General features: G+C 41.5%; 2 protein-coding genes across 2 annotated transcripts; both read left to right on the top strand.

The window, feature by feature from the left end:
- The first annotated feature begins 15,776 nt into the window (after positions 1 to 15,776).
- DGAT2 (diacylglycerol O-acyltransferase 2) lies at positions 15,777 to 40,377 on the top strand. Its single transcript, XM_021532426.3, has 8 exons — positions 15,777 to 15,947; positions 23,351 to 23,470; positions 24,430 to 24,537; positions 25,345 to 25,415; positions 32,838 to 33,042; positions 36,569 to 36,743; positions 37,995 to 38,197; positions 38,981 to 40,377. Exons 1-8 carry the CDS (start codon positions 15,908 to 15,910, stop codon positions 39,133 to 39,135), a joined length of 1,077 nt encoding a protein of 358 aa, XP_021388101.1. The 5' UTR covers positions 15,777 to 15,907; the 3' UTR covers positions 39,136 to 40,377.
- A 10,855-nt stretch (positions 40,378 to 51,232) lies between these two features.
- UVRAG (UV radiation resistance associated) lies at positions 51,233 to 130,864 on the top strand. Its single transcript, XM_021532428.2, has 15 exons — positions 51,233 to 51,445; positions 65,548 to 65,665; positions 67,057 to 67,091; positions 68,825 to 68,986; positions 69,817 to 69,891; positions 71,299 to 71,384; positions 82,926 to 83,031; positions 84,877 to 85,003; positions 85,912 to 85,996; positions 86,464 to 86,551; positions 87,111 to 87,171; positions 89,195 to 89,360; positions 105,459 to 105,537; positions 119,711 to 119,802; positions 127,173 to 130,864. Exons 1-15 carry the CDS (start codon positions 51,365 to 51,367, stop codon positions 127,873 to 127,875), a joined length of 2,064 nt encoding a protein of 687 aa, XP_021388103.2. The 5' UTR covers positions 51,233 to 51,364; the 3' UTR covers positions 127,876 to 130,864.
- The last annotated feature ends 13,315 nt before the right edge of the window (positions 130,865 to 144,179 follow it).

The following is a 144,179-nucleotide window of genomic DNA, read 5'->3' as shown; positions in this document are numbered from 1 at the left end:
AAATCATTTGGTATGATTTATCCATTTTTCAAGCTTGTGCTTGGTTTTACTCCTACCCACGTCCTGACCCCAGCCCCCTTGGGGATACTAAGCCATTAAATTTGGGCTGGCAACCTACTGAGCCACTATGTCTTTGGGGCACAAGGGGTTTGTGTGTTTCAGGCAACATATGACCTTCAAAACAGAGAATGGACTTATCAGGTGGGAAAGCACCTGTAAAATCAGGTAGTTGTGAAGCAGCATCTTGGGTGTCAGGATACAAAATAATTCCTGTGAGCTAAAAGGGTTCCTATTTTATTAAATGATAGGAAGCCAACAAAATACAGTCCAAACATGATTTTAATGAGCAATTCCAAATGCACAGAAAATTACATACAGAGAGCACTACAGGAAGGATTTGAAATCACTTGGGTTTATGAAATGCTTGCAGAAAACTATGAATGCACAGAATATCATGCATTCACAGAAGAAAAATAATGCAAAGAAAAAAAAATGTTTAATTCTTGGTGAAGAAAGTTTTCTGATCCCCTAGAATTGAAAGGGAACAAGTGCTAGCAAGCAGTGCTTTCATTTTCATCACTGCCAGCAAGAACAGAACTTAGTTGCTCATCACAAACAAAAGCTTAATGGACAAAGGTGCGTGTGGATGCTGAGGAACTCACCTCCACACCAGTTCAGAGCACTCTGAACTGGGAGAGCAGTGTTGCATTGTCAGGGCTGTGAGGTCAGGTTTTTCAGAATTATTTACAAAGTACTTAGCTTGTACCTTCTGAGAGGGAGAACCTCTAAGATGCCATTTGGCAGGATCTCCTAGGAAGGCTAAGCACCTCATTTTCCTCATCAGGAACCCCAAAATCTGGAGATGCTCACTCACCAGAATCAGTATATCCCTCAGAGGAGGGGATGAGCAGATTTTTCCATCCTATGTTTTTGACATTACCTACAAATCCCACAGTGTGCCTTGCTTCCAGGAACTGCTTAACACGTTACAAGTAAATAGGATCTATAATCCCTGGAGAGGTAGAACAGGAGCTACTTTAACACCTCTATTCCTGCTGGGCTACTGTCAACCCAAGATCATGAATGTCACAAGGCCAGAGAGCAAGAACAAATATGACCTGTAGCCCAGATTCCTAGATCACCTAGTTCCATGTGATTTGTGGCTGGTCAGAGGAAGACAATAGCAAAGCTGAGACCCAAATCCTCCTGAATCATAGAATAGCTCACCACCCACATTGTAAAAAACTTCTTCTTTATATCTAATCTGAATCAATCCTCTTTTCTATGAATACTTGTACTTAAACATAGAGGGAAAGAAAGAAGAATATCAATCTAGGAAGAAAGAGGCCAAACAAGTTGAAATTACAATTCTTTTAAAGCAAGCAAAGCAGAATGGCTAAATTATTATTTAAAAATTATAAATAAAGAAGTGATAGCCAAATTTGATAGGTATTTAGGTTCAAAACCTATTCTCTTCCTTGAAAGTCCAAATGACACAGAAATAATCCTCTCCACATTAGTCCCATGAGTCAGGAGTCCCTACAGCCCCACCTCTTCTTTCAGTAGCCATCTCTGTTAGTCTCTATTTCTCTTCCCCTTCTTTTTCAACCTGCTATTTGGCTTCTATTTGGCCTCAGTTCCCTTGTGGGAACTCTTGCAATTATGTTGTATCAGACCTCCTTGTGTCTGGGATGTTCACGACCTCCTTGTGTCTGGGATGTTCACGTCCTTTGGCCAAAGACTGAGATGGAATGGATTTCACATCTTGCTGAGAGCAACAGCACAGAGGTCAGGGCAGCCCTGACACACCACGCTGATGATAATGGGATATGCTTCTGGTTCTCCCTTGCCAAATTTTAGGGCTGGCCACGGCTGGAGCAGCAGGCAAGGTTAATCTTTGTTGAAAGCTTTAGTTGGGTAAGGAGGCCAGCTACCACTTCACTTTCATTTGTATTGACCAGTGCAGAGCATTAGAAGTATTAGAAGCATTAGAAGTAATGAAACCCAGTAACAAGCAAAGCCATTGGATGTAAGGTTGATCCTGGGACCTCTGGGGTCTGATCCAGCTAGCTCTGGACCCCCAGCCCCTCTCAGTCTCACAAGGACAAAAGTAAAAGATGGGAGGCACTCTTTCCTCTCGGGAAAAGAGTCCCACTTTATGCGGTTATGTGTATTTTGGATAATTTGTGCTTATGAGAAATAGATATAAAATACAGTATGTTGGTAAGAAATATTCTTATAAGGTTTCTTAAGCACACAAGCTGGAATCAGGAGATTGCTTCACTGTATTTCAAAATGACAGCTAGCAGCAGAGAGGACCTAATTTGCAAGCGAATGAATGTGGCTCCAGGAGATGGGTCCTTCTCCAAGGTGATCCGAGGAACACCCAGGCATGAATACTCGATAAATATCTAAGATTGAGATAGCCAGAGCCATCAGGAAGACACATCTCAATGCCAAATTCCAGTAACTTGATGATTGCCATACATCACTTACGGTTGGTTTTGTTCAGCTCAGCTGCAGAGAAAAGAAACTACATTAATATGTGAATCTGAAAAGAAGAAAAGAAACCCTGCCTCAGGCAGAATAGATGGTATAAGAACTGCTGGGACAGAACAGTCAGGGTGAACATAGGAGATCTGATGCTGTAGAAGTGGGATCTGTGTTTCACCCAGAGCCGAGCCTCGGCACTGTCCTTTTGATTGTGGCTACCTTAGATTGAATTTCGGTTATTAAATAAAAATCTATTTTATTAATTATTAATTTGGTTTGATAATTTTAACCTATAATAATCCCTTGATAGGAGCTGCTTGGGAAAGAAGGCGGCGTCCCAGAGGAGCAAGAGACCGAGTGCTTGGTGGTGGGAGATTTTAAACCTGGGGGAATGGGGAGCAGAGGAAAAGGATCCATGGCAAATGGGATACAAGTGATGGGAGGGATGAGGGGAAAAACTAACCCAGGCTAAGACCACCACCACAAGGCTCTGGGGGAACAGGGGAAGATATGGAACAAACCGCTTGGTGCACCACAACTGGACACTGGTGTCTGTTAAGAAGGAAGAAATATTCAGAACTTCCTAGCGGGTCATGCTAAAACTGGCTTCATGAAAGATCCTCCGAAGCCTATTAGCTAAGGCACATCCTGTGGGAAATCCTCTTAGAGCAGTGGAGGTGACGATGTAGCTGATATTACTGTTCCCAGGACTGCAGTCATAGAAAAAGAAGGCTGGGATGGAGTATTAAGAGATCAGTGGGGGCATGCCCTTTATCTCAAGGAAGGATCAGGTCCATCCATCTCATATGTCACCAGGCAGACATGGTGTTATTATGCTCTTGAAGACTTTCTATGATAAAGATGCCACAACCTTCCCAGAGAATTTATACCTAAAGCAAATTGTAACTCAAATTCTCAAGGATGTACTTTGGCTTGTGGCTTTTTACCTCCATCCAGTATGTGAATGAAGATAAGGTTATTCCCTTCTCTGTCTGTCTTCATGTCATCACATGTCATGTCTTCTCAATCCATAATTTTTCAGGCTAAACCATGGCTAAACCATGTTTCTTTGATGAGTTGGATCCACTAAAATCTCCATAATAATCTCTATCAGACTGGTTGCTTGAGTGTACACAGACTTGTATATTTTGGTGCTCATCTCAACTTCTGGAAGTGGACAACACAGGGTTATGAGGACTTCCTTGAGTCTGAAAGTACTTCAGCACAAAAGAGCTGATAGAAAATGACCTGGAGGATTTCCTTTCTTTCCATTTATACCCCAAAGCTGTTGTTGATCTATTTTCGGGTGTCCTCAAAACACTGGTCCATATTTGGCCAAGAAATTTCTTATGTGGCAGATCACTGAAAAGACCTTCAACATGGTCTAGTTGAAAATGTCCCTGCCGATGGAAGAAGGGGGAGTTGGAATTGATGATATTTCAAGGTCCCTTCCAACCCAAACCATTCTCTGATTCTATAATGAACTTTTCTTAGAACATTCTGGAAATGCGGGCTGAGATGAAGAGTCGTTGAAAGGTTCTGTAGACAATAAAGACAACCTCAGGTGACTAGATTAGTTTTTTGTCCTTCAGCCTGTAGATGGCACCAAGAAGTGCCACTCTTATTCTGCATTTCCTGGCCTCTCCCTGCAGCTGTGGAGTGCACAGGGAGCATCTGCAGAAACTGCCTGGTTGCACTCAGCGTGACTCCCTGGTGAATAAAGGGTTGCAAGACTGAGTCTGTCTGGTCCTGGAGCCCACATGCATGTGTGGAGCAACTCTACTGGGATTTGCAGGAGTTGTGAAATAAAGCTGGCACCTCTTCCTGCAGACTTAGTTAATTTTTAGTTTTTTATAGTTTTATACTTGATTGTGATGTAACCTCCTGTGGTAATCACATAGCCTCTGAACAGAGAGAGACATAGCTCTCCCAGGATTTTCCTGGGAAGCATTGAGAAAGCTCAGAGAAAGAACTGAAACAATTATTATCTCAATCTCTGCACCTGGCAGGCAATCTCTGTTTGTCAAAGATGTTTACAAGAAGGAGTTGTCCCTTCTTGACCAATAGGTGAGAGAAGATTCCTAAAGACCAATCAGGTTCTTAGGTCCACCTTTGTTTCTATAGAACTGTGGATTTCTAATAATAAAGTGCCTTTTCATGCCTTCTGATGATGGAGTCTTTGCATCACCTTTGTCTGTCCCCAATACCCCTTTGGTGACAACCCCTAAATTTAACAGCATGGCGCACTCAGGCAGCTCTAGTCCATCACATGGAATCTCTACATCAATTCCTGCAGTAGCAGGGCTGAAAAAATGTTATAGAAATTATATGTTTTCCACATTTCAAGCTACTCTAACACAGTGGGGAAGCTCAGGTTATTTCTCAGATTGGCTGACCCTGGAGGAATTAAGATTCAGCCTCCCAGAGGTTGCCCACAAACCCTTTCTGCCATGCAACATGCCAAGTGCAGTGGGGATGGTGTGATAGCTGCCATCCTGAGGGAAGGAGAGGAATTTCTATCACAAGATCCTTCTTCATTTATAGCGAGGAGGTATTTTCAACCATGCATGGCTTCTAGAGATGTGCTTTGAAATTCAAGAGCCAGTATAGAATATCCAACCATGCATAAGTCAAAGACTCAGAGAAAAAAGTGTTTTGGCACCAGAGCCCTGCCAAGCAGGGTCTTTTGGGTTCTTTCAGTAGCAAGAGGTGCTGGAGGGTGTCCAGAGAAGGACAATGGAGCTGGGTAAGAAACTGGAGCACAAGTTCTATGAGGAGTATGAAGGACCTAGGGGGGGCTCAGCCTAGAGAAAAGGAGGCTCAGGGCTCCTCTCTACAACTCCCTGAAAGGAGGGTGGAGCCAGGTGGAAGTTGGGCTCTTCTCCCATGGTACAAGGGACAGCACAAGAGAAAACAGTTTCAAGTTATGGGGATTTAGATTGGATATCAAGGAAAATGTCTTCACCAAAAGGGCGGTCAGACACTGTGGTGGAATCACCATTCCTGAAACTGAAAGGTATGTGGATGTGGCATGTGGGGACATGGTTTAGTGTTGCACTTGGCCATGCTAAGGGATTGGTTTGACTCAATAATATTAGAGGGTTTTTCCAACCTAAAGTATTCTATGACTCTATGACTTTAGGACTCTAAGTGCCTAAGAAGAAACCAGGCTGCAGAAGGAACATCAGGAGACAAACAGGTAGGTCCTGCCACTTTGCTCTAAGAGTTCTATACTTTGTCTATTTGCATCTGCATTTCCCCCCCAGAGAAACTCCCAAAAAACCCGAGGGTAGTTCACCCTCCCCACCATCTCAAGCACCTAGCCATCAGTGCTTCTCAGGAACTCAATGGGAAAAAATTACACACGTAACAAGGAAAGAAAAGAAAAAAACCCAACCCCAAATAGCAGGAAGCCATTCCTTCCTGTTCTGTCACTCCAAGCCCTTGGCCAAAGTCCCTCTCCAGCTCTCTTATAGGTCCCCTTTAGTATTGGAAGGCTGCTGGAAGATCTCCCATATCCCTGTGCTCTCATGCATATCCCCTTCCTTTTCTCCTTTGAGATCCACATGCTGGGGTCATCCATGTGCAGTCTTCTCCTCTTCTCCTCCTACTGAGGCAAATTCCTAGATGTAGACATCGACTTAATAACAAACCAATGTTCTGTTGCCTCCAAACTACACCTCCCAGTTTGCAGTCCTAAGGAACCCTTCCTAACGTCTTTAAAAGTCCACAAGCATCCTCCCGTAGAAGGGATCCACCCTCCCTTTCTAAAAAACTACAGATTTTCTTCAGTGAAGGGAAGAGACAAGCAGCCAACATGGAGCAGAAGTGCACCAGCTTAAGGGAGACAGTCTCCTAAGAAACAACCCACAACTGTTTTTCATCGAGCAGACATACCCAAAACGTGATGTGCCTGTGAGCAGTGGGGAGCTTTTGTCTCTGCCATGTAGCAAGGTGGTCTCTTCTCACCAGGCTGCTTTGCAAGCCTGGGGTGTATCTTTCCTTCTTTCCTGCTTTAAGTCATCCTGTGCTCTGTGCATGGCTGAAACCTGCAGGGAGGATTGCAGGAATCTGGGGGAAAGGGAGGATTTCCCAGTCTCTGTTTTTCTCTCCAAAGGGTGCTGGTGCTGGAGGGGCCCCAAAGCTCTCAGGGAGGTTTGCTGCAATTGGTAAAATCCTTGGAAGCTGAAAAGCACAGGAAGGGCTAATTCCATGAGGCAATTCTTGGATATGTCTTTGCAAATTGCAAGTGATCTGTTGGGTAAATTTCTACTTTTTAAAATATATTTTTTTCTTTATGATCTTGGGACTGATGGATCCTGCACAGGATTTGGGGTGATACCTGTCATGCCCAGGGTGGTGGAGGGCCCTTGAGGGGTCTGACTGGTTGGAAGGTTGGGGGAGAAGGACAGCCTTGGCTAATAGATTTAAAGCTTTGCTTTTTGGCCCTTGCTGTGCCCAGGGGATGGAGGGTGTATGATGCTTTTGCTAGGAATTTGTCTGGCTGAGAGCTGGGATGGAGGCAGGGAGGTGCAGAGGAGCACTTGCCTTGCCTTCACCAGAAATGTATGGTCTGTGTGGTCACCTTTCCAAGATTTGTGCCTCAGTTTCCCCACCTGTGTTTGGAGACTGGTTCTGTCCCATGGCTGTCTGGTTGCAAACAAAGAAAAAAACACAGAGGTTTCTGGATTTCTCAGAGAAGGCTTTAGGAAAATGCAATCATCATGGACAAGAGCTGAAAATCCTAATTTTTAAAGAAATATAGTAAGATGTTTCCTAAAAGATCATGAAACTCTCCCATTTTTCCTCTTATATTTAACCACTTTCCAATGTCTCATTCTCCCACACCCCTCTTAGAAAAGAAAGCAAACAAATTTAAGAAAAACAATAAAATCACCTTTTTTGGTGTGTGTATGCCAATCCTTGTTTTACAAAACACCCTGCAATTGGGTTAAAAGTGGAGCTGGTCAACTGTCTATCAGTAATTCTCTGTCTGGTCTCTCTCCTGTGCTGAAATAGTGCTCATTCAGCACAGGGACGAAAGTTAATTTTTGGACATACAGTTAATTTTTAGGTGCTCTAATTTTAGACAACAGCCAGGCAGCTCTACCATGACTTGCTGCCAACAGCCAAAATCTTTGCTCCCTGACTTGCATAAATCTTCCTATCTGTCTGCTGGGGAAAAGTGAGGGTGAGACTTTAAAAAAAAAAATAAATTAATGCCCTCTAACACAAAGCTCGCTGTGAAGTGCTCTCTTCATGTTTTGGCCTGAAGTTTGCTTCCAGTTGTGAAAAAGAGGAGGTGTAAGTGTAGTTTAGAAGGGGAAGAAATGGATGCATTTCAAAGCTTCTCTAAATGTTAAATAACTACATGAACAAAAAAAGGCAAGTGCTATGAAAACGACTGATGCCCTTTGGGCTTTGAAGTGGTTGTACCATTAACCAACGAGTTGCAGAGGAAATACTCTTTGCTCCAATCCTACAAAAACAGTGGCTGTGTGCAGTGAGTATGGAGGTTTGCAGTGTTTGTGCTCCTACGCCAGACAATACCTAAAAGGTAGTGTGGCATCAGAAAGGATACAGGACCAGTATCCAACAGGTGGACAAAAGAAATGTTCATTTCCTTCTCTCTGGGCACTGCCAATGCACCTCCAGTTCTGGACCTCTCATTCCAACAAGGCCATTGAGGGACTGGAGTGTGCCCAGAGAAGGGAACAGAGCTGGGAAAGGCTCTGGAGCACCAGGAGCATCTGAGGGAGATGGAGAGGCTTGGGGGAATCTTTTCATGCTCCTCAACTCCTTGACAGGTGGGGATTGGGCTCTGCTCCCAGGGAACAAGTGACAGGACGATAGGAAGCAGCTTCAATTTGCCCCAGGTGTGGTTTAGGTTGGATATAAGAGAAAATTTCTTCCCTGAGAGTCTTGTCTGGCATTATAATAGGCTGCTGAGAGAAGTGGTGGGATCACCATCACTGGAAGTGTTTGAAAGGCATGTGGATGTGGCAGGGGGAGCAGGGTTTAGTAGTGGCCTTGGCAGTGCTGGTTTAACAGTTGGACATGATGATCTTGGAGGGCTTTTTCATCCCAAATAATTCTGTGATTACATGCTCATTGGGGTTTTACCCTCTGTTTGTCCCTTCCTTTCATCAGTGGTCAGCTCATCAGTCAAATTTGCTTTTAACACAGTCTGGATAAATTCAGGCTTTGCCCCACCAGCTAAATAAATGCTTGCTCATCCTTAGTTTCTTTCCTGGGGATGTCCCAGGATGCAAAAGTCCCAGGGATGTGTTGGTAGGAGTTTTGAACAACCTGGTCTAGTGGAAAGTGTCCCTGCCCATGGCAGAGGGTTGGAACTGAATGATCTTTAAGGTCATTTCCAACCTAAACCATTCTGTGATTCTGTGATTTTATGTGTCAATGTACTCCTAAGGTGTCCATAGCTGCAGAAATCCCTCTAGAGAACAGGGTTTGCAGATCTCTGTCATGCAAACATCCCTTTCCAAGCAAATTCTTTGAACAGGAAGGGTGTAAAGCACAAATCGGCTGAAAATCAAGCAATGGGCTGGGGGCTTGGACAATTTTTTTGGCCATATCACGTGGATCCTCCATATGCAAAGGTCAACCAGTGCAATGATCATGGTGGTGCTCAGATGTCTGGGCTCTGCTGAGGTCTCCTGGGGAGGAAGGCATTGCTCCTTGCTCATTCTGGCTCTGGACATGGTAGTGGATGTCTTTGCACCCTGGCAAAACAAAAGCCAATGTCACTGGACCATGCCAGTGACCTGGCCCAGAATGACTTAATGCATCTGTAAAACATTGCCCTGTTATGCTCCCGTTAGAAAGTGTATGATCGTTTTAAACTGAAAAACAACAGGTTTGGAGTAGAGGTTAAGAAGAAGTTCTCATGAGGCCTTGGCACAGGCTGTCCAGAGAGGCTGTGACCGCCCCATCCCTGGAGGTGCTTAAAGCCAGGCTGGATGGGGCTTGGAACAACCTTGGAAGATGTCCCCCTTCATAGCAAGGGGGTTGGGACTAGAAACTCTTTAATGTCCCTTCTAACTCAAACCATTCTTGTTTTTATGATCCTATAGTTCTACGATCAGTGGTTGTCATTTGTACAGCAAAGAATGGCCATGCACAATTAGTTAATGGGTTCAGAGATATCTTGGTTGACACTTATTTTGCATGTCTGAAGTGTGGCTGGTTCCTGCTCATATGACAAGCACTTCTCTGGTGATGGAGCATTGGAAAGTACCAGTCTGGGCTCCTAAAATCATAACACCTAGCTCAGAAGCATGGACAGGTGGTGATGTGAACCTGGAGTGACAGAACAATTCCATGCACCCACAAGAACAAACAGGACTTGAACGATCTTACCAGAAGCAACAGCCAGAAGCAGGAGAGACCAAGGGGAGCTTTGAAGCTCATGAATTCAAGACTAAGGAAAGGGGTGAGTGACCAAGGGTAGAATTGCTGCAACTACCTAAATCTGCATTGTTTCTTCAGCTTAGTTCCCCAGTAAGCTTGTGTCTCAGTTACCTCCATACCTTTGGTTACACAGCTTTTGGGTTTATTTGAAGTTCTATAGAGAAGCAGGTGATGTGTGGGGATGTGGGAACACACCTCTTCTCCTTTAGCTCAAGATTAGCTCATCACTCAGGTGATGTCTGAGCCAACAGCAACGTCCCAGAGGAGGGGTAGGCGAGCCTGTCAGTTGAGGCAGGATTGGAGTCTTCACCCTTGGAAAATATGTCCAAAGACTCTACAGTGGCTCGTTGTTCTAAGGGGGGTTACTCCACTCTGGCTTCTCTCTAGTCATGCTGACTGGCTTCAGGAGTGTTGAGGGCTTTCTCTGGTTCTTCAAGACTTTCCCTGTACGTAGATGAGGGTCGTTGTGCAGTCTCCACTTTTGGCTCGTGCTCTAAATCTATGTTGTGTCTACTGACGGTGTCTAGTGATTAGTATACAATGGGCACTAGGGAAACAGGAAGGCTTCTCTGGGAGCAGCTGCTGAATTACCCGACACAGTGCAAGGGACAAAAAGGGTTTTAAACTACTAGGGACAGAGGAGCAAACAGGTAAGATGTCTTTTACAAAAGGATTCTAACAAGGGTGTCAACAGCAGGAAGGAATACAGAAACTAGAGGAGTCAAACTGGGATGTAAACTGGTTATGGGGACGAATACCTTGTGCAGGGTAAGTATAAACAAGGGTGGAACTTGTGAATACATGAACGAGTGAACTGTGGGGTAAACAGACAAATAGTTAAACATCAAATTCATTCATAACAGCCCCCGTAGCCGCTGCCGCCAGCATCCAGCCGTGATCGTTGCCACTGTTGTGACCCTTTTTGCCCCTTTCTGCTCCTTTTCCTATTCTCCCCCCTCCCCTTAGTAGGAGCATGTTTTTATCAATAAATGGTTTTCAGATATAATATTACCGCGTTTGCGCTTCATTTCATCTGAGAAATCAATCAAAAGAATCCTTTCTGACTCTCTCTTTTGTAACAGAACGGGATATTTTAGTAGGCTCAGGAATCAAAATTGTGGAGAAATGCCCTTTTCAGATGCTGTGTTTGCAGCCTGTGCAGACTACTGGATTAATAAACAACCTTGGTAGCTGTAAAACCTCTGTTTTTAAGATACAGATCAACCCTTGAAACAAAAATCCTGTAAAAATACTACTTCCCCAAAAGAGAAAACCTGAAAATCCATGAGCACAGGTTTAACTCATGCAGGTAAATGATTCTATGGTTATAAATCAATGAAGGTAATTACAAAGACACATAAACCCTACACTGGAGTGTAATGTGTTCTGACAAGCCAACTACAGGAACTTTCTTACATACATCCAAGCCACTGGGTGAAGACATTGAACACTGATTCTTTCAAAACAGGGCATTTTCTGCTGCTAAGTAGCTGTACACAAACAAAGCTACAGAACTGCACACCAAGTTCTGACTCAAAGTATTGCAAATCTGCCCCACAACTTGGAAACGATTCCTGCAGTCTCTGAATAGAAGTGCAAAGGGAAAAATAAGTGTGTTCTTAAAAGATATATTCAATAGGCATTGCCCTAAAAATTCAGTATATGTATTAAAAAAAGGAGTCTAAAACTATTGTGAATTGTTTTTGGCTGCAGAGAGCTGGAGGACTGGCTCCTATCTGTGTTTCTCTGTCCATAGCCCATGCTTTTCAGACTTACATGAAGTAAGAGTAAGGTATTTGAAAATATGCTATTGTTAAGAATAATCATGCTAGATACACAGGTTGTGTAGCTCCTGCATCAACCAAAACATTAAGAAAACATGTCCTGTGTATTTCCAAAATCATTACCAAACCACCACCTGGTGTGTGGCTTCTTGTTGGGAAAAACATCCTTGTGGGAACACAGCCAAGATATTTCTAATCTATTATTTAGGACTGTTTGCTGATTTTCAGTGAGTGAGATAAGAGTGGAAAAAAAAATGTTCCAGGACAAGTACTCTTCAAAGAAGTGAGATACTGCACTGCACTGACAAGTAGAGGGAGTCAAAGAATCTAAGAATGGTTTGGCTTGGAAGGCTCCTTAAAGCTCATCTTGTTCCAACACCCTGCCAAGGGGCAGGGTCACCTTCCACTAGACCAGGTTGATCCAAGCCCTTTCCTACCTGCCCTTAAACACTTCCAGGCATGGGGCAGCCACTGCTGCTCTGGGAAACCTGTGTTGGCCTCACCACCCTCACAGACAAGAATTCATTCTAACCCTGCCCTCTGTTAGTTTAAAGGGATTCCCCTGATTGTGTCACTACATGCCCTTGTGAAAGTAGAGGCTGTTCTGGGGCTCAGTCGTATCATCAGGTTGAGGCTTATGTTTTTCTTCCTTACAAGAAATTTGGTGACACAATTTAGAATTTCAAGTCACAAAGCAGCTGCTGAGGCTGAGGCTATCTATGGTGGTTGCATCTTTACCTCTGACAGTTGTAATAATCCATGAAGCACTAAAGGATTTTATTATTATTAGTTGATTTATTTAAATTTTAATGCATTCGTCTAGGCTGGGATACCATGGCAGTACATGGAACAAGAAAAGCAGCCCAGAAAACCCCCATATTCTGGGTCTGGGCTGATCCCACAGCATGGGCAGCAGAGGAGCAGGTGATTCTGCTCCTGTGCCCCACTCAGAGCTACCTGAGACCTTAGAGGCCCTGCCAGTGCCTAAAGAGGCTCCAAGAGAGCTGGAGAGACACTTTGAACAAGGTCATGGAGGGGCAGGATAAGGGAGAATGGATTCCCACTGCCAGAGGGCAGGGTTAGATTGGATATTGGGAGTAAATTCTTGGCTGTGATGGTGGTGAGGCCCTGGCACAGGTTTCCCAGTGTAGCAGTGGCTGCCCCATGCATGAAAATGTTCAGGGGCAGGAAGGATGTGGCTCAGAGCAACCTGGTCTAGTGGAAGGTGTCCCTGCCCATGGCAAGGGATTGGAAATGGATGAGCTTTAACTTCCTTACAACCCAGACCATTTTGTGATTCTATAATCAGAATTCAGAGAACTTGTACCAAAATATACAAAAGGTGAATATATAAATAGTAAGATGATGGATCTGGATAGATAGTGATCTCAGCAATTCAGCTATTTTCTATTTGCCTCTCTCATGCCTGTCATGACCTATCGGTGTGATTTTTTTGCAGGCTTTTCATTCAGTTACAATAAGAAGAGGTACCACAGCCCTTCTTTGCTTGTATATAACTTTATGTAATTCAACAGGGAACGCTGGCAGGCAGGAGAACATTCTCTTTTCACTCAGCACTATGCTAGAGTGATTTATTTGGGTTCTGGGCTCCCTTTTGCAGGTCTTAGCCAAGACTTGTTGGTCAAGACTCTTTCTTCATACAGGCTTTTGCAATTTTACATTATTATACAGATTTCCACAGGCCTCTACAAGTGTTGGAACATAGCCTTATGGCCTAATGGGGAGCAAACCAGTTCTGGTGCTGTTTTGACTCAAAAGACAGGTGTGGGAATGCCTTGGGACCGAGAAGAAAAAGAAACCGTTCTTTCACCTCTGGATCACAGATTTAAGCTCTCCACAGCAGAAAATATGACTTTTTTCTTTTTCTTTCAATGAAACACACTGCTAGACATATCTATCTGGGCCAAAAAGTGGATATTGCAGCAACATCTCCAGAAGCAACTGGAAAAAACTGCTGGCACAGCTAGACATGATCCTGCTCCTGTTGAATTGTGTTTTTATATTTCTGTAACAGTTCTGTAATGATTTGCCCCTCCACCCCTATTTTCTCCCAGTGGTTCCACCCTGAGTTTTCCCACCTTTCCCTCAGTGCCAATCTCTCTGAAAATGCTTTGTCACTCCCCTCTCCCCTCCCGGGTACCTTGTCCATCACTCGGCTCCCCATCCCATTCTTCCAGAATCTTCTACCTGGGCGTTGAGGGATTGGATGAGGGCCAGGGGTTCCTCCCTTAAGTTTCCCCCATTGGTTTTTGTATCTGTCTATCCTTTCACCTTCCACTCCCCCAAATCCCCCCACTGGTCAATGGGTGTCCCTTTCCCCTTGTTATGCCCTGGTATTTAAGGTGCTACAAAAGCCTCGAGGCCCCTTCTGGCTGCTGCATACTTGGTAATTTGGAGCTCTGGATTAAACCTTAAACTGTTTCCCCAGCCTTGAGTCAGCTCCATTATCTCCTTGGATGTCACCTCTCCTCCACAAAAGGCAGACAGAGTAACTTTCTGCCTTAGGTGCTCCCCAACTCCTCAAGATCCAGGGGAGTGATCCCTGCAGCCGATCGTGCCTCTGCTGGGCAGGGGAAGCCAGGGAGCTTCAGATTGGCACAGTGGCATGCTCCCACCCAAAATACTAGTCAAAAGTTGAAGCATTTTCATCTCTCAGTTGTGACATGCTCATTGCTTTTCACCAGTTTTTCTTTGTGTGATGTTGAAGTGCTTCTTAAACACAGATTATTCCATTTTCTCCAAATTACAGAAGATGAAACTGAGATTAGGGAAAAGACAGAGGCCTGATCCTTTGTCCAGAGCTATTGAAAAGTCCCTCCTTTACCAACTTAACCCAGACACGATATAAAGGATCTGGTTTAATGTCATGGGAGCTGGGACAGACCCATCTGTCTCTAGAAACCACAAGTGGCAAGTGCAGCTACATTAAAACCTTGGTGCGAACCTAAATAACACCTTGTTTCTTGTGGATGAGTTGAATAGACCCTTAAACATGTTGTTAGAAGAAAATGAGGCTTAGTCAGCGGTTTAAACATTACCTGTAGGTTATCTTAACAAAAATGATGCTTAATGAAACCATTAGAGTTTCTGTTACGTTTTAATGTTTTCATTAATTCCATTTTCATTAAAAATTCCTTTAAAATGCATCAAAATTACTAATTTTTCCTCCTTTCTACCTTTTCTCTTAATTTTATTATTCTTTCAGGAACCCAGAACTCCCAAAGCCAGCTGGCGAAGATAAAATCAGCCAAGAGTGGGGTGGGAGAACATTTGAACAAGAAGAAGGTGTCTTAAACAGTTAGTAGAGGAATGGGATGATCCCCTCCTCACTAATGAGGGGGGAGAATGGATTGAGAGCAGCCCTGGAAATGAGGACTAGTGGGTGCTGGTGGACAAGAAGCTGAACATTCCCCAGCCATGTGTTTTGCCAGCCTAGAAGCCCCTGTGTGCTGGGCTGATCACAGAGTGTGGGGAGCAGGGGAGGGGGGATGCTGCCCCTCTGCCCCTCTTGGGTGAGACTCCACCTGCAGAGCTGCCTCCAGCTCTGGTGACCAACATCAGAAGGACATGGAGCTGCTGGAGTGCATCCAGAGGAGGCCATGGAGATGCTCTGAGGGCTGGAGCCCCTCTGCTCTGGAGACAGGCTGGGAGAGCTGGGGGTATTGAGCCTGGAGAAATCTTTTCTCCAGGGAGAGACCTCAGAGGGGCTCTAAGAGAGCTGGAGCAGGACTTTGGACAGGGACCAGGAGAGGCAGGCCAAAGGGGAATGCTTCCCACTGGGGCAGGGTTAGATGGGATGTTGTGAGGAAATTCTTGGCTGTGATGGTGGTGGGGCCCTGGCACAGGTTGCCCAGAGCAGCAGTGGCTGCCTGATGCCTGGAAGCGCTCAAGACTAGGTTGGATGCGGCTCGGAGCAACCTGGTCTAGTGGAAGGTTACCCGGTGTTGTAAATGGATGAGTCTTAAAGTCTGTGCTAAACCTGCACCAAGAGCTTCCCCTGTGCCCAGGGCTGGGCCCGGGAAGCGAAGCGGGCCCGCCCTCCGCCTCCTCCCTCGGTCTCCTCCTCCTCGCTGCGCTATATATGGGAACGGCGCGGCCGCGCGGCGCGGGGGCGGCGGAGCGGGTTTTGCTGCCCCGTCCGTCCCATGGCCCTGCCCGAGCCCTGACCGCCCCCCAGCACCATGAAGACCATCATCGCTGCCTACTCCGGGGTGCTCCGAGGTACCGCGGGGGAGAGGCGGTGGGGATGCGCCGTGGTGCGCGGAGGGGGATGCTGCGGCGTTCCGCTGCTGCACGGGCTGCGGTGGGAGCAGCAGCGAAACAGCCAGCTTTGAATAATCCTCCTTTTCTTTTTTTTGGCCGCAGGGACGTTGTTCAAGGGGAATGAGGAGGGGGAAGAGCGATGTGCAATGGCGGGAGGCAGCTGTAGCTTTTCTCGGGTGGAGGATTACAGGTCTCTGCGCAGGTTTTGCGCTTTTAGCGGCTCGGAGGCTCCTAGGGCTCTGGGTTTGTGCATTTTGCCAAGGTTAAGTTTGCACCTTGGCAAGATGTGGGCGTGGGGCACTTGCCTATGAACGCGTCTTCCCCTCCCCCGTCCCCGCTTCCTTTTGTCACGGTAGGAAGAGAAGTGTGGTGCCTTTATCGGCACTGCCCGGCTGATAAAAGTTCGGTCTCAACTTTATTTTCGTAGAATTCCATTTAGCTTGGGAAAGGCCTCCTCAGCGAATCCAACCGTTTCATAATACTGTGTTCCCACCCGCTCGTCAAGGGGAGAGAGGGAATATGGCAGCGTGTTACTATTTTTGCTGTTTTATAATGACGAGGTGAAGATTCAGTGCTCGGCAGGAGTTTCGTGGTAGCCAGTTCTGCCAGGTTTGCTTTAGCATCCCTCGGTGCTGGTAAGTGGCTTGTTGAGAGAAGTGGACCGAGCTGCTGCTGCAGACACTGAACGCTTCCCTGCACGCTGGAACATGTTGGTTTAAAGGCTTTGGAGAGAGTATAGGGAATCCCAAACCACAAGCTACCTTGCCTGCTTGTAAAGGCACCTCAAAGGATCTTGTAGGAATAAAATCATCGGGTTTTAATGTTTTGTTACATAGAGTTCTGTGTCCCTTCTGCAAGGGTGCTTGTCTAGAGAAAGGTCAGGGTTTGCAAACGGGGTGGGCTTTGCGTGGAAATGCACTTGGACAGCGATTTAACCTGTGATTTGTGGAGGGTCCTTGAGTAATTGCTCTGTGTTGTGAAAGGCTTTTTACCCTCAAAAGGCAAACTGCTAATACCTCCTGGGATGAAGAGACCTGTGAAATGTTTTATTGATTAAACAAATCGTTAGCAGAGCTGAAAGGACATTAACCTGGTGAATTAACCTCTGAAGTCTTGATTTTGCACTGTCCTGTCCAATTCTGTGTGTAGAGCTGCTGGTGCTCATCTCAGCCAGGATATTAGATTGATCTGAAGGATCAGTTGTGAACTGACTGGGGAGAAGACCTGCATGTGTTTCCTGTTTTCAGATCTGTTTCTTAAAATAACTGTGCTTGCTTGAATGACTAACAGAGGACAAGTTATATTTTCATTTGAGAGAGGTTATTTGAATTAGCATCATCTGAACTGTTACATTGAATGTTAACTGCAAACTAAGTGCGCAGAATAAATAATTCAGGAAACCTATAAAATATGTAGGGTTGACCTGAGACCTCAGCAGCCACCTTGTTGGCACTGGCATGTTAATGATGGATCTAGGACACATGCATAATTCAAAATGGAGTGTGGTTTAGAGACAGTGATTGGCCTCATCTCTAGATAATCCTGATTAGTGATGGAAAGCTGTCTTAACTCTCCTCAGGTCAGTTTTCCTCTGAGGCACCTCGTGGGGATCTTGCTTTTTAACTTAAATTAACTTATTTCTGCCTGGGGAGACAAGGGCTATTGCCTTGGTGACTGCAACATCTACCAACTCCTGGCCAGTGCTGTGGCCTGCATGGGCAGGAGAGCACAGGACTGGCTTCAGAGCTGAATCCAGGTGCCTCTCAGAGGAACTCTGAGTTGGACTGGGTATGGAGATAGTGGTGTGGGACCCTGCAGATCAAAACTGGCAGAGGTGATGTGGTGTAGAGGTTCATTCATGAGACCTTATGTACTGCTTGATCATGTTGGACAACTTGTCCCACTACAGAGGATGTGTAGAACAAACTCACTAGCTTCTTTTCTTTCTATGTCCCTGAATATTTTTTTTCCAAGTACCATGCTTGTGCAAAGGGCCAACTTTGGGATGAGCATCTGAATGGTTCATATTGTCCTTTAGTCTTGTTGTTTTCCTGACATCTGATTTTGCTCTGGTGCTTGTAAATTTGGCTGAATTAAATCTGATCCTATTTAAAAACAAACAGAAAAATAGGTGCAGGCATCTGCTTCCATATTCATCCCTGTATGTATGCATGGGAATGTCCTTTGATATCAACCCAGTACTGCAAAAATCAGAGCAGTCCTTGGACCAATGCCTGGGGTTGGATGATGCTCTGAGACACCTGGTTGGGTAAGAGGGGTTGTGGACTCATCTTGACCCTCCCCACTTTGGCCATAGGATGCCCAGGAGGTCTCCTCCTTGTGTTTGGCAGAGCAGCAAGGGGCTCTGTCTCATCCCTCTCCCATGAGGAAAGATGCTGGTGTGGTTGGGACCTTGAAAGGCTGTGCTGAGATGTCTTTTCTAATGTTACTTCATCACTATGAAGTTTGGGATGAAAAAGATTATTTTGCTCATCTTTACCTTGGAGTTAGTCTTACACTGCATGTGATGTTTACCAGACCCAAGTTCTGCTCTGGGGTGGGCAGCCTTGGGAGCTCCTGTTTTGGGAGAACAGGATCACAGCTGGCTGCAGTGAGTTGTTGTCTCTTGACAAAGTTGCTTGGGAGGTGAAGGTCTGGGCTGCTCATATGCAACCCCTCTTTCAGAGCTCTCATGTGCTCTGTGCACACTGATGAGCTGTAGTAGGATGGCTCCTTTTTCTCTTGGCCAGACCTTTTCAGTCTTGCTAACTTAAATCTAAGCTTGTTGGCTGGTCTGGGACAGTGGGGTCTTGTGGTTACATCACTTTAACATACACACTGCTGTGAGTGTGGAGACTGAGGGCTGAGTTTAGTGCTGTGAGTAAATCCAGAACTAACATAAGTAATCATGACAGCTTTGTTTCCTGGGTCTGGAGAATCCCAGCTCCTTTCTAAAAGAGATTATATGAATTTTTATTTGCATGTCCCTGTTCAAAATATTGTTGATCTCCAGTTGTAGGCACACTGTACTGCAGATAATCTGTAATTGAGTACCTTTTTGGGACAGGAGCAAACTGTTCTAAATCTGTATACAGGGCAGGATAACTATACTCTGTGCTGATTACTCATTATTTTCTTAACAAACTGTTTACTCTACAGTGAATATGCTTGTGCTTGGGGCACCCAAGTAAACCTAAGACATAAAATAACTAGTGTTGCTAAAGGGCTTTTACAGGTGCACCAGCATGCTGTGTGGGCTCCTGCTCTTGCATGGGGGGCTGAGTCCTCCTGAATATTCTAGTACTGGTCTGTTTTTCTTATCTTTGTTCCAGTTTCAGCTTCTCTGCAAAATATGTAGCTCAGAATGTCTATTTGCAGCTTATGCTTTGATGGATCTAATATGGTTTTCCTCTAAATAAGCCATGTGATGCAATTTCATTCGTGACCAAGAATTAGCATGCTAATTGTCTGGAAAATGTGGTAGATGAAGCTTGGCTTTAGCAAGGTTTCAGTGTATTTTTAACTATATGTTAAAACACTTGTACTTCTTTTCAGTTAATTTCTCTTGCTGATGTTTAATTAAGTCCTGTCAGTTGGGTTTTTCTGGTGCTTGTTTGCTCCCATTCTTGGGATCTTTGATTCTAGTTCCCTGCCTAGATAAATGTTTGTGTAATTTATGTGAAATAAACTGTGCTAGAGGAGCACTGGGTGCTGAGTCCATAATGCAGGAGTCAAATGCTTGGTCAAACCATTTGCTGATTCCAGGATCTCCTTGGCAACAGCTCCTGCATTTGATGTTAAATGGAACTAAATGATAAAAGTATGGTGAGCCCATCACCAGTTGCAGGATAGCTGCCTAATGTCCCTGAGCTTCCTTGGAAGGCTGCAGATGACTGCAGGGAGGTCTCCTGGAGAAGTTACTCTGTCCTTTGTGACAAGGAAAGTCCTTGAGAGTTCATGCATGGCTTATTTAGTGCAGGGAGTTTCCCATCAGTACTCCAGGGAATCGGCTGCAGTGTGGAGACCAGGAATGTCTGGTGTAGATATGGTTTGTCAATGCTGACCCCAGCACTTATGGAATGGGTTAAAAAGATCTTAATGATTGTCTAGTTAAGGCTCCCCAGTCAGGCTTTCCAGTTCTGGGACAGGTACCCTGGAAAATTCTCCAGGGCTGTGCTGGGTGGCCTGCACAGGAGCCACTGCCTTCAGCAGCAGAAGATGGAGATTTGGGTTTCTTCAGGACCCAGGATATTTCATTGGGAAAAGGCTGATAGGAATGTATACAAATTATAGTTATGTCTACTGGGCCCTTTTCAACTAGGTTATAAGGATAATCTGTTCCCTGAAAGTTAAGAGAAAATGCCTTGGGTTTTTAATATGTGAAACATGCTTGGTGTGGTCCCAGAAGAGAGCCATTAGGAGGAAGTATTTTCTCTAATGGGCTGAACTCAAGTGTTGGGTTTATTCTTCTGTGGCTGAGTGCCAGCTCCCCCTTCCCCCCATTTCTGTTGACTTGTCAAAGCTCTCCTGCTCTGTGTCACTAGTAACTGGCCTGGTTCTCCAGAGCATGGAGAGTCTTCCCAAAAATGCCTCCTGGCTACTGAAGCTGAAAGGAGATAAGGCTTGCCTGGGGGGTTGAATACACAGTGTCAGTCATACATGATGAACAGGAAGCTCAGGACTGTCTGGAAAGGATTGTCTTGGCTCTAAAATCTGGAAATGCCTGGTTGATGAAATGGGTTAATCTGGAGTCTGCAGGTTGGTACAAAGGTAGGCCTGATGTACTTGCCAGGTTTGACTGACCATTCCCATGGTCCTTTCCTTTGCTGCTGGGCATCTTTCATTTCTTAACTGAGAATTAAGTGCTAGGTCATGGTAACTCCTGACTTTCCTGGTGTGGAATATCTTGTTCTCTTTGAAGGATATCTTTGCTTTCAGCAAATAACTGACCCAAGACACTTGTCCAAGGGCAGGTGCTTACAGCTGTGTGGCAAACCACTGCTTTTCCTCTGTCTGCAGGAGTTGAATGTGAGTTTTACGTGGTTTGAAAAACAAGCTGACAGGTTAATTTGTGCTACTCAATACTGGCCTGTTTACAGGGCTGGCAATGCCTACAATTTGTTCAAACATCCAGAAAATGCTGAAGTATAAGTTCTCATCTAGAGGGATAAACAACTGTTCTCTTTGGGAAGAGGACAGGGATTTAGCTGGTCCAAGGCTAGAGTGTTTGGTTTATGAAGCCAAAGGGGTTTGGTAGTGTAAATGCAGGTACTAGAAGAAAAAAATTACATGGGGCTGGGCTTTTATTGTAAGTCACAAATAATCTCAAGGACTTTTGGCTTCCTTTGGAGGACATAGTCCTCCATGTCCATTGTCCAGTGACACCACTATTGCTAAATTCTTTCTTTAAACTTGTATCTGGTAATCCTAAGTCTATATAAGTCTGTCCACATGCAATTGTGTAAGGTTTTTGGGATAGCAAGTTCTTGGAGCTGTGGCCCCTCAGCAAGTGTTGAGCAACCTGGTCTAGTGGAATGTATCCCTGCCCATGGCAGGGTATTGGATTGAGATGAGCTCTAAAGGTCTCTGAATACAAACCATTCTAAACACAGATTTCTTTTACCCTTGAACAAGCAACTGGCTTTGTAAAAAATCAGGTGAAGTTTATCCCTCACCCCAAATTTGGAGATTTGCTGCTAGATTTTACAGCATGGGATTTCTGAATCTCACTGCTTAGATACTCTAGTGTGGCAAATCAATGCACGTGACGAAATTTAACTCATTTTGATGTTTTGACATTCCCCAGTCTCGCCTCAAAAACAAAACTACTTGTGGAATGAAATCTTAATACTGCACTATATTATCTTGTAAAGAACTGCCCACAGGTCTAGCTGTTCTTTTAACCTGGATTAGTGCTGTAGGTTTCAGTTTACTCACAGTTTTAGTGGTATGATCTATCCCAGCCTAAAACTTGGTCTGCTTAGGGTAATTAATGCCCAGTGCACTACTGGGATTGTTCATGTAACATGGACTAAGCAGAACTAAGGGTCTGAACTGGGTGGTCAGGCTCTAAATTTAGACTGCAGCCTTTGGTGTGGCTCCCCCCTGAATGCTGCTAGGGATGAGGCATCTCTGGGTAACCTGTGCCAGTGTTTCACCACCCTCATAGTAAAAAACTTTTCCTTGCCTAATATAAATTGACCCTCATTCCTATGAAACAGTTGCTTTACATATTTAAAGATGCACCAGTGAGAGTATCTTTGTAGAAACTACCAAAAATCCTAGTGCCTGCTTATACCTAGAGAAGCTATTTTGAATCACTTTCATTTGACTGAGTGTGAACACTTGTTATGCTATTACCACTAGCAGGTAATATCTTGTCAGCAAGAACTGAACCTATTCAATGTAATAGCTTCTTTCATAGTCCTAATAACAGGCTGATCCTTAACTACAAAAGAAAATATGTAAATACACATAAAGTGATTAGTGTTTTGGCCAGTTATTATGGTGTTTGCAAATAAAGTAATGAGAAAAGTGAAGGAAAACCCACTTGCAAGTGCTTCTTTGTGGAGGCTGTGTATACTGCCAAAAGCTGCAGCGGGCAGTTCTTCATATAGAAAGCATTTTCAGTGTTTTACCCACTTCTGGGTTTTTTCCCCACTTGAATATCTTAAGCTTCTACAAGAGTGGCTTTCAGCTCCTTCCTTATTTACTGCTTTAGGAATGCTGCTAGTTTTCCTTACTCCTAGAGCTGTGGATCCTGAGGATTGTGTGTTGAGGCATCCAGCCAGCCCTTGGGCTGTGCTGAGGAAGGCTGGAGCACAGAGCTTTCCTTGAGCAGCACTGGGGTTGTGCAACTGGCCTCCTGAAGGGTGGATGAGAATAGCTCAGACCACAGCCAGGTGTCTGCTTGCAGGTTTGAGGCAGCTGATCTTTATCTTCTTGTGAGCTCATGGGGTTCCCTCTTACCAAACACCACTTGGAAGAGCTGGCAGTTTGAGGTGAGGGTATGTGTTAAGAATATGTGTGAACATCCTTTGCATTTTTATGGTCAAGTTAAAGGAGGCTTGCTCAGGTGAGTACTGATGATTACTCATTAATCCCCTCCAGTATTCAGAGAAAAGCTGGATGTTGGCAGATGGCAATCCTTCCTCTTCCAGTATATCCAAACTCCGTGGAAAATACCAGTTTTTAGCAAGCCTTGCTCTAAAAGCAAACCACACATTTATCTGAAACCTCTTACTAAAATAAGTTGGATTTGATGACCCTTCCTTTTATGATTTCTGTTTCAAAGGAAGAATATTGTTTCCTTTGCTCAGTGTGCAAATGTAACTTTTTTCCTTTTGTTTTTCTTTCTTTAGGCACGGGGTCGAACATTCTTTCTGCTCTGCAGGATTTGTTCTGGCTATTAAAATCCAAAGTAGAGAAGCAACTCCAAATCATCTCTGTGCTGCAATGGGTTCTCACTTTCCTTATCATGGGTAACACCTTTTGGCCTAAAGCAAAGGGGTTTTGACTGTAATTTTGGATGAATTCTAATTTCCTAAGTTAACACTTAATTACTAGATGTGTACTGCAGCAGTGTAGTTCCTGGGGTACAAGGATATTGTAAACCAGTTGCATTGATATTTTCAACTATAAATTACTTTTCCTGGCTCTAGAAAATTTCAAGAGCTATGGAAAAACTGACTGATGTTTAGCTGGTGTCAGTGTCTGCTGTGCAAATGAGGCTGAAACAATTGGAAATGTCTTACTTGGCTTGCTCGTGGGAATATTCACAGAGATTTCTTAGAAGCAGCTGGTAACTGATGCAAGTGATTGCAACAGGAATGCCTTCCTCTTTCTTGGCTTGGTCTCCTTCCAGGAGGGATCAGAGATGAGCAAGAATTGTTTGTGTTAGACCAGTAAAAGAGTAAAGCCTATTTATCCCTGGGTACTTTGATTATGTGAAACCTCAGGCTGCTCTGCTTCATTGGATTGTTAATAATTAAACTGGAGAACGACTGCTCTCAGCATCTGTGTTACTCTACCTTCCCAATTCAGTTTGTGCTAAAATGGCAATGTTGTTTTTGGGTGGGATCCTTGGCACCCTGCTGGAATGGCTGATGCAGAGCTAGTGTAAGCTGTGGAAGATGTGTGTAACTGAAGGGAAAAAAAACCATTGGTGTGGGCCACGAGAAATCTTTATGCTCATCCAGTCTGATGAAGCAGCTGCCCTACCTGGAGATATAAGAGATGCTTGGAGGCACTATTAAGGGGAGGTTTAGGTTTTTCAAAGCTCTAGAGGAAGCTGCCTCAGCACTGCATAAGGGGTACAATTTACTTGAGGATTAATGACATCAGACTAAGATTTCAGCATGGAAGAGGCAAAAGGCAAGGGATTTAAATGGAGACCAAAACCTGATGCAACCTTCTTTTCTTCTTTCTTGCACCTCTCCAGGTATTGCTTGCACTTTAATCCTCATGTATATACTGTGCACAGATTGCTGGGCCATTGCTGCTCTATACTTAGCCTGGCTGGTATTTGACTGGAATACACCAAAGAAAGGTAAATATTGTAGAAGAGATACTTATTGTTAAAGTGTTCCTGTCTCCATATTTGGAGCAAGAAGCACTTCCTTGTAATGGAGGACTTCTCTTCTTAGTGGGACTTGGCTGAATCACTGACCAAAGGCATTGCTTAGTGAAGGATTTAAATGTCAGCCCTTGGCGTGAACAGTGACTGCAGGTTTCATTGATGCTGAGGGCAATACAACATGCCGTTGCTGGCTTTTATTAACATATTTATAAGGCATAGGTTCTTTCTGTAGTTCAGAAAGATCTAAAGATTCAAGAGCTTTCTGTCCTCTCCAGCTCTTGCAAGGTTCAGATTAGGATGTGATTATCAAGGAACAGCTCCTCTATGGAGTCAGAGTTGCTACAAATTAAGCAGATGACTTTGTTTTAGGGAAAAAAAAAAAAACCAAACCAAACCTGTACAAACCAGCTCTGGGAACCAGCAGTGGTAACAAGCTTTGGCAACTACTTTTATAGCCAGATGAGCTCAGTTCTCCATTGCTTCAAGATGCCTGAAACCATCCAGGATTTTGGCCTTTCCCAAAGGTTGAACTGGAGCGTTTCTAGTTTGAATTGTAGAGTTGTCTACCATGAATTTGCAGTCAAGCCTTAATTTGCTTGAAGTCCCTTGTATTCCAGAGTGTGCACTGATTTCAGAAAATGATGCAGGTCTCCCACTTGGAGGAATGAAAGTGTTGATTCCTCTAGTGAGGCAGCAAACACTGGAGTCCTTTAGGCTTTTAGATGGACAGCCATGTGAAAACAACTTTAAAGACATGATTAATTTTTTTTTCAACAGGGGGAAGAAGATCCCAGTGGGTGAGAAACTGGGCTATATGGAGGTACTTCAGGGATTATTTTCCAATAAGAGTAAGTAAAAGTTTTAAGTCTGATATGCTGTGGTTTAACTGCTTTAGTGTCTTGTACTGGCAGTAGTCTATCTCTTGACATTGAACTGTAAGCAGGACGTGGCTCAGTTACTATTGCCATACTTCTACTTGTGGTAGCTGTGGTTAGAAAATCTGAAATGTATTACCAATGATGGCAATGTGATTGCCAGAACCTGCTGTCTCTAGTGGTTTTACCAGATTCCTGGAGGCAGTCTGCAATCCTTGTTCATCTCTCCAGCTTCTGGAGACACTGGCATAGGTTGTCCAAACAAGTGGTAGATGCCTCATCCCTCAAAGTGCTCAAAGCCAAGCTGGATAGGGCTTGGAGCTGCCTGGTTTAATGGAAAGTGTCCCTGCCCACGGGAAGGAATTGGAATTGGATGATCTTTAAGGTTCCTTCCAGTGCAAATCACTCTGTGATTCTCTTCTGTGCTGCAGCAGTCCTATGTACTGCCTGACCCCTAACACTGTTCCCCTCTCATAAATCATAAAATCTGGCTCAGTTTTTGCCTGTTTTCCAGTAACTTTTGCTCTGGGGTGTATTGGGCAAGAATATCTGGGACCTTTGTGCACCAAAAGTAATAGCACTTCACAAGGAGCAGTAAACTTTGTCTTCAAATCTATTTGCTTTGGAGAAGTGGATTTTCCAGCAGTGGGAATAGCTTCAGTTCTCCAGCTTGTAACTTGCTCACCACATACTTGTATTTTTCCTACTGGTTCAGACATACTCCAGAGAGAGGACAGGGCTGCCAGGCTGCTCTGGGACCTCAGAATTAGCTGGATAACTTGGAAGGGAGCAGGGGTCAAATTTGGCTAGGAGGGAACTCGATCCTCTTTGGAAGGGCACACAGCTGAAAGGAGTATTATGTAAGGTTGTTGGCAAGTTTTACTCAGCTTGAGTGTGAGGGAGGGACCTTGATACAGCTTTTGAGCTACCTATCCCCAAGACAGTCCAGCCTCAGAAAGGAGCAGCAGGATGCCAAAGCAGCTTAGACTGGATTCTTCCTTTGCAAAGTCACTTGAACTCTCAAGGTGCCTGAGCGTGCTGCTGGTGAACAAGCCTTTTGTTGTACTCTGAGAAGCACAGAACCATTTAGGTTGGAAAAGACCTTTAAGAGAAAGTCTGACCATTAACCCAGCACTGCCAAGTTCACCATGAAACTTGCTGTTGTTAACAGGTAATTCTTGGCAAGTCTAAGTGTACATGGAAAACTTCACTGTGCCTGCACAGACTGGAAGTCAGCCTGGGTCTCATGGCTGACACAGAACTGGGCAGGCTCTGCTGTTGAAGATGGGTCTCAGATGTGTTGTGTTCTAGTACCAAGTCCTTAGTGATGCACTAAACAATGCTGCCTTGGATATTGGTGAAATGGGCTCTGTTATGCAGGGGACTTAGTGCTGATTCTGCTGTTCTATCATTCCTTTGATGCACATTTATCCTTGTCTTCATGGAAATATGCCCTGCAGGTCAGATTCACTGTGGATATTAAAAGTTTGTCAAAGAGCTGGGTTGTTTAGGTAGGTTTAGAGATGAGATGAAGTAGATAAATTAAGCTTTGCAGCAGTTTTAAAATAAATTCTTGCTAGTTCACATATCTGTCAGAACTCCTTATGGGTTTAATTCCTTTGCTGCTGAGTGGGAGGAGTTGTGCAAGGTTTATGGAGTCCAGTGGTATTTCACATGCAAAGGGCAGAACAGGAGGGCTGACAGCTGGGAGATTACTCTTGCACGTGTTTTGGGGGAACAGCCAGCTGGCAGCAGGGTTGGTAAAAGTTGCTGCAGAGATCTCAGGGTAGAGGTGCTAGAATTGTTTTTCAGTTACAGGACTGATGCATGAACAATGCATCAGCATGAACAAAGAATAATATCTCTGGATATTGAGAATGGTACCAAGAGCCAGAATGCTTTGGGTTTGCTAAGAGCATGGGAACTTCTGGGTTAAATTAATTACCTCTTCTTGCACAAGAGGGAGATGGGTCTACAGAGGATCACTTGTTTAAATGTTCTCTCTGCAAAATCCTTTTTACTGGATTCTGATCTGCATAATGGCTCAGTAGGACTTGGTTTGTGTCCCAGGCTTATGGTTTGTCAGGACAGTCCTCTGCTACATCTCATCCTGTGCCATGTGTCTGCTGAGCACTGCAAGGACAGATCACACCAGTGACAGTCACACTGGTGGTACATGTAATGCTGAACTTGCCTCCAGCAAAGTCTGCATATAGAGCTGTGGTAGCTGCATCCATATCTGCACAGGTACCAGTTGTTTTGGGCTATCAGCTCAGATTTAATTCATAGAATTAAATTCATATGAATTAAATTCATAGTGTGGATGGAAGGGGACGTTAAAGCTCATTTCATTCCTCCCCTCTGCCATGATTAGGGACATCTTTCATTAGACCAGGTTGCTTCAACCAAGCTGTGTAGCCAGGCCTTGAATACTTCCAGGTTTGGGGCAGCTACAGCTTCTTTGGACAATCTGTGCCAGGGCCTCGCTACCCTCATAAACAAGAATTTCTTCCTATTTGGCTTGCTGTATTAGAGCAGCTGCATGAGAATCAAGCTCTGCTCCAATGTTTGTGCTGATTAGGCTGGTCTCACTAGTCAGCAGTGCCTCCCAGCCTGAAACACCAGGACTATTGTACCCATACCTGGAGATATGAGGTCATGTTTTGTAATACCAGGTGGGTTTGGAAAGCAGCCTGAATCTGGCTCAGTTACTCAGCATGAACTGAGTTGGCCACATTCCCTGGGACTTCATGTAGCTGCTCTGACAATAATGAAGCTATTTTAGGGCACTAGAAGCTTAAAGTTGTCTGCTGGATAATGGCTGGCCTTGTAAATAGTGCTTTAAGCTAAGCAGCACATGAAGCAGCTGAGGAATGTTCCAGTGACCAGAGTCCTGGACCTGAAGTGAGAGGTGAAGCCCAAGACCCTGCAGGTGTGTGCATGTGGCTGGACTGGAGCAGACACCATCTCAATCTCATGCTGTTGATCCCAGCAGCCTGCTAAGCACATGCTGGTGTGAGGATGTCCTGCTGGAAGTGCCATGATCTCAAGGCTTTGTTTAGGTAAAGAAGCTGTCACATGAGCATCTGGATATCTCCATGTGCAGTAGGACTTCAGGGCTTCAGACTTTTGACTTACCTCTGTCAGCCTGTGAGCACTTCAGGTGTGTGCAGGGAGACCTGCTCACTGCAGTGGGAGAGTGGGCAGGAATTGCTGCCAAAAGTGTCTTTTTTTTCCCCTCAATTTGTCTTGTGTTCCGTGTCTTGGCTAGCTACCTGGCAAAGCTCCTCCTTAATTTTTGTACATGATTTACAGAATGGAAATAGAAGGGTTAGATTGCTCTGTCCTAACCTAGTGCACTGAATGGCATTCCAGCTCATGACAGGGAGTTAGAACAAGCTGAGCTTTAATGTCCCTTCCAACCCAAGCCATTCTGTGAATTTGTGACTTATATAATACCGGGAGCCTGGTGAGGTGTCTTCAGGTCCTGGCTTACACTGCTGGGAAGGTGAGATAATTTCTTCCATCGTGTTGCTGGGTGTGATGTGGTTAAGTGCAGTTCTTGAGTTGATTTGCTAGCTTGCATGCCCATGAGACCTGCTGCTTGGATCCTGCAGGATGAGCTCTGGTTTTGTGCTCTCTAAATTCTTCCATAGCCAGTGCTACTCAGCTCCCACCCAGACAACTGATTTTTTTCCTGCTCTTTGGCTCCTGGTACTGAGCAGCAGTGGTTCTACAGTCCTCACTCTCCAGTACTGAATGTGCCACTGTTCCTAAAATTAAAATTGGCAATATGGTTCTTTAGCTGGCACTCAAATATTAACACTAATTTTCTTTACACTATTGTACTGGCTTACTGCTTCTGTAGGCTGGCTTAGTTCTGTGTAAAGAAATCTGTTATTATGAAATGGGTGGATGGACTTTGCTCCCAGAGAAACACGTTTGGTTTCTAACAGCAGCTGGGAACAGGTGTGTTAGTGCAGTGGGGTGAAGGTTCAGCTTCACTCCCAGTACTGATTGTCCAGGTGAGATGCAGCAGGGATGTGCTGACTCTGCCTCATCGTGGGAGCATTGAGGCTCCAAAGAGCTTTGTGGGAATGCAGAAGACCTTGGAGGCAAAAGGAAAAAACAGCTGGATGTTCACAACAGACTTGCAGTGGTGTTGTTCAGTGACAGCTACAGCAATTCCTCGGGGCAACCTGATAACACTATTTGCTTTTCAAGGGGAGGGGTTCAAAGAATGATCAACTTCCTGAAGAGAGGCATGGAATCATAGGATAGTTCAGGCTGGAAGGGACCTTTAAATGCATTCTAGTTCCAAAGTCCCATCTTGTGCTCTTCACTATCTTCACTCTTGTTTGAGTCTAGAAATACATGATTTACACAACTTCAGAAATTCCTGCTTCTGGATTAAATTTAGGGAGAGATGAAGGTATTGGCAGGCCATACCCTCCGTGGGCTGAGTTTGTGCATTTGCAGATTCAAGACCTCTGCTTGCAGAGAAGTGCCCAACCCTGTCTGTTGGTCTTAGGTTCCCTGGCTTGACTTGGGTGGAAGAACACATAGAATCACCAAGGTTGGAAAAGACCTTGAAGATTGAGTCCAACTATTCCAGTGCCTTTTGGGTAATTTTTCCTCATATGTAAACTGAACCTCCCTTGGTGCTGCTTGAGGCTGTGTCCTCTTGTCCTGTCACTTCTTACCTAGGAGAACAGACTGACCCTCACCTGCAGGCTCCGTGTTCACCTTCTGTGAGCCTGTGTTGTGGGGCAGGTGTAGAGGGCAGTGGCAGCCTGCGTGGGGCAAAAAGGGGAAAAGCACACACGTATGAATATGAGGCTAAATCTCAGCCCTTCTCCTTGCCTTTGTTTAGTTGGATCCCTGCAAACCCCTTGCCCACTCCTGCAGTGGTGTGGGTGATTGATTAGCATGGGTATTGCCAGCCCTGTGGCTCCATAACAGGAGCTCTTGGAAAGCAGCCACAGCAGTAAGGCTGCATCCTGGCTGGGGCTCTATGAGGTGTCCAAGCAATGGGATCTGGGTGTCACTGTGTGTGGTGGAGGGGCTAGAGCAGGAGAACAGCCTGTCTTCCATACGTGTGGCTCTGCCAAGCTCAACATGCACATGCCTTGTGCTCCAGAATGAGAAGGACAAACCTTCTTCCAGCTGTCTTTCCTATTAAAGGAGCTGTGCTTGGTGCAGGGGAGAGATGAGCTTGGATATCACTACCTTGGAGCTTTAAGGAAGGAGTGTCTGCTGCTTATGCAGCTAAGCCATGTTTCTGTATCTAAAAAAATCAGAATATTGTTTAGGTTGGAGAAGTCCCCTGAGATCATCAAGTCCAACCATTCTGCTAGAAGTGCCAAGGCCACCACTAACCCAGGTGCCCCATCCACAAAGTTTTTAACTCCTTCCAGGGATGTGGAGTCCATCACTGCCCTGGATAGCCTGTTACAGAAGTCCCTTTACAACTGAGCAAGAATTGAGGGGTTGCTTACCATATCACTACTTTTTTCCTGGAGACAGGTTTTTGGTCTTTAGTCTGTGATCCCTGTTTCTTGTAATTGATCAAGGGGACAGCCCTTTAATCCTGGGAAGTGAAAGCAAAGTCATCTATTAATTGGGAAAGAAGGGAAAGGGGATGAAAGGATGACTTGGTGTCATAAAGGCAATGGGGCTCTGCAGAGCTGTTGCAACCACAAGCCTCTGTGCCCTCTTCCTGGAGTTCTACATGACCTCAAAGCCAGAGGAAATGATGAAGAGGGCCAGTCAACTTGCAGAACTTGCTGCTGTATCATGCTTGTATCACAGCCACTGTTTTAAATAGCACAGGACCTGTAGCTTCATCTGGGGGCAAGGCTGGGAACAGGGAGAAGGGAATCAAGTTTCTGGGCATGCTGCTTTAGTGTGTTGCAATGGTACCTCAACTCCCTGTGGCATGATCCAACAGAATGAACTTGAACAGTGCCAAAACACTCCTTGTCCAAGGCAGTGGAGTGTGTAATGCTGGAGTGACATCTTGGAAATCTTAGTTTGATTTTTTTTTTTTTCCAGTGGGAGCTGATGGAGAGTGGCCTTTGCATATACAGTTTGAGGGATGGGGTGCCAGAGCTTCAGCTTAGAGGTCTGAGAGCTGCTGAGGTGTTGCAGTTGTCAAAAAGTGGCACTGTTGCAGCCTGAAAAGAAGAAATGTTTAGATTAGATACTAGGAAGAGGTTATAGACTCAGAGCAGTGAGGTCCTGGCACAGGCTGCCCAGAGAAGTTGTGGCTGCCCCATGCCTGGAAGTGTTCAAGGCCAGGAGGGACAGGGCTTGGAGCAGCCTGGTCTAGAGAAAGGAGTCTCTGCCTGTGACAGAGGTTTGGAACTGGGTGATCCTTAAGGTCTCTTCCAACACCAACTATTCTAACATATGAAAAAAATTAAATTTGATCACTATTTTTGTAGGCTGATGCAGCAGCCCTGCTGTGTTTTGTCCTGTGTGCTTCCTCAGACTGCATGTGTACTGCCTGGGGAAGATGCTCTGACACGTGGGATGCTGTTGCTACCTACAGCATTAAAAAAAGCCCCCTCTGGCAGTAGTTGTTCTGTGCTAGCTAAGACAGCCGTGGAGAATCCATGCTCTGCAAACAGAGGAGCAAATGGTTAGGAATATTGAACAGCCTGAAAACAATGTGATCATAACTCCTAGTGCATGCCCTGTAGGAATCAGAGATGGCTTGAGGTGTCTTGTTGACCCTTTAGCATGTAGGCTAGGGCAGAACCTCTTAAAAGGAGGGATAATTTCCAGTGTTTACCACCCTTCTGCACGTTTTCCCACTTGGAAGGTGGCCAACAGGCCCATTAAAGGCTTGCCTCTTATTTTCAGGCATTAGGTGAACTTGCTTCTGCTATGAGACAGATGCTGTGGTGTTTGTGTTCTTTCCCCCTCATACTGGGAGGCACTGATGTGGTGAGAGAGGGCTGGGAGGAGGTGGCTGTGGCTACAGGACTGAAGAACTTCATTGGTTTGGGCAAGAGGTGTGTCAGAATGCCTTAGGAAGGAGTAAAGAAGCAAAAGGCTCAGGCTGCAGCAATCCATGTCCTATTCCTACCTGGCTGGCCAGCTTTTTATATTCACAATCAGCCTGTTTATCCTGCTCCCTCTGCTTGGGAAACTGAAGTCTAAATGGCTGCTCCTACTAGAGCCTCTGAAATCCAGGTGAGCCTATACAAGAGCTCTTAGGCTGTTCTCCCTGATGGGAAGAGAGATAAGAACTGGGGGATAAGTTTTTTGGTTGTTTTTTTTTTTTTTTTTTTTTTTTTTTTTTGTTGTTGTTGTTGTTTTGCTTCTCTCACTTTTATTTACTATCTGAAAATATCCATCTCTCAATTGAGGTCTTTTTTTCTTTCCTAGCTGGTTAAAACCCACAATCTGCTGACCACCAGGAATTACATTTTTGGGTACCATCCACATGGCATCATGGGCTTGGGTGCCTTTTGCAACTTCAGCACAGAGGCCACGGGTGTCGGCCAGAAATTCCCTGGGATCCGACCATACCTTGCTACCCTGGCTGGGAACTTCAGGATGCCCATATTGAGGGACTACTTAATGTCTGGTGGTAAGCACAATCACACTGTGCCATTTCTGCTTATGTGCTTGGCTCTGAGCTGTTTTCACCTCTGTCAAGTGAAAAGCTGTGTTGGAAGCTCAAGTAGCCACTTCCTGCTGATAGCATCACCCAGACATTGCTTTCACATAGTTATCAACAGGAAGCTGTGAAAAAATGTGAGAAGTCCTGTCTAGTGGTAGGTGTCCCTGTCCCTGGCACAGAGTTGGAACTGGATGATCTTTAAGGTCACTTCCAACCCTAAACCATTCTGTGAATATGACTAGTTTGGGCTGCAGAGCCTGCTGTTCCTCTGTGTTCATCCTTAACTCTAGGATACTCTTGTCCAAAACCATAGTAAAGATATCTGTAATTGTGACAACTGTAATTGTGGAAGGTGGAGACATGCAACCAAGTTGTCCTAGGTATTGTGTGAAGGTACAGGAAGAAGTTGCACTGACTGAAAATACTGAGTAACCATAGCCAGCTCAGCTCCTGGGCTCACTACCACATCCCTTGTCACACATCTGTGTTTTGTGGTGGTGGTGGATGCTGTCTCCACTCAAATCACACTACTTGGTGCCTGCCAGGGGTACAGAGTCTGAAATATTGCACAATACCAGCTGTTCAAGGACCCCTTTCCTTGAATATATTCCTGTAGATGGATCCCAGGGGTTGTGCAGTCATGTAAGTGTGCTCAATTATATTCATAGGTCTTTTTTAATGGAGTCCAGGATTTTAATGCTGGAGGGCTTGTAAGTTATGACTGGGCAGGGGAAACAATGTTTAACATGGCAATAAAGTGTTCTTACATGGCCAGTGCTTCCTTTTCAGCCTGTCAATTAGATAAAGGTGAGGGAGTAACTCTTAAAGACTGAATGGAACAATCCAGTAATCTGTTTGCTGTTTCTGGAACTGATTCATCAATAAATGACTTTAAAACAGATATCTTTAATAAGCACCATGGCTGGGAAACAATAGGAGTAGCTGTACCTGACTCTGACTTGTTAGATTTGACTATTTCTCAGCTTATTGTCTTAATTGAGGGAGAGAAAAACTAACTGGATCTGGTGGAGAGGTGTTTGTCTCTATTTAGAAAGGGCAGTATCTCAAGCTGGTTTTTATCTTCCTATGCTGATGTTAGTTGCTGTGTGAAGTCCATAATGTGGGAATTCCCAGGAGAGCAGTACATGAGAAGTTGGGATTTGCTTTCCAGTCTGTCACATCTGTAAATTTAGTTCTGTTACTTAAGTTTCCATGCAACCTTTTTGTATTAAAAAAAAAAACAACATCTTCAATCTATCAGTATGACTGGCAGACAAGTCTTGTTGCCAGCCAGAGCTGCTTTCTCCTTTTTGGAAGGAATGTGGGAGTAGGCATTAGCCACATCATTGCTGTCTTGGCTATCCCTGAGCATTGTGTTTAAACCAGAGGAAAATTGTGCTGCTTTGATTCCTAGGATCTAAGCAAGGTGTCATGAAGTTAACCTTCTGGAAGCCATAATTTGTCTTAACTTTCCCATACTAGAACCTAAAGATGCTGATACAAAGGCCTTAACATCACTTGGAAAGTGCTGGTAATTCCCTCAATCCTTTTTTTCTGTGGATGAACCACTTCCAGGTGGAATTATAACAAATCCTAATGCTGTACCAATACACATAGTTGGTTTACAGCTAGTACCAGTTCTTAATTTTGTAGACTATTAGAGGTTAAGGCTCAGCAGGGATCCTGTAAGGCATGAGGGCATGACCAGAAAACCCTATATACTGTGTGAATGTGCTGAAGAGCAGAATTTATCTATTGCCACTTGTCTCCATGTCTCATTGCACTTTCTGAAGGAACTATTTGGTGCTGTGAGCAGCAGTAATCTCCTGGTAACAAGTGTGAAAGAGCTGAACATAAATGTTACTAGGCATGCGTAGCCAGCATGAGCCTTGGTGTGGAGAATGGGAAAAGTTGAAAGTTGGAGCAGTGAGTACAGCCTGAGCCTTTCAGAGGAAAAACAATCAGAGAGATGTAGTTGTGCTGAAAGAAACTAATTCTTCATCCTCAATTCCAGCTGATCTGTCTCAAGTGTGGTCTACTGTGTTCTTATCTGGAGCTGGGGTAGGTGATGACCCTGATGCCCAGATAGACATCAAGGCTGGCAGACTTGTCCTGTCTAAGTCCCCAGGGCCTGTTCATCATTTAGTTCTTGTTTCAAGCAATTAATACCATGAGTGTAATAGGGCGATGACCTGAAATACTCAGATCAGATGTGTTGTGTTAATGGATTGTAAGTGATGGCACCCCATTTCTCCTTGGCTTATTCTGGCCAAAAAACTGAGGCAGGAGCAAGCTTGGATACCCATTGTAGGATAAAGGCAAGAGTTTAAAGAGCAGACAATCAAATTTATTTACATTTTTAAAGCAATACAGAGGAAATTAAAGGTGGTGTCTTTGGGTTTTTATTTCCCTGGAGTGGGGCCTGGTGCTTTAGGGCAGAGATTGCTTCCTAAAGGTGAAGGGGGGTCCTGCTCTTTCCAGTGTGGAGTAGAGAGAAAGAGCTTCACACTTTTTTTTCAGAGTATGGATTTATATAAACACTCTGTCCCATAAATTGCAAGAGCTTCATATTATTTCAGGTCTGTCTTAAAGGTTTGTCCATTTATTCTTTTTATATTGCTAAATCTATTCCACATCTATTCTACTACCTAAATTTGCTGAGGAATTGCTCAATATCAGACTCTCATCCATCAAAATAACACAACTGCTTTCTTCCTTTCTAAAGGTAAACCAAATCCTACTGTAAAGTTTACATGGAGGGAGGATGTCTGACACCAATGCCTTTGATATCACTAGATATAGAAAATCCTTGCTGAAGTCTTTTGATAAAGGAAAATTTTTGAGAGTTGATGTTTATGGAGTTTATGACCTGTTACAGAATTTCTGAGAGAGAGAGGGCATGATTTATATCTAGAGTGAGAACTAGCTACCCCTCAGACTGGGCCCCTGATAAGTGGCCTTGGTGGGGCCTGGAAGCCTTTGATGCAGTAAGAAATTAGTTGTGGCGCAGTTAGAAACTATGTTAAGGTAACTACAAAGTAATGAGCTATCTGGGTGTGAATTAGAATAAAGCTGCAGTGTGAAAAGCCTGACCACCTTAAGGCAAAGGTGAACAATGTTATCTTGCCAACCAGAGTGCCATTGTAAACTGTAAACTATGTAGAAGTGTGTAAAAACTGCCATCTTCTCTCGAATAAACAGAGAACATAAATTGCATTACTCATATTGGTTGGATGTGTATTCTGTCCTGTCCAGCTTTCCCGTTGTCTGAGTTTCCTGGTGGCTTTTGACCAAGTCTAGTGCTGCCAGGTCTGTGAACTGCTTGTTTAGTTGAGGAATAGGTTGCCTGCTAATATTACCTGCTCTGACCAGAGGGAGGCTGCACAGCTCAACTTGCAATTGAGGCATAAACTCTGTGCTGTAAGTATGAGAAGATCCTGAAGTCACCAGTCGATTCTGTAACGTGACCCTTGTGTCTGTCTCCTTAATCCAGGCATCTGTCCTGTGAACCGTGACAGCATAGACTACATCTTGTCCAAGAATGGCAGTGGCAATGCCATCATCATCGTGGTGGGAGGGGCAGCAGAGTCCCTGAACTGCACCCCAGGGAAGAACTCCGTGACGCTGAAGAACCGGAAAGGATTTGTGAAACTGGCTCTGCGGCATGGGTAAGGGGCAGCTTCAGTGCTGGAGCAGCACTGCTGCCATGGGGAAGGTGCTTTTGTTTGAACAACTTGGTCTGAGTGAAGTGGTCCCTGTCCAATGCACGGGTATAGGACTAGATGGCCTTTAAAGGTGCCCTCCTGTCAGAATCTGAGGTATTGATGATTCTGAGATTGTGGAAAGTCTGTCTTTCAGCCCTACTGTCAAAGAAGTCATAATTCCTCTGTGCTGGTTTCCAGGTTGTTTATTCTGTTTATCTCTCACATGTTCTGCTGCCCTGCCCAGCTCTGTCCTGCAGGGCAGCGTGTGGGGCTCTGCCCTCAGTGGGATGTTACAAACATTAAATACCAGAAACTCCCTGGGCTGGATTTACAATAACGTGCCAATATCTGTCACCTACGTTGGACAGTGTGTCCCCAGCCTGAACCAACAGAAAAATGCCAACACCACAGTGAAACATGGAGGACAAGAAGGACAAGACACACCCAATTTCCTCCATCTTGTCCCCTTTGGACTCCTTATCTAGAATCCTAAAATTTTGCTTTTACACACATGCCACACTTAATTATTACTTATATCAAACACTCAGAGCTCGTAATTCATCCTGTAAGATTGAAAACTCTTTTCCATGGACAGAGATCACAGCCAGTGTCTCTGGGGCCTCTGTACAGGGGAGTTCCTGACCTCTGCCAGGGTCCCAGACCTTCCGGGGCAGCCAGAGGGATGCCCTGGACTCCTACACCCTCCAGCCCAAACTATTCTGTGATTCTGTTCCCTGAAGCAGCTGATACCTTAAGGGGATTTTCTTTTCTGCAGTTTTGCTGTGTTGTGTGGGTGTTTGTGCAGAGCATCAGACATGGGCATCCTTTGGCTTCTACCCCTGAGCAAGGTACAGGGGTAGGGGGATCCCTGGGACAGCAGGAGGTTTCCATGGCAAGAAGAGGCAGTGTCAGTATGGGGTGAGGACCTGTGCAGTCCCCCTGGTCCCCATGTGTCTGAAAGGAGATGGCCATCAAAAATAGGAGTTGAGTGTATATGGAAGCATGTCCAATACCTGACTGCACAATGTTCCACAGGCCCATTGCCAGTAAAATTCTTGTATGCCTTCAAAGTCTGTTATGTCATGCCAAGTCTGGCTGGCTTTTGTCAGTACCTTGTGCTGCAAAAAAAGCTCTGGGCAATGGTACCAGCACGTGTGGGGCTGTTGTATGAGCTGCAGTCCAGGGGTGGGGTCCTGAATCTTTCTGTCTTTCTAGAGCGGACTTGGTTCCTGTCTATTCCTTTGGGGAAAATGAAGTGTACAAGCAGGTGATCTTTGAAGAGGGTTCCTGGGGAAGATGGGTTCAGAAGAAGTTCCAGAAGCACATTGGCTTTGCTCCGTGCATCTTTCACGGCCGTGGCCTCTTCTCCTCCAACACCTGGGGGTTGTTACCTTACTCCAAGCCCATCACTACTGTTGGTAAGATTTTAGTATGAACATGCTGTGTGCCTCTCTAGGTAGTAGAATACTTGAGTCTATGCTGTACACCTGCTGTAGTTTGGTCTTGGAGTCTTGACTAAAAGATAGCTTTCCCTTCTATATAAAAACCTTCCAGCAAAACTGAGAATGAGCTAGAAGAGTTTCCAAAGGTTACAAACCTTCAATGTTCTGCTTCCTGGTAATTTTACAAGCGAGCTCTTTTTTGAGGGAAAAGGCTGTAGCTCTACTTTCTTTGGCCTTGGATAGCTAAAGTCAGAAGCAACCCTCTGGCCCCTCATATCCCAGTGGGATGCTTGTCTGACAGTTGAATATTTAAAGCCAACCCTAAAGCTGGCATTTGAGTCTTCTAACCCAAAGCAGCAAGGCTGCAAGAGGGAGGAAGGAGAAAAAGGTCAGCTTTGCTTTTGTGGTGTGTATAGGGGAATACCTAAGAACTGACTCATGGCTCATGGTAATTGAGGAGGCATTTATCACTCTGCCATAAACAGAAGGGGGATTTCCTAGCCACCTTGAACAGTAGACACATTTGTGTAGCTAAAGTACATCTGGTATTGCTGAGGAGTGCTGTGTGTCCTTGTTGTGGGACAGCTGTGCTTCAGAGCCTGATAAAACTGTGAGGAATTGGGCAAACCTCTGCTATAATGGCAAACTGTGCTCTGCCAGAATGGATGTGCTGAACTACCATAGCTCTGTCCATAGAGAACAAATACCTTAGGTTGTAGGAGCATTTAATCTAACATGGATTTGTCCCTTTTTTACCAGTTGGAGAGCCCATCACCATCCCCAAAATTGATAATCCATCCCAGAAGGATGTGGACTTCTACCATAGCATGTATGTGGACTCCCTGATCAAACTCTTTGACAAATACAAGAGCAGATTTGGCCTGCCAGAGACTGAGGTCTTGGAAGTCAACTGAAGGCACCTCCTTCTCTCAGAACCAACACATCGTTTCCAGGAGTCAAAGTTGTCACTGTGTACTTGAAAGCATGTGTGGGTGTATGTATTCTTCAAAGCAAGTGTTTAAAGTATTGCTAAACCACTTTAAAAATAATAAAGGCTTTGCTTTAGAGAAATCCCATTACAAACATCTTTTTATATAAAAAAAAAGCACAACTCCCTATTGCTGTGAGGATTTGGTTAAATTATTGCCTTTATAATCTGCTGTATAATGCTGTTGGATCACTAACAATGGATTAGAAAAATTCCTACAACTACTGTGCCCACTAGCACAAACAATTTTGGGAGAGTAGGATTCATCTGGTTTTCAAACTAAAAAGCAGCAGGTTGATTTGAGCAGCAAAGCAGTTTTACAGGTGTGTTGCACAAGAGGCCTGTTGAGACATGCTTATGTAGTATAAGGGTATTTCTGCTTTGGAAAAGCCCTTTTTGGAAGTATAGTTGGGCTGCCACTCCCCCTGGTGTGGCATCTATGCTGGATGGTGCAAGGAGAGTCAGGTGAAGCTTGATCCATAGTGTAGTGGATGATTTTGTGGCTGTAAATTCACCACTGTATTTAAAATACCAGTTTAGAAGCAGGTATATCCCAGGTGCTGCTTGCACAGAGGCTTGTAGCTGGAAATACAGGACTTCTTCATGGCCACAAAACTCCAAAGATAAGCTCTAGGAGCAGTGGGATGGTGCAGTTGTGTAGCCCTGGTGTTGCAGCCCTTTAGGGTAGACTTTGGGGAGAAAATGCAGTGGGGCTATTGATACAAGTGCTTTGGATCCCAGAAGCATTTGGAGAAATCTAGAAGTAACTTCTGGCCTGAAGATGGCTTCTAATTACTCCATCCAGTGAATGTAAAAGAGTAACCTTTGTATACTTAGGATCTAAAGTGAGCTACTTTTAAAAAGTATTTATAAAATGTTTATGTGGATGTTAACACTGCTTGTGGTGAGATTTCTTGAGAGTACAACTTGTTTATGTATAAACCTGAAACACTGCACTACTTGCATGTCTGACCTGCCTTTTCAACCATTCAGTTGAGTGTATCTTGAGCTCTAAAATGTGCCTTTCTTCCATGTAAGAGGATGGTACTTCATATTCCTGGAATCTTGCCTCTAAAGACGAATGTTCATCTGTCATATTTGATAGATTATTGTATTACAGAGTATCAATTTTTGTACAAATTTCTAGAAATAAAATTGGGCAAAAATAGTGGGCTGCTTTGGTCCCTTCAGTGTTGCAGGGTTTGTTGCTGGTATTACAGCAGTAGTTTGTATGACTGGAGTTGTGCCTTTTTCCTATGGGGAAAAAATGGTTCGTCTCTACAAAAGCAGACTCACACCGAAATCACCATCTCTGGAAGTAGACCTGGAAGAGGTAGGTTAAGGGTTGGACTTGATCCTAAAAATCTTTTCCAACCTTAATAATTCTGTTCTATCATCTGCATGCTCCCTGCATGGGGTAGCCAGGATAGTTTAAGCAAATCTTTGTGCTTTAAAGTTGGGGTTTTGCCTGAGAGTGTACAAGGAGCTGAGGCAGCCTCCATCTGTGGACCTCCACTGAGCAGATACAGAAAGCACATGCCCTATTGCCCTTTACAGCAGATTGCTTTGGGTTTTGTTGCTGCCTAGAACAGAAAATGCTGGATTGCATCCCTGGTCCTCAGGTGAATAAATCCTTCCAGCCCCTTTCAGTACTTAAAAGGGAGCTTCATAAAAAAGTGACTTTCTATACAGAGTGCTTAGTAATAGGACAAGGGGCCAAATAACTTCTATAAATAGGCAATAAACCTAATAGAGAAAAGATTTAGATTGGATATTGGGAGAAGCTATTCCTTGTGAGGGTGGTGAGATCCTGGCACAGGCTGCCCAAAGAAGCTCTTGCTGCCTCATCCTTGGAAGTGTTCCAAGCCAGCAACTGGGTTTAGTGGAAGGTGTCCCCCATGGCAGGGAAGTTGGAATGAGATGAGCTTTAAGGTTAAACCACTCTGTGATTATTCTTGTCAGAACCCCCAGACTTCTACTACTGGAGGTGCAAAGTGCTGAAAAGTTCATGTGGGCCCTTCTAGTAACAAAGGAGTGTTTAACCTGTTGTTTTTGGGCTGGGTCTGTCCTGTGTACCATGGGAGTGATTAATCAGCGCTGACTGACTTGCACAGCCTGACAATGCTGTTCTCCAAGGTGAAAGCCAAACTTACCCTTTGCCCTTTTCAGGCATGGCCAATGGAATTTTGGAGTCTCCTGCTGAGGAAGGTAAACCTGACGTGTTGGTTGCTTCCCCTTTTCGTCACCCCTAGTAGGATTGATTTGTATCTCTGTGTTCTGCTAGTTGACATGAAGATTGTGTTTCCAGTGAATTCTCTGGAAATTAATAGCAAGAGAAGCTCTGCCCAAACCACTTATAACTACTTGTGGCATGTCACTGGAATCCACCTTTGAGAATGAACTGAAGGAAGTCAGTTCCTGCAGAACTTTTTCCAAGCAGTGTTTTTGATTATCAAGTTTTAGATCAAAACATAGCTGCAGACTGAAATCCCCCTAACACAGAGGAGGGAGAGAGTTATTTCAAACAAGGCTCCATTCTTGCAAATAGGGATATACTAATGAATATCCTGTGATTTTCCATACTACAAGGTTGGACCAGCTCTGCTGAATTCATGGCTGTGCTAAGAGTGTAACAAGCAGTTGACACTGAACATTGTTCTTTTGCTATTACCAGTCTATGAAAGGGGAATTTTTGTCTGATCTCAGCTCATGCCCAAGGTAATAGCCCATATTGTCTCTTAAAATAGTGTGTAAAAGGCCAAATGCATCTTGGGCTGATCTTACAGTGTGTCAGCAGCTCCAGGGAGGGGATCTGGTCCCTTTGCTGGTGAGGCCCCACCTGCACTGCTCCTTTCAGCTCTGGAGTCCTCACAAAGACATAGACCTGCCAAGTCCAGGGGAGACCACACAGAGGCTCTGAGAGCTGCTGCCTGTCTCTTTCCCAGAGACTGGAAAAGCTGAGCATGTTCAGCCTGGAAAAGAAAAGGCTTCAGGGAAATCTTAGAGCCCCTGCCAGTGCATAAAGGGGTTTCCAGAGTTGTAGAAGGACTTTGGACAAAGGTATGGAGGGATAGGAAAAGGGGTAATGGCTTCAGAGTGACAGAAGGGTTTTTAGGGAGAGATAAACTTTCTTCACTGTGAAACAGTGGCACAGGTTGCCCACAGAAGCTGTGGCTGCCCCATGCCTGGAAATGATCAAGGTGAGGTTGGATGGGTCTTGGAGTAACCTAGTCTGGTGGAAGGTGTCTCTCCCATGGCAGGGGTGTGGAACTGGATGCTCTTTAAGGTCATTTCCAATTCAAACCATTCTGTACTCCTATGAGCTTAAGCACTAAGAGGAGTTAAAGTTATCACCTCTGACTGTGGTTATAAGCATTAGAACAGTCTGCCCAGGGAAGTGGTAGAATCATGATCCCTAGGAGTGTTCTAAAAGTTTGTGGATGTGGCTTGTGGACAATGGGTTACTGGTGGCCTTGGCAGTGCCAGGTTAATGGTTGGACTCAGTGATCTTAGGGCTTTTCCAGCCATGACAGTTCTGTGATTCTTTGGTCCTGTGACTATGCTGTGTGTTGCTGGGACTGTGTCAGGATGGAATTGCTTTGCTCTTGCTGCCTTATCTAGGTCACTTCCCTTGGCTGAGATGGGCTGCTGCCCTGATAAAGCTGTTCTTAGAATCTGTGTTGAGAAATGAGCATCTTTGCTTTCCTGTGAGCCTGTCTTGCCTTTAGCTCAGCAACTTCCCCTTCCTCTGCTTTTGTTTAGCTTCATATATGAAGTTCATGTTCACTTCTCTGGTTCTTTAAGATCTCTCTGTCCTCCTAATGTTCCTCATTATACCTGTAAGAATCCTGATAAATCTGTCCCTCCTTGCAGGCTGGAAGAGGGGACTTTCCACTTTCCACCAGTTTTTCCTCATGCATTTATACGTAGTTACTGTCCTATTTTGTTGTCTTTGCCTCGAATCAGAGCTCTCCCTCTGGCAAACAGAACAGTAGGGAACATGACTCCATTTATGGAAAAGGTATGACAGCTGGATGCAGCCCACCTGCAGTGATTTATCCCTTCCTTGACTGCCAGCCATAGGGCATGCTGAGCATGTTACAGGAATCCTGGGTTCAGTTTTGAGTCCTTCATGGCAAGAAGTTCATTAGGGGACAGAAGTATACCCACCGAAGGGAATGCAGCTGGGGAAGGGGCTGGAGTGCCAGAAGTGGCTGAGGGAGCTGCGTGGGGCTCAGTGTGGAGGAAAGGAAGCTTGAGGGGGACTTCATCACTCTCTACAGCTCCCTGACAGGAGAGTGAAGTCAGGTGAAGGTTGGGCTCTGCTCCCAGGGGACAAGGGACAGGACAAGAGGAAACAACCTTAAGCTGCACCAGGGAAGGTTTACATAATATATGAGGGGGAAATTTCTTCACTGAAAGTGCAGTTAGGCATTAGAACAGGCTGCAAAGGGCAGTGGCAGAGTCTCCATCCCTGGAGGGATTTAACAGAAGTGTAGATGTGGTATTTGGGGACATGGGGTAGTAGTGGGCTCGGTATGGAATGGTTGGATTCAATGTTCTTAGGGTTCTTTCCCAATCTTTATGATCCTGTGGGTTTACTCAGCTGTTTTTCCCTCTCTATGAAGCAGGGCAGCATTATTTCCTACAGCACCAGCTATAATGGTGGGATATCACCACCTTGCTTTGAGCCCCTTGTTAATTAGCATAGCATAATTAGAATAATGCTGTTTGTAGTGTGTACGCAGCATTTTTTTATTATTCGGTGTGGAAGCAGACCTGGGTCTAACGAAGGAGATTGAAAAAACAAACAGAGAGGACGTGCTGCCCCCATAAATTGTCTGTCAGTAACTCCACGATAATGTAACAAAACCCCCAAGCATTTTGGGGAAACGCGGAGTAGCAATGCCAAGAAATCACTCACCCAGACTAGAACAGCCTTCTTTGAGGAGGCAGAAACCAGAAACTGATGCATTACCCTCTGAATGAACTTTTTGTCAATTTAGCCCAAGCAGCAGTACCACAAGGAATTACAAATTATTTTTCTACAGTGCACATTCTCAAAGCTTCGTGCTATAAAATGATCTCCTTGAAAATGGTTCTGTTTGGCAACAGCTTAGGTAAATTTTTCCATTTAAAGAAAAATCCATACTATCACAAAAATAGGCATTTTCTTGCCTGCTTCTGCCAGAGATGCAAGGGAATCCCACATCAGGCAGCTGAAAGGGCAGGAAAAAGGGCAAATGTAGGGATTTCTCTATTTTGCTTTGTGGTTATCTTTTTTTCTCTCAGATGGGGTTCTTGGAGTGAAGATGTTTGAACAGGCTGTAAAAAGCCATAATATAAGCCTGGTGGCAATTTGAACTCTATCCATGGTCTGATTATCATATACTGGTTCCCTGATTCCTCTTAGATCAGATCCACACTTCTAGCTAATCATATATTGGGAGCTTTTTTCCCCAATGGTTTTTGGCTTTGCTGTGTTTTTGGCTTTGCTGTGTTTTTGGCTTTGCTTTCTGCTGTGCTTTGCTCAAGGTGGCACAGTGCAGGCAGGAGTGCCTCCTGCCACATTTGACTGAGCCAGTATTAGCCTCTGTGCCAAAATATCATACTGCCATTGCATGAAATCTTTGGAATGGCTGAGCTTGATGATCTGAGAGGTCTTTTCTAACCTAAATGATTCAGTGATTCTATACTTTTAAATACTTTTATGCAAATAGGCTGTATAGCATCAGCAACCATAGAACCCATTCATTCTTCTTCCTTGTCACATCAGAAGGTCTGGATATCCCAAATTCTTTTTAGTAGATGTAAAGGTTTCATCAGTGAAGAGTCAGTCAGAATATTATGACCTACAGATATCAAAGTATCAAAGATCAAGAAAGTCTTGGTTGTTTGGTATAATGGCATTATATTGTCTGGGAGATGCTTATAGCCAATGAAAGCAAAAAGTTTTGGTGCAAATGCTGTCCTGGGGAGGCTTAACAACAAGTAGGCTCCAATTCAATGGGTATACTGATTTCTTCTCTTCTTATGTATATTTAGCTTTCATCAATGCTTTAATCTGGCAGAAACTTTTCATTCAAAGAGCCTTAAAGGTCTTTATAAATATTCCAAAGAAGGATTTACTTTTCCCATAGATTAAATGCAACCACTTCTGGACTGGAAAGCACAACCATGACACACCAGATAAAGTGATAAAATCACATTACCACCTCTGCAAGATGAAAATGCAGATGCAGTAAAGGGAGGGACTTTATTTCAAGCAGAATTCAGAAATAAGTTTTCTTCAGGGAGTTATGGTAATGTACCAGGAGATATTTCATGACTGTACTTACATGGGAGCTTAGGAAATTTTGCATCTTGTTTGGAAGACAGTCCTTGCAGCAGCCTGGAGTCCCAGTGCTTATTTGTTATGTGGGCTTGGTGGTCAGACACACTTTCAAAGATCCATGCAACAACAACAAGTCTTATTGTTCAGATCCTCTTTATACAGGAGGTTTGAAACACCTCGGTTTAAACTGTTGATTATTCTGGTTTTAACACCACCCAGCTCTTTGACCAGTGCAATGTCTGCAGTTTAAGATGGAACATGATTAGGTGAAGTCCCTGTTTGAGTTTGAATGTATCCTATCATTGTTCACCGAGGGACTGGTTTATGGAACTGGGCTGGGTTTTTTATTTATAGCTGAATTAATTGCCAAGCCACAGACCAGCTGTGACACTTATTTGGTTGTGAACCACTTTGAAGGCCTTTGGCCTTGAGCTACCCACTGAAATCAGAAAGCATCTTCTGGTTGATTGACATGGGCTTTTAATGTAGTCTCCAGTGGCAGCAACCACTTTGAGGTTGGTGGGTGTGGTGGACCCCATGTACTGTTCTCCTTCATTTAATTGCCTTCTCATTTAAAATGTATTTAGTGTCGCAGAATTACAGAATCATTTAAGTTCTAAAGCCTTTGAGTCCATTGAGCCAACTATTCCCCCAGCACTCCCCAGCCCACCACTAATTCATGTCTCCAAGTGCCACATCCACATGCACACATCTGTTAAATCCTGCCATGGATGTGGGCTCCACCACTGTGCTAGACAAACTGTTTCAGGGCTGGATGACCATTTCCATAAAAAAATTTTCCCAATATCTAACCTAAACCTCCCCTTACAGAACTTGAGCCCATTTCCTCTTGTGCTGTCCCTTGTTTCCTGGGAGAAGAACCTGACTCCCACCTCCCTCCTATCAGTGAGTTGTCGAGAGAGAGAAGGGCCCACCTGAGCCTCCTTTTCTCCAGGCTGAGCCCCCCAGCTCCCTCAGATGCTCCTTGTCACACTTGTGCTCTAGTTTTTTTACTACTTTCCCCATCTCATTCACAATATGTACTTAAAATACATGCTTGAGTCTGAGAAGGAAGTTTTTTCCATGTAAATAATAGCCCTTCTAAGCACTAGGAGAGTAACAGATATTTTAAGCATCATTTGCCTGCCAAAGCACCAGGAGTCCTCTTCTGTGTCCTGCATGGAAATTATCTAATGGTTATGAGCTGACTTGAAAATGTCTTCTACTGAAAGTGGATCTCCTCTGTACACATAATGTGACCTAAACAGCTTGATGGTGTGTCAAAAACACAATGAAATGTCTCTCTCTGGGGTGGGGTTTATCTATAATGGGACACTCAGGAAACTGCTGATAAGTTAATTAAATCACTTTAAATACCCCTTTATTTATGTAGCTGGTGATGATGGTAAAGTGCAAACAATGGCCAGTTGTTCCCCTTGCAGTTTATTGCATTAAAGACTTATATTACTATTAATTTAAAACCAAGTGCCTCCACATTAAAAAGATCTGATCTTTACTGTGCTTTTCACTGTGAGCTTCTGATACAATGCCTAGGGATTACCAGAACACTTTAGGTATCTGCAAGTGTCTCACAGCAGTTCAAAATAATTTCTGTGAAGGGAGCAAACATACTCAGCTGCAACTAGAAATACAGATCCTAAGAAATACCTTGGACACAAACAGGTGCAAAGTTCAATGCCCACAAAACCAGCCTCGTGTTTGTCGCTATTGCTTAAGATTGATCCCTCTCAAAGCAAAGCTAAACAAACTCTTTTAACCTCACATCTATGGCTGTAAATTACTTTATTTAATACACACTGCAGATTTTGTCCTATTTTCTCTTTAAACAGTTCACAAACTTATTTTGCTCTGCATTTTGAGTGCTTCTACCTATCAGTGAAGTGTATTGTCTCACTGAAGTGATTTTGCAATGATCTCATACCCCAATAAGAAGCATATTTAACCTGATCTGTGGCAGAAGTATGAGTTATTGTTAGCCACAAGGTCATTTCTTCCATCCGAAAGGTGCTACCCTGCCAAAATTTGCAATAAAGTCTATCAAATAATATCTGTAATAACTTGCAGGTAGTATCTCTCCACTGTAGGTAATTTTGAAGGACATGAGTCCATGTATCTCAACTTCAGTGAAAAAAGATTACTGATAAAGTAGTGCTTCCAGAAACGGCAATTAAAAATTCTACTGTAATTCCTGGCAATTCCTCACTGGCACTTCATCTAGCTTTCTCCAGATTCTTTTCAAAAATACACTTCACTCTGCAGGAGTCTTTAGCTGATTTTATTAAAATTGCTTTTTAAAATGTAATTTTAATTATCTTCTGGCTTTGCTTTCCAGAAAAAAAATAGTCCAGAAGAAATGCCATCTGGTATTCCATAATGTCAAAGTGAGGAGCTGCTAGTGTGAGTTTAGACAACACATAAACACAAGACAGAGTTGGTAATCTGGTGATGTTTTTGACTGTTGAATTCATCTGAAGAAAATTGAAGATCACAGAACCACAGACTGGCTTAGATTGAAAGGCTCATCTTGTTCCAGCCCTCTGCCATGTGCAAAGACACTTTCTACTAGACCAGGTTGCTCCAAGTCCTGTCCAACCTGGCCTTGAGCACTTCCAGGGATGGGGCAGCCACAGCTTCAGTGGGCAACCTGTGCCAGGGCCTCACCACACACAGGGAAAAATTTCTTAGAAATTTAACCTTGTTTTCTGTCAATGTGATGTCATTCCCCTTTGTCACAGACTCACAGAGTCACAGAATATTCTGAATTGGAAAAGACCCACTAGGATTATTCTGTCATTCCAGGCCCTTGTCCAAAGTCCTTCTCTCTTGCAGCCCCTTTAGGCACTAGCAGGGGGTCTGAGGTCTCCCTGGAGCCGTCTCTTGTCCAGGCTGGACAGCCCCAGCTCTCCCAGCCTGTCTGCAGAACAGAGGTGCTTCAGCCCTTAGAACATCTCCATGGCCTCCTCTGAACTTGCTCCAGTAGCTCCATGTCCTTCTGATGTTGGACCCCAGAGCTGGAGGTAGCTCTGCGGGTGGGGTCTCACCTGAGCAGAACAGAGGGGCAGAACCGGATCAGCCCAGCACATGGGTGTGGATATGCTCAATTCAGTCAGAGAGAAAAGAGAGGGAATTCTCCCAGGCCTAACCTGGGAAAGTTAGGAGAATGAATGAAAACAATTATTATCTCTTTCTGTTCATGTTGTTTATAGATATGTCCTACCAGAGCATGCTATTCATAGTGCACCAAAGGCGTGAAAAGTTTTCACTTTGAGACCAATCATATTTCACCTTAGGGATCCTGGTTATAAAAAGGAGCACTGTGTTCTGTAATAAAGATTCTTCTCTTGCCTTCTGAACCATTGGAGTCTTTTCTTTCCGTCCCTGACTCAACAGTGACACATGGGGGCTTCTGGGCTCTCAGCACGCATGGTCAATTCTGTTTAACTTCTCACCCATCAACACCCTAAAATTCTTCTCCCCAGGGCTGCTCCCTGTTCATTCTTTGCCCAGCCTGTGTTTGTGCTGGGGATTGCCCTGACCCACGTGCAGGACCTTGCAGGAGCACAGCCAGAAAGCTGAGCTGGGAGCACTGTCCAGCTCATGGCAGAAGTGGATATGTTAGCTTTAGCAGGCCACAAGCCTTGGCAACAGAAAGCAGAACCTTGAAGAAGGAATGCAGAAGTCAGCAGTGGATGTGCTTGATAAGCAGAATTTATATGGGAAAACATATACCTGTGCTAGTTAGTACGAGGCTCTGAATTAAGCAATGTTACCTAATTACATAAATGTTATACTTTTGCTATTTTTAGGAATTGCTCAAAAGGTATATAAGCTCAGCTTTGTGAGTCAATAAACGGCTTCACGTGTGCAAACCATGGAGTCCATGTCTCATTCATCAGTTGCCATGGAGTGGTGCCCTCATTGTGAAGGAGTGGAGATCGCCGGGCTGTGGGACTGAGGATGAGCCTGCAGAGCCAAGTGCTGCTGAGAGGACCAGGAGAGCCCCTGAGGATACAGGAGGTCAGATACCCTCTGGGATATAGGAGGTCAGCTGCTGCAGGGTACAATGGGTCAGGGAATATCTGCCCAGGAAAGAGATGTTTTTGAACTTATGTCTAAGCTGTTGTGACAGCACAGCAAAACTGTACCCTCACATGACTTAAAAGTTCTATTACGATGGGCAGCTGCTGAGATCCCAAGAGTCACTGAGTCCACGGTCTTTACAACAGATCTGTGGGACAAGGTGGGAATTAAGCTATGGGATTCTGTTACCAAGGGAAGTAAAGCAGCTGCAGAAATTATGCCTTGCATAAAGTTGCAGGTTGGTTGCAGGGAATACCTGCTCTCCTTCTATGGCAGAAGCTCAATGCTCTTTAAAATCTGAAGAGACTGCTGCTGAAGTTGTTCGCCCCCCCCTTTACAACGGGGTCTCGAAAATCCATACATTCTGAAAAGACTGCATCTTTGCCTCCTACACCAGCACTAACATGACCCTCAGCCTCCGTGCCATCTCTTACGAGCCTAAGGTATTTTTTATATTATGACTTAGATGGATGTGACGCTGTGCAGGGTGGCCTGTTGGGGGGCAGGTGGAGATGATGTTGAGCAGGTGGCAGCGATATCGAGGGGGTGCTGAGGGTGACAGCGCTGCCGAGGCACAGCGCAGGGCCCCGGCTCGCAGCCCCCCGGTTGCCATGGTGACAGCCCCTCGGTTGCCATGGTGACAGCCCCTCGGGTACCATGGTGACAGCCCCTCAGGTGCCATGGTGACAGCCCCTCGGTTGCCATAGTGACAGCCCCTCGGGTACCATGGTGACAGCCCCTCGGGTACCATGGTGACAGCCCTCCGGTTGCCATGGTGACAGCCCCTCGGGTACCATGGTGACAGCCCCCTGGGTACCATGGTGACAGACCCCCGGTCGCCATGGTGACAGCCCCTCGGTTGCCATGGTGACAGCCCCCTGGGTACCATGGTGACAGACCCCCGGTCGCCATGGTGACAGCCCCTCGGGCGCCATAGTGACAGCCTCTCGGGTACCATGGTGACAGCCCCTCGGGTACCATGGTGACAACCTCTCGGGTACCATGGTGACAGCCCCTCGGTTGCCATAGTGACAGCCCCTCGGGTACCATGGTGACAGCCTCTCGGGTACCATGGTGACAGCCCCTCGGGTACCATGGTGACAACCTCTCGGGTACCATGGTGACAGCCCCCCGGTTGCCATGGTGACAGCCCCCTGGGTACCATGGTGACCGCCCCCCCGGTTGCCATGGTGACAGTCCCTCGGGTACCATGGTGACCGCCCCTTGGGTACCATGGTGACAGCCCCTCGGGTACCATGATGACAGCCCCCCGGTTGCCATGGTGACCGCCCCCCCTCCCCTCCGCTGAACCATTTTCCGTCCCGCCACGTGATGACAACAGCTCCCGCGCACGTGACGGAGGGCGCGCTGTCAATCAAACTCGCTCTCCTCCAATCACCGCCCGCCATTCAGAGCCGGTCCCGCCTTCCGGAAGCGGGCGATCTAATGGACGCTGTCGGCGCGTTCCTGCGGTTTGACAGGCCCGGCGCAGAGGGGCGTTGATTAGCGTGGGGCTGAACCAATCGCAGGCGGAGGAGCCGCGTGGGCTCCCGCCCCTGCGGCGCGGGGGCCAATGGGCGTGCGGCAGGCGGCGCTGCGCCCGCCCCCCGGCACTGCGGTAATATGGCTCCGTAGCGGGCGGCCGGCTCGGCGCTGCTGCCGCCATTAACCCCTGCGCGCCCGGCGGCCCCGGGGAGTGGAGCGGGGAGCCTCCGTGAGGATGACCTCGGCTGCCAGTCCCGCCGCGTTACCGCCCGGCTCCGCCGCCCGCGCCCTGCATGTGGAGCTGCCTTCGCAGCAGGTACGGCGGGGCCTCGGCGCGGCGCTCCCAGGGGGCTGAGGCGGAGGAGGCTGTCCCCTGAAGTGAGGGGTGTTCTGAGGTGAAGGGGATCTGCTCTTTTGGCTGTGGGGTGCACACAGGGGCGTGCTCACTGAGATGTGGGTTGTTCTGCGTGCTGAGCTGAGAGGTGCTCCCTGAGGCGTGCAGGGGTTGCTCCCTGAGGTAAAGGGGGGCACAGGTACTCCTTGAGGTGTCAGCGGGGCTACCCCGAGGTCTGGGGGTACCTGAGGTGGAGTCCCCAAGCTGATGGGAGGCAGTCTCTGAGGCAAGGGGCAGTTTGAGCACCTTTCTCTTAGGCCGGTGGAAGGCAAAAGGAAGCATGGGGGTAGGGGTCTGTGCTTCTCTCCTGGGGAAGTCAGGAGTTTTCTCCCAGAAAACTACTTCTGTGCCTGCTAAGGATCTGGAGCAGCCTAAAGGTGGGAGTTGCAGCAGGAATAACACCGAAAAAATCGATGTTGAGCTTGGGCACCTCGTGAGGCCGGAGCAGCTGGGGTGTCCCCTCCCTCCTTCCCTTGGCGGGGTGGGGAGCAAGTGTGAATATAACAGGAGGTGTATTCTGAAAAGTGGTGAAATGCTCTCTCCCTATTGCATCCTTCCTTCGCATAACTCTCTTTTTCCTGTTTGCTGATAGTTGGCTTTTGGTTTACTTGGCATTTGTCCCACATTTTCATTTTGGAGAGCATTAATTTCAAGTGAGGAAGACCAGGTTCTGCCTGAGCATTTAGCAATCCGTATCAAGCCAACTTTATTACCTTTCCTCTCTTTCATGTGGTGACTTTGATTGTACAGGAGCTGTAGCAGGAGTGGTGAAGGTGGGAGTAATTAGGAAAATTTTGCTTTTCTTTAAAAATAGTGTAAGATGTGAGTGTTGTTTTGGCTCATTGGCTCAGTACAGTCTATGTTATTACAAGTTAGACACACAATCTGTTTTATTTGAGCTACATGTTACCAGGTGGGAATATAAAAAGTACCTAGAGAAAAAAGGCAACAGAAAAGTGGATCTATAATTGCTCTTTTGTTAAACATCTTCTAGAAGACATCCTCTTGGGGGCTAAGGGAGGGAAATGGAGGTGGCTGCTGGCCACCTGACCCTAATTTGTGATCAAGTACTTACTCTGAAATGTGCGTCTGCTATATGTTAATAAGCATAAACATGAATGCTGCTCTGTATGAACAGGAAAAAATGGATTGTCCACAAAATCAAATATGGCCTTCTCCTTGCTGAATTTTTTGTTTTATTCTCTCTCAGGCTTGTGCAAGGACTGAAGGAATGCTGCAGGGAGAAGCCTGATATTAGTCATTGGATTTCGTTTGGGAAAGTGAGACCAAAACACAGGCTTTTACTTCTAGGAGCAGAAACTTTTATAGGAGTTCCTGGGAGCAGAAATTGAGTCATCAATTATAGGATGTTCCAGTTGAGCAAATGTTTATCAAGGAATCTTGTATGTTAATTGTACCAAGTGTAAGGCTGTGGCAGAGACTGGGGTATTCTGCTGTGTGCTCTGCTAACACAAGGACCATGTGCTGAGGGATCTGTGTACTGTATCTGTACCTGGAATCAAATTGAGAGGCTCAGCTGAACAACACTGATAGCAAATCACCTTCTTTGTATTATCTGAGCTCAAAAGTCTGTTACTGATGTGCAGGATACCTTGAAGGGGCTCAGCACACTGGAGCTGTTTTACTGCAGAATTATGAAGAAGATAAGTCATTCCTAGTCTAGTCTATTGTACCACCTCTGTAATGCTGTAGTCTGGCTGACCCAAGCTATATGGTGCTACATAAGGCAAGGTTTGCTGTACGCCAGCACAAAACCAACTTGGTGATTTGTTTCAATAGGCAGCTTTCTCTAGGACACCCAAAGCTACATTTTTTTGGCTATAAGGATTGAGAGCAGGATGGTCTGAGTCATAGCTATAAATCTCCCCAAAGACAAATTCTCAACTGTGAATTCAAGGTGAATGCATTTAATGACTAAAGTGAATTTTTAGGGGAAGAAGTATTGACGGTGTAATTTGGATTTAGTCTTGCTTTAATTGTTCCAGTGATAGTCACATTGATTAGAAAACAATGTTCCTGCTACTGACACATTTGCAGGAGTGAAGCATTAAATATGAAACTTTTTGCTACTGTGATGACATGTCAAAACTGACTGACTTCTGTAACTTGTTTGTGTGGTGGGATGACTGGGGCAGAGAATGCTTTTTTGATGTTGTAGTCTGTATTTTAAGAAATGAGGATTTTAAGAATAGAGGATATGGCTGTAAATAAATGCATCTGATTAAGCATAAAATTCCCATTTGAATCCCTTAGTAATTGTGTGAGGATATTGTTCTCTTTTGCTGTGCAAGTGAGCACAACAGAACTGAAAATGTGAAATAATTGCACTTCAGAAGCAGAGATTCTTTAGTGATATCTCTTCGTGGCTGTTTGACGCAAGAAAACTGTGAGTGTCATAATAATTTAAGGATTTCTAAATGCTCAAACCTTTCAGATTTTTATATATCCTCAGTGTAAGGGATTAGACAGAAAAATGCAGCCTGAATGTCTAGAGGCAGTCATGCCACAGTCAAATGATCTGTTTAGTGCTACTCTGCTAATTGCTGGCCAAAACAGATTTCATGTGTGGTTGTCTAGTGACAGGAAAGCACATAGTCATGGACTCCAAACCAGTGCCTGGGAGGGTGTAAGGGAGGGAGGTGTATCTGCTGAGTGTGGATGTGGTGGTAAGGAGGGAAGGGGCAAATTGTGCCATTGTGCACAGCCATGAATAGTGTCAGATCAGGTGACCCAATATTTTCTGTATCTTTCAGTTCACAAACACCTCTTGACCGATGGTGAATGTTTCTGTGAAGAGGAACAGCAATGAGGTTTCAGCTCCATGTGTCAGAAGTGTATTTTAGGGTAGAGCAAAACAGAGCAGCCAGTTAGTGAAACTTTTCAAGGACACTCTGTAGCCTCCATTAACATTAAGGCTGGGATTTCTAAAGGTCCAGTTGGAGTTTTATGCACTTGTATGAGTCCAAGAGCAGTGCTCATCATACATGAATCCTGTGGCTTCCACACCAGCATTTCTACCCTCAGGATTTGACCATCCAACCAACTTGTTATCCATCTAACAGTCCACTCATCAAATCCATCTCTCCAATTTGCAGAGGAGGGGGTTGTGGGGGATCACGTCATAGGCTTTACAGAAGTTCAGATAAATGACATCTGTAACTCTTTCCTTGTCCACTGATGTAGCCACCCCATCATAGAAGGCCATTGGGCTGGTCAGGCAGGACTTTGCTTTGGTGAAACTGTGCCAGCTGTCAAATCACCTCTCTGTCTTCCATGTGCCTTAGCACAGCTTCTCAGAGGATCTGTTCAGTGATCTTCCCAGGCACAGAGGTGAGGCTGACAGGATGGTAGCTCCCAGGGTGCTCCTTTCTAGCCTTTTTAAAGATGAGTACTGTGCTTCCCCTTTTCCAATCACCTGGTGCTTCACCCAACTTCCAGGATAACTTCCAATATCATGGAGAGTGTCTTGGCAACTAAATCAGCCAATTGCCTCAAGATTCTGTGATGCATCTCATCGGGTCTCATGGACTTGTGCACATTCAAGTTCCTCAGGTGGTCATGAACCCAGTCTTAGAGTGTGAGGGGCTTTGTTCCCCCAGTCCCCATCCTGCTGTCAGTCCATTCAGGATGTGCAGGAAGACAGGTTGTCGTTGAGGACCGAGGCAAAAGAGTTGTTGAGTACCTCACTCTTCTCACCAGTTGTTACCAGTTTTCCAGCATTATTTATCAGGGGGTAACACCTTCTTTGGCTTTCTTTTTCTGGGTAGTGTAAGTGGAGAAGCCCTTCTTTTGCATCCCCTGCCAGATTCAGTTCCAGATTTGACTTGGATTTCTTTCTTTAAAAATGTGTATCGCTCATACACAACATTTTGGGCAACATGTCAGAGAAGTGTGCTGGCAAATGTGTTTGAGGAGTCTTTTGCAGGAAAGTGAAGAAAGTTACTGTATGGACCCAGGGCTGCACATGAATGGGACTTTAAACAATGTGAAAATAGTATCTTTTTAAACATCAGTTTTATATTACTCTTGTTACGTATTCTCCTGAGTTATATGGGGGGAAAAAAAAAGACTGATTCTTAAATATTTTACTTTCCCTTTCCTATGAAATATGGGGGAAGAGGGCAATCAGGATAATGGATGGAAAGTGTTGTATTGGAGTACTGCTTTCACTTCTCTTTGACACACTGTCTTTAAATGCTGAGTGGGAGGGAAGTACTGCTCCAGTGAAACATTACAGTGTGAGTTGTGACCTGCCGAGTTGTATCCATACCCACCTGTATCAATGTTTAATGTTTGTTAGAGATAAACTAGGAGGAGTAGTTGTTAAAGTTACTGGAAAATTGTAATTTTAGCCCAAAAGACTGGCTGTTAAGCTGGGGCTGGAATTTTGCTTTCTGCAGTGTACTACCTGTAGTCCGTAAAGGATGCAGGTGTGTTTTGCAGACCAAATGATCTGCTGATAAGATAGACTGTTATGTCCAAAAGCTGTACTAAATCAGTTTTCATGCTTTATTTGGGATGCTTATTGTGGGTTATGGAATGCACTTAATTGAGTTTACTAGCTAAAGACTGAAGTTTCATTTATGAAGGGAAACTGATTTATTTGCCCTTGATTTACTGTCCAGCAACAAGATAAGCATAAATATCCTTCAGGTTATTAATCATCATATGCTGTTTGCTTGTGCAACCCAGAGTGTCCTTAATGCTTCTTTAAGGTCAAAATTGCCATTGTTTTGATTTTCTGTTGGTTCTGTAAGGCCCTTGGGTGCTAAGGGTGCTTTCTTCTGAGTATCATCTTGATATTCCCAGATTACTCCCACAGCAAATGTGGACTAATGCTCCCTTCCCCAAAGTCACGTTAAGAGGCTTAAGGGACTTTTCTCAACTGCTGCATTGTGTTATTAATGAGATGGGACTTGCACCCTGATGTTCTTTTCTGTCTGGTGGGTTAGTTCCCATTCTGTGTCAAAGAAGCAGCTACAGTTTCAGTCTTTCATTTTGAGACTAAATATTTATTTAGACAAACTCAGAGGAAAGCATCAATAAGGAAAGATGTTATTTCTAGCTACCTCTTCTGAAAGATTTTGGTTAAAGATGGAAAGACTATCTAATTACCTATTATTTGCATCTTATGTAAACACCTAGCAAGAAGAGCTTTGTCTGGCCAGTGGGCAATATTTATAAGATACTCATAGCCATAGTTCAGGGGAATTTTTTAGGGTGTGCTGGCAGTTTTACTCTTTGGAGCTGTGGTGTTTGCCAGCTCGCTGGATCTGTTGCCCTTGATGTTATAGTGACCACTCGCTGGATCTGTTGCTCTTGATGTTATAGTGACCATAACCAAACACACCTGTTGAAACAACACCCAGAAAGAACTTTATTTGCCCAAGACTCTTCATAGGCACATTATTTTGCTTTTGAACACTTCCTGCTAACATTATATTTAAATTAATTCTGTGTATTGAGTCTTCTTTTGCCACACCTAACCAGCTATCCTGGTTGTGTCCCAAGACTGAATGTGTCTCCTATTCTTGCCCCTACAATGTGTTTTAAATAACAGGCTTTTACAGTCCCTCTGCAGAAATTAGCACCAAAAAAAAAAAAAAAAAAAAAAAGCAGAAGATTAGTGAGTCGTGTGAACATCATGAGTTTACATCTGTTTTAGTCTTAGTTCTTTCATTCATTTTGGACTCTAAAGTAAGTGGTGTAGATATTCTACATGTGACTGTGGGGTACAAAGAGAAGATTTCTTGTGCCAGTGAACAGTTACCAGCTGTTTACATCATTTTGTGGGGGTAGAGGTTGAGTTCTGAGTTGCTTCTGTGTAAATGCAGTGAGGAAGTAGTTAAGAGGTTTAGCTAGTAGAAAAGGGTGCAGGGAAGGATGGACCAGAGAACACAGCTGTCTTGCAAGAGCAATACATAGTCTTAAGTTTTTTTCTGTTACAATATAGATATCTGTTTTAATTATTTTCTGGTATGACTGTTGCTTTAGTTAGTACTAAAGTAGTAGATAATGCCACAGACTAACATACTTTGTTAGATCTAACACTGACTTCAGATTTTGCATTCTTTAACTCTATACTGACCTTGCGAAGGGCTGTTTTGCATTCAGATAGCTGGAAAATAAGTATACTTCTGCATGGATCATGTCAAGTATTGAGATATTCCTTATTCTTCCTGTTTCTTCTTGTGTGAATTAGGACAAACTTGATATCTTTTGAACATCTTCCATTTGCTGACTGTTCCTGGTGATGCTCTCCATGCAGTACAGAAGCAGGAGTAGCCATGGCATGGGGTATAGATGATTACAAACCTGTTCTGACCCATGGTGTGTTGACATGAAAGCTACATAGCTGTTTTCCTTCTTAAGTGAAACTTTCCAAAGCTTTTCAGATGCCCAGAAGTGTAAAGGCATCTGAAGCACTTTGATTAAAGGATCTGTAAACTAAAATTCACTATTGTGCATCTTGGAAAACTTTGAGCCCATATGGGTGAAATAGCTTTGATTTTTCTTGTAGTCATTTAGGGTTTGACTTTTCTTGTGGTCATTTAGTCTGGGTAAATCACTCTGCACAGGTTCAGTGTATCTGGTTCCTTGCACAAGATCTTTGGGAATGTGAGGTATGTGATGTATGTGAGTGTTTTGCACCTTCACAGGAAAAAAAGTGTAGTTGTGTTCCTATGGTGTTGCTCTCAGTTCTGATTCCTAGTGGAAATAGTTTTCTTAAAGGCACTTGCAAGAAAGTAACTTAATCTTAAAAAGGGAAAGGAGTTCCTGGATGGCTGTTGATCACTTGACTTGGGGAAATGGAGATAGGAAGGAGGCACAGTTAATAAGGAGAAATACAAGTGATTTATTGAACTAATTATGGCTGTGTAGCTTTGAGGGCCTTGCTGTCTCCAAGAGTGTGCTGGAAGACATTAAAATAGAATTCCTTAAAATTCTTTATGGTGTGTCCCACAAAAATTGCATATCAAATGCAGAAATAGATCTGAAAGCCCATTTGATTCTCTTGACTCTGAACTGTGGAAAACTGTGAAATTGCAAACCTCATAAGTCTTCCTAGCAAGCGTGTAAATTAGAGTACAAGCATTTTCTTGCCTTTTCTGTGGTTTTAAGTAACCATACATCTGAGTAATGCCTAAACTTTTCATGTACATTTCTTGGATATTAAAAGTTTTATGTTTTGCAGCAGAGGTGACCCAAACTTTCTGTGAGATATGCTTCACTTAAAAAAAAAAGGTATTAAATTGGAAAATGAGGCAGCTTGAAAACTTATATAAAAATAAGTATGAATTTTTGTCTATAATTTGACTTCCAGGAGATTGAATATTAAGAAGCAATCACACGATCCAAACTGGCACAGAGAGGTGAAAGCAAATAGTGAAAATCTGAGGAAGTTGGAAGGTGCAATATGAAGGTGTACAGCAGTGCTGTGATAATAAATAATGTTCACGTTGACTAAATATAGATCATATTTTAGTAACTTTTTTTTTGTTTCAGGGCTTTTTAAGAAAAAGACTCAGTACAACCTGTCTGCTATGAGCTACAAAGCACACAGAACTCTCTGTTTTTATATGACTTAATTCTGACAAATATCCAGACATCTAAATAGATGACATTGCAAGCTCAGGTCCATTCAGTTCAAAAACAGTGGATTTGCTGTAGTAACATTTGTGCTGCTAATTAATCTCTGCCTCCTGCTTTAATGCTAAAATAGTTGAAAGGATTTTGCTTAAATTCTTCCAGAGCTTCTGTGGGTCATAGAGCAAGGAACCAAGCTACGAAATTCATGTGAAAGCCAGGTAAAACCAGAATGTGTACCATGTCATACAGAGGTCAGAGCTGATCCTGATCAGAAAAGAATTCAGGGAATTTACTTCCTTGACAGAATTGTGAGGAAGGCGCCACTCTGAAAACAGAGATGGTGCCCAGAGGTGAAGACTGTCTTGGCATGTCTTGATTAAAAACTATTTGGTAAGTAGGATACCCCATTAAAGGCTAAGGAAGTAGACCTGGTGCTGAAATTTTAACCAGTGTTGAAAGTTCTTTGTTCTGGAAACACGATAACTGCTTTTCAGCTCATCAGGTCTCTGAGATCCCTGAGTGGTGATACAATTTTGGTGACTTTAGGCTAGGTAATTTACATAAACTTCTACTTTGCTTGTACAAGATGATTTCCCAGCCTTCTTAATGCTAGTTTTACTATTGTATTTACATTTCAGGCAAAAGTAAGTTTCTGGTTACATGGGTTGTATGGAAAGTCATCAGGAATAGGATGGATGAGGCAGCCTTTTTCAAATTCAGTCACAGATGTATAAAGCTTTCTCCCTGGGCTATTGAATTTAAGCTTAATTCTGGAAAATGTATTTCTATTTATAAAATTCTTAAAAAATCTGCCTGATGGAATTTCTGAAACTTGCTTATGGCCTTGGGTGCAGTGAGCCCACTGTCAGGTAGTAACATCTGGAAGTTTTCAGCCAAACCCTCCATTCACAGAGGGGGCTGTTTAAATGGCATCTTGGATGGTTCTTGCTGGAAGAAACCAAACTTCCTCGCTTGCTTAACTTCAGATACTCCATTGACCCCTTTGCAAATTTATTTGACATGTCAAAGGGAGTGTTGAGAATAGAATTCATGAACAGCATTGCTAAAAGAGCCAGTGCTAAAGAGGGAAGACCGTGCTGCTGGGAGAAGCAGATGTGGGACAAGGAGAAGACAGACCTCCCCCTTTCCCCAGCTGTGAGCCATTAGATCATCCCAGCTGCTGACAGCATGATAGGCTCCATGTGATTAGAATGGACTTTGCTGTTGCCCATATTAGTGACCTGAGCTTCACAATTGATACTTGGAGCTTGAGCTAGAGTCAGTGTGGTGGCTGAGTACCAGAAATAGAAAATGTGTTTGGCTGTGTTCTCATCCAGCCTGGATATACTGACATTATTTTTTTTTTCTGAGTGTCATCAGATTCTTGTAAGGGAATAATGAGCTGGTTAAGACGGAAGAGGAATCAGAACTCTCCATGCTTGCTTTTGCTACCCATTATATGACCTTGAACAAATAATTCTGAAATTCCATGAATACTTGGGGCTGTTGTAGGTAATCCTGTTCTCCTGCCATGAGCAGTCCAGACCTTGTGTTAACAACAGTGCACTTCTCTCTCATTTGACTTCCTCTCTTTCTCACCTCTCTGCTGCATCATCTCTATGGTGATTTTTATTAATTATACCAGATTATTAGACAAAAACAATTAATAGCTTTATCATTTCTTTTTCTCAGGCCTTGAGCAAAGCAAAGAGTGGCATCTGGATAAGCTTAAGCCATAAAGAAACTTAAAGTTGCAGTCTGTCTCCTTTGTCCTCTTCTGTGGTGGGCACATTTGTGTAGCTGTAGGGAGCTGAATTGGAGGAATTTAGCCAGATGTTACCCTTACTTACCCAGTTAGTTACCCTTACTAACTTGTGGTTTTGGCAGCTTTACCTTGGTTTATCTTTTTGATCCTCACCATAAGACTGCACAAAACACATTGTCTAGGAGAGGAACATGCTGAAGGTAGTGAAAGATTATGGTATCTTAGTATTGAGGGAACTAAAGCATGAAGGAACCAGACAGTTTCAGTCCTTTAGATCTCAAAAGACTTAGCAGACTGTCTAGAACCATCTGATGAAAAAGCCATCTTAACAAGGTTGATGATGAAAATACTTGATTCTGGAGCAGTCTGATTTGTTTTGAGTGGATGAAGCAGGTAATCGCTGAGCAGGGATGGTATTGCTGCACTCTACAGCACCTCTCTTAAGATGTTGTAGTATTCCAGGAAGCTGCTTCTCTGCCTCTGCAGGCATGAGAGATGAAACCTGGTGGTAGGTTCTGCTCTTCAGATCTCTCCTACATCTTTCCTGATCAGTCTTTATATGTATCTTGGGATAGCTGTCTGCTTGTGACCTGTGCTATCCTGCCAAGCAGCAGTGTTTTTAAAATATAAGCTACTCAGGATTTCTCCTAATGAAAATATCTCTTCTCCTGGTTTGTATCTTCAACATAGAAGGAAGCACTAATTTATTTCATGTGAGTCAACATGTAGTTGCTATATAGCAGTTGCTTTTAATCAAATGCAACTTAGAATGCAATTAAAGCTAAGGATAACCAGGCCTGTAATGCAATTTCACTTCTTCACTGGCTTTCTTGGGAATTGCAAAGGTCTAGGACAATTGTAACCAAAATAACTTGTGTCACAACCCCCGTGAGAATGACCTGTTAGACCTGCTGTACTACTGTGATCCAGATACACCCCTGTTAAGGCTGCATGTACTGAATTGAGAACTGTTGAAAAGGTTAAACTACCTTTTCCATGGTATTAGTTTTGCAAAAATAACTTTTTTTTTGCTGTAGGATATCTCACTAAGATACTTGCTGTAGATGCTTCTCTGAGGTCTTCAGTCCTGTATTGCTGGTAACTTGTAAACTCTTTGAGGAGATAGCAGTGAAAATTAGCTACACTGATTGCATAATTTGCTTTTTTTTTTTTTTTAATGAAAACAGGTCCCACACTATCATCTTGCATTCACACTGGCCTTTTTGTTTTTGAAGTTAAGTGCGTAGATTGTTTTTTAGCCCTTAAATTTTGAATTTTAAGGTGGACTTTTATCCTTAGGGAATCCTCCCTCATTATAAAGATTGCTTGACACTTTTACAGAAAGAGCAAAATAGCTGAAACTTGTCACTAAAGAAAACTGACCCTTTTTAGCACTTCACCAAAAAGTAGGAGGAAATGAAAAAATTGTGTATTATCTGCAGCTACTGTATTCAACACAGAGCGTACTGATTTATTCTCTAAAAAGAGTTGCTTTTGCAGTTTGAAATGCTCTGGTACCTCATTGTAAACTGCCTTCCCCTTGGCTCGTGGCAGTGCCAGGCCCTGTTGCTCCACACTTCAAGCTGGTGGTTTCATTCCAGCCATTCTCTGCCTTCAGCCTCTTGCTGCTGTGTTGTCCCCTCCTTGGTCTGCTCAGCTGCTTGTCCAGCCATGTGGTGAACCATATTGAGGAACTGAGCTGGTGAAACTATCCCAGGAGAAAGGAGAGGTGGTTAGTTTCTATCCATGTTGGTTGCCAGATATGATTCTGTGAGCAGCTGCACAAATGCTTATTTATGGTGTAACGAATGAGAAAGGGTGATGCAGTGTTGGAGGTTGGCAGTGTTTGGCTGATGCTAGCTGAGCTGCAACACAGTGGGGTTTTTGTTTTGTGTATTCCAATGTCTCCACTCCAGCACAAAATGATATGAAATGCATAGGAGGTAACACTAGATATTTAAAACTTCCCTCAAAAATAATGGTTGCTTTGTCACAAAACAAAGCTCTTAATGAGGAATTCTAGAACCTATTTCAGTTGTCTTTGGGTATGTCTTTGTAGCTGATAGTCTGCTTTAAGCTAATTATATTTGATCAGGAGAGGTTGATTGACTCTGAATGTTGCCTGTGTAGAATCTGGGGAAATTTGAGTATTTCTGTATAATATCACTGAACATAGTGGGTAAACGGGAAGATTTATTATCAGGATTCAAGTCTCTCTGTATCATAACTTCACTAAACAGATGGGAGGAGAGTTCTGGCTAAGCTGGAGACTCAAATAGACATTGATTACCTGTGCACATTGAGTTCTTAACTTTGTTGTGGTCTCATAGCCCCAGATTTAATGATCCTAAACCAACCGGTTTAGGAGAAGAGAGACTTTAACCCCCAGATCCTGAAGGGTGCAAGGAAGTCACAAATCGTGGAGATAAGGATTCACATCTTGTTCAGAGGTGCAGGTTAGGACACTTGTCAGTTTTTGTTTGTTTGGTTGGTTTTTGTTTTTTTTTTTCCCCTTTTCTAACCTCATTGACCTCATTGTGTACTATGAATGGTAAGAAACTTGTTTGACTTCGCTTGAGAGCTAATCAATGAAACATATTACTTAAAGCAGCTAAACAAATTAGTTTGCAATCCTAAAGAGACCTGGAGAAAATTGCTGTCTTAGAGTGCAGTATGGGTTGTTCTTTGTAAGGGATGAAAGGAAAAAAAAAGATGCCAAAAAAGAAGGGAATGAACATGGTAGTTGATTGATTTCTCTGCTACTGGTGTGAATTAAAAGAGAGATGGCACATAAAATTCTTGAATAATTTTTATAGGTAGCAAAATTCATGTGCAAAGCTGTTTCTTAAAAAGTGTTTCAGTTGCACATAAAAACAGCCACAAAGCTACCCAACTTTGAGAACAGATGTGAAAAAATGTTAAAGGGCCATGTGACTTCTTTTCAGTGAGGCTTAATATTTCTGTTGACATTTTTGATACCAGCTTCTAAGAAAATAAGACCATGTAGTCTCACAGAATATTTTTTGTTGGTTGGGTTTTTTTTTGTTTTTAATTTTGTAGTTTTTGTATATATTAGAGGTACCTTGACATCTCATCTCAGGCTCTGTTTATATTCTAAGTCATAAACAGACTTTGAATGGAATGACTCCATCAGTGATTTTTAGGCTGTCAAACAAAAATTTAATATTGCTCATATCTTTCCATAAAGGAAAAGTAATATATCACTGGAGTGGTGTTAAGTGACATAAAGTGTCACACTATGATTCTAAAACAGATTATGGCCTTTCAACTCGTCTTAAAAGGCTTTTAAGACTAGCAACAAACGGGAAAATTGTCTTTTGGTTTCAAAAGCTTTTAAAATGTGCTTTTGGTCAGTCAGTTTTTAAGGTGCGTTCAGCCTTTCAAATAAAGACACTTTTGGCAAATAAATGGGATAAGATGAACTCTGAGGTAAAAGTATGCACTAAACCAGTTGTTTGAGGCTTGTGGGTGTATTGTGGTGATCCACAAAGTATGTGGAGCCATTTGTCAGCGTCCCCATGGTAGTGGGTGAGACACTGGTGAGTTGAGAGATTGATTTGGAAAATGACACTGAAGGATTTGGTGAGAACTTTATGTATTTGAAGTGGCAGTTTGCTGAGTGCAGCATTCATGGGAGGCTGTATGAAGTATGGGTCTTCAAAGTTACAATAGAAACAACAGCTAAGCCATGATTTAAGTGTGACAGTCCTGCAAAATTGCTTTGTTAACTAGTTACATTTTAGAAGATGTTAATAATGTAAAATATTTGTCAAAGATTAAGGGTGTGGTGTGCCTTGAAGCTAAGGCCTTAGCCACAGCTATTTAAGCTGTTGGGCACAGAGAGGTGGGGGAGAGAGAGATTGATTTGATCTGATGATTTTCATTCAAGGTGCAGTACTGTAGTAAACCAAGATAATGTTGGGGTTGGATAAAATCACTTAAGCTAAATATTTTAGACCATATCCTGCTGTATTAATTCCAAGGGAAAAGGACTCTCTCATCACAGCAGATGGTAACTGACAGTGGAAATCTCAAATTTCACTGTGCCCTTAATTTCCCCTGAAAATCTTGATATGTTTTCCTTATGTATTTTACCTTTATTTAAGGTTATTAGAGCAGTTTCTAGGATTACTGTGGAATCAGGAAGTTTTGTTCAGCCAGTTCCTTATGCCTCTGGATTAGGTGGTGGATTGTTTGAGCTATTTGTCCATTAATGCTTGTTGAAAATAGCTTTGGCTGGGAAGTGATTCCAGTGCGATGATGCAAAACATCTGGGTGATGCTGCTGCTGTGTTTGAGGTCAATAGTGTCAGATTGCTTGAAACTGCTCAAAGAGTTGGGGTGATTTTGTCATGTGGGATAAAAATGACATACAAGACATGAATAAGAATATATTCTCTTGAATATCAGTGTTGCTTAATCCAAGCTTTTAGGTGCTTTTTTCTTGTCCTGTGGCTTTGCTGAATCCTGGCTGTTTACACTTGCTGTCTGACAGAGAAAATTGAGTGTTTGGTGAGATTTTTTTTTTTATAGCATTACTTTGGCAATCATTAAAATGGTTTGAAAAAAGAGAAAGGGTTAATTTTAAATCTAAGAAAATTATTTGAATTTTTTTCTCTTATTTTTAGCGCCGTCTTCGTCATCTTCGGAATATTGCTGCACGTAACATTGTTAATAAGAATGGTCATCGCCTCTTGGATACATACTTCACTCTTCACTTGTGTGATAATGCCAAGATCTACAAAGGTAAACCAGACTTACTATCAATCTTTTTGCTAGTTAATCTTTGAATTCTTACGATATGAATTCTCCTTTCTTCCTTTTTTTTGGTCTTGACAACTTTCTGCCGTTAGTTGCATCACCTTTGCTGACATTGGAATAGAGCTCTTTAATTTCATGAAAGCTTTCAGTGTTAGCAGCCAAGGAGGCAAACTGATGACAGGTTCTGTAGCCTTTTAAATCAGCCTGTTTTTGTCATTGTTCTTCCCTGAGTAAGAAATTGGGAACTTCCAAGGGGACATAAAAGTTAAATCTTTTGGAGCTTTGGTTGCCTTTTGTGAGGAAGAATGTCCCACTCTGTGCATACCAGTTGTTTTACAGAGCATCCATCAGCACATATTGTTACCAAAGTTTTCAAAAAATAGAATTGTCAACCAATGACATGGAGCATCCAGGCATCTGTTCTAGTTTAGATAACTGTGCTTGAACATTGGATTGCCTCTCTTTCTTGCTTTTCTTTCCCACTACAGTATATAGTTCATTGTAGAGAGATGTTATTAAAAATGTTTTCATGCTCCTTTTGGTGTGATTGGAGATGAATTTTGATTTTCTCGTAATTTTTATTTTCATCTGGTGCCGTGACACATCTGGTATCTTGCCTTGCTTTTGTTACCAAGGTTGGTGTTTTAGAAGGATAAGAATACAAAACTTGAGCTTGCTGCCTGGGCTTTGTTGTGGTGGCTGGTTAAACCTATTACTGATGACTGTTTCTTCAGTGTTTGGTGTTAGGGACTCTTTTGCACTTCATCAGAGCTTTATCCCTGGTCTCCAGTGGTCTGGGATATTGTACAAAATCTGTATTCCTGCCTCTAGAGCTGTCTAAAGTCTTCAAAGCTCTTTCTTTGACTGGGAAAGCCAAGGTGCATGCACCAGCAGTTGCTTATTCCCATTTAAATACAGGGTTGTTGGCACCTTTGTCAGGTAACTTGGCTGTTTACTCTGAGCATCTGGAACAAGTCACCATTGCTCTTCAGGACAGTGCTGTAATTAATTTATCCAAACTGCTGTGTTCCAGGAAGATGTTGTATGGCAAAAAAGTCATTTTTGCAAATGTCATCCAAATTCTGTTAACTACTTTGCCATGTTCTTTTCTCAGAAATCAAAGCCTTGTAAAACTTGAAGATTATGATGAGTAATGATTAAATACTAAATTTAAATAATGATTTGTAATAAGTAAGTGTGAAGGAGTAATTTTAGTCAAAAGCATGACTGCATTTCAAAGTCTATCTCATAAATCAGTTACTAATAAACTGGACCCACTGACATTTGTCTTTCTTGATTGTTGCTTATTTTGGTTTTTTCTGTTTCACATACTAAGATTTGTATCTAAAGGTGCTTTTTTACTTATTTTTCTTTAGAATTTTATAAGAGCGAGGTGATCAAGAATTCTCTGGTAAGTTACTTTAATGTGGAAAAACTTTGTTTTAAAAATGGTGTATTTAGTGGAGTATATTGATTTCTCTGCTGAATACCATAACTGTTTAATGTGTCTTTCCACTGTTTGGTTCTGTTAGGAGCATTGTGTTCTTCTCCTCCTTTTCAGATTCTTTTCATGAGGATTAGAATAGGGAGCTATTGAGTAGTAGAAATGCTGATTTCTATTAACATCTTTGTGTTGTGTAGGAAAACTGCAAGGAACATGTACCTGCCAGATATATAAACGTACTCTTTGAAGAGCTAATAGCTGTAAGAAACTGAAGTTTGAAAACATGTTAGATTTTCTAAGTTTTTCAGTTTAGATTAATGAAGGGGCCAGAACTAAACAGTTTAATACAAATGAGGAAGGACAATAATAGGATAGGAGTAGGATGTAGCAAATGTTGGCTAAGGGAGTTTGAAAACCTGATAAAGACTTTTTAATGCCTGCATTAAGAAGGTAGAAGTGCTCCCTGGGTAAATGCTTTGAAACCCTCCTGAATTAAGGAAGACCTGTCTGCTTACTCAAGGCTGCTAAGTTCTCCAGTTTTTCTCTTAAGTTGTTAGGATTTTTAGTTCTGTCTATTCTAAATCAGGAAAAGGAAAAACACAAAAGGAAACTAACCACAGGATATAGAAAATAGAATAACAAAAATCTGAATAAAAGATGTCTTGAGGACATCCTGTATATAGCCTATGGGTATTTGAATGACCCAGTATTCTTGTGCCTGAATAGCTATGAAATATTCCTTCTTGTTACGAGAACTTGATTAATGCATTTCTTCTGTAATTCTTAGTAGGTAACTTTGCATCTCTCTTCTTTTCAGAGGCTGAAATTCAAATTGACTCATCCCAGTTCAGGGATGCTAGGCCTTTTCCAAGTTACTTAAGCACTAGAAGGGAAGGCAAGTTCTTTCATGGGGTGGTGGGTTCCTACCTTTTGCTACTGTTTCTGTGTTCAGCAGAGGAAGGAGAGAAATAAATAAAAGCACATTCCCATTTCTGCTTTTGGACACCCTGTTGTCTCTTGGCACCAGTAATGGTGGATTGACTTGGTTTTGTTACAGCTTGGGTCAGTTCTTTAGATGTTGTTAGAGATGAGTGGAAATTCTTGGAACACATCGTCTTTGCAAATCTGAGTTCTGGTGGAATTTGCAGTTTAGCTTAATGTGTGCTGGTTCTGAAAAGCTCCAGGTGCAAGTCTGATCTCGTGGAGTAAAGATGAGCTTTTAGTGACAGCATTTGAGGATTGAGCATCAGTCAAGAGGAGAAGAATGTGAACAAGTATGTCAGCAAGTTCTGCAAATTTAATTATTGGGGAATATATCACCATTTAACTTTGGGAATACATGCTATACTCTGGTTTTCAGAAGCTGAATCATAACTGTGAAAGGAATGTTACTTCCATTTTGAAAGTTCCTGATTTGGTTAAACTGAATTAGTAATTTATGAAGTAAATTCTTTTATGTCTTGTAACGGAAGGAGGAAAAACACTTCCACAGTTTCTGAAGTACTGTACAGCATATGCCTTTTAACTGAGGAATTCTCTCTAGCAAACTGGGTAAGGAAGCAGCAGAGCTTGAAATGGTTGTTCCTAATTCTTAAGATTTTTAAAAATCTTTGAGTTGGGCTTTGCTGCTTTTTGAATTGTCAATTTATGGACTAGTTTCAGCTTGTTTCAACTGTATTTATCCTTCTTTGAATACTTAGAATCCAACATGGAGAAGTCTGGACTTTGGAATAATGCCTGATCATCTTGATACCTCTGTCTCCTGTTTTGTTGTGAGGATCTGGGGTGGCAAGAAGGAACACTTTCAGCTTTTGATTGAATGGAAGGTCAATTTAGATGGGTTAAAGTACTTGGGCCAGCAGGTAATGTGAAAATATTTTTTGCCAGCTTTTTTCTTAAGGAAACAAAGCATCTGGATGAATTAATATATAGAATACTGAGAAAGGAGATTAGTGTGTTTGAAGATTGTATTTTAAAGTTTGATTACAGATATTCATGTTAGTTTACATCAGAGCTTTAAATCATAAAATCATATAGTGGTTGGGATTGGAAGAGACCTCAAATATCCAGTTCCACTTGATACCTCTACACTACCATGGGTGGAGACACCTTCCACTAGACCAGGTTGGTCTAAGCCCCGCTCATCATGGCCCATTTCCAGGCATGGGGTAGTCACATCTTCTGTGGGCAACCTGTGCCAGGACCTCACCACCCTAACAGCCAAGAATTTCTTCCCAATATCACATCTAACCCTGTCCTCTGGCAGTGAGAAGTCATTCCTCCTTGTCCAAAGTTCCTTTCCAGCTCTCTTGGAGCTCCTTGAGCCACTGGTAGGGGCTGTAAGGTCTCCCTAGAGCCTTCTGTTCTCCAGAACAAACTCTTCAGTCTTACCTCTGTTTAGTTTCCATCCATCTTACTTATTTTTGTCACCTGGAAATGCAATAATAGGAAAGATGCTCTGTTTAGTATTTCTGATTTCAAAATAGAATGGCTGAACATGGTGACTGTTGCTAAAGCTGTGAAGCAAACAGGTTTTCCATATTAAATTCAGTTTTCTGTGAGCTTTTGTATACTTCTAGAATTATAGGTGATGAAAAACTGCTTTAGACTCTTGGAGCAATTTGTGCTCATTTGGTATGAAAATTTGCAGTAAGCTGGCTGTAAACTGATTTGTCTTCTTCCTTTCCTGCAGATCCATGCAAGAAACCCAAATGAGATTATTTTTGGTCTCAATGATGGTTATTATGGAGCTTCATTTGAACAGAAGGTAAGAGTATCTTGCATTTGTTCTGGTTTGTTGGTACTGGTGACAAACTGAAATTCAACCTGTGAGATTAATTTTTCACATTTGGGTGTGCAGAACATTGAAATGCTTTGTTTTGAGAAGGAATAGTTTTTTCATATGACAGGTATGAACTAATATCTTGCCTTGGTTGCATGGATATCTATGATATTTTGAAAAGACTTGAAGTGTAGCATTTAGGGTCCAAAAACCTTCTGGTTACTGAAAATAAGCTTTGACTGTATTCTTTGAGGCAGGCATTTCATTCCAACATAGGACACATTGAAAGTGATGTGGTTGTTAAAACTGATTTTCATGGCAAGCTTTGGTTATCAGTCTGAAGCCTAGACTTTGTAGGTCTTTAATGGGAAGCTATTTGCTCATGGTGCACCTGTTTTACCCCATGGGTTTTTTCCTCATGGATCTACTGTAGTATTTGTGCCTATCCATCCAATATTATCTCTGATTATTGCCTCATTGATGATGTGTGGCCTATGGTTAACACAGTTATGTCAGATGTTGACCTTTACCTCTGAATTTCAACATCTTCTGTATGGAGGCAGACTTGTTGGGGCAGGAAAGACTCTTTAGGCAGAATCCATCTCTTGTCTGTTGGAAAGCTGGCTGATTACAGGTACGAGATGGGGCTGCTTTATACACTAGAGTAAGTGCCTTTTTTCCCTGCAATCCATAATCTTTCTGACAGTGCTGCCAGTGGCTTGACCTGCTTAAAATTCACCTTATCATGTAGGGCAACACTTCTAAGTTTGCAACTTTTCTAGGAATCTGTGTGACTGTGGCCTGATATGGAAAAGTTCAATATCTGACGCAGCATGGGGAATTGCTGTTTGTCTGTTAATGTTTTGATACCTTTTGCGCAGAATGGATGCTCTGGTCTTTTAAAAGAACAACCTTACATCATTCTTACTTTGTAACCTCCAGAAATTTGTTCAGGTCACTCAAAACAAAGATTATTTTGATTTTTTAATGTGTTACGGCATGGATAAAGGATGGAGCTTTATCTCATGTTTATGTAATTCTCTTGCACACAACTGAGTGGGCTCTCAGGTCTGAAGCTGAAGAATGGCACTGCTGTCAGTAGCACTTTTCAGTGTTTCTGCGCATAAAATTCAGACAGTTATGGATTATAAAATTCAAGAAAACACACTGTATGTCTAGAACATGGATAAACTGATGGGTCTTTTATACCTTTATAGGTAAGTGCTGTTATTGCCACCTTAAACTGTTTCTATCTACCATAGATAAAATATGTGTAAAGACAGATTTAAAATACATTAAGTGCAAGATCATTCATTCTACTTAAAGTGCATGTTCTTACTCAAGATTTTTTTAATTATTATTTTTAAAGTACTATTCCTTCTTTTCCTCAAGGATCACTCAGGTACCCTGAAGAACAGTCTTCTCCAGGTGGATCAGAACTGTGTTCGTAACTCTTACGATGTCTTCTCTTTGCTTAGGTAAGGTTTTTGATAATATTTTGTGCAGCTGTTGTAACTTCTGTAGTGTCTGTGTGGAAGGAATCTTTCCAAATATTTAAAAAACCCCAACATTCTGGTATGGAATGTGCACAGGAAATATCTGGGTTGTGCCAGTATACTTGTGTAGTGTGGAGCTGGGCTGTGCTGTGTGTTCATTGGTGATCGCTGGGCTTCTGACGTGTAGATGTTTGAGTGCTCTGAACTAGGACTGACTGTGGAGCTGGACATGCCTTGTGAATGTCAAAATTATTTCTGTGGAAAGCCTCTACTCTGTTCTCCACCGCAATAAATTTTTTAAAAATACCCGAGAACAGTCAAGACCCAGTTACTCCAACACAGATATGGTCCAAGAAAGGTACAGTGTTTTTTTGCTTTTGAGTGGCTACTTAAATGTCTGTGGTGATAAAAAACATGAAGTTCTAGTATTAAGTTAAACAAGATATAATTTTCCAGATCTGCTTTAATTATAATAGTTCAAAAATATTAGTTATGAAAAAGTATAATTGTGGTCCAATATTATCAATAAGTTGGTTTAAATGTTATTTTACAAGACAGGTTAATAACTTTGGTTCTGCAGTAAAGGCAGTAAATATGCTACGAAGGAAACCCTTGAATAGGAAATGTTTAATATGCTTTCAAAAGTCTATGTAAACATTTGACTTTTTAAAGCAGTTGTACAAGTTAAATCCATTTGACAGTGTTGACAGTAGGTGTCAGTGTTGCCTATCTCAAGAGAGGAAAAGTCAGCTTAGGTTGCCTATATCGATGTCCTTATTTAAGCTCTCTTAAAATTTCACTGTTCTATTTCTTGATTCTGTAAAGCATATTTAAATTGAAGGCTGCTTTCTAAATGTTTGTTTCCTGTGCTTTTAATGGGAAACAACCAGGGGTCTTATTAGGAAGTTCTGATCACATTCTGGCACAGTACACTAGAAGAGAACTTGTACTATTAACTCTTTGTGTACCCTGATTACTTAATTAATGAGGGTTTTTGTCATTTTGTGTACACATCTATGTAGTATGAGGCACGTTCCAGAAAAAAGACTCACTATGGTAATGAACTTGACTAAGCTGGACCCCTGTCTAGCTCTGTGTAATTGATCTGTAATCCTTCTGAACATGCCTGACTCTTTTTCCTCAAGCTGACAAGAAATTAAGATGTCAGCTGTGACAAAGTTCACATTGTTGAGTGACCTGTGCTGTTTTGAACCCTGACTACTGGAGCTTCACTCTTTTTTGGGGATGTCAGAGTCCAGGCTCAAGTCTCTCACAGTGCTAGGCATGCTGTTGGGTTTAATTTCTATGAAGCTTTGTCTCTGAGCTGAGACATTCTCCTTTTTTATTTTGTTTTCCCAGCCTCAGAACCAGGCCTGCTTCTGATTGTATTTTAGTGGAGGCTGCATACCGTATCAAGGGGTTTACATTGCATTGTTTAGTTCCAGCAGAAGTTAGCTGCTGTAATTTGCAACTCAACATAGGTGTCATCTTTGTCTGATTTCATTGTAGTTAGGAAAGCTTGTCAGGAACTAAAGCAGAGTCCTCTCTGTGGTTTAAAATCCTTTCTATTCCCTTTCATGTTAACTCTGCTTTTTTACAGGTGTGTTTGCTGCTGCTTAGCTTTGATATCGAGCTGAAAAGCATGGTGATGCTATTTGTTTTAAAATAATGTCTAGTCACTTTTTGTCTGGTGTCCTTTTTCTCCTACCAAGCAGTTTGGTTTGCCGCCTCTCCCTGGAGTCCATGGTTGAATAACCAGCCAATGAACTCTTCCCAAAGACAGTTTGTATTATGAGATTATGAGTGTGTTCTGATAACTGTTCATTTAAAGAAGAGTGCATATCTCATCACTGAGGAGATATTATTTAAGAATACAAATGTTAGTAGTGTTTCTTTGTGATCTGAAACTGAGATATTCATAAAATCACCTTCTAGTGACCATGGCTAAAACACATTGACGTGATATAAAATCAGCTTTTGTTTAGCTCTTCTTATTTTAGGGAAGATGTTTTTAAGACACTGCACTGCCTTTTGAACTTCCCTGAAGTTCCTCTGTTTCCATCTTCATCTCTGTGAAAGAAGTGAACCCAACAGAGCTAGGAAGTAGAAAGAGTTGCTTTTTGCTACCCTATTCCTTGTGGCATGCTGGTAGATGCATAGAGATAAGGACAGGCAGAAAAGATCTAGTTAAATTTTAGAAGATGCACTGATAATTAAGTCTTCTGTTTCTAGCTTTTCTCTTTGCTGTCCTTTACTCAGAGAAGGATCCCAACTAAGCTGTGACCAAAAGCTCTCTAAAAGTTGCAGTTACAGATGTTCACACGGTGGAACAGGCACCATCTTTTTGTAGAATGTGAATGGGTCAGGAAAGGTGATCACTAATAAATAACCTGATACTTTTGCTCTAGCTTTTTCTGAGAGTATCTTGGCAATCACATAGCAGATTTTCGGACTTCAGTGTAGCTAGCTACTGCTGCTGCCATCATCTTCTTCTAGTTGATGCAGAAATACACCACCTTAAGTGTGAAAAAGATCGTACGATTCTTCTTACCTGCTCTTAAATCACCAAGTTCCTCTGCTAAAACATCCCTTTGCTCGTGGTAAGTGTAGGGGGATTTTGTGATGGCCAGGTTTGGTGTTTCTAAACAGGAAAGATTTGCACCTGGAAGACTTGGCACTTTGTAACCAATAGGCAGCCAAGACCAGGCAGGCATCCTCCCTTGGCTTTGGACAGGCAAATCCAGGTGGCCTAAGGCCAAGATTAATAAATAGGAATCAGACCTCTAAAGTGCCTCTGTATGCTTAATTAAGCAGTACTAAAATGGATGAGCAGTTTAACAAGTGTAATCCTTCTTGGCCTGAAAACTTTGTGGGTTGGCATTGAGCTGTGGTGGCTTCCTGAAAAGCAACAATGGAGATGAACACTTGGGTCAGATTTTTTTTCTATTTTCAGAGGTTCATTAAGAATTTTCATTGGTGGTATCAGACTTTTGGACAAGTCTCTTCCCAGGCATCTTACCTCTATGGTGCTGAGCTTTATGGGAACTCAGGCTATTCAGTCATCAGAACACTAAACTTACAAGCCTGTGTTTTGCCAAAATCTGTAGCAGAAAGTAGCATGGGTCATAGCAAGTTGAAACAGTCCATGAAGCATAAGAGCAGTACGTGTTTGTTACCTGCTGTGTTAGTAGCTTGCTGCTGCTCTCATCTTCAATTCTCCTAATATGCCATATGCAATAAGCTACCCCCTGCATCAGCACATTCTTAGTGTTGATATATTGCTAGCTCTTGGTCAAATTTTGTTTCAAAGCACTTTTGAGAGGAATTACACACAGCTGTGCAGTGCTTAAAAGTAGCTTTATTCTGCCTCTTTATTTGTGACAGTGTGAAAAAGATGGTATTAATGAAGCAATACTGAGAAGTCAGACCCCAGTCCTCCTCCTTTCCTGGCTCTATGAAATAGATGAAAATTAGCATGTTGTAGAATTGTACAATAGTTTGGGTTCAGAGGGGCCTTTAAAGATAATCCAGTTCCACCTGCCTACCATGGCAGAGCAGGTTGCTCCAAGTCCCATCCAACTTGTCCTTGAACACTTCCAGGGATGAGGCGCCTACTACCACCTTGAACAGCCTGTGCCAGTGTTTCACCATCATCATTGTAGAAAATGTCTTCCTTATCTTTAATCTAAATAGCAAAGTGTCACCAAAGGAGAATCTAAATAATTTACTGATGGATACCTGAAAGTGTTTAAGATGGAGGATTTTGTGAACATCAGGACTGTTTGTTTTTTTACACCTTTGTCCTGGATTATGGCCATGAGAATGGTGCTGTGAATTGCTTTCTCTCTCAGCCTAGGCAAATTTTGGTGAATGCAATCCTATCTCTAAAATCCTCAGAACTATCCAAGCACACCAGGGAAAGTCAAGGCAAAATTTTGACTGACAACAAATAAAATGGTTTAAAGATCTTGTTGTAGGGAAAATGCTCTAATAAATTTGCTCATTAAAGCATGGCAGAACAGGAAATCCATGGATGTTCAAGAAGCTGAAGAACACTCCTTAAGAGCATTAGACCATCTCTGTTAGGTGGGAGTTTTCACTACTGTAGCTGCAGAATTCTGCTTCCCTTGGAAGAAAACTCAGACTTGAATTTGGGAGAGCTTCCAGGAGGAAAGTGCAGCAGTATGCAGCTTTGAAACATGAGTTACCTGAATACTAGCTAGTGTTCCACCTCCTTCCTCCATTGCATAAGCCTGTTCTCTGCTGTCACAAGCACTTTATCAGTTGTGTAGCCTTGAGTGGAAGAACACAATCAAGTGTAGAGCACCTGGTCTCTTTTGGGTGGAGCCTGGAACACATTCAGTCTAAACTTGTGCATCTTCCTTTTCAGTTTCTAGTGAATCCCAGTCTTAGTCTTGCTCACTGTCTCAGAGAATTGAAACTTCTATGAAGATTTGAAATGGCTGTTAATGAAGTTAAGAAATGGCTGTTGAATTCTGCTGGTGTTACTGTCCACCTGGCAGGAGTCATCTTGACATGTTTATGCACTTTAGAAATTTGATTTGCATCTGATTTAGCTTTTTTACTAAAAACAGTGTCTTGAATATGATTCTGTGTGACCTGTCAGCAATGTTTCTGGAATCACAGACTAAGAAAGAACAAAAAGAAGCTTCCTTTGTAATTTGCCATGTTTGTTTTTTGAATCAAAAAAAAACCATAAATCCATCAATTTAACTGGAGTTAAATCTGTGGGTTGGAATAACAGAACTTGAGACAGCTCATATTTTGTTGCTTCATTTGTCAAAAAAAACTGAGTTTCACTTTAAGGCTCTCCTCTTCCATTCATGCTTTATGAGTATTTGAGGTGATCTATATCCTATCTAGCTTCCTTAAATATTCCTCAAACTGGAAGCTGGAATCTGCCCATTTCATAGATTTTTTTCCTTCTGTTTCCAAATAGCTCAAAGCATTCACTGTTGCAGTCTACAAATCCACATGGATTTGATTATTTTAAAGCTTAATTAGAGTCTTAATGTGTATGGCTTAAATGTAGACTCTCCAATGTAAACATAAGGCTTACATGTAAGTGATTTACATTTGTAGGACTCAGAACAGAACTGTTTGAAAGAATGATGGAAAGTTATCTGTGCTGGATCAGCCCTGTCTAGTGTGAGAAAAGATAGTCACTTTCAAAAAATTTAAAACCTTATCAAAAATACAACAGAAGGCTGAATAGAGAAAATATTAGGTGCTGGGAGCAGAGGATCTTTCTCACCTTGTGAACGGAGGTTTTGCCTTTTAACCCTTTAGCCCCTCCTAAAATTCTGTCCATTGACTCCTTTGCTGTCCAGTGGTGGAGTTTACATCCTTAAATCTTGATTGGAGGTCAGGTGCTGCCATATTAACAAGCTGACCCTCCCAAATATCTTGAACCCATGCCACCCCCTGATAATAACACAAGGGGAGGTTAAACATAACTCTGTCTATAAAACTTCTTTTAACATATATACATAATATTTGCCCTTTAATCGTGAACGTCAGCCATCGCATTACTCATCTATCACATCAGTTTCTTATAGCATTGGCTCTTGTAGATGTTTGATGTCACAAATTAATAGGTCAGACTTGTATTTTATTGTTTTCTTCCTCCCTACTGTTATAAGAATTGATCCAGCTAAATGAAAATTAATAAAAATAGGTTTTATTCAGCAATCAAATTCAGTCTGAGCCAGCCACAAAGAAAAGGACAGTGCTGAGCCCGGGATCGGTGCTGGGTGAGACTCAGGTCTGACCACTACATCACAGGGTCCCCTATGTTTCACACCAACTATCCCACTCAAGTGGTTTTTATACAGTTTATTTTACTTGAGGCTGAGTTTTTGGAGCAATTAGGTTTTTCTTTCTATTCAGAGTCTCACATATTCATAGAATTTCTTTTCTCTGCGTTGGGTTGAACAAAACAGTGTCCGGAGAGTGATGCACATCCCTGATTGAATTACTGGAATTTGGCATTAAGGTGTATCTCTCTGGTGGCTCCAGCAATCTCAGTCTTGGATAGTTTTCCAGATGATCATCACTGGGGAGTTCCTAGGATCACCTCGGGAAACAACCCATCTCCGGGCAAGCTACGTTTCTGTTTGTAAAGGAAGTCTTCCTCCCTCTTGTCAGTGGTGGTTTCAGTGTATGTGAGGCAATCCCCTGGCTCAGACTTTATACATGCTTTATACACATATTTCTTAGCAATAGAAAACATTACATCTATATATCACTTTATAGGCACGAATTAAGCATATTACATATAACACTACTGTCTTTTCTTGCCCTACATCTGCTTTTGATAAATTTTAGGTATAGGTATCTTAAGAAATTGGGAAGGGAGTATATGATTATAAATTAGGAATCTTTTCTTGTGGGAAATCAGATGTAGCAAATGATGGTTTAAGAGGTTATGAAAAAAATCTTATAGCTGGCTGGCACTCTCCAGAATCTAAATTTGTGGACTGATACAAAGTAATGTGCATTCTGGTTTCTGAATTTAATAGGAAAGTATTTAATTTTTTGTTTAGTAATGGATTTGGGTACTTTACTTTCAGGATCCTACATGTGACTTAATGCCAGAAATGTTCCATTCTATTTTCTAAATCCCATGTAGTAAGTCTCAGTTTAAATTTAGTTTTGCTGTGAAGTAAGATTGTTCTGGCAAATATGACCAGAGGCATTTATTTCTCTTGTGAGAAAGAACTGTAGTATATTACTACTATAATTAATTGATGTATTTATGGCTTAAAGTTATGTACATGAAAAATCCAGATGTGTCTCATAGAAAGTAGGTATTGGGAATGGATGATAGAATTGCAAAATCATGTTATCAATTGTCTGATAAAGCTGAGTCTCTTTCAATAATGTAAATACAAGCATAATGTTGGGTGTTAAGATTTTTCCTTTTGTTTCTTTCTTTTGTGGTATTTCTTCCCATGTGTTGCTAAGAGACAATAATGACCACTACTTAGACAAAAGATGTGTAAGAGGGGGAGGAGTGCAGCTGGCTGCACTATCACAGCTGAGGTGCATTCCCTTGGGAAGGGCAGGGATGCTGCCAGATTTCCACGGGCGGGGGCTCGGGGCTCGGTTTGGCTCCTCTTGTGCTCTCGCTCTCGGGATTAGAGGAGGAACAACCGGTCTGGAGTCGCTGCCCCTGCGGAGCCTTTGTGCGCTCACTGGGTCTTCTGCCGTGGGTGAGCCTCTCCTCGTTAGAGCAGCCGTTTAACCGGGACCTCATTAACACCTGAGCTGACTGGAAAGGACCGCATCGTCTGCTCGGGTGCATCGGGGAAAACCCGAGAGCCTGACGCCCTCCTCACTCCTGGAGAGCGTGTCCCCCTGGAAGCACGCTGCAGCCCGGCCCCACTTCTTCCTGCTGCTGCCTCAGGCTTTTTTGCTACACTCAGCATCCCGAGTCCACCCAACCCCTGTTTATTTGTTGCTGCCGTTGTTGCTATTGTTGGTTGGTTGTTTGTCTTGTTGTACTTATATGTATAGTAAAGTCCTGTTATTCCTTTTCGGATATCTTTGCTTGAAAGCCCCTTAATTTCCACGTTATAATAATTTGGAAGGAAGGAGGTAATTTTTCCATTTCAAGGGAAGTTCTGCCTTCCTTGACGGATCCCTGTCTTTCAAACCAAGACACTTAATAGGCGCAACTCTCACTACACTCCAGCTTTCAGTTTTTTAGAAATTGCAGCCAGAAATGAACTTACTATACAAATTAGTAAGTCACTGGACTAATGCATGACCAAGAGAGACTAGGATACAGCAGCATATTGAAAAAGAAAGTGCTTCAGCTGAACATTCAAACCTACTGCAGGCTTCAAGAAAGAGAACGTGTTGTTACAGCACATTCCGAAGTTGTAAAGTCAGGTTATGTTGGACCACTGCACTGTTCAGTCCTGGGAAGTAAGGAAAACTGATTGAACTTGCAAATAAGGCAAGAACATTATGTCAAATAAATCCTGTAGATTTTGGACTTCATCAAGTCCAAAACTTGTTATCCATTTTTTTCCCCCTGTCCCTATCCAACCCGGTACCCAATTGGATTGATTGGTGGAACACTGTATGCTAGAATGGTTTCAAATCTTGCAGCCAAGGTAGAAAGTGGGTTTTGGGCTTTTTTTAGAGGGGGGAGGGAAGTGGGGCAGTAGTTGTTGGGAAAAGCAATTAGATGTAACACTTGAAAAGCCTTGAGAAAATAACCCAAATAGCCTGTAATTCAGGAACTTGGGATCTAGAAAGTATAGAGGAGAGACATTGAAATTTTTTGTGCTGGTCCTTTGTAAACCAAGTAGGGATGCAGCTTGTGTTAGTCTTAGCTTATAATATATGGATTGCACTTTTAATGTATCCAACTGTTTTCTAAACTGTCAAAGGAAGGGCGAGTGGTTTGTGTGTTCTTAATTTCCCCCATCTCAGAAATCTGGTGCTATAGGAATGGAAGTACAACTGCAGCCTTGTGGATCTCTGCCTTCAATCAGTCAGGATGCTCAAGAATTTAAATGTCTGCTTTGCTTTCAGGTTCTTTCCCAGGCAGCAGCATGTAACTGGCCTGATGTTGGACAATTGCAGAGCAGCTCTCAGGGCCCCAAGCAGCAGCAGTAAATCTGTCAGTCATCACGTTCCAGTTGTTCTGCTTCTGGCTGACAATGGCTGTGAGCTGTTGCAGACACCGAGTGACAACACTGTTGGCTAAGCTATCCCTTTAAAAAGGCTGGAGTTTCTGCTGTAGCTGGCTTGGCTTTCCCAATTGCTGGAGGAAATTTGGTAGCAGGCCAGTGGCCTCTTCAAGTCCTCAACTAGCTTTTAAAGTGCTATGGAAGTGCTAATTTTAATAAAGTACTTTAAGAAATGAGGTCTTGGGCAGTGTAGGAAGAATCCCACGTTGGCTGATTGCATGTAGGTGATGTAATCAATTGGCTTTCTGTTGACAGTTATTAAACCAAGTAGGATTGTGCTCAAAGCACAGCTTATGCTGACTAAGCTGTAGCATTGGACCTGCATTTAGCATAGAAATGGAAACAAGATGTGGTCAGTTAGGGTTGAAGTTTCTCTCTGTTTATTCTGTATATGTTTTAATCCAGAATTATGGCCTCAGCTTGCTGATCTCCATTGTGTAATTATAATTGCTTCCACCAAAGTCTGCTTGTGCTGAAGTGATACACAAAATTTCCATGTTAGCTTTCTTAATAGCTCAGTTTGTATTGCCATTATTGGATGACCAAAGATTTCCATGTGGGGGCTTTTTTTTGGCTGAGAAAAAAAATTCTGTTGCTGGTTGCTGCTTTTGTGACATGAAGTCCCTAAAATTTTAATCTTGTAAGATTTAACTTTGGATGTGGTCATGTTGCCATTTTAAAGTTCTTAAAACAGTACTGGGTGTACTGGGATTGAGTCAACCAGTATCAGTAATTTTTCTGTCTTGCAGTGTATACTGCTGTATTTGGCATCAAGGCAGCAAAGTTTAACTGTGCAAGAAATGAGTGAATGATGCTTGATAAGAAATAAATTTCTTATTAAAACCAGATTTTATTGCTGAATAATTTTGTATAGCAGTTTTTATATGTTATAAATTTATATTTAGATAATGATTCACCCATTTGAACAAGTATTTGACTGTATGTATTGTTTTGAGAAGTCAGTCTCTGTAGATGTTTGTTCCTTATCCTTTGAGTATGCATAGGAGAACTTAGTTACTACACAACTTGTAGGTTGTTAATAAGTGTTGGTCAAATCACTGTGAGGAACTCGCATGACATTTCTAATAATTTCTCCATTATGTAAGTACTCTTTCAATGAGTAGAACACTTTCCAGGAGGTTTTGCTGCCTAAATGGAGTGTTGTGAAAACTTGTAAGACTGTCTTGTGATCACCTAATGGACTAAATCAAGAATGTTCTTCCAGTGTTAAACCACATAAAGAGCAAGGGGAAATGTCATTCAGTTATTCACTTACCCAAGTTTTATCTTGAGTAAGGCTTTCTAATATGTAGAAGGGAAACATCCCAGACTTTTGGAAAGAGACAAGTTGGAAAGTGTGGAAGTGGATGACATGACAGCAGAGCTCTGAGTGATGTTCTGGATCTTCTGGTCAGCAAACCTTGGCTTTGACCTGTGTAACCACATGTTCCGTAGCCAACAGCCTCAGGATGCATTCACAAAGGTGGGAGGTGTAAGAAGTAGTTCCCAGTAGGATCAGGGTTTCCAGGAGTTCTTAGTTCTTCATTAGGTGAGTTTAGACCAAGCCCTTGGGTGATGCAGGACTGTTGCTCTTAGCAGTCTTAGCCCCCTTCCACCCCCTCAGCAGCTAGCAGAGCAGTGTTTCTTCATATGGGATGGCCCCTGACCAGCTCTGCAGCTGCTGGTGCTATGAGCAGTTTGAGAAACTCAAGAGAAACCAAAGAAATTAGATTTTTGCTTGAAATTATGCTATTACTGGTGTTTAGGAGAAGCAACAGTGCGAAGGAACTAAAGGCATCTGGTGACTTAAGTGTATTCATTTAGAACTGTAACATGTAAAAGTTCTAAATCACAAGACCTTGTTTATTAATATTACTAGGGCTGTTTGTTTCCATGTACAACTCCTCTTTTTCTAATAAATACAATAATTTCTGCTCTGTGTTAATTTTAAGAAAGATGTTAATGTTTCTCTTAGACCTGTTTTTGCCATCTTTTTCCTCTGCCTGTTTTTTTTTGTTCCAATAAATATGGCAAATAATTGGTTTTCTCTCTTCACCCTGAAGCCAGGGCTAACAATCAGTAATGCATCATCATAATCTTTTAATGTTTTCAAATGTGATTCAATTAAGAAACCTGTGTTTTAGCTACAGAAGGACCCATAGCATAGTGGGAGATAGTGACGAATGTTTCATGTTCTTGGCTGGGTAACTGTGTGTTAGCTAAAGGATACTTGCACTTTTTCTAAAGCTGGCCTGTGTTAACAGTGCTTGTGTGTATCTATTTTCACATTAATGGTGATTTAATTTAAGTGAGGTACCTGTAATTACCTGCTTTCTCACCTCCAGCCTGGTCAGTATCTGTTGAATTGAAAAATTGAAGAGGAGATTTTGGTACTTGATTGAATTTAAAGACGTGGCAGTTTTCTTCATAAACTATGCAAGTCATCACAGAATGATTTGGGGTTGTGGGACCTTAAAGCTCATGCAGTTCAACTCCTTGTCATTGGCAGGGGCACCTTGGACTAGACCAGGCTGCTCCAAGCCCTGTCCAACCTGGCCTTAAACACTTCCAAGGATGGGTCAGCCACAGCTTCTCTGGGAAGCCTGTACCAGGGCATCACCACTCTCACAGGGAGCAATTTCTACCCAGTGTCTCATTTATCCCTGCCTTCCTTATGCTTCCTTATTTGCTATTTTGAAATGGAAGCTGACAGTCTGAGTTTGCATTCCTGTTGCTGGTTTTGAGGTGTTTGCACATACAGGGAACGTTTTTCACAGGTATAACTTTCTCCTTGCAGGCTTCACAGAGCTCAGTGTGCAATTAAACAGACTCAGGTAACTGTTCAGAAAATTGGAAGGGAGATTGAAGAAAAGCTGAGATGTACATCTACAAGGAATGAACTGGTATGTTTGATTTATTAAAACCTTATTTTATGGGCTTGCTGAAGCATCTGACTGATGTCTTGACTGTAAGCTTTTTTTTTAACACTTGAACTTGGGATCTTTCTTTACAGCTGTCATTTTAAATGGGAACTCAGCTGAGAGCTACATAATATCATCAGTTTGAGTTGCATGAGTTACTCAAATTGATAAATCTGTTATCCTGTTTTTACCTTTATTTTGTACAATCATACTATCAAAGCATAAACATTGCACAGTGCATGATAGAGGTCTTCAGGAAAAACAAACTTTAATGATTTGTATGAAACTTGACAGGAACCTGTGGTGGATTTAGAGTGAGGTTAGTCTATTGGCTCTATCTTCTTGCACCCTGACTCCCTTTGGATGGACAGAATTCGTGCAAATGCTGTCACTCAAGTGACATACTCATTTGAAACAGAAATTATACTAGATCTTACAATGGTTTTTAAAATCTGGTTTTGCTTGCTCTCCTCCCCTCCCCAGAGAAGTCTGTTGACATTAGTTTCTGCTTTCTGCCCAGGAAAGCTGATCTTGGTTCAAAGATGAGTTGACAGAACAGCAGTGGTTTGTGGTGACTTCATTATGTTGGTACTCAGTGGTATGTGTCTGGTGCCTTGTAAAGGATGCATTTGCAGTGTGAAGTTAATTTATTGCAGTAAAGCAGATTCTGAGTTGAGAGTACTCAGCTAAGTTCCAAAAGTGTCAAGCTGGTTCAAGGATTTGACAAAATGGGAGCTTGTTTACCCACTGTAATTACAGGGGTTACATTGTAGAGGAAGAGGTGAGGAAGTCACCTTCTATATGGGGCAATATAAAATCTCTTGTGAGTCATTCCAACCCAGAGCTTCTTTGCTTTCTGGTATCTTGACTCTTTAACCATTACATTTTTGGTTATGGATATACTTGTCCCTCCTTGCAAAGGCTTTTAATTTTTAAATATCTGAGAGCAAAACTATATCATACAATACTAGTGTGGTTTTGGTTGGAAGGGACCTTAAAGCTCATCAAGTTCCAAACCTCTACTATAGGCAGGTGTATATCTTCCATTAGCCTAGGCTGTTCCAAGCCCTGTCCAGCCTGGTCTTGAACACTTCCAGGCATGGGGCAGCCACAGTTTCTGTGGGCAACCTGAGCCAGGGTCTCCTCAGCCTCACAGCCAAGATTTGCATTCCCAACACTACTCTCATTCATTCTAACACCACTCTGGCAGTGGGAAGCCATTTCCCCTTGTCCTGTCATTTCAGGCCCTCATCCAAACTCCCCCTTTGGCTCTCTTGGAGAACTGGGGCTCTAAGGTCTCCCTGGAGCTTTTTCTGTTCTCCAGGCTGAACACTCGCTCAGCTTTTTCTTTGTATCTTCTTACTGTCATCGTCCTGAAACTGGGAATTGAATCTAATAGTGCAGCTTGAATATCTCCAGCCATTTTCCATCTCCTGCCTTCACTTTGTATGGACTTCTTACTTCTCACCTTCCCTCTTGCTGGTGAGCCCTTTGCCAGGGAATGAATGCTGATTCTGCTGCTAGTGCTGTGCTGTCAGTTTTTATGTCCTGGTGAAGCACTGTTCTTAATTTTTGGTCTTGGCTCAAGAGAGGTGTATCCCACAGGAGGAGTAAGCACTGTGACACACAGCTGTGTTGCTTTCCTTCCAAAGCAGCAAAATTACTAGTCTTTGGGAATCTGTTTCCTGTGGTAATCTATGAACTCCATTCTTAGGCAGGTGCTAATCTTGTCCTGTTTTCTCATTCTCTCCTACCACCTTTTTATGGAACCGCTTCTGTGCAGAGAAGCTTTTTTTATTTTTTAAAAATCTCTATTACTTCCCATAGAAAAAGGAGAGTGAATGTTTACAGTTGAAGATCCTGGTGCTACGTAATGAACTGGAGCGACAGAAGAAGGCCCTTGGTCAAGAAGTAGCCTTGTTGCATAAGCAAAAAAGTACTTTGCTTGACGGAGGTAAGTGTAGAAACCTTAACCTAGTTTATGACCAGAATGAAAGTGCTGGTTTCTTTTCTATTTTCATTGTCTGGCTGTAATGTGCTTGTGTTTTTTCTTTATCTTAAATTTGCAGCCAGGTGTAATTTCTTCACTCTATGTTATACTGAGTTTTAGACAGCAGTTTCTGATATGTTGTCTCTAAATAACTTCTTACTACGACACCTCTCCAAAGCAATCTTAAATCTGTGTTTAATTGACATTTTATGAGAACATCAGAAGAACTGCAGTATAGTACAGTAAACACTGCCATCATAAAGGGACTTCATGTCACAGGGGAAGTTGCTGTACCTGTGATTTGGATTCAGTTTTAAGTATTAGAAGACAAAAATCCCTCTTAATATTTTAATATGTAAGTGACAGACTCAGTCATCTTGATATCATCCTTTAGTGGGCAGATCTCCTATAGTGAAATGCTGTGTCACTGCCTCTTCAGATCTCACCAAGACCAAACTATACAAATGCTTGATTTTCTTGCAGGATTTTTTGTTTTCAGTACTTAGTTGAGTCTAAAGTAATTAGTTACTACCAAAAAGGATGGGTTTTACCATGCACTTTATTCTGGCTATGCAAGTATAGAGACCCCATAATTGGATTACTGCATGGTGTGGTTGTGAGAGGAATAGGTATTAAAGGAAGATGAAATCTGATGGGTTGTATTTGTCTGGTGAATGGTGTAATTATATGAAGAGGGGTGTTCCTCCTGCTGTCTGACATTCTCTAGTTTGGGAGCATAATATGGTAAATCGAAGGTTAAGAATAAGTGGAGAATTATTGCCAACGTTTTGTCAGTATCTACTTTTAAAGTTTAGGATTACTAAGAAAATACTTACACTATTTTTCTTTTCCTGATTCCTCATGTTGCTTAGAAAATGCATTTGGGACTGAATACCAGAAACTTGAAGAGCATAATGAATCTCTATATGAATTAAGAAAGGAATGCACTGCTAAGAGGTAAAAGGACCCATGTTTGTTCTGTAACTGAAAATAAAAGATAAGCTTGAGAGCAAGCCATTGAAAATGGAACTTCTGGCACCAAATTCTTCCTCATGTTGTCCTAAAACTTATGTTAAGACATCCCTGCTACAATTCATAGATATCTAAAATGATTACCAGTGGCAAGTCTAGAGGAGAAGAAAACTAATGCTTGGTTGTATGTGTAGACTCTGATAGGAATTTCAGGTGTGTTTTAGTGTAACACAGCTTTGTAATACCTGATTCTTGTAGTCAAAATACATCTGTAATGTATGGTATGCCTGAAAACTCAAAATTAGCTTTGTGTGCTGTATTTCTTTGGGGTGGATTTACCTAGAGGTGATTAGAGGTGATAATTGGAAAGCTGCAGAAGGGATATGATGGCTTGATACCTTTATTTGGAGCTTTTGAAGAAAATAATAGTTTTGGAATCTCTTTCCCCAAAGAGAACAGTTTTTGAAGATAAATGCCCAGCAGACTATTCGATGCAAGCAGTTGCTGTCGGAGCTATCCTACATCTACCCTATTGATTTGGTATGTTTTCAACTTCCTGACAATCTGCTCAATGTGAAATGGAGTTCCTCTTTATTACACTGCAAACAAATATTATGCTTTACTTGTGACAGAATCTGCTCCTTGCTCATTCTGCTTATTTCAGCTTTTTCTTACGTTTGGTCTTTAGATTACAAACTTTACAGGGAGGGAACTTATACCAGTACCTCTTACCCAGTGTCCTCTATGAAAATAGAATAGCTATAATTTAATGGATGTTTTCCATTTTGTCTGCAATTGCATAAAGTAACCCTGACAGTAGGCTAGGTGAGTGCACAGAAACATGTTAAAATGTTGAGCTTCAAAATCTTTTATATAATGAATTAATATAAAGCTCTTCACTCTTTAAAAAGTTGCATTTATTTCTGAACTATGTAAGATGTGGATTAAAATACTGCATCAGTCACTCTAAGTTTAGTTGAATATTTAGTTTTTTTACCTTTATTATTTGTTAGCTTTGTTGTCGTGTTTTATGCAGGTTTTGGTGTTCTGGATGTTACTGTTTCATGCTCACTTTCCACTGTTGATGTTAAATTTACAGAACAACCAAAAGGATTACTTTGTTTGTGGAGTCAAGCTTCCAAATTCTGAAGACTTTCAAGGTAGCTGCATATTCTTTATGTAGTTCTTACAGTTAACACTGCTTCTAAACTTTGTAAAATTAATAAAACTGTTAGCAATAGCTTGGGGTCCGAATTTTTGATCAGAATGATATAGACTAGAAAATACCTGACAAATTATTTGTTGGTACTTCCTAGCTAAAGCAAAGGGTTCCTTTTGACTCTTAGTAAAGTACCTCTGTGTTCTAAGGCTGCATATTGAAACACTGGAACAAGTTACCTGGAGAAGCAGCGAAGCTTCCATTCTTGGGGATGCTCAGAAGCCAGCTGGGCACACAGTCCTGGGTACAACCTGCTCTGAGCCAGGGGTGAGGACTGTGCCATTCCCAGAAATGCCTTCCAAACTCAGTGACTCTGGAAAATATTGGTGTCTGACCTAGAATTCCGTTTGGGCTACTTTTAGTCCATAAATCTCATTGGGGCAACAGGCATAAATCTCCATTTGGTTTGCTGTAGTTGCTGGTGAACTTGCCAAATAAATACCTTGCAAGAAAAGACTTTGAACGTGTCTGACAGTATGGAGTACTTTACAAGTGACCTTCTGTTTCAACTGTCAACCCTCATCCTATTCCAGAAGCAAATATATTGTACACCTGCCTGTATAACAGTTGTACAGGTAACTGCATGCATTCATCTACAAATCTTTGATGTGAACTGGAAATTCATTAAAATCTCCTTGAGGATTTCTTGTCCCCAGTACCTGTTCACTCTGGTTTCTTAAGCAAAAACCTCCAGCAATTTTCTGACTCTTTAAAGCCACCCCATTGTAATTAACTTGTACTAATAATATGTATATTGGGTGCTCGAATATTGGAGGAATAATATTTAAAACAAATTAATTTGTCATTAGGACAAATTTTGCTTTGTTTCCCTGATTGCACTAAATGTGGTCATGAACTCAGTTTGCTAACTCCTGAGGAATGACTGGTGTGCCATCTTCTGCCCCGTGTATCAGTTTTGTGGTATTAATTAATTGCAAAAGAATTACTAATTCTTTATCCAAGTCTTCAGAAGAATTGTATTGTGAGGAAGAAGTACTGAGCATTCAATTTAGTGAAATAGGCAATTAAATTTGAAACCCAGGTGTCTGGCATGGATCTTATCCCAGACTCAGTAGATACTATCTTTTAAAAAAAACTAGACTTCAAAAAAAAATCCCTAAAAAGCCAATTTTGCTGCAAATTTTGAACCTTTTTTACAAAATCCATTCTGACAGTGGTGTAACTTAAGTACATACATCATGACAGGCTCTAATAGAGCTCAGTATGGTTGTTGAATATCACTATAAGCTTTGTTGAAGGTCCTCTGTTTAGCTGGTTTCTTGGATGCATCGGAAGGGATGACTTTTGTGCTGTCTGTGTCTCTTAAAAGTAATTAAAAACAGAGAAAAGAGAAAGGAAAAGCCTTTATGTGGCTAAAAGATGTAGTTTCAATTGTAAGATCTATGTGTATTCCTGGCAGGTGAAGCTCTAAGGTTAAAACTTTAAATGTCAAATTGAAAATGATACTTTAAAACAATGGGTTAATCTAAGTTTTTCCAGCTATTGGCAGAGAACAGCGTTCATTTCTTGGGGTTGGTGTCTCTCCAACTGATCTCACTTGTGAATAAAGTTGAGGAGGAATGCAGCTTTCTCCTGATCCCACTCACACGTTTCATCTCCATCTAGAGAAACACATAAATCTTAATACTTCACTTTTGTCTTGTGAATTTTGTTTCACTTTTCCCATCTCTTCTTCACCCTCCCCCATCCTGGCAGTGTAACTTTGAAAGTAAAATGTGTAGAAGAACAAGCCATCACCAGTTTTCTGTGCTGCATCACAAGAGGCAAACACAACACAGTGAAATGCAAACACTTGTAAAACTGTCCAAAGTGACATCAAGCCTCCTTCTGTCCTTGAGTTCTGAATTCTGAGGGCTACAGTAATTGATTTTCTTTGAGCAATAAAGATGACTATTAGGATTCAATGGATACAATTAATGATAGACTCTTTTTGTCATTGACAGCAAAAGATGATGGAAGCATTGCTGTTGCCCTGGGCTATACTGCTCACCTAGTTTCCATGATATCCTTCTTCTTACAAGTGCCACTCAGGTATCCTATAATTCACAAGGGCTCCCGGTCTACAATCAAAGATAATATAAATGACAAGCTGACGGAAAAAGAGCGAGAGTGAGTATATTGTAAATACACTGATCTACTGTCTTCAAAACAACAAATCAACATAAATAAAACCCATCTTAAACAGTTCCAAACTTTTTGAAATTTGGGATACAATAGAGTAACTCAGCTTTGTTATTCTGGATCTATTGGCACATATATGGCATTGATTTGGCATCCAGTAATGCTAGAAAAACTTAAATAGTATTTTTAGTGTTTCATGAATTCTGGTTTCTATGTGGAAAAGCTTGCCTTTTATGTTTTGCTACTGGCTATAGGAATAAACTACAAATAGCAGGTGTAGTTTCACTGGGGAGCTGCTGCCAGTGCCGGAATAGTGGTTGATAAATGGGAGAAAACAAATAGCTTTGTTTTAACAGAGTTTTTTTAGCAATTGAAAAAGCACAGTAACCTACCACCTACTGTAAATCAACTGAATATTCAATGTAGAGCTTTTCATTTGTTCTGTAATCATTGTCTTTGAACCCATAGCTACACTGTTATTGTTTTTTCTCTAGGAAACTGTCTTGCTGACTTTAAATTCACTCTCTGAATGTCTTCTCCCGCACTTTGGATTTAGCTTACTTTCCCACTGTCTTGGCACCTGTGTGCTCTAACATGAAATTAGTGGCAATTACTGGTTAAGGTTCCCTTTGTAGCCTGAAACCACTGAACTGCCAGGAATGCAACACTGACCATTGGTGGGAAGCCAACTGCTCTGTTTGGATTCTGGGCACTGGCAAAGTTTTCCCAGACACTTTACGGACTACCAATCCCTGGAAGTTTTCAAGGCCAGGTTGGATGGGGCTTGGAGCAACCTGATCTTGTGGAAGATGTCTCTGCCCTGGCAGCTGGTTGGAATGAGATGAGCTTGAGTTCCCTTACAACTTGGGGATTCTGCAACCCTGTATGTGTGTATGGATGGCTGGAGTCATGCTTGCAGCATCAATAACTTCATTTTTCCACAACAGTTTGAAAAAGAAGCAAAGGAAATTACAGGGGAAATGAACTTGTGGAAAGTAGCTGACTCTACTGGCAGGAAGCTGTGAAAAAACAAATTCTTCTCTTTGGAAATATGCAGTCAAAGTATTACAACATTTTAACTCTAATTCCTCGTAATCCAAATAAATATGCAACAGTTTTATTATGCCTATTTGACAGAATTTGGATGCTTGAAAGTGTCTGATTTCTCTTTGAAGATTAGTGACTTTTGGCACAACAGGCAAGGAAATTTGCTTTGAGATTTAAACTTGTCTTCCTGTTGTGATACCATAAAACACAACTATATAACTATGTCTTGCTGAGTAATTTTGATACGATTTTAATAACTTGTCCAAACACACTTCTAGGTACCTTAGTAGAACTTTGAACTGTTTTGCTTCTGTGTAGTTCTTGAAGCAGATGATCATACTCCTTCCTGTACATCACTTTGAGAAAGGTTGCAAACTAGAACAATTGTATCTTGAAAACAAATTTCTGCGTAGTAGAGTTCTTTGTGTGTGGGTGTGTAAAGGTTAATTCCATTTCCTGTTCTCTCATGAAGATTAGAAGGTTTAGTTTTTTATGCTACAGCCTTCCATACTCCTGTGACTTAATTAATACTTGATTTCACAACAGATTTCTGAAAAGGAGAGATTTTAGCTAAGTAAATGAGTCCCTGTTGGGCTATTTATCTGTGTTGTGCAAGATTTTTTCAGAATTAGCTCCTGCTGGAGGTCTTCTCTTCCCAGATATTGGAGAAACAATCCTAGCATCTCCAAGGTTTTATGTCAAATGTCTTAAATTGCAGTTTTCTTTCTAAACTAATAGATCATGTTTCTCCCTTGCTCCTAACTGCGTTGAGCACAGCAGTTTAGCACAGCTAATAACATGCATTATTAGATTTCTTTATTTCAGTTACCTGTCCTTTAGCAGTTTTTCAAACTCCAACATAAATTGTTGAGTAATTGCAGTGATGTAATCCCTATGTTTGATCTTTACTATAACACATAGTGTCCTCATTATTGACTGGTTTGTATATGGCTTTTTTTTTTTTTTTCATTGCAGGGCGTTGGAGGTTAGGATTTTTCCTCTTTTTTTTCCTTTCTCGGGAAATTTTTCTCCCATTTGTTGTCTAAGAGATGGGAACAACAGTTACTTAAGAGAGACAAAAGATGTGGCCAGGGTTGGGGACTGGGCACTGTTTGCTTCTGTCTGTTAGCTGGGAGGTTTTCTCTTGGAAAATGCAGGGATACTGAGAGAACTGGCTGGGAGTTAGGGGCTGGGCTCAGCTCTCATTCTCCCTCTCAAGATCAAATTTGTGGTTTTGGTGCCAGCCTGCTGCTGCCTGGGGGATTCAGTGCTGCTGTGGAGTTTTTTGTCCTACAGTGCTTCTCCTTTCTGTGAGTGAGCTTGCAAGAAGCGCTGAACGGCCGAGAGAAGGCTGTGGTTGTGTTTCTGGTTTTTGTTTACTGTTGCTGCCATTTTGTTGTTCATTTGTCTTGTTATACATATATATACTAGTAAAGCCCTGTTATTCCTTTTCCCATATCTTTGCCTAAAAGCCCTGTAGTTCTGTAATTTCAAAGTTACAGTAATTTGGAGGAAAGGGGTTCATGTTTTCCATCCCAGTGAGGTTCTCACCTTCCTTGGCAGGCACTTTTCCTTTAAGCCAAGACATAGGGTTTCTCTGGGATCCTTATTAGGAATTTCTAGAAATTATTTGTTGGGGGAAATAGCTGAGGTTTTTGATCAAGAGGAAATTCATAAGTACAGGTGTTTGTTTTTAAAGTCATACTGTATAAAAATGTTACTACACTTTCAAGTTTCTTTACTGACTTTTTTAAGCCCTCCTGTTGAGCTGGTTAAATATTTTGAAAGCTTTCAGAATCTAAGTAACTTCTGGGAAATGCTTCATCTGCTTCAGATTGGTTTACTTGCATGATACAGGTAACTTCTATGAGGACCTTGAGAAATTACAATTTTTTTCTGTTACCATAACTGTTACATTGGGACTTTGAAGTAAGAGGCTGTGGTGAGAACTTAGCTTTTGTCTGGCCACAGTAATGAACTTAGAATGAAGTACAGAGTGACTACCAGTAGCATATAGTATATGGTCAGCCTTGTAATTGTAGGGATATTAATGTTTGTAATCTGCTTAATAACTGTACCTCTCTTGTATTCCAAAACCTGATTTTGGTACTACCAAAATGCTCTAAGTTTTCTCCTATGATATCTACTTTTATGACTTTTTGATTTACCATGTTAAGTCAAGAATCAGATTTTTACAAAATTTCTTATTGACTCACTTCTTCAGTGGTCCCTTTCAGCATCTCCAGAGTGCATGCAATGTATAGGAAGAAAGAATTCTCAGAAGTTCTGGAGTCTGAAAGATTTCATAGCAATGAGTGCAGTTCAAGTCAGTTTGCAGAGGACACCATGTTTGGCAGGAGTGTTGACCTGCTGGAGGGGACAGGAAAACTCTGCTGAAGGATCTGGGCGGGCTATGTTGAGTGGTTGGATTTGGGATGTTCTTAAAGATCTAAGAACCTTAATGATTCTGTGATTCTATGGATATGTAACTCCCAAATTAAAGCTACTTAGACAGCAGTATGTTCCTCTGTCCAGTGATGAACAAGTTTGCTTACAGAATAAATCACCTACATTCTTTGGCAGTGTTCTGGTGGAACTGAAACCCAACACTTCATCACATGCTCAACAACAGAGTGAGAATGCTAAGATGAAACTATTTCTGATATGTTCTGAGACTGTCTCTCAAGCCCTGTATTTAAGGTTTGTGTAGTCTGCTCCCAGATTTTTAATAAAGAATGACCCCCAGCTTAGGGCAAAATAAAGATTGTTGTGGCTGGAATAAGACATACATTGTAACATTCCCTGTGTTGGTGTTGCTGCTCATGTCATAGTATTTTTGAGTATAAACAGCTTGGAAATATATATATTCCTCTAAGAGGAGAAATAAGGGTTATTAAGTTTAATCATCTTTCTGGTGTGCTTTGTATATCTCAACAAGTGAAATGCACATTCAGGTGAATTATTTATGTTGAATTTTTGAGCTTTCACTCCCACTATGTCTCTCAAAGATTTTCGAGAGCTATTACTTCCGTGCTAGGTAAAACTTGGTGTTGCAATTGAGCCAGGAATGGGAACAAAAGGACTCCAGTCTTCAGGAGGTGAGAAGATCTTTAATAGAAAATCACACGTCTTTTATAACCCGACTCGCTAAGTTAAGACTTGATTGGTCTTAGAGTAACTTCTCACACTCTTGGTGAACTTAGTGGTGCACTCTGGAAAATTATATTTATAAACAACATGTGCCGAAAGAGAGATAATAATTGTCTTAATTCTTTCTCTGAGCTTTCTCACAGCTTCCCAGGAAAATCCTCAGAGAACTATGTCTCTGTTCAGAGGATATGTGATTATTGCAACTTGGAACTGGAAACTCTTTCAAGAAATAGTTCTACTAACATTATTTCTCTGTATTAATAGTACAGAGAAATCAAATAATACACACAATCTCATGGATGCTACACCTTCTTCCCAACAAAATGTGTTAAGGGAGGACTAGTAGGAGCAATAGGAAGAAAGTTGCTACCTCAGTGTTATAGTTCAGGTTGCAGAAAAAATGAAGGTGTAGAAAATGGTGTCAATGCCTAAAAAGGTTTTATATTTAAAAGGTAGCAGGGTAGCAAGAACATCGGCATTTGCAAGCATAGCTGCTGTAGCATTTAAAGACATTGCAGAGTTGTCTGATCTCCAAGATGGGCTTTTTTTTTTTTGTCATATGTTTAAATATTGAACTTGTTGGTACTCAGTGTTATAAAGGCCAAAAAAATGTATAAAATTTAAAGATAAACAAATAGGACCCAGACAGTAATGGAAGAAATCTGATCTAGTCTGGTGCATTTTTTACAGGAATATTTGACATTAGTTGATCTGAGATAACAGTAAATAACTGTAAAGGTTTGCTTGGCATTTTGTAATATAGAGAAAGTCTATTTTTTTTCTTTCACTGTGCATGGCAAACACAGACAGCAAAGGCCAGAGGATTCAAACAGCTACCATGCAAGTCTTGGACGTGTACATAGAGGCATCTGACATCTTTGCAGTTGTTTTATGACTTTGATGTACCTCAGGAACCAAAAGATATATGAAGTGGTGTAAGGGGGAGTGAAATTAAGGATGCTGTCATGGGTTACTTGTCCTGTCTAAATACCTTTTGTTATCATTAAATTAGGAAACATCTATCCATTGTCATACTGGGCTCTCATAGAAAACAGAATCAAAATACAGCTAAATAATAATATAGCTAAAAGGGATAGATTTGTTCATGAAGTAATTTCCTGGAAACTATTTTTATGAGTTGGAGTTACACCTCAAATTTGTCTTTTTATGCAACTCAGCTTGGTCATTATTGAAAACCTCAAGCGTGCCAGAAGATTGCAGTGATTAGTCAGTTTTTGTCTTGATATTTGATTTCTCTAGGTGCTGATACTTTGAAGGCCAGTTTGAATTCATTGCTGTAGCCTTGTGGGAAAGGCAAATGTATAAATAAAACAGGTCACTCTCCACTGGGATAGTGCAGACTTGTTGCAACTGAAGAGTGCATAAAACATGAATCAGAGGTGCCCTTCTTGGGTCTTCAGAGTGGTTCTGGATTCCTTAAGGATGCAAAGCATTGACTAAGTTTATCTTAGTTGATGTACAAGGTCTTCAGCACCTTTACATGTGGGAATGTTGATGCATCTCCACAGTTTGTTGACTGAACTTCGGACTCAAACCCTAGCAGACTGGATTAGTCCAGTTTGGGGGGCTTTTCATTAGTTTAGGTAACCAAATTTCAGAGTAAGTAAATCAGACAAGACATATTTTGGATCTGCACATACTCAAGCAATTATTTTGGTGTACTGGTGTTGTATTTTAGACCTACTCATTTGCACTGCTCAGAAAAACTGGTATGTTGTGTGTGGTTCATGCAGTGTTAAGTCATGGAAAGTGAGTTACTGACAGTGGAAGTTCTGATGTAAAAAATTTATTTTCAGAATAAAATATATATAAGAATAAAGCAAACATATGGGATACCTTGCCAGTTCTGCATCAAAAATGATTCCAAATTATATTTCTTGATGTATTATCTTTAATTGCTTTGAAGTGTGGCAAGCTGGATTTGCAAATAAGTGGAGATAAGTGTTGCTGAACTGGCCTATGGATAATTTTGGAGCGTTTGTGATCCACTTGTTGAATGAGCATAATCTGCAAGTGATCCTCCTTATTGTGGCCTTACTCCAATTTGGAAGAATGAGAAAATAAGGATTTCAGCTGCAGTACACTTAGTACAACACCACTAAAGTTGTTACTGCTCTGTGCCTGGTAACAGATAAGTCACTTGCAAACAAAGTAGTCTGAAAAATCAACTCAAGCATGTGAAGAATAATTTTTCACTGACATTAAGATTTTCCAACTCAATTGACACGTCTTTAGTCATATTTGGTACTTCTGCTGAGGTAATGAAATGGCAGCTTTGGGAAGAAATCTTGGCAAACTTAGATGGAGAGAGATGGTTGCTTGAGAAATCTAATAGCTATCAAAGAAAAGTTGATTCTTTGGGCAGATTGAGTGTGTGTTCAGGGTTCAACAGTATTGCTCAAATAATGCTTTTTGCCATGAACTTATCTTGAACTGTATTTTTGCATTCTACAGTTCTTGAGGATATTTAGCTAGAATCCTGACAGATGTGATTCTTGATTAGCAAAACAATACTTTTTCCTTCATTGAGTCAGCAGATATTGCTGTGTATAGATAAATAATTTGTCAGGTGTTGTTTAATGAATTTAGATAATGTGTTTCTGGGAACTGGAAGTTTTAACATGCTCCTGACCTGTCTGAGAAACCAGATTTTGTTTACTGCAGTATATGAGACCACTGACCCCAGATATCTGAGACCAGCTGAGAAATGTTACTATGAAGACGTACTAATCTTAATTTACTCCCACTGGAACACTATACCCCTGTTGAGATTTTTTTTGTTCCAAAACATGACTTCATTTTTTAAAAATAAGCAGGGACTTGACCAGTATAAAGTGTCTTCTAGATAAAAATGATTTTTCAGTGTCAGTGAGATTTAATGTTCTGATAGTGAGGTTGTCTGCTCTGTCCTTATGAAGAGTCCATGTGTTGTGACATCCGTGGCTTCTATGGTACAAGCCTTGAATCCAAGCTGAAATATGTCATGAAAATGCCCAGTTTACTAAAAGCCATCAGTGTCACTGGCTCCGTAGATTCTTTGCTGTGATTTTGAGGCGTTTTTATTATTTGCTGAAGCCATAGAATGATACCCTCTTGCACAAAGTGGTGACTGTCCTGTCAGGAGCTACCTGACTTTTGTAATCTGGATTTTTGCTTGTATTTTCTTTCTGCAATCTATACATACTGAAGCTATCGTGCATTCACCAAGAGCAAGGTCACAGCAAGTTACACTAATCACACAAAGATGCTTCTACTTTTGATTATCATAAACTGAACTGATTTATCAGAAAAGCATTTTGAAAATACATTTCATAAAGTTAAACTAATGTTTTATTTCCTCAGTAAACAAATTATTTATTTATTGTATAAAGCTTGAATGGGGATATGCTTTTCCCCCATGGCAGTCTGCATTTTTGTCATCAAATTTGTTTTGCAAGTGTAGCTTTTTCTTTTTAAGTAGGAACTCAAAACCATATAGTAATCCAGTCTGAATTTGCTTGTGATTTGTAACTCATATTTATGTCTTAATCTGTAATTACAAGCAAACTGCATGCTTGTAGTCCTGTCTTCTGTTTTTTCATTTAATTTTGGGTCTTCTGCAGGAGTTCTATGCAGTCTCTGCTCTGAAGCTGATAGAGCTGTGAGAAGGAAACAGGTTTTAAAGGTTTGTAGCCAAAGCTTCTTGTGTCTTGATCTTCAGGTGGAGTGTTAAGATGTTAGGAATGCTGGATATGTTGGTGCTTGTGGCTCTTGAGCAGTTTGTTTGTCCTAGTATTTGACTTGAAGTGTCCTGAGAAATTGTTATTTCAAGTGAGCTGTCTGGTGGTCCTTCTAACTTAAAAGACTTTCGGGATTTAATTTCTTCTGGTTCAGAGAAGCCCCAGGACTTTTAAACAACACAAGCTTTCTCCTGTGAATATGACATTCCATTACAGTGAGCCAACAAGATGTAGTTAGGTTGGAGGGCAAACACTAGTTCTTTTCTCCCCTGCCCCCCTTGCAGACTGCAGAATGAGGTGAAGCTGAAATAACTCAAACTTCAGTAAATATTTAAATCTTTACTTTTACACTCCTCATACTTCAGACATATCAAACAAGAACTTGTGTTTTTTTCAGGCCATTACCTTACCTGTACTGAGCTATTTGGTCCTATCCTTTTGTAGAATGTCCTATCCATGGTCTAAAGCCTTAAAATTCATTTTTTTCTTAACTGACCCATTTTTAGTAGTGTTGTGTGAGACACAATTGTTCTGCCAGATCTGTTAGATGACTCTGCTATGACACCAGTGACTTACTGGTGTCATCAGTTCTTTATCTATGGTAATGAATAACTGGGTTTCAGCTGCATTCTGCCAAGTCTGTGCTGCAGCCACCTCTCTGCAGTCATTCTGGTTACTGTCCTTGAAAATGAGAAATGAAAGAAAAAGCCAGGTTGAGTTTGTTTTCTGATAAATTTGACACAATTGGGCAGGAAGTATTGGGCAGCAAGATAGTGTAAATATGGTCATGTGAAAATATAATACTGTCAGCTTCATTTATCTTTGGATTAAGATTCCAGTCTCCACTTAACTACTTGGTAATGTCTTGATGTCAAAATGGACAACAGTTGTGATTGGTGTTGTCACGATTTGGAATTGTGACCAGCACTGTTTAACTTCTAAGTTAACTTCTAAGTCATTGGCATGGACAGTGAGATGGAGTTTGCCAATGACACTGAGCTGTGTGGTACTAGAGGGAAGGGATGGCAGAGGAACCTGGACAGGCTGAAGAGTTGGGCCTGTGCCAGCCTCATGAAGTTCAGCCAGGCCAAATGCAAGGTGCTGCTTTGGGATCATAGTAATCCCAAGCACAACTTCAGGCTGGGTAGAGAATGGATTAAGAGCAGCTCTGAGAAGGACAATTGGGAAAATGTCTCTATGAGAAGCTCGACCTACCCTGGTGTGCTGGGCTGATCCCATGGCATGGGCAGCAGTGAAGGGGGAAATTCTGCTCCTCTGTCCTGCTCTGGTGAGACCCCACCTGCAGTTGCCTCCAGCTCTGGGGTTTAACATCAGAAGGATGTGGAGCTGCTGGAGTGAATCCAGAGGAGGCCACAGAGGTGCTCCAAGGGCTGGAGCCCCTCTGCTCTGAGGCAGCCTCAAAAACACAAGGCTCCAAGGAGACCTGAGACCTCTTTCCAGTGCAAAAAGGGGATCCAAGAGACCTACAGAGGCATTTAGGCAAGGGCCTGGAGAGATGGGACAAGAGAGGATGGCTTCCCACTGCCAGATGGCAGGGTTAGATGGAATATTGGGAAGAAATTCTTCCCTGTGAGGGTGGGGAGACCCTGGCAGAAGTTGCCCAGAGAAGCTGTGGCTGCCTCATCCCTGGAAATGTGCAGAGGCAGGTAGGACAGGGCTTGGAGAAACCTGGTCTAGTGGGAGGTGTCCCTGCCCATAGTAGGAGGTTGGAACAAGATGGGTTTTCAGGCCCCTTCCAACACAAACCATTTTGTGATAATTAAGTGTTGTTAAAACATAAGTGTCCTAATTTAGCTTATAAAGCTGCAAATATTACTAGTCCTTAAAGTCCTGAATCACTTGGAAAGTTTATGCTATGTAACATGATACCAAACTAGATTTTGAATTTTACTTAGAATTGCCAAATGAGATGTAATATGATATTTAAATTGTGCCAGACTTCAGCCTGTGCAAGACAGTTGGATGTGATGTGTAAAAAACATTATTTTACTGACTTCTTCCCTTAAGAGCTTTCTGAAGTACAGATTAAACTTGGAGACTTTAATATAATTTGGGTTATGGCAGAGGTCTGAACTGAAGAGAGAATAAAAGATCTAAAACATATGGTGTATTACCAAAGTAGAAGCAGGTGAAAGCAGTTAAAAATGAAGCAATTTCATAAGCTTTAAAAATAGTTTGTGTTAAAGGCAGGTGGTTATAGACAATAGAAGTGGGCTATCAGTATATTGGTACATATGTGATATTTCTGGATGCAGAATTCATAAATCACAAAATACAACAGTAAATGTATTTGGACATGAATTCATAAGGGATGCTTGAGGTCTAAAATAAATGTATGGAATAAGGATTCTTTCAACTTTTCCTAACATTTGCCATCTGCCTGAGCCAGGAATCCTGTAGTGATTTAGTCGAGTGTTCATCAAGCACCATAGTGACTATTAAAAATGGCTAAAGATGAGCTAAAGATATGAAATTATGAGATCATGAATACTTGTTGAGGGTCAGCTGGAAAAAGTAGGACAATTAAGAGTTTTTAGTGGTTAGAGTAGAACACTTAGCACAATTTATTTTGAGTTTTATTTTGTAAGAATGGTCTAATGCTTAAAACACCACAAGTAGTCTAATCATTGCTGTAGCTTTGAAACAGGCCTCTGGTTTTCCAGAATCAATATGGGCAACTTTAAAAGATTTCTTTTTATGTAGTTAGTTTTTTAAATACATCAGTTTAGTGAGTTGTTTTGGTGGAAGATACTGTATTAGGAAATTGTTGCCTATGCTCTTACCAAAGCCAGGGGTTTTAAAAGTCAGTAAGAGAAGGGTTGCAACCCTTTATTTTCTTGAGAAGTCAATAATATTCCTTATAAGGAAAAAAAAACCCACCAGAATATATTATGGATATGAATTGCAGGCATCACACCTCAAACTGTAAATATGAAAATGAAAAATCCTTGCAAGAGGCTTTTTCTCTATCTGCGCCTGAAATTTCTTGGTTTTACTTTCAGCAGCACATGGGCACAGTCCTCTTCGTTACATCTTGAATCATGAAAAAGACTTAATTTAACAATGGAAGGTGACTTAAACAATCTTCCTACCCCTAGAAAGGATGAAGTTTAGAGGAAATTGTTATGATAGCTGAGTGTACAGGGTGGTTTGAACTTGCCTTAGAGGTGATACATTAGGTTTCTTTGTGCCTGTAGCTTTATGATTGCAGGATGATCTCCTTGCATCTGGATGAATGGCAACACAGGGCAGTGGCTTGTGGCCTCATGGGGTGGGCTGCAGCCTCTGGATCAGATTCCTGCAGGGATCCTGTAATTACAGAGCCGACTTCTAGCAGAAATGCCTTTAGGCCTCTAGACAAGCACAACTAGCAAAAGTGTTCATCTGAAATCATGTCTGCTGCTCCTGTATTGCCACCAGACCACAAATGTGTTTAGACATACTCAGGAATCCTCCTTGAACTGAAAGTTGTAATTTGCCTTGGTTTGACACAGATTTCTGTTCAGCTGTTTGCATGTGCATGAGTCAGCTGGAGTGAAAATGCTGACAACCAGCCACCCTTGGTTTTCCATATTGACTGGAAACAGATATACTGAGTTTCTCTTTCTTAATAGAAAGACTTTTAAACCAGAGTGGATGATTTAGTGTCCTGTCTAGTCATTGTAACATTGATGTGATTTCCTCTAATGAGATTATACTTTGCTTTTAAGTTTCTTAGAGTTACATGTGTTTCTTATGTCTACAGAACATTCTACTTGATTGAATACCATGGTAGAATAAAGTTTAATTTGACTAAGCAAAGTAACAGCTCCCTGAGAGTCCTGTTGATGATGTAGTTGGGTACCGTTAAAACTTGATACTTATCAGAATTTTGTTTTTTTATGCAAATATTCAAACTAGCTATTTAAAAACTTAGCATTTGTGAAGTGTTGTGAGGTCCTTGAACTCAAAACTTAATTCTATTGCTGATGGTAGTGTGCTGGTTTTGTAGTTTCAGTGTGGATTGCAAGTAGACTTTAAGCCCTGTTTTTAAATAAAAAGTCTGACTTGATTTTACATCATCAGGGTAACTGTGAACCAAACACATAACCTCTGCCTTGCTTTTTCTTTTTCACAACTATTGAGCCTTGACCTGTTCACTTGTTTCCTTACTCACTGCATATCAGCAGATCCTCTGTATGTTTAAATATTGGAATATTAGGTGACTTTGATAGAAAAACAAGTTTTAAGGTGAAGAGTTCTTTATCCAGTAGCTGATGTCTTCTTAGAAAATGTGGCAGGAATTAATAGGGAATGGATCAAAATAAAGCGGTGGATACCAACTTGCTGAAATTAAGATTGCAGGTATAGAGGAGGGGCTTATTCTTGGGAGCCCTTCAAGCAGGAGAGGTAGGAGGGAAGTTAAGTGGGTGAGGGTGAGAGAGGTAAGGTTAGGGCATATGAATTGTCATCACTATTTTAAGGTCAGCTAAAATTAAGTTGTTCAGAGATGATTAAAAGTGTCTTTTACCTGCTTCTATTATTTTGGGTTTATTTTATTTAATTTTTTTTTTGTCATCTGTGAGAAATGACAACCAAAACCACTTCTTGTGGGGTTGGGAATGCTTGGGTCTTGAACATAATAGTGTTGGTTCACCAGGGGAGAAACTGTTCAGTCATTGTGGCATCATCATAGACAAACACAGGTTTTGTCCAAAGCGATATACCATGGAAGGGGATATGAGCTGTGTGCATAAAAATGTCCTGCATGTGTCTTGTGGTTAATTATAGATATGCATTATGTTGCAGCTGGGTAACACTGATAATCTGACTTGTATCCCAGTGAGCCCTATAACAGAACATGACTCAAAAAAAATGAGTAAAAACTTAGAGTTTGTCACAGTTCTGTAGGATTAAATAAGCAAAACATGAGACTTCCAAAACAAATGTAAACTTTTAAGATTAAGAATCTTCCTTATGTTATCTTAGATCTTCAAATCACGTTTTGACCATCTGGTTCAAATCAATCTGGTGTGCAGTTTGGATCACTCTTATCCAGAGTTCTCCACCTTCTGAATTCTGAGTGGGACTTGTTTAATTTCAGCATTTTTGACACAATTCTCTTAGATCCTAAAGCCACCTTTACACATGCCTGCTGGCTGAATATTCCCTTAATCACTCCTAGTTCTTGTTGCTTTTCTCCAGTACAGGCTCCTACCTTTGCTGACATGTCTTGAAAGCAGTGGGAATATCAGATACAGAAACAGCTCCAAATGGGGCAAACCTGTTACAAGTTACCAAACATGGTGGATTTTTCCTTGCACCAAGTTAATTTTCTCTAAACCAGGATCTTCTTCACAAATCACTATTAAAACTACTATAGCTGAATTGCCTGTCTCTTTATATACAGAAATAGATTATCTTCTGTAAACTCAGGGTGTGTTAGAACTGTATTTTAAGAAGTCTACATGCTATTGAAATGTCATATTCCATAGCTGTATGTAAATGACAACATATTTTTATAAAGGCACGTGTTTACCCTCACTGAGCAGAAGCTGTTTTGTTCACATGGCAGATGCATGGTTTCCTGGAGTGTGTTAGTATGATTCTGAGGAGAACCAGAGCTCAACTTCTGAGCTCTGTTCTGGGCTGAGAAGAACTTTCCAACACTTGATAACTTCTCTCAGATAATATTTTCTGTTGATTATAAAAAGGGTACCTGTAGCTTGTGTTTTTTTATTCTTTCCACCAAACATATCACACTCCTTCAAATTTTTTCTTAGAATAAGTATCTGTGTTTTGCTTTAAAGGAGCTTAGTGATTTTTTCCCTAAATATATCAGCAAGAATGGAAAGAAGGAAGGTGCATTTTAGAGTAGAATACGTAAGTGGATGCCATTTTGAATTTTAATTATACATTTTGTGATTATAAAACCACTAAAATAGTGATTTTCAAAAGTATTTAATATAACTAAATCCTTACACAGCAGACTCAGCTTTTTGCAGCATGCCAAAAGGAGAGATTAAGCTTACCGTCAATGCTTTTCTGTGGAGTGGGCAAGAAGAATTTCACACAGGGAGGCAGCAGTGCAAGTTAAGTTCACTTATACTCACTGAAGCACTATATAAAAGGTTTGGGTTCCTCTCCCTTGAGTTTATTGCTTGTGATGAAGCTTAATGGGCAAGAAAGATAAAACACCAAGAGAGAGGCTTATAACCTAGTAATATTTTTCTCTTGAGTCATAAATGTGTATATGCAGAGATATGCACTGGCAGTTTTCAAGATTTTCATTTAAGTGAATTTGTTGTGAAAGGTGACCTGAGGAAGTACATGATCTAAAGCCTTTCAAGATTAATTAATAGAAGTTAGATGATAGAAATATGAATATTAGCAAAGAAGCAGGATCAACATGATAAGCAGAAAAGCCTGATTTTCCCTTTTAAAGGAATCTCTATGTAGGAGATGTCAGTGAGCACCATGAGCCACTTTTTACCCTCTTTCTATACTGCATGGATCAAAGAGCTGTGTGTTTAATAATAGAATTCATGGTTCCTGTTACCAGTGACTTCATGAAATGCTGCCTTTTAGGGAAATGGTGCTTTTATTGTAAAAAAAGTGGTTAGTTTTAGACTATTTGTAAAGTTATTCTTTAAATCTAACCCTTTCTTTGGGTAGTGTAATTTGACATATTGAAATTAATTCCTCTTACTTTGTATTTTAGACTTAGAATAATGTGTTGCAGAATTTTTGTAGCATTTGGGAAAGTTTCATTTCTTGCATGGGGAACTAGTTCGATTTATAGATCTATTAAGCAAGGTTAGCTAGATATATAGTATTCACAGAGATTTTAATGTTCCTCGGTTTAAAGAGACCTAGCAAGTTTGAAAGTTGCAGAAAACTTGAAGCTGACATCTCAGTATTGGATGTGATGTGACCAATATTTGATGACTTGTTAACCTTTAGCTTTAATGATACTATATAATTATTAAAATTACAAATGTACTCTACTATGGGGCAGATGGGTGATAAAATTCACTTTGCCTAATCACCTCTTCAGAATGTGTGTTGTTTCTAGTAGATATTGATCTCCTGTATTTGTTATCTTATATTTGAGAGAGACCTTAGTTTCTGCTGTAGAGTGGGGCTTGTGTGGGTAATTCATTCAGCATCTTGATTAGGAACTGTAGGAAATGGTTTGTGAAAAGGCAAAAGCTTGATTCATGCTGTAGCTCCCATAAGAATAAATTCTAGTTTGTGCTAAGATTACTGAATTGACCATGATGATTTCATAACCTCTGGTGCTGAGGAGGAGTCAAGCGACAATCCTTAGAAGTACAGTGTACAGCTGTTAAAGCTGTTTGAGAATAAAACCATATTTTTTAATGCAGAAACTGTCAAAGAGTTTCAGTATTTAAGGGACTAAATGTTTTAGTTCCCTTGTCTCACTCATCAGTGCCATGCTATGTTCTTACAAGCTATTTGCTACATCTTGGTATTTAAAATGCTGAGCAATATTTATTATGTAGGAAAAATAAAGGTCAGTTATAAAATGTTTGCAAGGGCTATAGTGACCTATGATGCTGTGACTCAAGCCTTTGGTGCATGTGTGAAATTTGTTGAAAGGAATCACTTGTATTCTGAATGTTGTTTGGGTAAGTGAGCCTGCAAATTTCTTCTCTGTGTAAAGGCCTTTGTGGTCTGTCAATCACCGGATAATGATCAAAAGAGAACAACTTTTAAAAAATATTTCTGTTTGGAAATGAGCTAGCCATGTGTGACTGGGTGAATGTAGAGGGATAACATGGGATCTGCAATTGTGCTGTGTGCTTCTGAAATTACACTTTGATTGATGAGAGGGATGTTGCAGCCCTAGGAGAATCATAAAGTGTCTTTTAAAAACCTGAAATACTTTAAAAAATGCAATTCTGTAGCTGAGTTTTGGCATCAGTTGTTAAATGCTGATTGACTGGAATTGCAGAGGGTTCATAAATACATCCTACGGAGGGGTTCTTGGGAGAAGTCAGCAAAGGAAGCTTTTTAAATTTTTACCTTTTCAGAAAAGGAATCTGGGTCTTTTTGAAGTTTACATAAGCATCTGAATAATTTCACCTTAAATACTTTCCCCCCTTCCCCTTTTTTTTCCCATCAGATTTCCTTTATATGCAAAAGGAGGGGAGAAGCTTCAGTTTGAATATGGAGTTTATCTTCTCAACAAAAATATAGCACAGGTTGGTACACTTGAGATTATTTTTTATTATTATTTATATGTATTCTCTGTTTGGTGCCAATATGATGTGAGTGTGCATGTGCTGTCCTGTGATGCTGTTCTCTGTGGTGAAAACCTGTGAACTAAGACAAATATCCTTGAAAACATAATTTTCACTTGTCTTCAGCTTTGTGCTTGAGATTTTCTTCTGTGGTGCTTAGAGAAGGACTTGCCAGATAATAATGGATCTTTTCCTTTTCAAATAGTACATTCTATGAGTCTATAGACTTCACACTATTTTGAAAACTAAATAGTCTCAGTTTTAAAATTTTGTCATACTTGGAGATCTATTAGTAATTCTTGCTCATGTGTCTTTAATTTTGCTGTATTATTACTTCAACTAGTATTCTACCCTTATAAAAAACCACAATGCATGTAAAATATGAAGTATTGCAAATGTGTGACTTTTTAAAAAAAAAAAGTTATCTAATCAACCTTACTTCTTTGTTTTTAATGTATTTTAAAAAAACATCCTTTACTCTGAAAATTGCAAGAGACTTTGCAGACTTGTATTTGAGATGGCAGTAATACCTGCATGTAATACATTTGGATGGCATTCAGAGAATGTTCAGAAAGCTGGTCTTAAAGAGGCCTGCCTGTTTCAATTTATATCTAGTCCTAGGACAGTGTCAGCTGTTTTTATGCTGTCCCTGGTGATGTTCTGTGAAGAAAAGCCTGTGGTATAAGTACTGCTTAGTTCCAGTGCTTGACTCTCTTGGCCACTAAAGACAGCTAATTTCTGACATTGAGTCCAAACCTGTCTTGCCTTTGTTTATATATTATAATAATCTGATCCATTTAAATCTCTTCCTCTTTGTAAAGTTTTATGCATTGAAAAAACACTTTTCAACACTTCTCTTGTCTCAGATTCTCCATCTGAATCCACATTTTTTCTTGAAATGCAATGCCCAAAGCTGGGTATAGTGAGCTTTTTGCTTTCAAAACATGGATTAGGAGGGAGAAATGCTTCCCAAGTCTTGTCTTTTTATTTCCAGTTCATTGGGTTCTAATAGGTTTGTATCTTAAAAGCCCAGCAGAGTAAATCTTAGGATTCTGGGCAACCAACAGCCCCAGGTATCTTCTGCACAGCAACACAACAGTCCATTCTGAATGTGTGCAGGTAATTATGTTTGTTGCAGTTCTGGAGACAGGCACACAACAGAACACACTGAGTTCAAGTGACAACAGGCAAGGTTTACTGATGGACACCCCCTTTTGTAGAGGCTTCAAAATTCCCACACTTGAACACCTGAGTGGTCATGGTCTTAACACCACCCAGCTCACTGGCCAGTGATATGTCTGCTTTCAGGATTGAATGGGGCTGGCTGGGTTCCCCTGTTTTGAGTTCAAATCCAACCTATCATTGTCTTACCCTGGGATTTGTTTACTTCTATTCTTTATCAAACTGGGCTGGTCTGGTAGAGTTGGGGTCTGTTATGGCCAATCTTATCTGTGCAGCTTCAGACCAGCTGCAGCTGTCACAGCAGGTGGTTTGGTTAATTCACATTTTACATGCTGTACCTTGAATGTATTCTTGAAGATGAATTTTCTTGATCTTAATCACGTTTCTGCTTTGGTGGTATAATACTAGAGGTTGAGAACTCAGTCTCAGCTTTATGCTGGCTGCATCTGAACCTATGCCCTATCCAGATTACCTAATTAAAATATTGGATAGAACTGGAGTTCTGTTATTCCAGGTGTAGTTCCATTTTGCCAGCATTTCAGTTGTAGTCATGAACCATTCTTTATTACACCCATAAAGTACTTTGTCTGTATTCACTTGTACTTCATCAATATCCCATTTCTCTAGCATGCTTGTGAGCAAAAAATGCCAAGAGATTTAAATTCCAAGAGAAATATGACATTTCTGGTTCTAACCTGTTTGAAATTACATTAGTCTTAAAGTTTTATTCTTGAAAAATGACCTTTTTATGCTTAGTTTCTACTAGTCTTGTTTGTTTTTCCAGTTTTCTCTTCCATCACTTTTTTGCCATTCCTTATCCCAAATTGAAGTAAAGCTTCTGAATCTTTCTGTATTGTTTGTTTTTTAAGCTTGGATTGCATTTACCATTTTCCAGACTTGCCCATGCTTAGTGTGTTTTGGACAATAACCTCTGCAATTACTTAAAGGCTAAAATATCTTAAGACAAAGTTAATTGAATCCTACTAATCTTGGAAATTCACTTAGCCAGGCTGTTAATGTATCTTAGACTGTACCTCCTTGTTGGTGGTATTAGTAATGGCAGCCAGCTGTTCACACTTGACCTCCAGAGGGAAGATTAGTGAGAAAAAGGGATTAGTCTTTCCCTCAAGTGCTTTGATAGATCTCTCTCTTCATTACTATCGAATCAGTGCTTTCCTTAATCTCTGCTTACTTGTTCATTCTGTAACTTGTGAGTCACAGTGCTGCTTGCTTTGCCTTTCAGCCCTTCTTCATCTTTACCTTGTTCTGGAGTTTGTCACTCACTTATGTGATACAAGCAAGAAGCTCTGTTATTTTTTTTCATCAAAATGATGAATTCTTCATTGAGCCCAGGATGGTTGTCTTTTCTGTTTGTGTAGTTTGGGTTACTTGACACTTCTGCCTGTAGTATTTTTTTATAGAAATTGTCACCACTTCACTTGTTTTCCTGTTTAATCTCCTTGACTTGTCATCCCTGAGTTGTTACCATTTTTGGACCTACTAAAACCTCTTATTCTCATTTTCTTGTCCTATTTTGAAGGACTCTGGGTGGTTGAACACACGGTCACTCAAGGCAACCCATGCTGCCTTCCAATTCCTTGCAGTTGGTTTCTGAAATCACTGGCATATGTTTAAATTTATAAAAGTAAATGAAGGCTTTAAGTATGTATTAGTATAAAAAGAGTTTCCAGCTCTACTTGGGGTCATTGGTGCTGGTGCAAGCTAATCAGTGGCCAGACTTCAAAGTGGTTAGTAGAACACTATGGGTCCCATGTTAATGCTTGAGACTGTATGCTGTTGGATATAAAAACATAATAAAAGTAAATTGGAATTTCTGGGAGTGCTTCTACTACTGATTTAATCATGAAAGTGTTAGGATGTCCACATAAACTGTTGCAGTCACTTTTGTTTTGATGTCCTTGGTCAAATATTGCTGCTTTATATAGTTCTGCCAAGTGGAAATTCCACTCTGAAAGCAGAGCAGGTAGATAGTGTGCAGAAATGCATCACAAAACCTCTGTGCTCTGGGGCTGACTTAAAAACCCAAGATTGTCTGAGTTCTTGTATGTTTCTTGGGATGCTGAAACTGTTGAATTTACATAACTTTTAGCAAGCCGTATGGCTGCTTTCAGAGAAGTGTCCAGATAAGCTTCATTCTTGTGAACATGTGAAAAATTAAGTTTGGACAGAGAATGAGCAGCTGCCTCTCTCTTATCTCCAGACCATCACCAAAGGTGTTTACCTTAATTCAGAGAACCAGTCCTCTTTGTCAGGAATAAGTGTGAATCGGTTGCTTAATTCCCTCTGTGCTGTGGCAAGGTTGGACTTGCCTGGGAAGAATAGTAGTGACTTCACTGGAGCATGAAAACAAGAGCCTTGGTCTCTATCACCTTACTTGAATCATTCATGCAAGTTTTGAGCACTGTGACAAAGAACCCAGAAAAACTCGATCAACTTGAAGAAATATTTTGAAATTATTTGTATAAGCTTCTCTGGTTTCACAGATTTTTTTTTTTTTCCTTTTACAATTACCTAGAATTCTGTCAGCAAGGAGAAATGTGAGTGTGGAAGAAATGAGATGGCATTGATATTAAATAAAATTACTGACTTAAAAACTCTTCTAGAGATAAAGGGGTACCGTTTTGTAAAACAGCAGGATAATAACACTGGAAACCACATTTTGCACTCAGGAGAATTCAGCTGGAATTAGAAGCAGCCTAGTGCTGGCTTGGTAGAGTTTTTTTTTTGGAAAAACTTGCTTTGCTGTTACATTCCAAAGCTGAAACAATGTGTGTTAATTCCAAGAGTTCATAATAACTTCCATCTGTATGTGAGCATGAATTGTTTCAATACCCATATTTTCTGTTTGTAAAATTACATCCCTCACAAAGTTCACAGAGGAGTTTTTTGAGTTGGATAACATTATCTAACGCTGTAAGTTTCCATTTAGGATTTCAGCTGTTTGACTCTCACTAGCATAAAAATTCAGGGTTTTTTTTTCGAAGAGAAATTAGTCACTTATGTCTAATAATACCTACGAAAAATATTCACTGTAACTATCAAAGGTGAAGTACAATAGAGTTGCTAAGAATGGGAGTGAATTGCACAGCTCTCCAAAGCATTTGACAGTGGGAGAGCATTCAGCAAGTACTAGCCCCATAAACTCTGTAGCCCCTAAGTTAGGGATGTGTATGGAGTATCTGAGGCTTTAATAGGAGAAAGAGGTGAACTCTTGTCCTGGTATTCACAGCGGAGTAATTGATATTACATCATGAAAACCTCTTGTTGTGGTGGATGAATATTAGGAAATCCCTGAAGCCTGGTGATGTTTTTTGTGGGTAAAAAGTGAACACAGAACAGGGTCAAAATGGCAACTCTCAGAGTCCTCTTTGTTCTGAGCATACAATGTGGGTGGCACCCAGTTCTGCTGGGGCACAGACGTGGACCTTGTGGAACTGAGCTCTCACAAGTGCTTGAGCAGTGGTCTTGCTGCTCTAGGTTTTTTCATCTCAATAATTTAATTAATTTTTTTTTTTAAACTTTGAAGTAGGGGTTATTGAGAGTAAAGTGGTTTTGAGTTTTGAGATGCAGGCCTTTAAAAAGCAAGCATCTTTATTGCTGCTTTACTGGCTGCTTTGCTATCTCTTTCCTTCGTTCCCAGAGCCTTAATTGCTTCGGCCTGACTTCAGTGTAGGTTCTTTATTACATATGATGAGTTGAGCTTAATTTAGTGACCATCTTCCCTGAGGTGAGTGAGTCCCTAGTGAGCAAACACAGTGTTACTGTGGGAGAATAATTTGCCCAAAATTGTGCACCCGGAAGACTGAGGGTAGTGAGGCCCTGGCACAGGTAGCTCAGGGGTGCTGTGGCTGTCTGATCCCTGGAGGTGGCCAAGGCCAGGTTGGATGGGGCTTGGACCAGTCTGGTCTAGTGGAAGGTGTCCCTGCCCATGGCAGGGGGTTGGAATGAGATGAGCTTTAAGGTCCTTTCCAACCCAAACAATTCTGTGATTCTATACTAAATTATTTCTGTCCTGTATTGGTCATTATGTCTGATGCATGCATTTATGATGTGTAGCCATTGAGGAGACCATGTGTATCTTGTTCATCAAATTTCCAATTTTTTTAGGTATTCAAGAGGTTGTCTCTTGCATGATACTTGACAGGTATTATTCCTTGTCAAGTTCCCAGATTTCTTGTAGAGGACATAATTTCAATAGAGCTGTAAATCTAGTTTCTTTAAGTACCAATAAGAAGGGAGTTTACTGCAGCTATTTTCTTGCACAGGGCAGTAAAGTTATTTATACTCTGATTGTCAAATTATTTCCTATTTCAGTCAGCCACTGAAGTTCATTGAATTAATTTGCCTCTTAATCTTCTGGATTTCTTATTCTAAGTTTTATCTTAGCTTTATCACAGAACCAGACAGCATCTCTATGACTGTATGACTGTTGTGAGACCCCTTTTATTCTTTGCTGTGACCTTGTTCACTGTCTCTGACTGGTTTTATTTGACATGGCCTCGGGGGTGGTGGTGCTCTGTCCTTGTCTAAATTAATGGCTCTTGAAAAGTAGACTTGTAAAACCAGGTGTTGGATAATTTGGACCATTTTACAACTCTTTGTTTTCCTACAGCCAGCCCAAAGAGTGAATGTGTCTAGTCTTACCTCAGTTCATAGAACCATTCAACAGTTTGAGTTGGAAGGGAACTTGAGACCATCTTGTTCATGGGTAGGGACACCTTCCCTAGGCCAGCACCCTCCTTACACCAACCCTAGACCAGGTTGCTCCAAGCCCTGTCCAACCTGGCCTTGAACACTTCCAGGCATGGGGCAACCCCAGCTTCTCTGGGCAGCCTGTGCCAGGGCCTCACCACCTTCTGAGTAAAGAATTTAGTATCTAATCTAAATCTGCCCTCTTTCAGACAGGGATAGGAAAATGGGAAGAGATTAAAATCTCTTCTGGTTTTCCTATCCCTGTCTGCCCATATAAAAAGTTCATAGCTGGTGTTTGTTAGCAGACAAACATATCTACATAGAGTGTCAGAGCATCACTTCCAAGTTTATTGAAACCCGTGGAATTTGCTACACTGTATGAAATAAGGTTATTTTTTCTGCTGTTCAACCTGAATGTTATGCTTAGAATTGTTTCACAAGGAAGCCTTTTTTTCTCATTTTTTTTGTCAGACCATTATTGTGTTGTGTTAGACTGATACTCCTATTCAGATTGGAATCACTTGCTCAGCCCTACCCAAAGAATAGCTCTGCTTTCATCTGACAGTCATTAGCAATACATGAACTTTGCTGTTTGATATGAAAAAAAAAAAAATAACACTCTTGTCAGCTCCCACAAGGTTCTTTTTCTCATCAATAGAGTACAGATCCAGGGAAGTACCTAATGTCTAGCCCTCCTCTTGTGTGTCCACAGCCACTGTGTCCACATGGTGGCAGGTGGTGTTTATGTGCTTTGTGTAATCTGCTTGAGAAGCTGAGCAGCCAGTGCTGCTTTCCTGGGAATGCTGCTTTGTGGGTGAGTTGCTTGTCTAATGAACAAAGTAACATTGACAGAACCATAGAAGAAAACCAAAGTATTTGTTATATTGTTGGTGTAGCTGAAGTGCCATCTTCCTAATACCTGCATGGAATTAAAGTTGAATGCTTGTGTATTAGTGCCATATGTAAGAGGCTGAACTGAAACTCAGCTGTTAAATATGAAATGAGGCAAGAGGTTCAGTTTCTGGTCCTGTTAGACTATCAAACATGAGAGAAAATCAACTCTATAATAGAAACTAAAAGCTTTTCCATGGCAAGTTGAACAGCAGAAATGTTAGGCCTAGAAATTTGTTTTGGCAATAAACACTAAGGAGCAAAATTCTTTAAAGAGTTCTGTGGGTAGTGGTGTATATGCAGTGGTTATGGCCCTTTGAGTGTAGGATACTGTGACTTGCACACTGCATCTTTTATGAGGCCCCTAAACTAAGATCATAACACATACAGTTCAGAAAGAATGCACCATCTGAATCCAAGGCAAATTTAGCTACATACAGAGAAGTGTTCTTGAAAGAGCATAGGTTGAAGCCAGTCTAGTCCTTGTCTTGTGAAGTGCCAGATTTTCATTTCAATAATAAGAGGAAGGGACTGCACCTGAAACACCACAAAGTGCCTTCTCCAGCTGTGTAGAGCCAAAAGCTCTTAGGAGAGGTTTTATTCCTGAAACTTTCCTAGGGTAACAGTGAGCTTAGCCAGATCATTTAGAATTGGGGAATTTATATATGTTTTTTGCAAACCTTTTGGAAAGGCTTTCTTTTTTCCTTTCCTATCGCCCATGCCAAGAAAAAAATAGGTTGAAATGAGACTGGATTAGTTGTAACTGAAGTCCTGGCTTTCATTCAGGTGAAAGCCTGCCTATCCTTGTCTGTAGCAAAGGCCAGTATTAACTTGCTCTGTGAAGGAGCAGATCTTGGGTGTTCAACCAGTACAGATCCTGGCACCTGCCGACTAAGCCCAGGCAGTGCTGGAGGCTCCTGCAGCTGTGGTGGGATAACCAGTGTGGTTGCGTGACTTCTTATATATGGACAAGTTGGGAGGGCTTGAGTATTTCAGCCTGGAGAAGAGACAGCTTTAGGAAGACCTCAGAGTCCCTTCCAGTGCCTGAAGGGGCTCCAAGACAGCTGAAGAGGGAGTTTGGAGAAGAACCTGGAATTACAGGACAAGGGAGAATGGCTTCCCACTGCCAGAGGGCAGGGTTAGATGGGATATTGGGCAGAAATTCTTGGCTGTGAGAGTGGTGAGGCCCTGGCACAGCTTGCCCAGAGAATCTGTGGCTGCCCCACCCCTGGAAGTGTTTGAGGCCAGGCTGGACAGGTCTTGGAGCAGTCTGGTCTAGTGGAAGGTATCTAGGCCCATGGTGGAAGGGTTAGGGCTGGATGAGCTTAAAAGTCCTTTCCAACCCAAACCATTCTAGGATTTTGTGATAACAGGCAATTATCTTCATCTCCCTTGTAAATGTGGGACAAATCAGGTTAGTTCAGACTAAACATGTTTTAAAAATTACTGATTTTAAGTATGCTTCAATGCTATAGCATAAAATGCAGTTATCTCCTCTTACTGCTTTGGTTGCTGTTTCTGTGCCTTATTTGCTATTGCTAAATCAAAATTGTGGTGGGAGTCTTTTAAGATGGTTTTAGTGAAGACTTTAGGCATGCATTGGTTGGCTTGAGGAACTTGAAAGAGTATGTTCAATGGGTTAATGAAGGACATGGGCCTTCAAGGATTTGGATGTAACTTGCTTTCTTGTTAGTTTAATACTCTTGAATGAGTTGCAAAGTAAACATCTGCTTTTCAGGTGTAACTCTGGGAGACGGACACTGGCATATAAAGATAAGTCATGATATCTATGGAAATAGCTGTTATATTTGAGCACTTCTTGTTTGGATGAGGGCTGTCACTACTGTAGCAGTCCTCTATTTGCTCCTTCTGAAAGCAAGATTGAGGACTTCAAGACTTGATATAATCTCAGCAGTTAGTTTTATTTATTCAGCTCCTACTTCCCCAAGAATCTTAAAAAAGTTTTAAAAACCCTTTTGTTATGTTTACTTCCAAACTGTAATTGATTCTTACCAATAGTCTTTTTAAGTATGAAAGATAATTTTCATTTTTAGATGCTTAGTTTGGAAGTACATTATCTAAAGAGCTATTGATACCACAACATGTTTCAGTAATGTTGTAGCTTAAGGGTTTTTCAGTAAACCCACAGAAGTATTCAGAGCTAGAACAGCTAGCCAGATTCAAGGCAAGCAAAAAATTTTATAATTGCTCCCAAAAGATATAAACACATATCTTTTGATTATATAACAGCAGGCATTATTTCACTCATCCCCCTAGTTGTTTATATAGCAACAGGCATTACAACAACAGTTCCTGTTTTCTTTATTGCAATGCTTAGTAATCTGAATATCTGTCAGTGTTCTGTCGTACTCTGAAAAGTCACTCAGGATCTTGTAAAACAATTAACTATGTCATTTTAATAAAACTTCTAAAACTTAGTATTTCTGTTTGACATTCTTAATGTTTCAGTGTTTGACATTCTCTGAAAGCCTTATGCAAATGCTTGGCTTGTGGCCAGCTCTGCAAATTTGATTGAAACAATAGTTTTGCTTCTATTTTTCTCTGTATGTTTTCACATTTGTGGAGCAGGTGGTTTTTTGAAGTTCTTGAAGCTATAAAGAGAAACTCCTCATATAGCTGAAAATAATTCAAAATTGGTTTTGGCTGCCTTAATATTGCAAGATCTTTGCCTAGTGTAATAGTGGATTGAGTTTACCTATTGTGTACTCTACTGCTGCAACATCAAGAACCAGTTGCCTGCAGTGGGGACTAAGGGAAGTCCAAAATACAGCAGATTTTGGCCTAGACTTGAATATTATGCACAATATGTACTAAAATGGCTTATATTTTGAGCTTTAATAACATATTGTGACTGTTAGACTGTTTCCACATGGCTTAGAACAAGATGAATATGGCTGGGAAAACAGTGTGAGAAATGATGAACAGATGAGGTTAGAATTGGAGTCATTCTGCACTTTCCCCTCTCCAAAAAAATTTACTTGAGCCCAGGTACTCTGTGGTTTCTGGCTGGAAGTAAATGTATATGCTTGTATACAATTAGTTATTAAATACTGCTGCAAGAATTAGGATAGGAAGTGGACTGTTGTTTTTTGCACATAAATGCAGGATATAATTGTTTTTCTTAAGAGTACCCATAGAGTGGCAAACCTCTTAATTTTGATCGTGGGTGCAACCTGCAAGTACCCAGGAATGGAAAGATAGTTAATTGGTTTATTTTAAAGCCAGCTAGATTGAAAAACTTCAGTAGTCCAAGTACTTCTTATAGACTTTATAGGAAAGTAACTGAACTTTTGCAGGTTTGTATTTTAGTTAGTTAACAAATTATGTATCTCTACAGGTAGATTTGATGAATGAACATTTTGCTGTGGAATTGTTTCCTTTAGGAAGGCAGTAAGCTTTTCTGTTGTTTAACATGATTTTAGGTCACGATTTTTAAGTCTAGGAGTCTGATTGATGAAATGAATCCTTAGAAGCTCTTTGGTTGGCAGTGGAGTAGAGATGCTCAGATTGGAGCTGGTTCACAGCTGGTTCACTCACCTTCCAGTGTAAGTTCAGACCATTGCAGAGAATAAAATACAGGTAGAAACTGGAGCAACCGAATATTATTTTTTCTCATCTTGGAGTGTAAAATAATTATGCCTAATTTGTTACAATTTAACTTCAATTTGTCATGCCTCACCTACAACTAATGCTGTGGTTTTGTTGATATTATTCTTTTAAGGAAATTTAGTCTTTAAACACTTTATTAGAAAGATAATACAGTTTTTGAAATAATAAATCTACTTTTTGCTCTGAGAACCACTGTTTAAATGCAGCTTATTTTAACATTTGTGGTTTTCTGTGATGTTGGAATATATAGGTATAATAGAAAATACCCACTGGTAGGTCAAGCTCCTTTTCTGTAGAGAAGTTGGCCTTAAAGTAAATGTATTATCCTGTTTCTTGAGATTTCTCTGTACAGATAATTCTTTACGTTCTTCTGCCTTGAACTTTATAAAATATGATGCATCTTGTCTCCTATATCTTGTTTCTGTGGAGTAAGAGTTGCTAGTAACAAATATGAGAGCAGCACTTGGGAAAACAAAGCTGTGCATAGGAGCTAAATATTGGTATAGAAATCACAATTAATTTTTTATCACTGGAACATCATTAACGATTTACTCGAAGTCCTGTGGGGAATACATGGTCTTCTATGTGAATGCAAATATTGGACAACACCTCTTCACTCCAATTAAAATAGGCACACTTTCTTTGGATGCTGGGTCTGTAATATCTTGAAGAATTTATCTGATCTTTAAAATCTTAAATAAAATGCTACTTTTGAAAATTATTACATTGGAAACTTAGTGTGGAGATGAGTGACTTTTAATAGCAACAATTGAAATTTGAACCGTTTCTTAGGAGAATTAAGACAGCACATAGTTACCTCTATCTGCTCTTGTGTTCCTGCCCTCTTAATTCTTACAAGCAAAGCAGCTCCTTCCTTCATTTTTCTCTTTTTAAAATTGATTTTGATGTTAAGAAGTACTTGTGTGAATCCTACTGTAACGAGTCATAGGGAATCATAGAATGGTTTGGTCTGGAACAGAACTTAAAGTCATCCAGTTCCACCCTCCTGCCATAGGCAGGGAAACCCCCTCTAGATCAGGTTGCTCCAACCCCCATCCAGCCTGGCCTTGGGGCCCCGTCTTTCCAAACCTGGGGCACCCCCAGCTTCTCTGGGCAACCTGTGCCAGGGCCTCACCACTCTCACAGCCAAGAATTTCTTCTCATATTCCATCTAACCCGGTTCTTTGTTAGGTAGAAGTCAGTCCCCCTTGTCCTAAGTCCCTCTCCAGCTCTTGGAGCCTCTTTAGGCACTGGAAGGGGCTCGGAGGTCTCCCTGGAGCCCTCTCTTCTCCAGGATGAGCACCCCCAGCTCTCCCAGCCTGTCTCCAGAGAAGAGAGGGGCTCCAGCAACCCTTCATGTATCTCCATGGTGTCCTCTGGATTCAGTCCTTACGACTGTTGTTAAATGTTAAATGTTCTTCTTGGATGAGGTGGATTAACTAGTCCTGCATATGTGGTGTGGATGTTAAAAAAAAATTAAACTTAAGGGAAGGTGTATGAGAATGCTTTATGGATTGGGGAAAAAACCCCAGTCCTTTCTAATATTTGTTATTTTACATTGTCAGAGGTTAAGGAGAGGAGGAAGAGGAATTCTGATCTTTTAACTAAAAAAAGTTGTTTTTAAGCTCCCTCCACCTCCTTGTTCACATTTATTTGGAATTGTACCTGTAGTGGCCTGCATCATGCAGCAAAGTAGAGATTTCTTTGTCAGAATATGTGAGACTACTACATAATTATGTAAAACAGGAGTTAACCTTCACTGCATTAATGGAGTGATAATTTTGAATCCAGACTAAAACCCGATTCATCAGCTGATTTGTGAATGTTTTTTTTTCTGTCCCAGAAGGCAGATAGGTTTTTAAGCGACTTGTGGGTTTGTAAATACATCAGCAGCAGCTTGTATTGAAGCAGACACAAGGCAGTATTGCTTTACTTTTAATCTATTACAAAGCAAAATAGTATGCAGTTTATGAAGTTAAATAATAACTTTTTCTAGGGGTTTCATGAAACTTGCACCCTAACTTTACTTAATATGCATATCTACTATTGGAAATATGAAAATGTCTTTTAGTAGAAGCAGTGGTTTTACTCATTTTTGGATACTGAGGTCTCCCATGAATTCTTCTGATCTTGGCTGTTGGAGAGATCCCTTAATTCACCTTATTTTCATGCTTTGAAACTTTAAAATGTGAGAATGACTATAAAAAAGGGTATTCCATCAACTTTTCATTGTTGGAGGAGGAAGAAATGTAAGATTTTTGAGGTTGGTGGGTTTTTTCTTCTTTATTTCTTTTGTTCCAGGCTAGTTCTCCAGTTAACCAATTCCGCTATAATCCCATCAGGAGAATGTAGTGATGGTTTTGTAATTTATATTGTATGGTGGTCTTAATCCAGGTTCTGTCATTGTAGCAGAAAATATGAACCCAAGCCATATGATTTGGCTTTGTCCATATGGAAATAATAAACTGTAATAAATGGCCAGCTGTTGTACAGTGCTACAGTACTAAGGGTGGTTTTCTTCCAAAATAATTTTTCTTTCTGAAACTCAGACAAGCATAAAAATCATTCCCAATTTCAGGAGTCTTTTTCTCTGAAAAACTGATTGTTTGGGAGAAGTCAAAAATTTTTGAAACTTAAGATACTTTCTGGCATCTTGCTGTCAGGAATTGTGGAAGCAGGTGTGTGATTCTAAACAAAATAAATTCAACTTTGAGTGGGACTGTTCCATGTTTCAGCAAATAGCTCTATCAGCACTACATTTGTGCAGTTACTGTGTGTGCCTATGTTGGAGTCCAGCAGAGACTTCTAAAGCGTGTTAATGTATGCTGGGAACTGCTTATTGAATTGGTAGTGCATCATTCCCATAGCCTTAGAGATACTGGAATGTAGGGTGCTGGGTTTTTTTAATTTTTTTTTTATTATTATTTTATCCATACAAGGGATACATTTCTCTGCAAAGTTTCCCTGAAATTTTGAGATTCGAACTTTAAAGACAGACTTTTTTCCTTCCATGTGCTGTTTTCTTCAGAGGTATTTTTAATTAGGTGGCTTGTTAAACATGGAGTCTATAATTCTCAGCAGTGACAGTTACGTCATGTGGACGACCTAAGAACAACTTGTAGGAGTCAATATCCAGGTTAAAGTATGTCAGTGTTTAAAGCCATTCCCTTTGCTAAATAGCATCTGAGTGCTGGATTTAATTATGATACTAATAAGAGGCATTTAAATGCTGATATAAACTGTGTAAGGAGCACAGATATTGATCAGTTGTGTGACAATATGTATTTTCACTCATTGATGTTACTATAATAATTCCATTACTGATTCCAGTATGCACTAATACACTCTGACAAGTACACACAAATAAATACTTGGAATTCATGAATACAGAACATTGTGATGGAATTTGGTGTCTTCCCATAATGGCCATATTTTTATTAAGCTGTCAACCTGCTCTCCTGTTGCAGATAGTAAATGGAGAAAGTGTAAGGAGGTTTAAGAGTCAAGTTGACTGATTATTTTGTCCCTGTTCTTGGGTGGGTTTCCTAATACAAATAGTAAATGGACCATTTTCTTAAAGGGAGTAAATATCTTGGAACTGCTGGATAATCATCCTAAACTTTCTAAAAACTTAGTGACTTAACTGACCATGATGTTGTATTCTTTGGGATTTGGAAAGCCGTGCTAATTTTAGGATTTTTTTTTTCTGGTTTTGTAGCTTAGATACCAGCATGGGCTGAGTACTCCAGATCTAAGGCAAACTCTTCCTAACCTGAAAAATTTCATGGAGCTTGGGCTGATGGTTAGGTGGTAAGTATTTTTTATAATTTATAAGAAAGAGGTGGGCACTACAAAAAAATTGAAGGTAAGAATTTATCTCAAGCAGCATGTCTTAACAAGCTGAGCATGCTTGGCAAGATTTTGACCTTCCCAAAATACAGACTCTGTAACTGTCCACAACATTCTACTGTTTTCTTAGGCTTTTACAAGTTTTTCCATATGATGGACCCACAACCCTTCTCAGAGGTTGATGTAGCAAGGGAATCCTGTTTGAAAATGTTCTTCACTAGAGGGAGGTGAATTAATTGTTGTCTTAAGACCATATTTTATGTTTGGTAACAGGTGCACCTTCTGTATCAGACTGCTTAAGCAGAACAAGTTGTAGCCTGGGCAGTCTCTGACTGTGTAATTCAAGTAAGCTGCATAGAGGAATCTGAATGATAAACAACACAACCTCTCTGTAATATAATTGCTGCTAATGTAAACAGTTGTAGCATGTTCAGTGTTGTTGCTAAATGAGAAGATACTTTAATAAATAACTGAAGGCTGTAGTATCTTCCAGGGAAATCCCATGTACTTCTGTTCTGATTCACTCTGGAGGACTCAGACTCATCTTCCACTGTCTGCAGAAAATCAAATCAGACAGTGGAATGTTTAAGGCTAAAGTTAGTTTAGTTTTATCTTGCAGCAGTTGTTTCAGCAGGAGGCTTAACCAGTTCTCCTTAAATAGAGGTGAACTTTACTAAATGTGAAGCACAGTTTACTACCCAGTGTATTTCAACAAGTGATGGTTTGTATTCACATGGTTTTAATTTATGCTCTTTGAATTGCATGCACTCATGCAGTCTCTTGCTTTATGCAATTATTTTCTCCTGCATTTTCATCTAATCATAGAATCATAGAATGCTTTGGGCTGAAAAGACCTTAAAGATCATCCACTTCCCACCCCTTGCCATGGCCAGTAGATCAAGTTGCTCCAAGCTCCATCCAACCTGGCCTTGAACATATCCAGGGATGGGGCAGTCCCATCTTCTCTGGGCAGCCTGTGCCAGGGCCTTACCACCCTCACAGGGAAGAATTTTTTCCCAATACTCCATCTAACCCTTCTATCTGTCAGTGGAAAGCCATTCCCTCTTGTCCTGTCATTCTAGGCTCTTGTTCAAAGTCCCTCTGCAGCTCATTTGGAGCCTCTTCAGGCACTGGCAGGGGCTTTAAGGTATCTGGAGCCTTCTCCAGGCTCATCACCCCCACCTCCAGGTTGCTGTTTGGAGTCTTGGCTAAGGAAAACAAATATAGGACTAGGAAAAGTTTCCACTTTTAGCAATACTGTAAAAAGCGTTGCCTGATGGAAATTCAACTCAGCCAACAGAGGAAGTAAATAGGTCCTGAGAAGAGGAAGGTCAGCCCCTTGTGCAGTTTTATTCTGTAAGTAATTTCAGGCACAGCTGAAAAGATTCTCCCTGCTTTTGTTTTTTTCTCTAGCAAGATGCATAAAGAAAAGCATTCTTCACTGGGAAAATATCACAGTGAGTTTTTGTGTGGTATCCATTACAGTAGTGTAAAAATCCTCAGATGATGTGTGCTCCCCTCAGACCATCTGATAATGAAAGGCCAGACTGTGACATTTGTAGCACTTCTCTCTGCTTATCAGTAGAGTGGGAGGGGGAGCAGGTCATGGGTGTCTGGTATAGTCTTGAATAAGCAGAAGTGGGTTGACACTGAACATATGAAATGGGAATAATTTTCAGTGTGGATACCTGTTCTTCCCTTCTGGCATATGCTGTCTCTGAGGAACTGATCTGGAAACTAATTATGCTTCAGAGGGTTTGGCACCATACAATCTTGTTGTTTTCTGTAGGTGATGCATGATCATTAACAAAAGAAAGCACTTTTTTTCTTTGGCTGGATAAGATTTCCATGTAGGAATATTAAGCATAGTTCTTCTGGAGTATCCCATTCCCTTCTCCCCATGGATGTCTATGCCTCATTTTGTTCTCACGTCCAGAATAGTTGTTTTTTTTAACTCATTATTCCAATCAATGCTTCTTAGTGCTTCTTAATAATATAAATGGAAATGAGGCTTTACAGGGAGTGTGGCTTGAGGGGAAAACTGGCTAGACTTTCATAATTGGGCAGAATACAGATGTCCACTGTCCTGTGGAGAATACCTGATTGTGAACATTGAAACAAGCAGACAAACCACTAGCTGGTAAAATGAATATTTGAAGGAATTTTTTGTTTTCAGATTACTGTGAGTTGTCTGATACCCTCTGACACAAACTGTAGTCATTAAAATGTTTCCAGGTTATTCTTTATTTGCAGGATAAGAGTAGGGACACAAGAGGTTTTCTTATCCACGTACTCACTTGCACTGCCTGATTTGTTTGGTTCTCTTGCTGGTCTTCAGTTTCTTTTCTGAGCACTGTAGCTGGGTTTCTCTGAATTTAAATTCTGTCACCACCATTTTAGATTAAAAGCAAACCCAAAAACTCCTCCATGGCTTTTGTAGAAGAGCTCACTTATACACCCATTAGAGCAAATCAGGCTGTAAAGTCTCTGCTTCAATCTTCTGTGAGTTCCCCTGTTTTGCCTGGAGCTCTGGGCTAGCCTTTGGCCCTTTGGAAGGTCTGCAGAGTCCAGGTTTAGTAGCTGGGTCCCTGAGCCTGGTGAGATTTTTGTTGTTTTGGTTTCTTAGGCATTACACTTCAATTATTAATACATGTTTTCACATCCCAACTTGTGCAATTTATTGCAGCAAGCTTGCAGGTCTGCAAGCTCTGCTTCCATCTTCATACCTCTCCTGGTACCAATATCCTGCTGTGTTTACTTTTGTCCCCCAAATCTTTTCTGTTTCCTTTTAGGAATACTTCTCTCTGTTTCCAGGTTTTTTTAGTCCTAGAGTTTCACTGGCTTCCAGAAAAGTAGCTCAGTTTTTTTAGGTTAGCTTTTGTGGATGCAGAAGGCCCTATGCAGCTTTTGTCCTAAATCCTTTTTCTTGTGAGCAAGCAGTTTATTCCAGCATTTGAGACCAAATCATAGAAAGGTTTGGATTGGAAGGATCCTTAAAGGCATGTTCTCCCAGACCATGGCCAGGGATACAGACCAGGTTGCTCCAAGCCCTGTCCAACCTGGTCTTGAACACTTCCAGGGATGGGACAGTCACAGCTTCTGTGGGTAACGTGTGCCAGAGCCTTACCACCCTCACAGCCAAGAATTTCTAATTTCTAATCTATATATAACCTCTTCTAGTTTAAAACCCTCACAGCCAATAATTTCTTCCTAATTTCTAATCTAAATCTCCCCTCTTTTAGTTTAAAACTGTTTCCCCTTGTCCTTTCCCTCTCTGCCTCTTTAAAAAGTTGCTCACCCTGTTTTTTAGAAGTCCCCTTCAAATCCCCACTTTCATGTAGCCTGTCCATTTTTAACATTTTTAATTAAAATGGTTTTATTTATTTTTGCATGTTCAGATTTACCTTTCGCAAGTTTAGGCTCTTTAGATTATGGTTGCATTAAATCAAGAGACTGACTCATTTTCTCTCCTGTTCTTCAACTTTCTTTTTTTCCCCACTGTGTAATTTGTGAGGGATATTATTTGTGATTAATAGAAAGTAAAGAACATGCTGCAAACCTGAGGAGTCCAGCAAGAAGATTTTTTTTTAGTGAATAGACAGTAGACTTATCTAATGCTGGCAAATACACTATACTCCTTTTGAATAGCTTGTCTGTATGCAGGGAAATGCCCTTTTGAGCTGCATTTAAAGATTTTCCTCAAAAATACTTGAGTGCCAAGGCTTAAATTTGTGTTTTGAGGCTATGTCTTGATTAATATACTGCTAGAATCAAGAAGAGCCCAAAATTTCTTAGTTATGACAACTCTGGTGGCTTGATTTAAGAAGATTTCATTTTTAAAATGTGTAGCTGAATTTCTTAGCTGCCAAAAGATGCAGTTTCATCTTAACTTCATATTGGCAGCCTTCCTATTGTACATTATTTTACCAGTAATCTCTAAGAAGGTGAGAAACTATTACTGCTTTTTAGCACAGTTGACAGGATATTGGCTCTGAACTACTCATGGGGCTTCAAGCATTTCAGATAGCTATAAACCAACCAAAACACCTTAATTTAGTATTCTTACTGCCATGAGGTCATAGTTTACAACACAAAAAGATCAAATGATGTTTAGGTTTTTGCAGGTTTTTTTAAGCATTCTCATAGCAAAGAGCTGTAGCTGTGGATTTTGGCTTTTGGCCAGGCAATCAAAATTTAGTATTTTGTCCATCTGTGATCCAGTAACATTCCTCACAGGATATATTTTGTGGGGAGGAAAAGATACCTATTTGAGCCTGCAAATTGTATTTTGTCCCTCATATTGGTTTACAGTTTCTCTGAGCCACTTTCAGACAGATTGAATAATCACAGGTGAATCTGACCAAAGAAACATTTTGTCAAAACTGCAACCACCATGTGTTCACTAAGAAAACAATTTCAGAAGTGGTTGTGTCTCACTTCAGTCACTTCATCTCACCTGTTTACAGTGGGGAGTCTGTGTCTTCCACCTTAGGGCTAAGAATGCTCAAACTGGCTATTTGTTAACTCGCAAAAATTACTATTTAGGGAGAAAATAACTACTTTGTCATTTTGCTGCCAGAAAAACTTAGAGATGAAGTCAGACTGTTAGAACTGGCTTTTTAGATTTAGATACAATTGAAACATTGAAATTGGTGACCTGAGGCTTCTCATAGTTTTTTTTAAAATTTAGAAATCCTGCTTTCTGACAGGAACTATACATAACCATATGCGTAGCCAGTTCTAGTGTCATCCAACCTGATGACTAAAAGTCAACAGGCCCTAATAACAGTTAATCAAATCAGTTTTTATACTCTGTAAGTAAGTCACAGGCCATTCTTTTTGGACAGATGTCCACACCTGTCTGTGTGTCCCAGGAGACCAACCAGGGGATTGTTGCTGGAAGCTGAATCAGCCCAACCTGAATAATTCAGCTCAAGGCTGTGCCGTAGAGTAAAGGGCTGTGCTCCTTCAAGCCAAACCCTTCTCACTGGGGACAATACCTGACAGTCTCTAAAGTGTGTTACTGGATGATAGTTTCCTAAAATTACTCTCTTTTTTATATACTTTTATATATTTTTATTAATTTCATGAACTGTGAAGCTCAAACGACAATGTCTCTAAACTGATGGAGGGTGGGTTTGGTTTAGAAATCAGGAAGCAATTCTTCCCTGTGAAGGTGGGGGAGCCTGTGTTGAAGGCTGGGTTGGATGGGGCTTGGAGCAACCTGGTCTAGTGGAAGGTGTCCCTGCCCATGGCAGGGGGATTGGACCTAGATGGTCTTGAAAGTCGCTTTCAAACTAGACCCTTCTGGGATTCTGTTATGGGATTCTTTCTCTGGATTTTACTTTGATGTGAATGCTGTGAATTCTGGTAACAGAACAGCCTCAAGGAAAACACAAATGGAATAGACACTCTCCATCAGCTCCTTGTTTTCATAGGTATTAATAGCAGCCTTGTATTCTGAGCTCTGTGCCTCTGTTTAAACATTACTTTTGAACTAAAACTTCAACATGACTTCTATTCTCACCTGGAGGGAAAAACTGGATTAAATTGTTTCCTGATAGCACAGGAAAAAACAGTTTAACCCACTGTACCCAGAGTCCTTACGGATTTGTTTTACTTGCCTGCAAGACTATGACCACTGTTCTACTTACAAGAGAGCTATTTATCTTTTTATGTTTGCCTTGTAGGCACTTGTCACTCAGCCTGAGCTTGTTGCCTAGGTTGCCCCCTGTGATCAAGAAGAGGCATCCAGGGAAGATGACTTTCTCACTGATCATAACTTGCTCTCAAATTGGGGATTACCACCCTTCTCTCATTTTTCTTCCAGTGACTGTGGAACTCTTGAATGGCTGATCTCTAAAACCCTTTATACATATTTACTTCTATCCAGATGTGTTAGATAATATTTGATAAGCAGATAAACCATACTGTTGACTTTATTCCTCCATTATCAGATTTGGTATGTTATCCCTGTATTTATTCCTGACTGATGCTCAACCCATCTTATTCATATTTATTGGTAACAATGGACAGTTTCTGAACTCTGCCTCCATATTTCTCCAGCAGCTTAAAACATGTTTTAAAGTCTTAAGGTCCATTTCAGTGCATGTCAGCCAAAGAATCTGGCTGCAAGCCGTTTTTGTTCTAATGCATTAGTTTGAATATCTGCTCAACAAATGGAGATAATTCCTGCTTTACTGCCCTATGGAGCAGCCCTTACCTACTCTGCTAACTGAGAAGTTATTTTGTAGATGACAGAATGAGTAACTTACTGCTACTACATTTAAATCACTTGGTATAGATAATCCTACCAGTTCAATTTAGTAAGGAAGGGAAAATATTTTGGCTGCTGTACTAAAGAGGTTAGATATGCCTGAACAATGCATGTTAGCTTGAGTAGCCTTGTTGTAAGACCCTCTTAAAAACTCTCCTGGCCCTGCAAACTAATTAATTTCTCACCCATTTTTGTGTAAGGTCTAGTTTTACGAAGGAATTTAGGAATGTTTCCTTTGAGGGGAAATATAAATTTGTATGTTCTCTGCAACAATTTTTAAAGCTGTTTTTCTGGTGCCAGACACCTCAGTTTTCATGTTGGTTTACCCAGACACTTTAATTTCTTCTGCTTTGTAGAAGAGTTGCTGCTGTGCCTAAATTGAGCTGATTAACACTTGCTAAAGAGTCACAGAATACCCTGAGTTGAAGAGACACACAAGGATCATCAGCTCCAACTCCTGGCCCTCACAGGACACCCCAGCAATTCCACTCTGTCCTGAGAGCATTGTGCAAATGCTTCTTGGGGTCTGACAGCCTCGTGGCAAGAATAACTCTCTGCCAATAGTGAAGCTGGTGTGGTTTTTCTCCTTTGTGCAGCTGTCAGGGAAGTCCACTGTTGGATTCTTTGCTCATTCTTTGCTCAGTTGTTATTACTCACTTTTGAAGAGTTTATGATGACCCAGTATAGCCCATAAATACATAAATATATGGTCAATAGTAATATTCCATAAGCGCAGCTCAGTCCCATAAAATGGTGTTAACAGTGCAAATTAGCGTAATGTGATAATTTCCTGTGTGATTGGCTTGCCAAACCATAGAGCTGTGTTAGTGTTCCTACACAACCTCACTGGTTTTCAGTACAGCTATCTTCTGGGCTGTCTTCTGTGGTTCATACAGCATTAATGTGTTTGGGGTTTTAACACTTCGGGATAGAAGTTGATGGCCAAACAGAGCCTGGAGTTGTGATAAAACAATTGTTTCAGCCTTTGGTTAAACATCTGCATTGCTCGTGAGCATGCCTGATGGGTGTGATCTGTCCTTTCCTTCTTTTGTAGCGATCGGCACCATATATCCAGTGCAATTCCTGTTCCAAAGAGACAGAGCTCTAGCTTTGGCAGATTGGATATCGGCTTTTCCAGTGGGCTTCCTTCTCCAGATAAAGGACTCCGAAAACGAGCCAGCACAGGAAGCGAGAGACTAGAGTACAAAACTCCTCCTCCTAGTTACAACTCTGCTTTAACACAGCCTATTGCTGTCACAGCCTGTGTTGGAGAGCTGGATAAAAAACCAGGACCCATATGTTCTTCCTTGGACACCTCTATGGACTCCTCCAAAAGAAATACCAAAAAAGGCCAGGACTTGTGCAGTAGTTTAAATGGAGAAAATGGAAGCCTAAACAATACCCAAGACAGGCAGGAATCTTTCCTAGGACGTTCTAGTGCAATAAATGGGGCATTTCTGCCTGGTGAGTGCTCTGACACCATGAACAACGAGCAGCCCTGTGAGTTTCAGCCCTCACTGAGCCCTGTGCTTTGCTGCACTGTGGAGCAGGCAGAGGAGATCATGGGTATGGAAGCAACAGGGTTCAGCACAGGAGATCAGCTGGAAGACTTTACCTCCATCCCAGTGGAACACGCTGTAGCAGTTGAGTGTGATGAACAAGTCCTAGGGGAGTTTGAGGAGTTCTCTCGAAGGATCTGTGCACTGAATGAGAACATGTCCAGCTTCCGCAGACCTCGTAAAAGTTCGGACAAGTGAGCTTGGATGGAGATTTGATAGCAGACATTGAAGTGAAATCAGTGATCTGTATAGAAATAAAATTGCACTTATTCTTTATATTAATTATGAAAATAAAAAAGCTAAAGTTGTTCCTATGGTGTTAGACAAATGGACTTGAGCACAATAACACAGGATCATGGTGTATTCACAGCCCAGGTAACTTCATTCTGCTTTAAGTCCTTTTATGTTTGGTATTTATAATCTGTTGGAGGTTTTGTGTTTTTTTTGTTTTTTCTTCTTGGGCATTGGAACCCATTTATAAAAGCTTTTCTGAAAACAACTTCTAGTGCTGATCAGCCCCTTCTATGAATGTTTGTTATGTTCTTAATTATTATTTAGAGTTAAATTTATTTTAATCTTTTCAGAAGAAAAACCCTTTAATATATTTTTATGGTAAGATGTCTTTACATTCTCCCATGTATTCCTGTGTTTGCTTGAGCAATGTAGTCAGTATTAGAGAAATACCATGAATTTGCTACAGTTGGACAACTTTATTTTGGCTGTACTCTGTAGCCTTTGAAGTTCTAGTTTGCACTGAGAAGTCTTCAGTTGGCAGTGTGAACTTGATAGAGAATGAGCACCTGTGTGATTTTTTGCAGTTTCCTTGCACCTGGTTAATCAGAAGTGACATTTGGGAGTTTTTCCACTCCTCTTTTCCTCCATACTTGCTCTTCCTACCAGTGGAAACCTTGAGGAGTAAATCACCTCTAAGGTGATTATTACACAGATTTTTTTTCTGTTTAATAATCTCAGCCTGACCATTCCCCAATTAGGTTGGGCACAGATCTCATTAGAAGGGACTTAACGAGCCCAGTACCAACATGGGGTTCAGCTGCTACCCTCCAAGGTGTGCAGTGGGAGCAGTGTGCCATGAGACACTTCAGACATCTTCCAAAAAACCCAGACTGGGAATGAAGCACTTTGGAATTAGGTGAATGTGTGGAATTGCTCCATCCTCTGTAAAAAGGAGGCACTTAACATAATTCATCTGATTTTTTTTTTTTTTTAACCATCTATACTTTGAGGGAAGAAACTTCCAGTATTTGCTGGAGGTGCATTTTGCTGTTGGATAGGTTACCACTGCCACACGTGTTCAGCTGCACTAATGAGAAAGCAATTTGCAGCCTTCTTTGTGATTCCTGGTATGTATTTCAGTTTGGATTTCATTGCTCTTGATTTCTATATTGTATACCCAAGAATCTGAGCTCAGTTGTGAGCTCTGAAATATAAAAGTATATAGCAGAATAAAAATAATTCATCTTGTCTGGCTTTTTTTATCTCTCCCTGTTTTGTTTTCTTTTGAACCCACAACGTAGTCTTTTCCTAACTTCACTGTAAGGCTAGCTGAAATTAACTTTTTAAAAATACTGATATGTATAATCTCAGCTTTCTGTTATCAAAACAAGACATGTTTGTGAGAACCAGTATACATAATAGCACTGTTCTAGAATATGCATTTTTCCAGGTAATGCCTTAATGATTGTATTAAAACTATATTCACATTTCTTCAATTAGCTTTTAATGGTTGTGTCCACAGTTGAGTGGTTGGATAGAGCCTCTCTGCAGCAATTTGCTGGCTTCAGTCTGTCCCAGGATGATGTGCTAGATGGGAGTACTTGGATACTTTGATTTTGAGACACTGAACATGATTTCAGGTACAGAGTTGGACACATCTGTGAGTATCTCCTCCCCCACATTAGCTCCTCTGTTCAAACCTCATGAAAACTTCCCCAAAGGAAGTGCTACAGAAGCTCAAAGCACTGCCATCATCTTTGGAAAGGAACAGGTAGGAAGCTCTTGCTGTCATTTTGCCTACAGAAGGAAAAATAAACACCTGAAAGAACAGCACTTTGTAGTGATGAGCATAACATATTCTGTCCTGGGCCCTGTACCATCTTCTGATACCAGTATAAATTCAGGTGAAATTCAGTAACTTTGGGTCAGTTTTGCACCCTGTGGGATGGGATCTGCCACGCTCGAGGCAGCACGGGCCTGTTTGTACACACACTCGTGCTCCTATAGAACAGAAAACCATTAGCTTGTGTGTGATGATGACTTTTCAAAGCAGCCCAAAGAGTAGTTGTGAAGTCACTGTGTTTCGTAGGTGAACGTGGAGAGTCTCAGCACAATTTAGCAGCTTGTGAAATTAGGTTTGCACAGCATCATGGGACTTTTTTTTTTCCATTAGTTGTTTATTTCTCAGGTTGCACAAACCAAATGAAGTCTGGTTCTCCTCCCCAATGTTGTGTTGCTGTTCCTGTTTAACCCTTGTAATTGGTAATGTGCTAAACACTATGGTTAATTTTTGTATCTGTTGCACAAAGCTGCTCAGATGGGCTTCCTATGGCTGTATCTTTAAGGTAGCCTTAAATTATTCCTGTATTTCTCTTCCACTTCTACCACTTTCCTTGTAGCAGGTGGTGTGTGGTGGGACAGCATCACAGGGCTGATGAAGCATAGACCAGCTCCTTGTGGCTGTGAGGAAGAGGGTTGTACAGACTGCAGCCATGTCATAGCTTTCTCCTTTTGGTGGGGTTTGTTTTTTTTTTTTTTTGACCCCCTGTAAATTACTTTGGAAATAGTTGTAGTGGAAGAGAAACAAACAGGAGGTTTGAGGGTGAGATAATGGATCACAGTGTACTTTAAATTTCCAAGAGCCTTTCAGTTCCTGCACAGCTGTGGCACTTAAGTCTGCAACTGTCTTCAAATTGAGAAAGCATTTCATTGCAATCTCAGTCTAATCCCTCATTAGAAATCCTTAAGATTTTTGAGCATATTAGTTTTGGAGTATCAGATCCCACTATATTTTTATAGCAAGCACAACAGCATTGATTTATCCTTGCTTGATCAGGTATCTAAAATAAGTGAGACTAGAATATCATATAGTAAATGACACATTAAAACTATGTTGGCAATTGCAGGAAAGCTCATCTGTCTTTATAAAATAAAATTTATTTGTATCTCTCAACTTGTGTGTCTTCTTCAATGGCTCTTTTGTGTTTGTTTTCTTCATGAGCTTAGTTTAAACCCCAGTGGCCTTCCTTGGCTTATTGATCATCAAATCAATATTGCTTACAATGTGAATGGTTGGGCAAGATGATTTACCTGAAACACTGACTGCCTTGGTGGTTCCAAATCCTGTTTCAGAAGAGCTGGTACTTTTTCATGCTTCTCCCCAAAAGATGGCATGCAGCTAGAAAAATAGCTCCAGCCCTACACTGGGACTGGGGTTAAGCTGGATTTGTAGACATTTATGGGTAGTAGAAATACTGTGTTCCTTCATCAGGGAAGCACTGCTATTCGTCCAGCACCTTCTGTGATCCCAGCTAATAATTAATGTATAATTAACATATGCCTACCCAAAATGCAGCAGGAGTCGGCTGTGTGAGTCTTGGCAGGAGTCTGTCCCCAGCTCATGAGTCTGGTGGGAAGCAGTGAAATGTGAAGAGCTACAGGGACTCTCCAGGCATTATTACGAGGTTTTCTGGGTTAGGTTTTTTCCCTCCTACCCAGTCTATCAGCAGAGAGTAAAATCCCAGGGCATCATCTGTATAGTCCAGGGCTGAAGTGGGAAGAAATGGGAGAGAAATTTTACTTTAGGCTATCTTAAAATGTTGAACAGCATTACTGAAATACATTTGCCTGAAAGTGAAGAAGATGGAGATGCTGCTGGAAAAGTGGACTTTAATTTAGGTAAACCTTGGGTTCTTCTTTGCCTTATTCTGTCACCTTTCAAATGGCCAGAGAAGATATGTCTACTTACTGTCTGGATCTTGATCTCTTTCAAGTGGAAATGTGCTCTGTTGGCTCTGAAATGATGTGGCATAGCTGGTATCTCTGGGCAGCCATGAGCACCTCCAGTCTGCAGCTGAGCTGTTCTTAATTCCAGGTGAAAAAATATTTTCCAGGGGAAAAAAACATTCATGAATCAAATTTTAATTGCTCATTATTTTAATATGACTTTATTTTGTATATGGTAAATTGCAACATTGGTTTACAGTTTTTCATTAGATAGTATGAAAGCTTTTTTGCCCTAAATAACTGTGAAATGTTATGTCTGCTGCTGCACAGTTTGATGGTGAATGTATTGCATTGACTGGCTCAACATGTAATCTGCAGGACTCTTCAATCTTGCTTTACTAGGTTACTTTATTAGAATCACAGAATAGGCTTAGAAGGGACCTTCAACATCATCCAGTTCCATCTCCTGCCATGGGTAGGACACCTCCCACTAGACCTGGTTGCTCAGAGTCCCATCCATCCTCGTCTTGAACACTTCCAAGGATGAGGCAGCCCCAGCTTTCCTGAGCCACCTGTACCAAGGCCTCACCACTTTCACAGGAAAGGATTTTTTTTCCTCAATATTCCATCTAACAATATCTGGCAGTGGAAAGCCATTTGCTTCGGTCCTGTCATTCCAGGACCTTTTTCAAAATTCCTCTCCAACTCTTTTAGAGCCCCTTTAGGCACTGGCAGGGGCTCTAAGATCTTCCCGGAGCCTTCTCCAAGCTGAAGAATACTATTTCTCTTGGTTTTTAATCACAGCAGAGCTGCTCCAGCCCTCAGAGCATCTTTTGCTGATAGTGCTTCAACTGTGAGCTGTGCCTGGACTTCCATGAGTCCATCTGGCCAGCTGCCTTATGTAGTGTGTTTCTTATGTCTCTGTTAAAAAGGAGTTTGCAAATCAGGTTGTATGGTCTCATCTCAGGTGTTGAGTGAACCACGGATGAGAACCCGTTGGCAACTCTCGAACTGCCACAGCATACTTCCCTTTATATAAAACAGATGTACAAACATGGAACATTCTTACCTGCCTCAAAATTTCATGCAAAATGCATTTATTTTGAAATACAGCAATAAGGCAGCTCAGTCATTCAAGCTGCATGAAAATCTGTACACTTGAACATGCAGAGTTGGTACACGTAGAAAACCTGCCAGCCCAGCCATTGTGCTTCTGCCAGGCACGAGGGTGTGAGGTTGTGCCTTGTGGACAGGGCAGGCAGAGGACCTCCTGCTCTTGGGGAGATGTTCCTCTCTTTGTGCTTCATGCAGAAGGTGACAAAATGGTGACATCACGATGGATAGTTGGGTTACCTATCCCTACTGAAACCTGAATCCCAGCAGTATCTCTTGTTGACTGTTCTGCTTATGAGTCTTTTTGCACTTCTCCTTTCAGGAAGGCACTATCTAACTGGCCAGTTGATTGCTGCTAGTACTGCCAATACTGCCAATGCTAAGTGCATTTATTTTCATCTGAGATCTATACATGCTACAAGCAAGGCATTTTTGGGAAGAAAATCTTTTCCTTACAGGGTGTCTCCAAAGGAGGACATGCTTGTCCTTCCTTGGTGGAGCTCTGCTGCAGAAAACCATCTGTCTCCTTTTTTCAGCCCTTGCTTTTCTGGTTTTTCTTTCAGGAATCTGATTTCTCCAGCACCAGTTGTGTTGTGTGCTCAGGCAGGACACCATCAGTTCCTGTGCAAGAGAAGGATGAAAGCAATTGTATGGTGGTTTTCTGCAGTCTGGGAACACCTTCTTTAAAACCCTCTGAGCAGGCTGAATGTTACCTGGAATTCTCTAAAAACATTCCCTATTTTCTGTTTCTCTGTTACATTTGTAACTGCAAAAAAATTACTCATTTTGGAAAAAGATTGATAACTTCACAAATTTTTCAGATGGCATTGAAGGGCAAGTGCCCTGTGGATTCTGTATGGCTTCTCCACCTACTGATGTCTGTCACATCTCCCTTTGTCCTGTGTGGGTGTTGGTCTTTTCTCTCAGGGAATAAGTGATAGGACAAGAGAAAGCAGGCTCAAGATGTGCCACAGGAGGTTTAAATTCGATATCAGGGAAACTTTTTTCCCCAAAAGATGTTGCCCAGCACCAGCACAGGCTGCCCAGGGTGATGGTGGAGTCCCTATTCCTGGAGGGGTTTAACAGATGTGTACATGTGGCACTTGGGGACTTGGGTTAGTGATGGCCTTGACAGAACTCAGGGAACAGTTGGACTTGATGATCATGGAGAGCTTTTCCCACCTTAATGATTCTGTGATTCTGTGTCTGTTCGGAGTATTGACTTGGGCAGCTAAAAACTCTTGAAACTACAGCATCTTTAATTCCTTGGTGAGTTTAAGCACATTCAAACATGTTCCTGCTGCACAGCTACCTCATTTCATTTTAACATCTCACCTTTGGATTTTCTATTCCTCATCTACCACATGGACCCCTCCTTTCCCAGATCACCTTTCTTGGACTTTGAACATTGATACAAGGCAAGTGCAGGTCCACAACCTGTGGCAGCACTCTACTTTTGCTTCCACGTGTGCCTTTAATAGTATTTTCTCCTGAGTTAGCAGGAAATGTTCTCATGCTGGAGTAAGTGGAGGGCCCTGGCTGGCTTGGCTCAGTGTTTTTATAGTGATAACTTTGTCAATAATGCATAGTGTGACAACAAAAAGTAGTTTGGCTACCCTATTGTCCATTGAGGAGGTTTGCTAAATTGGGGTAGGATTTGTCCTGGCTGATAATTCCAAGATGATGTCAGCTTTGCTGGGAACTTAAAGGGTCAAAGAGGGAAGCTTTAATCCTCCCTAGATATCAGGCGCTGGAGTGTGCGGGTTCGCTCTGTGCAGCAAAGCCTCCAGACTTAATGAAAAGTGTTGCTGCCTTGAACAGTCTGTCAAGCTGATGAGTGGTGGAGTGGAGGAACATTTTTCATGCTCTTTGGCTAAGCATCTTGAAACTTGTGCCTCAGCTGTGATTTTCAGCATAAGATAAACAAGCAAAACAGACACCATTGATCATTCTCTACCTGCCAAAACAAATGCGTCCCAAAACTTTTCATCATTTTCATTACAAGCCTGTCCAGCGCCAGGAACAGACTGCCCAGGGCAGTAGTGTCCTCATCCCAAGAGAGATTTAAAAGTTTTGTGGTTACAGCATTTGGGAACAAGGTTAAGTGGTGGGTTTTGCAGTGCTGTGGGAATGGTTGAAGTCAATCATGTTAATGATATTTTCCAACAAAAATGATTCTGTGAACTACCTTCTTCCCTGACAAAACCACTGTGAAACAGGTATGACTTTAGTTTGACTAAATGACCCTCACTTTAATTTTGGTGCTAGTGTAGTTAGTGAAAGCAGAGCAAATTAGAGGCTCTGGAATCTGAATTACACAAGCAGTCACTGGAACAGAGGAGAGGAGGAAGAGCATAAAGTTTTGTAGGGTGATTTTTAATGACTTGGCTAGGGCAAATGCTTCTAGGCCAAGATTGTTCCCAGTGATTGGAAACCAGAAGGAGGAGTGGACAAAGGATGAAATGACCAGCTCCTCATGTTGCTGAGTGTTTGCAGGGAAGAAAAGAGGCTGCAAGTGCCCTGCAAATGCCATTTCTGACTTTGGTAATTCACATGGCCAGATGACTGTGTGTGAGCATGTGCAAGGCAGAAGAAGTTCAATGCTCCCTCAAAGCAAATGAAGTTTTGATCTTATCCCCAGATTCACCATAAACAGGTTGGACAATTATGAGGTAGAGTTATGAAAAAAGGTTTATATTTGTTTTATTTAAATTTTTTTAAGACTTTAGTCTTATGATCTTTGGTTGTAGGAACCAAACTTCACCTTCCTTTTCTCCAAGTATTTTCTCCATCCAGCTAACTACAAAATGTTGAGAGTCTCTGTGAGAATAATTTAGGAGGAAACTTCGGGGAATATGACATTAATTAGGGAGAACATTGTGATTGCATTTGGCACTTTAGGCTCCCAGAATGACACAAGTGGCTGTGATTTAGATGTGTACTAATAGAGGAATTTAGCCTCCCAATATATCTGAAGACTCCAGAACTCTTTGGACCTCTAATGAAGCCTTCCCAGCCAAAGAAATTGTGTGCAAAGTAGGAAAGGTGCTGGGGAGAGGATGAGAGAACTCATCTCCTAGACACAGTAGGTTTGTTCAGTCTTAGCTGTTATATTTGCACAGGGAAAAATATAAATGAAGGCTGTGCTGGTCTATATCTGACAAATTTCACTCTGGAGTTCCTGACAGGTGACCCCAGGGTCCAGCTGCATTCTCTCAGTGCTTATTTTTGACATTGTAATCCAAATTGACGTTCAGTGCTTGAATATACAATAAGTTCATTACAGCTAAACCCTCCAGCTCAGGGATTTCCTGTTAGTAAGTGTTGGAAAAGTCAGGATTCCTAGTGGTATCAGGCTGAAAACATTTACAGATCAAATTCAAGTCAGCAAGTTATGCCAAAATATTTTTGGAGACAAAGCGAAACTGTATTTTTAGCCCGCTCCAGTGGTATCTTATCCTTTCTTGTCTTATTCTACCTCTTCCTGCCTGGGATTGGAGGCAGAGGTGCCATGCATAGTTCCTGTATAGGGTTTTGGTGCTGCTCTCAAGGGCAGCTCCTTAAATTGCAGCAGATGAATCCACAGTCCTATAGCTAAGCACATTTCTTGAATGTGTTTTTGCAACTTAAAGTGTTCCCTCTTGTTCCTCTTTCTAATGAGCATGAGAAAAATCTGCACAGCATCTTACCCAATCACTATGTGATCACCCTGATGAACGCCACAAACAGATAAGACTTCAAATATCCCAATTACCTCCAGGAGTGGAATGTATCTTCCATTCTTTCCATGTCTATATGAGCATTGCAAAACAGTGGGGTTACTACTTGAGCTCTTGACCTGCTGGTTAATAAGCTGCTATGATGAGGTGTGAATGTGGCCTGGGACTGGTCTGTGCCCATCTGGCACATGGACAGCAGCTCTTCTGCTTCCACCTTCTTCCCTTGACATACAGCTGATGCCTTACAAAAACAGATGCAGCTCTCTTCATGCAGTGGATCTCAGCTGGAATTTTAAGCTGGTTTCTAACAAGATGAAGTTAAACACTCATTGCTGTGTCCCAAATAGGAAATATGAAGTGGCTTTGTGTGGGGTTGAGGGGTGGGAGAGGAGTTGAGAGGTCCTCCAGCAGAGGTGGTGCCAGAGTCAGAGATACTGCTATAAAAAAAAGAGAGGCATCTCCTGCAAAGCATTAAAAAGATCCAAAGAGAACAGGAAAGGTCTCATTTCTACTCATTCACCACGTGATGAGAAGAAATGCATGACCACACAGAAAATGTGCACTTTAGGTGTTTTAGGAAAAAAATTGGAACTATAGGAGTAGGGAATTGTGGCAAGCACATTTCTTTCTCTCTCAGGATTTTTTCATAGAGCATCATCATTTCTTCCCACTGGGTTCACCTGCATTTTACAATAGGGAATATTAGCAAAGATGATCCAAAGAGACTGTAATCCCTTCTACTGGAGTGTGAGGACAAGGACATGGAATCATAGAATGGTTTGGTTTGGAAGGGACCTTAAAGTTTATCTCGTTCTACCCCTGTGCCATAAGCAGGGACACCTTCCACTTGACCAGATTGTTTTAAGCCCTGTCCAATCTGACCTCGAACGCTTCCAGGGATGGAGCAGCCACAGGTTCTCTGTTCAACCTGTGCCAGGGCCAGGGAATAATTTATGATAGAATCAGAATAAGACTGGAAGGACCAGCTTTGATGATTGATCTGAGGTTGCTCAGGTTTTTTTGTCAAGAGAGTTTCAAGTATCTCCAAAGGTGGAGGTTCCCTAACCCAGACCCCTGTTCCACTGTTTGACCACCTTCATAGGGAAAAGGTTTTCTACTTCGATTTTCTCTTCTCTTCTCTTCTAACTTGGGTTAACTCTTTTCCTGTCACTGAGTGTCTCCCATGAGAGCTTGTCCCTCAGCTCTACACCATCCCAGTTGAAAACAGTAATAAAATCTGTCTTGCCTGAGCCTCTCCCTGTGTGCCCTGAGCTCCAGTTCCAACCAGCTTGGTGGCTTTGCTGTATTCTCTCACCATTTACCTGGTACTGGGGAGCCCAAACTGGTCCCAGTGCCCTGTTTGACAAGTGTCAAATGGAGACAAGGAATCACTTCCCTGGTCCTGCTGGCTCCACTCTTGCCACCACCACCCACTGCATGGTTTGTCTTCATTGTTCCAGGTTCTTTCCCCAAAAGTTGTTTTCCAGCCCAGCAGACTCCAAGCTGTAGACACCCTGAGAGATGTCCCATCCTGTCTCAGCAACTGAAGGAGGTCTACTCAGGCTCCTGAACTCCTTTCCAGCTACATGTTTTTGTTAATCTAAGTTACATGTATCCTTAATTCCCGAAGAATTAAATTAAAAAAAAAAAAAAAAAAAAAAAAACCCAAAACACTTGGGAAAAGGTTCCTGTTCTTTCTTCCCTCCTTGGTTTTTAAATTTTAAGCATCTTAAACCCAAGTAATTTGCTTGTCACTGGAAGTGTAGCATCCTGTATAGCTCCTGTGAGAACAACATGTGATAAAAACAGGATTATCATTTGCAGGAGCAGCACAAGAACAAAGCTGGTAACATACCCTTCTGCAGCATGGGACCTGCATGGAGGATCAGCCATGAGCTCTTAAACACCAGACATGGAAACAATTTCTTGCTGCATGCTCCTGCCTGTTGTTCTTGGTAGCTTTTTGTTGTGACAAATGACACAATTTCTTCTCCTACACGCTCGTGTTTTTGTGGCAGGAGTGTTTAAAAGCAGCAGTTGAGCTGAGCCTCATTCCCCCAGGGGCTGCCTAGTCAGCTAGAAGGGGATGAATCTCTTCCTGGTGGGCACATCTAAACTTTCCCTAGGATTTGGAGAGCAGAGGCTGCTGTGGGGGTTGGCAAGGAATGAATCTATAGGTGAGAAAGTCCTGCAAAGTTTGATCTTTGAAAATGCCCTAAAAGAAGGGATGGCTCAACCTGAAGTCATAGACTTTGCCATCTATGCCGTCTATTCTGGTGATTCCAAATATATCTAGATCTTAAAATTTCACATTTCTAGGACTAATATATTCCCAAATTGTTCCTTCTCCCTGCTTCTGTGTCCTTCGTCCTTCTCTTGTCCAACTAAGTGAGAGAAAAAGGCTGCCACTACCAGGAAGGCAGCACAGGATTGCTGGTCCCCATGGCTTGGTATGATGTCCAATTGCTGTTACAGCTATGGCTTTTGCTGGAGCAGGGCTGGATCAGAACCCTCTTTCTTCATCCGAGGTGGGGCTGTGAATATTTCTCCTGGGTGGTACTCACTGCCCAAGGATCTGCTGCTCTTCTCTGAGGAGAGATTGAGCTGAACTGGGGGATCTGGTGTGCCAAAGGGTGGCAATTATCTGAGTTCTGGGTTCCTCCCTCTCCTGCACATCTCAGCCTAGATAGATGTGGAGCAGATAGAAATCCAGCTGTTGAGGTTAGCTCCAGCCTTCCAGGGTTTCTGGTTCTGGGGAGCTGGAGCATCCCTCCCACACAGTCAGGACACTGCTTTCACAGGCTGTCTTCCCTTTGGCTGTAGAGGTGAAAACATAAGGGTAAGTGTCCACCCCATGATGCACCTTGGCAAAACACTTGGAGACCTTTGTAGGGAAGAACAGGATCAGCTAAGCTTCCTCCTTGTGTCCACCATATGCTAACATCTCCATGTCTCTGAGGACCACTTTCCAGGCAGCTCTGGGAATCCAGGACCTACTTTTCATCTGAGGGTGCATTTTGTGCACCCAGCGAAAGCTTAGACCTTGATCCTGGAGAAGTCAGTGCCAAGGATGCTGGCTGATGACACACTGCTCAGGTGACAGGCTGTGAGGAGAGGGATGGTTACTGCCTGGAGTCTTATTAATTGATTTAGTAGGTAAATTGGGGTCCTATATCCCCAGCTCCCATCTTGAGCCCAAGTTGCCAGACCATAGTACGCTGTTATCCTCTCTGCAGGCCATTCCTCTTCTCCCCAGTTTTGGTCCCCTCCTGCTCTTGGAAATTCAAGTTTTAATTCTCTCTTTTCTCTCTCTAGGGTCTCATATAGTGGTGCCCCTAGCAGATTACTCTCAGACCTTGGTAGCACAAAGAAGGAAGGCCGTATCATTTCTAAAGTGCAGGATCCTTTCCACCTACAGGGGTAGTTCGCTGTAAGCTTTTTCTCTGCAAATCCAGTATATTCCATTAAGAGCTTTCCATGGGTCGTTTACAGCCTCTGGTTTTTCCCAGTAATCTTTTATGACATCTAAGAATTGGTAAGGGTTATCTCCAGGACTTTTATGCCAACATAATCAAATTCAGCTATTCCATTCACAATTTGTTTCTCTAGTTCTACTCCAAAATCCAGTGGGAGCCTCTGGCTGATGGGTCTTGGTGTTATAATTTGAATTCATTACTAAAGTAGACATACAAGGAGTATATCCCACTATTTTGGTATATCTTTTCCCTTTTTGGCTAATACAAACGGTACCAGTTACTCTGCGATCTAAAGCCCACCCTTCAGGTTGTTTCAATGTTCTAGAAATTTGAGTATGATTCCATTTTAGAAGTTGTTCTGGAGTTAAACCATCACCCTTCCATGGCAATTTCTCTGCTGATTTTATGCCTACACAATTCCAACAATTAGACAACCCTAATTCTGTAGTGATTTCCTGCATCAGGTCTACAAACAAATTCTTATTTGTGGTGGGTAGGCTCCAGTTGTTACACTGTTCTAGATGCTCATATTGTTCACTTAATGCTTTTAACTTTTCCTGCTTTATACTTTTTTCCCTTGCTTCTGATTCCTGTTTTCTTAATTCTTGAGCTATTTGCTTCGTTCTACTCTTCGGATCTATGCCTCTTTCATCCCTTGCAAAACAAAAGGTTCTGCCATATTGCAAGCAAACTTGTTAATGTTTTGAATTTTCTCCAACCCAATATGTCTTTCCCTTCATAGTGCACATTTTTAATTGGCTGTGATCATAACATGTTGCATCAACCTGGGAGTATGCTAAAAATGTTAGTTCCATCCTTTCTCCAGTCTATACGGTATGACTGCAGATGTTACAGATGGAATCATAGGTTCAGCAGCTCGTTTGTGTAACACGTGGGTTATTACTTTTTTACTTTCCTGCACAGACCATACGTCTAACCAGCAATCCCTAGGTGTCATCTTCGGGTCATGGCAGACTATTTCCCCTTCTAATTAGTACTGATTTATTTAAAAAATATGGATATTGATCTACTACCAATATCTGTGATGGACAAAAACTCTCTAATAGTTTAAAGTTAGAAAGTGTGTGTTTATTTGACACCGGGCAGTGTGTGGGATAGCTCTCAAATACACACCGTGCCTTCCAGGTGATTACAGAGTCTTTTTATCCATACAAGTATTGAATACACAAAATACAAATACATATTCATCATTTTGGTACATCCCATTCCCCACTTCCCATGCTACTTGCTCCAAAAGCTATTAAACATGTGTAGTTTGTCCCTTGAAATGGGTCGGTGTTCCTTTCATGGGGAGTGGTCCCAAAATGAGGAAGTCAATGAAGTCTTCCTCCTTCTGACCTTTCTATCTTTTCAATGCAAATATGACAAATGAACTCTTGGTAGAACTCCCATTCCTTGTCTTCAGTTGGTTTCAGAACAGAGGATGCCACAATTGTCTTATGTTCCTAAAGCTATTTGTCAGTTTGTGTATTCTTCATTATAAACTCAGCTAACTAAACACTGTGCTGACAAGCAATCAATGATTAGTTAACTACTAACTCTTAACTTCATCAAGGCCTACTCATTTATTTTAATTAACTCTGGTAAGGCTTATTTCTAACTAAAATCTTAGCTCTTCTAAAATCTCTAAATTCCTTAAAATTTACGTTTCACTACATTTTATATTGAGTGTTATTATATACGCAGTTTCCTTTTTCGTTGCCAATTTTCCAGTCATAGTGGGTATAGTACATCAAGGTTTTTGTAACTAGTTGTCTCCTTTAGGGTGATGTTAAAGCACTGTCTGCAGTCTTGGACTGGGCTTTGCTTCTCAATATCGAGGTAATTCTTGGTGAGCAGACTGGTCATCCTGCTTGCCATTAGACTCAGAAACATCAGGGCTTCCTATAAATGTACCCCTCTGCCTCTGCCTACACCCACAGGGCTGCCACCTGTGGCAAGGGAATTCATCTTCTTGGAAGCAGGAGTATTTTTCAGGGGACCCATGAAGGGAACGAGCTGCACACTTCCTCTTAGAAGCATCCCACCATCTACTGCATGTGAACACAGAGCCAGCAGACTTGTGCCCAGAAGCTGAAGAGACATTATGGTTAAGAAGAAAAACACATGAATAGATGCTGTTGCCTCCCTTGTGGGCATGCAGTTCCTCTGGGCCACCAAGGCTTTGCTCTGGTCCATTTTCTCCCAGCTTGCTTGTGATAAGACACAGGTCCAATCACCATGAATTTAGGTGAGGCCTGAATGCAAGCTGCTGCTGTAACAACTGAGGTCTCCATGATGTAGCACGGGCTGGCCTGGTGTATCCAGAAGTTATGGTGTGATTCTTACTTGCTAGGATTTTTAGAAATTAATTTCTTCCACCGTGTGGGGTTTGGGTCCCCTGAGGGGCTGAATGGAGAAGGTGAATATTCAGAACCAGGCTTCAATTGGCTGAAAGCCAATTGCCTGCCAAGATTTACTCCCCAGTCCCACGGCAGAAAGGTTTAATGTGGGACTCCTGGGCCATCATGCCAAGAGTAACAGCTACAAGAGAAATTGGCTGTGGAGTCAGGGTCCTACTGGGTGAGACCTTATTGTTAAGGTGCTTTAGTGGTTATCAAAGGATTTAAAGAGAGGTTTTGCTGTATGGGTGGGATGAGGAGACTGCAAGGGAGACGAAGAGCAGGATCATGCTCAGCTGGTGTAGAAAAACCTTCAGAGGCGTGATGGGACCCAGAGTGGCAGGAGCACTGATACCAGCACCCTGCAAATTCTGCTGGAGTGAGGCTGGATGGATTTTCTGTCTGTAACAAAGTAGTGATGGAAAGCATCAGCTGGGGAGTCATGCTGGGCATCCTACCAACACCGTCTGCTGTGTGCCACAGCTCTGGGGCCCAGGGGAAGTGAGTCTCTTCCTCTGATGCCAGTGGATGCTGCGGGTCTGTTAATGTGCAATTAGCAGGATCTGGTCACCCTTCTCACTTCACCTGTTCCAAGTGGCCTCTCTCTTGAGTGTGACAAGGAGTGGGGACTCAGCCAGACGCTGTGGCCGAAATGCCAGGCGCTGCTGACACACAGCAAAGCTGACACAGCCATGATGAGGAGAAAAGGCTGCCTTATCCATTACAGTGGATTGCTGAGGAGAAACCAAGGACAGGGACAAAGCAAGCCATCTAGGCTGGCAGATGAGATTGATTGGAAATCTCCCCAGATTGCCTGAAACCTCTTAACCATGTTTTAACCGTAGGAGCCTCATGCTGGCATCCACCTCCCAGGAACCTCTGTCCATGATCTCCCTCCATCCAGTGAGACTAAAATTTGGGCCTAGAGGATCTTTAACCAAGCGATCTTTAACAATTACTACCTCTAAGACTGTTGCTACTTGATTTGAACCATGGTTTCTCCTGCTATCTGAGTGCTGTTGCAGACCTTAGGTCCATTCCCACAGGGCTATGAGTGCTGTGTGACTTAATTGTCCTTGATGTTTTTCTAGTCATGTCAAGGGTTTCCTTCAAAATGTTGTATAGCTGAGAAAGAGTTTATTATTTGCTGTCAGGGGGCAAATAACACCAAGGCATCTCTGAAGACATCTATAATGTATCTGTGTAATGTGAAAGTTAAAATAAATCAGTAAAAAAAAGCCATTCTCTTGAGAGCAATATACTGTAAAATATTTCATCAGAAGGCCTGGATATTTTTGCACTTGCAATTAATCTTCTTGGTTATAGCACAGCTTGTTTTCTCCTGCCACATTATTTTTCTCTGCTTTCAGCAGCCACTAGATGTCAGGAGGAAATTCTTTTGGCATTGTTTTTGAGAAAATTCCTGTCTAAGTTGGAAGCTGTTGAGTTTCTTCAATCATTTGAGGTCCAAAAAAATGCCTAATATGGTTGGGAATGCCTTGGTATCTCATCTGCTCCCCAGCTTCTCCCCTTAGTTTGCAACCATGGATCACTTCATGCAGCTGAAGAGGCTTGGCTCTGGCAAAATGATAATTGCAGCACTGACCATCTTTCATCCACTGCATGCAAGTCATGGATATTTTATTATTATTACTCCTGAATTTTGCCTAGGTTTTAACACTGGCTTTTGGAGCATTTGTAACCCTTCTGTTATCAGATCATCATGTTGCAAGTATTCTGTGACTTGATTTTTATGACTGGAGTGAGAAGTTCTTGTTTGTAAGATGAGTGTTGGGGACAAATCTTGTATAACAAAGATATGCTTGCAAGGA

The sequence above is a fragment of the Lonchura striata genome, chromosome 2, assembly GCF_046129695.1.
Source record: "Lonchura striata isolate bLonStr1 chromosome 2, bLonStr1.mat, whole genome shotgun sequence".
Classification (NCBI taxonomy): Eukaryota; Metazoa; Chordata; class Aves; order Passeriformes; family Estrildidae; genus Lonchura; species Lonchura striata.
The sequence above is the reverse complement of the archived record's forward strand: the minus strand, read 5'-3'. Positions and strand labels throughout refer to the sequence as shown.

Coding starts and splice junctions, on each gene's coding strand:
- DGAT2 (XM_021532426.3), top strand. CDS start 15,908: ATGAAGACCATCATCGCTGCCTACTCCGGGGTGCTCCGAG. Junction 15,948..23,350: donor CTACTCCGGGGTGCTCCGAG/GTACCGCGGGGG, acceptor TTCTTTCTTTAG/GCACGGGGTCGAACATTCTT. Junction 25,416..32,837: donor GGGATTATTTTCCAATAAGA/GTAAGTAAAAGT, acceptor TTTCTTTCCTAG/CTGGTTAAAACCCACAATCT.
- UVRAG (XM_021532428.2), top strand. CDS start 51,365: ATGACCTCGGCTGCCAGTCCCGCCGCGTTACCGCCCGGCTCCGCCGCC. Junction 65,666..67,056: donor TAATGCCAAGATCTACAAAG/GTAAACCAGACT, acceptor ATTTTTCTTTAG/AATTTTATAAGAGCGAGGTG. Junction 119,803..127,172: donor CTTGGGCTGATGGTTAGGTG/GTAAGTATTTTT, acceptor CTTCTTTTGTAG/CGATCGGCACCATATATCCA.